The sequence below is a fragment of the Aythya marila genome, assembly GCF_965140915.1.
Source record: "Aythya marila genome assembly, chromosome: 9".
Lineage (NCBI taxonomy): Eukaryota > Metazoa > Chordata > Aves > Anseriformes > Anatidae > Aythya > Aythya marila.
Genome location: NC_139050.1, coordinates 7921069 through 8029610, shown reverse-complemented (window position 1 = coordinate 8029610; position 108542 = coordinate 7921069). Strand labels below are relative to the sequence as shown.

General features: G+C 39.9%; 1 protein-coding gene and 1 long non-coding RNA gene across 3 annotated transcripts in view; both read right to left on the bottom strand.

Moving 5' to 3' along the window:
* Window positions 1–10689: 10689 nt before the first annotated feature.
* Window positions 10690–86702, bottom strand: PIK3CB (phosphatidylinositol-4,5-bisphosphate 3-kinase catalytic subunit beta). Of its 2 annotated transcripts, XM_082766943.1 has the most exons (25): window positions 86527–86702; window positions 85977–86062; window positions 69331–69450; window positions 54670–54855; window positions 49535–49760; window positions 47708–47931; window positions 44273–44455; window positions 43859–44029; window positions 42895–42972; window positions 37997–38248; window positions 37421–37517; window positions 36403–36533; window positions 34534–34587; window positions 33356–33544; window positions 30725–30846; window positions 28524–28667; window positions 27519–27618; window positions 24932–25110; window positions 24333–24442; window positions 23959–24037; window positions 16181–16348; window positions 15598–15721; window positions 14410–14555; window positions 12738–12870; window positions 10690–12222 (listed from the first exon to the last, which is right to left on the bottom strand). In XM_082766943.1, exons 4-25 carry the CDS (start codon window positions 54820–54822, stop codon window positions 12085–12087), a joined length of 3201 nt encoding a protein of 1066 aa, XP_082623069.1. In that variant the 5' UTR covers window positions 54823–54855; window positions 69331–69450; window positions 85977–86062; window positions 86527–86702; the 3' UTR covers window positions 10690–12084. The 2 variants fall into 2 exon arrangements, with proteins under 2 accessions (XP_082623069.1, XP_082623068.1); XM_082766942.1 differs by lacking the exon at window positions 85977–86062.
* A 20314-nt stretch (window positions 86703–107016) lies between these two features.
* The window catches only part of LOC309881321, a 3049-nt gene continuing 1523 nt past the window's right edge, over window positions 107017–108542 (bottom strand). Inside the window, exons 2-3 of the long non-coding RNA XR_014318113.1 lie at window positions 107496–107540; window positions 107017–107201 (exon numbers count right to left, since the gene is read on the bottom strand). This is a non-coding gene — a long non-coding RNA (uncharacterized lncRNA). The remainder of the gene's footprint in view (window positions 107202–107495; window positions 107541–108542) is intronic.

Here is a 108542-nt window from a genome sequence, read left to right as displayed (position 1 = left end):
ATCAGAGAAGCTGCATCCTGAGGACACAGAAGACTTTCCCAAGCTGCTAATCATATCACTGCCTCTCTCCTGACCTCCCTCTTCCTGTCTGGAATCCTTTGCCCTGTGTGTTTGCATGACAGTCTCTGCCACAAAGTTTACCTCTTGTTCTGTTCTTTTATCCCAGGGGATATCAGCTGGGTCAGAGCTGCTGTGTGCTGCTGCAACTGGAGGCATGGCTGCAGAGATGCTCCGCTTCTGGGAAATAGTTTCCTGTATCTTAAGCCTACCATACCTGAGAAAGGAAAATTGTCAATCTCATTTGTAAGTTGCTTTGAAAAACAAAAATTCCAGAATTCATATTTGGTCATGAAATGTTATTTATATTACAGGAGTTACAGAGGTACCACCATGCTGTGCAAGTAGTCCAGGCATGAAAGCAGTCAACAGCAAACATCACTGCAAGGGAGTTTCGACATCTGAAGTCTTGCAGGTACTGGACCTTGCTTTTAAGAGACAACATACACATGCAACACTGAGGCTCCTAAAACACAGTCCACTCTCATGATCTTCAATTGGTTCATCCAAAGGAAACTTATTTTCTCCCAGATATTTAAATAGGATTCCTGTTTTAAAGAGCCACTGAACAAGTTGTTTAAGGATTGGCCATATAAATTGCTGTTGCTACTTATAAAAGTTGGGGGCAATTAATCAGTATATTGAAAACAATGGTAGTCAAGTTTCACAAGGGGGAAAAACAAAGAAATCAATCATTCATCCAAATTCTGGGTATTCAGATCTTCTGACACAGCAACACATTTAAATGAAGCATAGGAGGAATTTCCCCTACATCATTAGACTTGCATTGGGCACACAGCCAAACAACTGCATCTTGAAAAGGAGTGAAATTAAATACAATATATGTTCCAAAGTACCTTTTTTGTTATTATTATTGACTAAAAGGCTTTAGAAAAGATCCCTTCTGTGTATCTTTTATTCTTTGTCACCACTTTTCATATACTTACATCTGTACTCTCAATGTTGCATTTTCTTCTCTTGATCTTTTAGACAAGAGGAATTAGTACTGAAAGATCCAGCAATGAGAAGCCTTTGAAGCTCACTTCTTAAAGGTAAGATAGATTCCTGCCTCCCTGGTTGCTGCTTTTTATTAGTGAAAGATTGCTCTGTTCTGCAAGGCTTCACCTCAACACCACGGTATGCTTAATACAGGTCTTGAACTCACAGATTATTTTGTCACAAATTAAAAACTGAAGTCTTTTAATTATGAGGTGGGTCATTTTCTTTCATTCACAACTTTTATTCATTCCTTGATAGTATAGAAATCTGTTATAGTTTCCTTGTACAGGTAAATAAGCTGTTTTTAATTTTTCATAAAAATATTTTCTGCCATTTGTGTGGGAGGAACAATTCCAACTTACTGCTAAAAACCTCTGGGGGTATCTACTAAGCATGGTAGCAAGATGAGTTTCTCTGTTCCTTCTAGGAATTTATACTGTCTCGTTAATGTCAGCACAGATTCTTGGTGTACTTATATATAAATATATATTTTATTTATATATATTATATAATATATATATTATATATATATATATTATATAATATATATATTATATAATATAACACTGAAAAACTTTTAGGTTCTCATCATGTAAAACACTGGCACTGACCCTATTTTCTGCGTATATCCTACTGTAAGAACTAGTTATGGGAGAATTGTATTTTAGAGGCTGCTTTCAGTGGGTGGTGGGGAAGGTGGGTGAAAGATAAAGGGTTAAGTCAGAAAAGTGAGAAGTTCAAACTGGCTGTCAATTTTTATTTTTTATAAAACATAGAGATTTTGATCCTACAAACTTTGTGTGACTTGTTTTAGAAGATGAATCATCAAAAATATCTTGAACAACAGGTAGAAACAGACAAGAGCTTCCAGTCATTAGGAGGGGCTGTACACTACCCTCCAAGCCAAGCAACCAAAAGTTAATGCAATTACTAAGTATCAAATGTAGAGCAGAGAGACTAATTTGATCAGTGAGGCTAAAGGGATAATTCTTGGAGACAAAGCAATGCAATGCGGAAATGCAGACTAATCAACTGCTTCATCAGAAGAAAAAGGAAACAATTTCCAAGCCTTAACTAAAATCCCCAGTTGGTTCTTCATCTTTTCAGGCTTCTGGTTTTTGCTTTGCAGCGTTTGCTCCATCTCGCAACATTCGTTTGTTTGCTCCTGTTCTCTGCGCAAAACTGTTTCATTGGCTCCTGGTTCTTTGCTTCTGTCAAATGAGCCTCCTTCTTTCTTGCTTCTCAGCAATGAGCCTAATCATGAAGGAGAGCACATAGAGGGACGTATGTATTATATTTAATGTCCAAGCCTACTTTCCGTAATTAGGTGGAATACTGGTTGAGTAAGAACATTTAGAGTCGCCTGTGTCTGCAGAGTTTTTCAAAGCACGGATTTGTTCCATCTGATAGAAAGCACCTGCTTGCTGATCTCTGCTAAACCTTCTGCGTAACCAGGACTCTTACAGGTTTGTAGAGAAACAGATCGAGACTTTGCCAGGTGCAACACAGTAAGGGAGAGACTGTTTCAAAAAGCTACTCAGGCTTCTGCTTTCAGCTGAGCAGGTGCAGTTGTTACAACAGATAAAATGAGCTGGCAGAAGGGAAAGAAGGAATTTACAGAAGAAAGCATAGGAGATGGGAAGCACAGCCGAAAAAAACGAGAGCGACTATTTAAGAAAAGATTTTCTGGATTGAGCCTCTTCTCTGGATCTCCTAAGAATAAACTGTAAGTACGTATGAGGTTATATTTTGTATACATTTTTAAACAAATTTATTTATACATATTTCCAGAGCACCTCTCAAAAAGCCATGAACACCTTTGTAACATCTGCTGTATTAACTTCACAAACAAGGTAACTGTTATGGGCTAATTAAACAATTTGACCTAAAAAGTAGCAAGTCACTGGCAGAAGTAAGGTCTCCAACCTTGGGTGTCTGCATGTTTTTCTTGCAATCATTTCTTAAGCATCCTTCCATCCATCACAAAAAATGCGGAGGGACAGCATCCCTATTTTTCCACACACTTCAGAGAGCCGCCACTTGGGATAACCCAGGGCCCCATTGCTGGGAGTACCAGATTTTTGTTGCACCAATATCCCTAGCTCCAGGGTGCAACAGTGGCAATATAGCAGCACCCAAACTCACTGTTCAACGAAGTTAGTGCTAGCGAGTCGCATTGCTTATTTTCCCTACAGTAGTGCCTTTATGCTTGCTACTTTTCAGAGGGAAACCAAAAAAGAAAAAAGAAAAAAAAAAAAAAAAAAAAGACAAGCAATGAAAAACTATTCCTTTTATCACCAAATTCAGCAGAGGCAAAAATGACTTTTAGCTTACTGTTTGGTGCATCAGGTAGCTTTAAGGTAGTTTCGTCATTCTTATAGTATTTGAAATTCTCTTCTTGTGTACTTGTAATTGACATTACTCTTCTTTAACATAAGGTAAACATAGTGTATGTATCATGCTAAAATCTAAAAATGTGTCTTTCCTCATCCATTACAAAAGCTGCTTTCTATACAGATCTCCTAAAAAGAGTCTGTCTTTGATAATGATCATGAAATTACCGTCTTAGCAGGAAGTGCATGCAAGTCTCAGCAATTACTCAGCTAACTACATTAAGCTTGATAGCCACAGCAGCTGGTTACAAGCTTGACATAAGATTAAAATACAGTAGCCAGAAATGATCCTGAGAGCCAGATTCTTCTCTCAGATTGATCCAATTGCTGAACAACTAATACAAAACAAGGGCTCTGCTTTGGAATTTATCTTGCTGCAGTCATGGGGAACTGGAGTGGAAACAAAGAACATCCAAGAAGTTAGTGAATTACAGTTGTGACTTTTCTTTGTTGTCTATAATTTCACTAAAGCAAGCAGATAAGTACAGTTGAAGCAGTAAAACAATGCTGTCCAAACCTTGATCCTTATTTGAAAGTGACAAATAGAGGTTTTCCCAGTTTGATCTACAAAAAGCAGTAACATAACATCCTTCTTCCACGGGACTCTCACATGAATGGGAAGTGTTCAGACAGACACATTACATGGCAGTGCTGTTACGAAGAGTCTGGCCATTGGGGTCTACGGAACTTTCACAGTGGTGTAGACAAATAAGATTTCTATGGCTCAGTACTGCTTTGTGAGCTCTTATAAGGGAACATGCTTAAAGTCTTGATTTATAAGTCCTATTTTATATAAAAAAAAAAAACAAACATTGAGAGTGCCTTTTTTTTTTTTCCCCAGCCTCTCCACCTCTGTTCAAAGCCAGTACAAAATAGGGCTTGTTTTACTAGCCAGCGTAATTATTTGTGCACGCAAATGGAAAAATAAACTTTATGATAGTACAGATGAAGTCTGTACTATCATATGGGCCAGAAGCCTGTAGTTTAGATGCACACAGTTGCATAAAAATTATCTTCACGCAAATACATGAGGTTTATATCACGATTACCCACAGAAAAGGTACATATTAAAGAACTGTGGAGAAAGGTCCTATCTAGCTTGTTGACTTATGGCTTTAATTATTATTATGATTATTTTTAACATTTTTGCATTTTTGTTTTTAAAACTAATGGCTTGTAACTACCATCACAACAACAGAGCCAGGCTTATTTTTCTGCCCACTCCTGTTTTCTGCAGGAGACCGCACATTGCACCTGCTTGTTGAATGCTGTCGAACCTCGGGAAGGGTTCATAAATCAACACTAATTGCTTCTGATGATCTCATTCATCTAGGAAATGTATCAGTTAAACTTGCCACCCTTCTTTCCTCTGACTGTTCTAGCCCTCAGGGAAGGAATCAGATTTTTGAAGACAAGAGGAGATGTTTGCACAGGAAAGGTTCCAAAAAGCCGAAGCCAGCACGAGAGGAAATATGCTCTTTAAGGCAGCCACACTCTGGGAAAATGTGTCCAAAGTGTGAAATCCTTGTCTGCCGAAAATGTGAGACACTGCATTCAGAAAGCAGCTTCATTGCCCACAGCCTGCTCGATCACTACGACAGAGGAGGACGTGACAGCTCTAACACATTGATTGCAAAAGGCCAGCAAATACACAGAGGTGATTAAAGACTTGGTGGGGGTGCCTTGTTGATACCTGACTATATCCAAAACACTGAAGCTTGGATCCATTCAGAGTGAGCCATCTGTCTGCGCAATCTGTATGCAGCATCAGCAACTACAGCCATACTGTTGTTCATACTTATCATATGTAGCAGATGTCATTCACTCAGTTAACCAGTACAAACTCTGCAAACAAAGATTTGTAAGTAGGAGCTAAAAGTGTCTCAGCTATTAAGAACAGGGAACAGTTTCAAACAATTTCAAAGAGCTTTCTCTTTTTTTATCTCAAAAAAAAATTATCACATTGAGCTGCAAAGGAGAAAGTCAATATTAAATGCAGAACCACCGAGTGCATTACGTTTGTTTGTAATGCACAGGTATGTTTCGGTGTTGCTTATAGTCTGAAATATTAAACTTATTTTAAAGTAACTGGCATTAGTGTATAATTTGATGGCGGGGGCGGGGGGGGATGGGGCGGGGAGAGAACTTCTAAAGGCTATCCTGGGCACAGAAAATTGCAGATCACATTCAAATGCCCTTGTAGAATTTCCGAGCTTTTACAGACATTCAACGCCTAGCTTATGATCCAGCACCTCTCCTTAAGAGGAGCAATGACAATAGCAACTCACAGATTAAATATTTAAGCCTTATTTGGGTTTAAGATCTGTGTAGTGCAGCACTGATTAAAACAGTATTCAAAGCTTAAACAGTGGTATTCAGTGCTAAGATTACAAGCGGAACCCACGCCTTGAGCTGTCCATCTCCATTCCCTTCACAGTGCCTGGAAGGACTTGCCCAGTGACAATCAGGAGAGCAGGGAGGTGACAAGCCAAAATTCCATGCTAGGTGGTGGGTGGCACTGCGGTCAGCTGTACACAAGATTATTTACCTGTATGGAACTGAGAAATACAGGGTAAGCATGCAAACAGCCTCCGGAGCAGATTACGTCTTTTCCTCCCATGCTAACTGCCACAGCTCTGCATGTGGGATTAATTCCTTGCTGTTTGGTAGGGCACAGACTGAACAGGCTTCGTCTCACATAGCCATAAATATTAAGGATTCTTTTATTTAGCCAAGCAAACAGAGCATGAGCTGAACCTCTGTTTAATCACTCCTCTTCCTAAGTTCCCAAGTCACTAATCCACAGGAGCAAGGAACCTGTCTCCTTCTGTCTCTCTCTGTCCTCCCTCCCTCCCCTTTGGGAGCTGTTCCATTTTTGATCAAATGAACATTGGGTAAGGGGACTGGAATCCACATTGTTTCTGTCCGCAGGGAGTGCTGTAACTGTGCTGCGTTATCCGTTCTGATGTTGTTGGTTACCCATCTCCCTGCCCCATGGAAAACAGCTTCAACAGGAGGAATCCATAGCCAGGTAAAGGTCGTTCCCACATTCCTGAGCAACAGCTCTCAGCTGCCTTTGAGATAAACTGGATGAAGACTCAACACTCCTTATGCAGAGGAGGTAAAGAAACAATTTCAGAAACTAGAATGAGCTGCTTTGGCTTTTGTACAGGTGGTCAAATCAGAATGTGCACCCAGAGAATGCTCACTGGGCAAAACCCAGTGGGTAAGGTAAGCAGGAGAAAACCTCGGGCAGGATTCTCAAACAGAAATGAGCCACTCTCAGATTCCTAACCTCTGCCCAAACTTCAGTGGTTGTAGGCACTCCCAGAGACAGATGTAGACTTCCAAGACAAAAAATTGGATCTTACAAACATCCTTTCACTACAAAGGGTTTTAATCCCTCAGAAACCATGTTTCCATGGTGCTTGGTTGTTGCTTCTGCTCATTTGCTTCATAAAAGCCAAATGGTGCCTGGCAAATCAGAATTAACCTTTTATGTTTCCCTGCGACGGCTATTCTTAAAGTGGGATCCTTCATAAGTTTCTCAAGAGTAAGCCATACAATTACTTAAGGAGTATATATTTAGCCCCATCCCCCTTCAACAAGCAACCCCAGGGGAAGCTTTGAGATAAATGCCTGAGAAAACCAAAGTGACAGGCTGAAAGGAGGAAGGACTGTCTCACCACAACTGCATCACCTTAAATCTGATAGTCCAATACAGTAAAACCTGTTAAAATAGGTCACATAGTTGAGCTGACTTTTAGACAGATGTTCTGGAGGTGGCATAACAGATAAAGTTACACCAGTATCGGACTGGTAAACTTTTCCATTGTGGTTTGCTAGAGGACAGAGTGGCAGTAAGTTCCTCATGACGGCTCTTGGGCTGGAAAGGCATCCAAGCAATACTAGTTTGCAAACCCACCTCATTAAAGGAAAAAGCTTTCTCTTCTTCCCACTTCATCAACAGTTAGTGCTATTTTGCCACAGTATTGGAGGAAGAGCTAGTAATATGAGCAAGATAAATGATTTCCCTAGGAATTACTGGCGGGAGCAAATACTCTCTTCTTCATCAGTCAAAGTCACACTTGGAAAGAACAACTACGTGATTTTTATTATGCCTCGAGGTAGCACAAGCAGCACAGTAGTCATTTTCTCAGTAGCATTGCCTATTAAAATTATTACACCTTTCCTGGATCAGATATTAACATCTGCCCCAAAGATCTGCTTGCTGTTGTTTATTCTTGAGACCACATTTGTTCCTTCTGTCAGGAATGTCAGGAAATCCAGCTCTGCCGACTCCTTGGGCCCTGAACTGAAAATTAGCTGTGCTCCCCAATAAGTGATCTGTGTGGGCAATAGGTTATGCATGCTGGTTCCCAACAGAAGCTGTTGGGGGAAGCTTTCACATCCATGAGATCTAAACAAATTTTCTATGGAAAGGCAAAGCTAGTTTTCTGAACTGAGATGCTAAAAATATGAAAGATCAGCCATTTCTATGTCCATTTACATCTTGTGAGATTTTATCTATTACAATTTTACCACAACTGATTTGCAAAGATATTCCAACTACAGAAGTAATTTCACTACTAACCTTACACCCAGACTATAGCCAGCAGAAATCAGTAGCAAACAGATGTGCCTCAAACAAAAAAGTTTTGCCCTGCAAATAGTAGAGTAGTCGGTGCAGTATTGTGGTCAGGCAATAAAACCACCGCTATCTTGAGCTTAGTCTGGCTCTTATCTAAGGAGCCAGGCCAGAATAAGGCACATTTGTCTACAAAAGAATGTCTTATCTAAATTGTGAGGTCCAAAAGCAATGCAGCATTGCCATCTCGTATAGCAGCACCTAGTAAAGTTTGTTAAAGTTTGCTTTCTATCATGACAGCTCTACTCCCTCATCTCTCAGGAGTATTATAACAGAAAGAAAGATTTTTAAAACAATTAAATGATTTTTAAATGCTAGAATGGATTATGTGAGCACAGGATTTCAGTTTTAGATTTTAAAGCCAGATGAAACTCCTAATTATATCAATACAATATATTGTGAAAATGTAGTAATAGAAATACTGATTACATACTTAGAAGATTTAGGCTTGAAATAATTCCTAAGAAATAAAGCTGTGATCTTAGCCTGACATATTAATTATTAAGAGCCCATAACATTTAATTATCTCATTTCAATAGCTCTAGGAAATTAAAGACGAATATTGGACTCTATTATATTAAACATATGAATAGGCTCTGTCAAAGACATTCACCAGAATGTGAATGATTTAACAATCAACACACCACTGTCAATTAAAACTGAAACAAGCATAAAGGAGAAAGGAAGTAACTCCACTGGTGAGAGGCAAATCCATGGAAGCTTTTTCCTTAGAGAGCAAATATAGGAGAAGCTGGCTTGTAAAAGTAGCATTTGTCACCATTAGTCACAAATAAAATAATACAAGGTAAGGAAAGCAAGACCCACCAATTAATCATGCAAAAGAGAAATGGAATATATACAACATATACATTGCATATATTGTATATATACACGACATATAGAATATACATGTTGCATACACACAGTTTCAGTTGTTTTTAAAAACAGTGTCTAGGTATGTTTCCCCCGGGAGAAACAATGAAGGACTCAAGAAGCAGGATTGGTTTAAAAAGAGTCATTTTCCCACTGGAAACGTGCAGATCAGATTAGAAGTAGACTTGGAGAAAAGCAATTAACATAACATGGGACCATCTGAACCGAAAGTGTTGTATACCCAAACTCACAACTTATGATTAGTTTTTCTACAGGTGCAGAAAAATACATCCTTGGCAGGTAGGTACAGAAATGGTTATTGATATCAAAAAATTCCCAGATTTCTCCGCATGGATGAAGAAAAGCAGAAGGGACAGTCTCTCATGGTACTTTCGCACAGCAGTTCTGTTGTTTTTGTTTTCTTTTGAACCAAGATCTCTACACCACAAAATAGCATAGATTATGGAAACCCAGGGAAAATGGTCATTTGTTACTAATGTAATTCAGCAGACCGGCACCACACTTAAAATTACCATGAAAGGGTTACAAAGTTAACTTTGGTTACCTTATAAGCACTGCTTAACGTAAGGCCCCTCCCTGAGAAGTCTATCTGGAAAAGCGTTCTCATGAGGCATGCTACCTTCTCAGCAATCTGAAGACCAAATAAGTCCAGTTTACACGAGGAAAATACATCATTTTCTTTTGCTGCCAAACATGAAAACACACTGTATAACACGCCTCTAACATTTTTCCCCCTCTTGCTAATAAATTGTCAAGAGTAAGCGTAGTGATTTAAAGACAGCCAAATGCAAGTTTTTTAAAAATCCTACTTGAAGGCTATTAACCAATACAAATACTGAACAGAGGTAGTATTTTATAATCATCTCTAAACACAAGCTATTTCAAAGAAAATGGGCAATAAATGACATTGCCCATCTCAAGTACATTTATAACCTGCATTAAAGTCTCATAGAAAAAATCCCATGATTTTTTGAAGATGTTTATCTTTACACCTCACAATATCCCGGTGGTAACTGGGAAGACTTTCCTGCATCTGGAGGTCACTGCTATTTCCTCCATTTTTATAGATGGGAGCGTAAGGCACAGGCTAGACTGACTCGTTCTAAGTCTCACAAGAAGCCTGTGGTAGAACATGGAGCTTGCTTGCCTTCGTGATAGGTGCAAGCAAGGGACCATGCTCCCTCCTACCACACACCTTGCACACTGGCCAGTCAAGATGAACTGGCCAACTGTATCTCAGCTTCTGGGAAAGGCTGTGTCTCCCTGAACAAGGCATCCCAGAAATGTTTGAGTACTCCAGCTCACAGACAAATATAACACGTGTAGGAATTATTACTTAGCTAATTCACAGCATGTAAATTTGTATGAGGATAAAATGACTTCTTTCAGAGTTGTTAAAAAGAAATCATTCTGCATTTGACCCTTCATCCCATCTGCTTCTACACAAAAAAAAGGGGGGGGACAACATGGCATTCCTTAAATACTAAAATACTATTACATCACTACAATATGATGATAACAAAAAAGAACTTGTTACTTTTACAATATTCTAGAAGCTGAGGTCATTTTATACAGACTAGCCCCAAGAGTGAGGGCAAGAGAATGAGAATAAAACTAGTACATAAAATGCTATCCTGGCTCTCCAGTTAGGACCAAAAAACCCAAACAATCCAAAACCAAAACAAAATAACCACTCTCAACAAAGTAAAACCACCTTTAATTAAATTCCTACATAAAACAACATTTCTATGCAAAACAACCGTTTAGTCAAAAAGTAAATATATATGTTTAATTCTCTTTCAAATGTCAACAAGAATTGAGAGCTACCAGTGTTCTTTGGAGAACAAGCAGTAGTTAAAGTCTATCTTGCTGATGTTCAGAAACAGTATGTTACATCTTTTAACCAGCAGTTCCTATTGCACGTAACAAATTTGCTCTCCATGTAAGCACCTAAAAGCCTGGTACCTCACTAAATAAATTAAAACAAATCCAGTTTCTTCAGTAACCATCTTCAACACAGATATCTCGGTAAAGCAACATTACTGCAAGCTTTTAATAAATACAGAAAGATTAATGACTTCTCATTGGTGTTTTATGGAATGATCTTTTTTCATAAACACTTGCTTTCCAAAGCATTGTGGTTTTTGGTATGTATGCTCTAAAATTCACTGTACTATATTTAATGAAAATTTTCCATACATGTTTATAAGTCAGTACATTTGCATGGCACACCTAATCTGAGGATAAGAATTTCTATGTATGGCTGTAAGGAATTTCTTGTTGAACCCAAAATAAATTCATCTCCTAAGGAGCTGAAAACAAAGCCCTACGGGCTGAACGGGAGACCATTATCAAGGGGGGATTTTCAGACATGTCTGGAATTGGCCCAGCCTTCTCTTACTGAAGGACTTCTTTTGTGTGTATTATGTCAGGGGAAGAAAACTGCACAACCCTGAACATTTGGATGCTGCACCATTTTCAGAGGTGTCTCTCCTTTTATCACCACCTCCTCCCCCCGTATTACAAATGCCTGTCTACTCTTTCGGCAGCAGTATAAGACATTAAGCAGCTCCCTGTAGTACAATGATACCGTGGTTGCTATTTACAGTAGAATTAATGCATCTGTGCCACTATGGCAGAATTCATATGAAAAATATACACACGGTCATTTTTAGCTAGATTAGAATATCAACAAAAATTTACTCTTCAAGTCCTGATTTTAAAACAAAAAACAGTTCTGTCAGAGGTCTTCAAACCTCCTAAGTGTGTTAGAGTACATTACCCTAACATATCAAACAAATATTTACATCTCCATAAAGTACCAAAGAATATTTAAAAATGCCTAGTAGCTCTCAGCGTGCAAAGTCAGCAGGAACTGATTATCCATGTTGTTCACTATTTGTAGAGACAGTCTTGGGATCAAGCATTCAGAAGCAGAGTGCAAAAGAATCAGAAATTATTTCAGCCCCTTTCTTTTTGTTGTTGCCTTGTTTCCTTTCTTATTTAAATAAAGTTTTGGTGGTCCATACTACAGATCCCATTCAAAAACACTTATCAAGGTAACATTCAGCTTAGTGCAAATCCAGAAATCTTCTAGGATCTGTAATCTTTCCGAACAGTGTGAGCCATCCAGTTCACTTTAGTAGTCCAACTTTCCCGGAGTGCTTCATCAAATTTTTGCTTAAATTGCTTTAGTGCCTCTTCCTCACTCTTCCCTAAGGCAAGAGAGTCCTAAGATAGTAAAACAAGACAAAAACACACATGAAAAAAAAAGTCTTGTTAGAAATTTTAAAACCATAGTTAGATCCTCCTTCACCTCTTAACACAATCCACATTCTGCTTTTTTATACTTTGACACTTTTTCATCTATTATTAATTTAACAATGCATCAACGACATTTTCCTGGTTTAAAGGTAAAACTAAAAAATAATTAAGCAAGTTTCACCTTAACAGGTCTATGCTTGTGTGTTGAGCCACGAGGCAAACCACCCGTGAACTGACTACATGTAAGATGCAGGGATGCAGAATTCATCATAGAATGGCTGAGAGGAACATATATTCACTGTCTCCTTTGACTCAGAGGACAAAACACAGACTTTGTTCTACAGAGCTGAAAAATAATGCTTTGAGAACTCTATGGGAATCTTGAGAGAAATGGAAACCAATTAAAATTTATTCATCTTTGAATCAAAATTCATATACTGGAAAAATGTTAGGTCCTGATAAGCTATAAATCTTATTTTTACCTTGAGATACTGGATGTCCTTGACAGAGGTTAGCTCTGGAAGCCCTGCAGTTAACATCAGTGCAAAGAGTGTTATAAATAGATTTCCATGTTTTCGTAGAATCAAGTATGCTTCTTCACAATACTGGCGGAACCTTTATATGCAACCACAAAACACATGCCATGAACACAACACATGAGAACCTACACAGTTGACAAATATGTAATCATTTCCAAAAACTGTTATCTGGACTAAAATATACATCCTAGGAACATGGTAGTAGAAAGGACAATCGACATTTATAGGAAAAAGTGCAGAGATGTCTAGAGAACCTCCAATGCATTACTACAAAATATCACATACCTGTCTAAAAAGTCCTTAAAACATTTGTACAAAAGTCCAAAAGCTTTACAATAAGCAGAGTTCTTCAGAAAGAGCAAAAAAAGCCAAAGGTAATGCCAGCATTCCACCTCCCTGATAATTTGGTAGGCGAAATGCCCTGGTGATGATATGTAGTGGACCTATGGTGGAAACTCAAAGGCTCTATAGTAGCTCCTGCCAATCCAGCCTATCCCTGTAAAGTAATTCCTTCCTGCTACCATGGTCAAAATTGAACTGACTGCCACATTTGGCATCAAGAACTATCATACAGACAGTTGAGAACTTGCTCAGTATCCCTAGATGGGTCACTGTATTCTGCCCACTGTCTAATCTGTAAATTTCCACAGGAAACTGGAAGACCCCTTCAGACTAAGGAATTACACTTCAAAGAAAAATTCTCTTCTGCAGCAATTTTCAGGCGACAGTGGAATCCTCCTGCCATTTAAAGTACACCATATTCTGTAGGTCTTGCAGTAGCACAGTCACCTAATAGCCTTTACTTTATGCTTTTAGAAATGGAGCTATGGGTTGATTTGCTCACTCTCTAGGAGAGAAATGGTTCAATTGCAGTTTTTTCCCCATTCATCCTAGACACACCATTACAAATGTATGCATAGCTTCTTCTTCTAGAAGTAGCCATTATATTTCTCAATCCATATCTAAATGCTTTATTTTATTTCTCTGACAGTCAATTCCTTCTGTGAAGACTGATAGCAAAGTGAGAGCAAAACATCCAGAATGACTGTCCCATCAGTTGGTGGGAGTGGCATAGAAAGGAAAAAGAAAAATCTGCCTTAACAAGTGGGATCTAGGAGTGTAGTTTTCCATCATCACATGCCTTTGTTTTCAATTGTAGGTCTCTAACCCAAGATGGACTAGCACACTGAATGCACATTGATGGACAGAAAGCGGAGAAGCGAGTTTGTCCTTTAAGAACAGTGCTTCATCTTGCTTGAAAAATAGTCTGCGGAGTCCCTCCCTGGTGCCTAGTGCTTCAGAAGGTTTAAGAGTGGGAAACAAACAAACAAAAACAACAACAGAACAAGCACAGCAGAAGCTGCCATCTCCTGCATCATCTACTGAAGACAAAAAGGGACTGCACCTTTCCACTGCAAAACCGCAGTTTCTGATGTACAAAGTAATCTTTATACATATTCTAGTTTAAGTAGAGAAGTATATTGTAACATAAATGTGTTGACACAGTTACATGGGAAAATTAGCAAAACCAAATCCACAGAGGTTCTTGCTGTGCTGCATATAATCAGTGGAGATCATCTCAGTTACAAAAGGAAGAGATCAAAATAATACTCACCGACCAAATTTTTCAGTGTTCCCTGTTTTTCCTTGTTGTATAACATGAATGAAATCATAGGTGAGTATGAAAGGTACCCGTTCCCTTTTAATTCCAAACTTGGATTTGAAGTTCCCAAGAATATGCCCAAAATCTATGTGAAAGAGCTAAAAACAGAAAACAAAACAAAAAACATAGAAGTGAATAACTTCTCCAATGAACAATTTCATTTTTCTAATACCTCTGCAGGATGCTGGTATCAAGAACAGTTACCTCATGATGTTATTATTCTCCATAGCCCATGGCTGCAACGTTTTTGGGGTGTTTAGTTTTACAGTGTTTCAAGATTTATTTTAAAAGTCAGTGATATCAACACTTTTATGAGTAACCACTGCTACAAGTTAACATGGAAAAGACTAACTCAGTTTCAGGCTTCTGACATCTTACTGGTAATATCAGAAAAATTAGCCCAGCGATAAGCCCACAAGGCTTAACATCGTTGTATCCAAGGGCTTCCTACAGGCAGAAGCAAAGCTAGTAGAATTTATATTAATCCCAAGGAACCTGTGACAGTTTCCCCATTTCATAATCAACGATAAGGGCATTTCAGCTTTCTTCTACTAGGTAAAGACTTAAAAGAACACTGCAAACATCTATAAAACTCTCACTTTTATAACCATTTCCAGTGTTTTCTAGGCAGAAAAAAAAAGAGTAGAAAGTATCAATTCAGCAAGCAAATGCATTTTCATTTTACCTAGTTTCTAGGTTTTGAGGTTTATAGCCAAAGAGTAATACTGGCACTCAGCTGCATATTGAAAATTTCTGCAGCAGAAATACAGAAATTTCAGGAGAAATACATTGCTCGGAACTGTAATTCGTGTATTTAAGGATGGTCTTCTGCAGGATATTCTGAGAGGACTTTTAATCAGTGAATCTGAACCATTAACAGGCCTTTCAGATGCTCTGAAAAATTTCTACAGAACAGTCTCACAGACAAAGAATAGCTTACTAAACAGGCATTGGTTGTTCCTTCAACTAGTCTTACATTTAAACCTTTCTTTAAAGTTCTCCTCAATGCTCAGTAAATGAAAGAAATCCAACAGCTTTTAGACATAATTCTACTGAGACACTAAAGAAATCAGAGTTTTCAAGGTAATCTTTGTACAAAGGAGATGCTGTTGTTATTCTGCCTACAAAAAGGATTTTTACCTGGCCATTTTTTCTGACCATGATATTGTCACTGTGTCTGTCACCAATCCCCAACACGTAAGTAGCTACACAGTAGCCAGCACAAGACAGAGTGAATTCTTCAATGGCTCGATCCAAGTCATCTCTAAAAACACCAAAACAAATATTAGTGCATTCTACTAGTAATTCATGTCATGCCTTAACATCAAAAAGGATTGTTGTGAAAGAATATTGTATTTGAAGAGAGAATACTGTAGAGAGGGGCTGCACAGCCACAAGCAGCTATGAAGAATGAGAAAAGTCCAAATACTGTGAAAGGCAATGGCACCAAGATTTAAGACCTGTGTAGTTTTCTTGGGGCTTTTGTTTGGCCTAGTCTAGAATAACTTATTCAACAATATGAAACCAGAATGCTTCAAATATCAGAATTACATCTGGACCACTCTTTGAACTCCAAGGGCAACCTGAATCTGAGTCAGAGTTTGATATACTAAAAAAAAAAAAAAAAAAAAAAAAAAAAAAAGCATACCTGACAGAATAAACACACATTCCTTAACACCTATAACATATAGAAACACTTAGAGAAAATATTTACAGAAATTACCCTAAATTGTATTCCTTCAGCCAGTTTAAGAGAGCATCTTTGTTGAAGGCAGCAGCAGCAGCAACGTTGCTACTATTTAACTGAATATCAGCAATGGTTTCTGAACTAGAAACAGCCTCAATAAGGCCAGAGTGATCTCCAGTTGCTAAACAGCCATAGGGCAATATCCTGAAACAAAATGAAGATTAATGTTAAAAACAAAAATAGTAAGAATGCTTCGTTAGTATATAGATACTTTCAGAGGGTTGAATATTCACTTAACTTGAACATTAAACTCTAGAAGTTAATATACAGATATTACTTGCAAAGTTAAAACATCAGCAATTAATTTTAAACATTTATTTTTCCTACTGCATATATATATCTAGAAAAAGAAATTATGAGCAACCCTTATTTTTCCATTTTACTGAACATAGTTACTTGTAATTTCATAGGAGAAACCATAGAGGGAGCCCTTTATTTGCATTTGTTAATTTCCTAGCTAAACGAACAGCTGTTACACAAGTTTATTCTAGACTATAAATTGTGTAAATGGAAACCAGAGTCTTATCCTTTTGCCCTATTCTTCCTAACTCAACTTAAAATGCTAAAAAACACTTTTGAAAATATACGCAAAAAATACCATTTTCCTGATATCGCTAATTTTAAAGTGTAGAAAGCTAATGAAAAACAGGAATACATCTTTTGATTCACCTGATACATAAGAATATTCCTGTGCATTTATACGCTATCTCTAATAAAAAACTCTACAACAATATTGTTGCATTAAAGACATAAATAACAATTTGAATCAAGTGGACGTGTCTAAACAGGTAAGTGCATTTTTCCAAAGATTTTTGTTTGTTTCTGAGGAGTAAAACCATCACGTTTGCTTTCTTCAAAAGCACTGCACCACAAATAGAGGTGTCTACTTTCATTTTAGGCATCTTGGGTCATAAATATTCTCTCAACTCTGGACACAGATCCACATATTTAAAAAAACAGATACCAACAGATACGCAACTATAGAGTAGCACTGTAAAGATTTGCAGGCCATTAAATTTGCATGTGTGTATAGATAGAAGGCACTGCTGGTGGAGCTATTTTCATCTGTATTTATACACAAAACGGGTATTATGTTTGATTGCTTCAGAGAAGTACATCTCTTCACTGAGACAGCCTACTATCCCCTGCCACAGAAGAAAAATAAATAAAATTCCAGAAAATTTAATTGTGAAAACACAGCTGAAGGGGTATAAGCAGTAAGAGCCCTAGAGCTGGGGATTCTTTTCCACTGGCAACAAAGCAAACAGAAAAACACATTCAACAGGGTTTTTAGAAGACAGCTAACTTCAAACTACCAACAAAAAAGAAGTGCAGATTTGGAACCTTCTTTCCTTTAGTATTCTGATACATTTCCCAATTAAAAACCCCAGGTTTCTGTGCTGAGGGGTTCTCCCAGCGAACAGCAGGGCGAGTGCAATTACAGAACACCAGCACTCAGGACACGAGGAAGCACTGCCCATCCTTATCACGACACGACAAACGTAAGCCAAGTATTGCCAGGTTAAAGTGCACGCTGGCCCTCTTCCATGGCATTTCAACCCACCCTACTTGCAGCTTAACTGGGCACCCGTCCAACAACTTCCCCTTCAAAAGCAAACAATGATGAAAGCCTTCAGCCCCTTGAGGACTGTATGCTTACAACTGGAGGAAAAAACATCCTTGTCAGAGAGACACTTTGACAGGAGTCAACTTAGGGACAAATCCTCTGGGTCCTTTCCATCTCATCCTGGTCTTTCTGACTTTGACATCTGTCAGCAGGATACGCGCCCTACTTTCTAATGTCGTATAAAGACCACTGACAGATCAATACAGTGATTCTGGATTGATAGATAGGATAATTTTCTTTCTCCGCTTCATTTTTTGTCAAGCACCATAAATGGAGGGGAAAAGATGCTTTAATGCTGTTCTTTATTTCAAGAATTTAATTATTTCTAAATACAACCTCAAGTTCTGGGACTTGATCAACACATTCTCTGGAATTTCGTGTGCAGCAGTTTCAAGACAATGACACACTTTAAACTTGTAACAAATATATTTTTCAAAGCTTTTGTGAACTCTGATTTCACTTGCACAAGACCACTTAATATCAGACTTCACACAAATTAAGGCAGTGAAAAACAAGAACTCATTGCAGACAGGCAATGAAATGAAAAAGTTGTTGGGAGAACTCTCTCTGTCTGCCCAAGAAGTATCTAGGTACTGAATACTTTTATGACAATTCACCACAGTAAAGATCACTCAACAACAATTAAATTCCTCAGACTTAGAAAAGCAACAGAAAATCGTAACTTCTCCCTTAGCACAATTTCAATGCTGCAATACAGGTAAAGCAACAGCAACACCTTTTGGTGCAAGGTCTGCTCTCAAAGCTGCACACTGCAGACCCCCCAGCATGCCAGGAAGACAGATGTTCTGCTCCTCTGCAGTGACAGGTATTTGTAATAGGTAACTTTCTATTATTTTTACGAGGAATGTTTATGTCATCTACTATGATTATGCCCACATGCATGACTTCAGACTTATTTTTGAAGCACAAATAACAGCTGTAGTTTTAACTTTTCAGGGGGTTGAACCTCTGAAAGTCTCCTTCTGTCATTCTGCAGCTGCAACCTCAATATAAACATTGTTTAAGTGAGTAAATTTGTTCCCTAACTGCCTATACTTAGAGTACAAGAAACAGGTAGAGAAACTACAGAAAGAACCGAGGAAATTTAGTAGCACATACCTTGCTAACGTCAGTTGAAATAGTTGAAATAGTTTGCCTAAGAAATTAGTTGGTACATTTTTTGTTTGTATGTCTGGCAGGAGTTATTTAAAGTATATATTCCCCCCCCCCCCCAAATTACTCTGGTACTTGACTGACTAATGCCTAAGGTGAACTGAACTCTGAGTCAGCCTTCTCCAAATGACAGAGTAGTGTTCATCATTGCTGATGGCCTTTGCTGTCTAGTGGTTGGGTCTGTACTCAGGAGCAGATGCAATTTGCACCTGAAGTTTTCTTCAGCTCTGCACTCCACAGTCCATCCAGTGACAGCCCAGGATGAAGGACCTACTGGAGAACACTGTTGCATCCTGCTGCACACACACAAATTTCCTTTTCTGATACAAACCCTGGTCTTGTTCCAATATTTAGTGAGAATGCACACACAGGAACCTAAACAACAGAACGTACCATGTGTGAAAGAGGCTACTTTAACCATGAGACAAATTAGTTGACAGTTAAAATCAAGCAAACAAAACCAAAATCGTTCTCCTTCACCTTTGCAGATCTCAAAACCCACATATATTTGGTGCCCCTCTCCAGAGCTGAGAAATCCCACTGGGAATTTTGTGCTTGCTTTACACTTCTAGTAGCACACACAGACTGGGCTAAGATTTCATATTAAATTACTCATTAGTAAGTGATTGGGAATTGCAGTACAATTATAAGGAAAGTGATCCTACCCCGAATCCCTCAATGGCAGCATGTTGGCTGCCATTTGATCCCTGCTTCAGAGAAGCTATAAGATCTGCTGTGACAAGATATTCTTGACTGGGAGTAACTTCTCGAAGAAGACAGAGGCAAGCAGCAAGTGTTTCTGCACTTACATTTGTGAAACAAGTTAGAAGCCCTGCTTTTGCTTGAATGGAGTTATCAAGCATTCTGTAGTGGAAGAAAGCTGAAAAGCACAAAATCCATTATGCATCCTGGGGTGCATCAAGCACGGCATCGCTAGTAGGTCAAGGGAGGTGATTGTCCCGCTCTACTCTGCGCTGGTGCGGCCTCACCTCGAGTACTGTGTGCAGTTCTGGGCACCACAGTATAAAAAGGACATGAAACTGTTGGAAAGTGTCCAGAGGAGGGCTACGAAGATGGTGAAAGGCCTGGAGGGGAAGACGTACGAGGAACGGCTGAGGTCACTGGGCCTGTTCAGCCTGGAGAAGAGGAGGCTGAGGGGAGACCTCATCACAGTCTACAACTTCCTCGTAAGGGGGTGTCGAGAGGCAGGAGACCTTTTCTCCATTAACACCAGTGACAGGACCCGCGGGAACGGGGTTAAGCTGACGCAGGGGAAATTTAGGCTGGACGTCAGGAGGGGGTTCTTCACAGAGAGGGTGGTTGCACACTGGAACAGGCTCCCCAGGGAAGTGGTCACTGCACCGAGCCTGTCTGAATTTAAGAAGAGATTGGACTGTGAACTTAGGCACATGGTCTGAACTTTTGGGTAGACCTGTGCGGTGTCAAGAGTTGGACTTGATGATCCTTAAGGGTCCCTTCCAACTCAGGATATTCTATGATTCTATGATTCTATGAAAAGGAAACAGGGAAGCAACAGCATCAGGGAAATGTAAACCTCAAAGGATGATAAAGAGCAAGAAGAAAAGACTCCACTCACTGGCACTGATGTATGAAGTAGGATTTTTCAGGAAATCATAAATATTTGACACTACTTTTTCACTTGATAGAGATGTCTCTTAACCCAAGCAACGAGAGGTCATCCAAAAGTCCTGACTCATGAACAGGGCAACAAAACTCATTACTACTGCTGCTGATTCATAGATTTTGGACTCATCTCTTCTTAATAAGTATGTAAACTGCAAACATAGATTAGAGATAACAGTCGTAACTTAGCTGCACTGTCATCCTCCAGGTGGTCAGAGGGCTGTTTTTGCCCAGTTCTGTTGCCAGTTAATGCCATTTCTGAACCTCTCCTTGACAGTTGCCTCGTTAAAATCTTTGTAAGATGTAGAACTATAGCCCTACCTCAATCCCAGGATTTTATTTTATAATCAGAACTAAGAAAGGATGAATGGAAGGAAGATGCTCACAGTTATGTAAATAAATGGAAGAGGCCAATTATAGAACTGCCATTCTCACTATTTCCCCTTTCTACATTTTTCTTCTTATGAGAGTTTTAAGAAAAATCAGAGCCACATTTTGGTTTCCCTTTGTTGAGTTTAAAAAAAATGCATTAGTCAGGAAAAGCACATTTGATGACTCCCAATCACTATTCCTGTTTGCTAGGCACAGTGTGTGGCCCTGGCTGGAACCACAAACTAAGCTTCTGGGAAGGCAGCAACTGAACTATGCCTCATCTGGGATTCCACAGCTGCCAGAGGTTGTCCTTGCCCCTAAATGCTGGATCAGTCTCCTCACAGTCTATTTATAATGATATAAATTATCTAGTTTCCTCAAATCAGTGTTCAACTTAAAACACACTCAGCTACCTCATAGCAAACATGCACTTCCAGAAACAATCTGTAATTCACTTTCCTATTTTATCCCATACTTCACTCTAAAGAATATTTCCACAAGTAGCACGTTTTCCTGAAAGGTTAAGAGATTATCTGTGGGCTGCTGTTACGTGCTTTGTGAAGCACGTAATGCTTGAACAACAAAATTTGAAAAAATGAGATGAAAGAATCCAAATGAAGTATTTCAGATGATATTTAAGTATTTCTAGCCTTATAAACAACAGTTACAATTACAATTAATATAAATGATTTCAGCTATTTCATAGGCATACAAAATTGACCTTATGGTGTCCAAACAATTTGTAGTAAAATGTGAATCTGATACGAATCTATCTTCATTAGAACTATTAGAACTATTTTTCTATCAAGAAGTTAGAATTTGACAATTACTTTAACTAAATCTGGTGCATAGATTGGCTGGAAAAGCTTCCCTCAGACTGGAGGGTTGTATTATAATGTTGAACAATGCCTCACACTTTGGAATAGTATTCCTATAAAGAAGACAAGCTTATCCTATCAAGTATATGAAGGTAAGAAAGCTGCTTTGGAGAAGACTTCAAGATTCAAAGATATTCCTGGTCTGGAAAATGTTTTCTGACATCCAAATGGTGTTTTAACAATAGAAGAATGCTAAGTGAGACTTCAGAACATATGTTAAAGGTGTTTACAATGCCTGCAAGCAGGAATGGAAGCTTTAACACAAAATATTATTGACTTAAAACTTCATAAAAACCTCTATAGTACTAAATACACTAGGACACCATGCTTATTCTCCACTGATTTTTATAGTATTAGAACTACATCATTGAAATGGCATCAAAAATACATTTTGACATACAAATTTTGAGGAAGCTGCAGAGTTGTTTTTTTTTTTTTTCCCCAATATAGCAGTGGCTCTAAATATATCACCTTTCCTGCCAGCCTCATCTTACTACAGAATCTTGTCTTACACATGAATGATCACCTGTTATTTATCAGAATTCAAAAATACAACCGAAAATATGCAGTAATTGGGAATAGCAGGTAGCAAGCATAAAACAGATGGAAATACTTTTTCTTACCTACAAATAAGACTTTCACCACAGGCTATTGACAAGGCTAAGAATATTAAAATGTTTAGACTCCAGCAACCACTTATTTGTTTTCAGCCTTCAGGCAGAGTATGTAGTTGCCCACCCATCCAGACCGTAACACCCTAACTCAGAGGCAAGAATAGCACAGCAGGCAGACTCAAAAGCATTGCTAAAGTCAGGGTAAGGACATCTCCTCAAATTCAGTCATTTTATCACAGAAGGCAGTCTGATTAGTCAGGCACAATTTACCCCTGGTAAATCCATATCGACTGTTCCCAATCTTCTATCCTATATAGTAGGTAGAAGACGGACAAACCTGTTACATTTGGTAGGAAATAGCAAAATAAAAATAAAAATAAAACAAAAACATACTTGGACAGAAATGTATTCATTTATGGCCATGGCTGTACAAACCATACGTACCATTAAGAAGTAAGACCAATAGAAATAAGAAAATGTTAAAAAAGAAGAGGTTGATTGTTTGGCTATTCCACAACTCTGGTAATTCTCAACCAGATAGCGAACTTTTATAACAAACAGTCCTAACCTCCTCTTACCCCACTCTCAGGTTAGAATGCCTAAAGTTGACTAATTTCTAAAGCGTGTTTTGCCTGCTAGAAAAGCCTGTGTATTCCAGGTGCAAACCTCAATGACTAGTTTTTAACCAGTACTGCTCAAACACCAGATAGATTACAGAAAGTCTTCACATAAAGATCTTTTCATTGGACAGCAGATTTGCATTCTACATTGGTACCTCACTTGCACATGTGCAGTAGAACCTAAGAGCTGTAATTCCCATAAATCACAAAGTGAACTCCCATTTTTGCATACACCTGAAAAGTCTATGACAGTTAATAGACACGTTTGTTACTTGAGAAATTTATAAAATACATGCTTTTGGAAATCTCACAGACACAAACAAAACAAAGAAAACCCAAAGGAAACCAACCAATGAATTAAACAAAATGCACAGAACCTGCCTGCTGGGCCTTTAGGTCAAGAATTGTTTCCTCACCTCATACAATGCTTTTTGTCTGGCTTAAAACAGTAAAATGTTTTCATTTTCATTGCGGAGAGCGCAATTTATAATCACCATGGAGACTTAGATACTCTGGGAAAGACACAGTGCACAAGGACAAATATCCTGCTTGATAATAAGTAAAAATCTCAATGTTTAACTTCACTTCTTACATTATTTCTTTTCATGGCTAAATTATTTTGTAATGTGGGCCATCTGGGGAATAAACTGCAAAGAGAAGCCATGTAGTTAGGTAAGTGCCTTCTATAGCCTGCTCACCTTGGCTATGACAAATGAAACCTTTTGGCATCATTCCAGATGTTTAGGGGAAAGCATATGAATAGGAAAGCTTTACTGGTAAGAGTGGACTCTCCACTGAAATAAACAAACCCTTAAGAGATCCTTACCGGAGATCCAGGCCAGCTTCTTTCCAAAGTATGTCCATCAAACGCAAAATCTGGAGTGTCAACATGTCCTGTCGGAGATCTATAATGGAAGGTTGAAACTGCTACTTCAGTTTCTCAAGAGTGTTGTAGATAAACCATCTAATATTTATAAGGCTTTCAGAAAAAGCTATCTAAAAATCCTCAATCCTAAATGTGAAAGCAGGATTAACCGTATCATTACGACTGATAACATCTGTAGATTGAAAACTAGTCAAAAAGATGCTTAATTTGTTTGCTGATGCAATAGTAAGCCATGTTTAATTTATGGCAATACAGAGCAACAAAGCTTAAGGGCAAGTGTGAAAATAAAGAAAGAAGTGCTCAGCACTGCTTACCATCACCATTTTTAAAGATGATCCCTACAAGATCTCCTCCAAACATCTTATTGTTGTATACTATCCATAGAGGCTTCATTTTAGAATCCATATATCTACACTTCTCAACGCTAGAAGAAAATATAACAAATGCTATAGTCAACTAAAAATAGTTCAGTTGAACAGGACTAAGCATTGTTCAAAAACACAACAGAAAATGTAGATTTCCAGTTTGGAATTACTTAAACATTACCTCAGCTTTCATTCAGCTACTATGCTATCAGCACATACTGAGTTATGGATGAATCTGTCAAACATCAACTATGTTGAACACCACGATTGGCACTTTTAGTCTTATATTTAAATATGTTTAGCTATGGTAATACATTCACTAAGAGAGTATTAAGTTTCTTTGTGGATCACAATAATCTTCAGACTTTACTGCTATTTAACCTCGGGAAGACTGCCAACAGACCTTCTCTCACTATAGAAAGCGTTCCCTGTGACAGCATATCTGCTAAACAATACAGCCAAAGGAAGTTCAAGCACATAGGCGTTTCTACTTTAGTGTTCCCACTCAAAAGCTACAGTGAAACTTTATTCACTCATTCTTAACTTACTGTAGTTCTGAAAGTATAACAGAAGGATTCAGAGGAGACTGCAGGTCAGAAAGCGCTTCTCTGTAAGCATTTTGTTTCAAACACGTGTGCATTGCATCTTTTCCTTTTGCTTTGCTTTGTTTCATGGCATTCAGCTTAATTAAGCTGTTTAAAGTCTTCATTTTATTAAGGGCTTCCACCTGAAAGATATTTTATCTTTAAAATTTACTGGTTTGACTTTGCATGTAATACAATCTAAAATTGTGTATGAAAACAAAAAGCAGTTATCTGAAATATAAAGCAATTTTACAACATTCTATAAAATGGAAATAATAATCAGAAATTAAGATGGCATTTCTGAAACAAATGACAATAGACTTTTGGAAATTATTTATGTCCTAGAAGTACCATTTCTGTAACAAAAACATGGATGGGATGAAATCTCTGAAACCTCAAGTCACTTTTTAAGCAGGACTTAGTATCTCCAACACAGTGACATTTTAATGTATGACAAATTTACAAAAAGACACCTTCAAAATTCAGTTTCCATCACAAATTAAATAAGGCATAGCATAGGTGCCTCAATCCATACTAAAGTCAACAGAAATTGAGTGTATCATACTTCTACAAAAATCAAACATTACTTGAAGCAATGGATGAAGATGCTGCATTATATGCATCCAGTTAGTTGCAAACAACGACATGGGGCCACAACACAAATTGCAGACATTTGTCACATACACAACTACACATGCTCAATATTTAAGACTCTGCTCTGCAAAAGTTTGTTCATTAAAACCCTGCTGAAATTAGGCATAAGGTAAATGCTCTGATCAGTTAGGATGCTCCAAATCTGCATGCATCATCTAAGCAATATTTACTTTTAGAATGTGTAAAGACACGTTTAGCTTTTTTTTTCTTCCTCTGTTTTAGAAAGTCTTCCACCGGTACAGTTTATAAGAAAACAAGTAAACTAGCAATGTAAATATACATAACATTAACAGATAAAAGCCCTTTGATAACAAACCTACATAGCACATACAACGAACATAGTTTCTACGCTGCATCTACATCTAAGCAACTTGTTAGCAGAATACAAAGTATATAACAATTCACGGTAGCCATAAGTTAACATGCTCAGCAATGTGCTGCAATATTCTCTAGCAAACTGCATCAATTTAAATAATTGTAAAAGATTATTTCTATTCAAGGAAGCCTCAGTCTAACTTATAAGGTGCTGAGTCAAGACTTACCACTTTTACAGACAGACTGAACCCTGCTAAGCAGGATGCTGTGGAAATTGTATGGAGTTTGATTATAAAACTGAGGCAACGGAGACCTGCCAGGTCAGCCATCTGTCAAAACTAAAAGCGCTCTGCTTTTCCACTATTCTAGGAGCTGTACAAACATCAGTGACAAGGGAACAAAATGGAACCTGTGTTGTACAAACAGGAACTTTTTGAAGTATTTCTACTTTGAATTTCTTCCGTGTTTGCACAGTTGGAAATTTTTTTGCCCCTTCTTTGATTGTACTGACATTTGTTTCCTGTGAAGTGCACAAAAACTTTACTGACCTTAGGTCTATTGCTTAAGCATTTCATCACCTAATCTTTTTATGATTTTGACAATACTAACAAGCACTCATGTAAGAGATGGTCTTTTCAATGGTCTGTGAACTGCAGAAATAAGGAGCACAACAGTACATGCCTGTTCTGTTTGTTTCTTGAAGTACATTTTCAACATTGACAGTATCAAAACTGTCAGAAATAACAAACATCAGACTAACATTTACTGAGTTGCCTTTTCTGTCCTTATTTTTCCTTGATGTAGCAAATACATTAATTCCAGAGCTACAATTTTTAAGGATTTTATGTTAGCAATCTAAATTTTCTTGCTAAAATTACATTACAGCCTTTAGAACATGATTTGCAAGTCTCTATTATTGATCTGCCAATAAGCTTATTAGTCTGTTTAAAAGTAAATCTCTCTCCTTTTTTTTTTTTTTTTAAATGGAAAATCTGTATTAACACTAAAATGAGTATTTGGGTTGCTTCAACACCTGTTTCCAGGGAGTACTGCATTATTCTACAAATAGAATAGACTTTCGCATTACTTTTTAGCAAAAGCTGTAAGAAGCAATCCTGGATTTATCCATATAAAGTTTAGATAGAAATGTAATAGTTTATATTAAACAAGCTGCTCTGATAGGATGGGGTGGAGGTTGGGGGTGTCACAAGTTTTAAGTGCATATAAACCCTTCCTCACCTAATAATCTGGACAGTCTACTTTTCTGTCTAGTTCGTATGCATAGTGCTGAAAGTCCCTGCACTTCTCAGAACACTATAAAAACAGGGCGCTGCCTCGGAGGCCCCATAGCACGAGCTGCCTTCTGTACCAGGGAAGACTGCTCCATCATTACAGCCATCTATTCAACCCACTCATTTCTCCCTCTCATTCATGCTTCCTTCTCTCCCCCCACATTCCCTCCTCTCTCCTAAACAGATGGACTTTGTCAAGGTAACCAATACGACCCATAGGAACACTGGAACAAGCATTTGAGTTACAAGCTAGACTAAGTCAAGATTTAAGGAAGGAGGGAAGTTTATACCTGTTTAGCAAGCACTTTCATGTGAGCAACACTTCCTCGGCAGTAAGCTTCAAGTATCAAACCAAACTGTATTGAAACAGCAGGTATGTGAACCTCTGACCTATAAGGGAACATCACAGAAGAAAAGCATCTTATCTATCAAGACAGACCACATAATTTTACAGACTGGCATTTAAAGCAAATAAAGTGGAAACAAAAAAAAATGCTTCATGGTCATTAGATAAAATAAAAAGGCAGATTTCAAATGAATTAACAAAACACTCATAAGGAATGGTGAGTTTCAACACATGCCACTTGATTTTAGGTCTAGGACTGTTCTGGAAGCAATAATGATAAGAGGTAGTTACTGGGTATTTGTTTTCAGGAACCTCTTCTTTAAAGAAAGTAATATTGATGGAAAATGATATTGAGAGTCAGGGCTGACGTTACACTGCGTGTTCTCAAATCTTGGTAAGGAAAAGCCAAAGTTTCCCTGAGGGGTACACTTGGAAAGAAACACTGAACCATATTTGCAGAACGAATTATTCTCCAAAACATTTGCATGTAGTACTTGCTCTTGTTATTTAGAAATATTAGAATAATTTAGTTGTATTTTGAAGACAGAATCAACCTATAAATCCATTCTGCAAGATATCTGCAATTCATAGAACTCAAATAGAACTCATCATCAAATGTAGCAACAACACACAGAATTATTTTTATTTTCTGTTAGTCTTTGAAAAATTGTATTTTTCCCTGTGAGGTATAAATACTGTATTTTTACTGCAAGCACACTCAAAACAAACACTAAAATCATACACAGACCTAACTTACCAGTTAGCTAGAGCTGACTGCAGTTTCAAGTATTTTCTTCAAATAGTGGATTACAAAGCATAGTAATATATTTAAAATAAGAGTATGGCTTTGATCTATAAATGCCAAAGGTAAAAGAAAATTCTTGATCTGCCTACTAGAAGCCTAATCAGGACCAACAGTTTCAGAAAGATGTAAGGGAAAAATTCTTACCTTAGATGCCAAAACAGCATCTGTCCTATTCTCCTATTAGCAAGGGCTCTCTCTAATAGAAATCTGGAGAGAGCGCAATCAAGAAAAGGTTCATATTTCAGGACTTGCACAAGTTGAAGAAGATACTGAGAGAGTTCTTCATCGCTAGAATGAGGTACATAAAATGAGTTGATAAAAAGGTAACTAGATTAATGACATTCCAGAAATTCAGATGCATATGCCAAACCCAACTATGCAAATTTAGGTTCAACAGGAAGAGTTTATCCCAATCTTTCAGTAATAAGGAGAAGAAAAATAATACACAACTTAGTGCAACTGCTAGATTGATCAATTTATCATTAAGTTAAAAGATTTTTAAAAGTCAAACCTTTAAGTAAAAATGTCATTTAATCATGGGCCTTTACAAGATCAACATCTCAGCCTGAGCTCTAGGTTAAGCATCTAGGAGATGAATTATTTCATGTTTCCAGATTGGACATTGGCTCCACTTTGACCCCTCAAGCTCTGACTGAGGAGCTGTATCTTTGGAATTACTGAAACCTAGCAGTCAGCTAACTCCTACAGGCACGGGCAATAAGGGCACTTGAGGCAAAACTAAAAATACTTGCATACCCGTTCCAAAATCAGGAAAGCAGTATTCACTCTACTGAATGTAATTCATTGACCTGTCTTAAGATGTTAGTGCCTGTTAGCTGAAAGGTGTTAATTTATTAAGATACATTCACAAACTGATCCATTTAGGTAAAATATTGGTGGTGCATTACCAAAAACATAATATTGTTTAGAGTATGAGGAAAATCAGAGACAAATCTTTCAGACACCAAGCAATGCCCAAAGTACTTATATTTCAGAAAGGCAAATTTAAGTATATAGTGACAGTTCATAAACAAGATTTTTAAAAGCTTCTACGTTAGTTAACTACTGTAAGTAATACTGACAAAATAAAAGTAATTCCAATAATGTTCTACAAAGGCTTGTACCTACCCCCTCCCACAAAAAAAAAAAAAAAAAAAAAGCCAAAACAAACCTCTTAACACTTGACAGTTATGTTACTCCAGAACAAATCTGAACTTTCCCTGACTTTTTACATTCAAGTATTTTTCCTTTTATAAATGGCCTGAAGAATTCAGATTGTCTGCCTAGGATGAAACAGGAACCTTCTGCACATCACGGAAGGATTTCAGAGATGCAAATACTGGACTCTTTTGTTCTCTTTATCTTACTCTGAAACCCTTCAGTAACTTGGTCAAAATATTCAATCACACTGCATTGTATTTATTTTTGTCTACCTTTTTATTTCAGCTAATAGTATCACCTTTAGGTTAGAGTGGTTTTTTTTGTTTGTTTGTTTGTTTTTTACCAGCTGCCTTTTTAAATAAGGTGGAAACTGATTTCTGATACCCAGCTGAACATAATTTTGCTTCAGAACCAGAACTAAGAGTACTAGAAATAATTCCAGATGTACAAATTCTGTATTATTTGGATAGCCCAGCAGCTAAAATTCTTGTTTATTTGAAAGAAGTCAAAATATTATTTTTTTCCAAATGTATAGCCTTGACCATTAAAAAAAAATCATTTAACTATCTACCACAGAGACTTTAGAATTCAAGGACAGGAAATGCAGTAATGCTGCAAATGATAATGTTAAACAACGCATGCCCTACGTTACACTGAAGGGCAAAATTATGTGTGATAAAGGAAGAACCACAGATAGTACAGGCTACTATCGAGATTGAACAAACTAGTAATTTTTTAGGTTTTTTAATTGTATGCTAAAGCTTATGTTTCTATTAAATGATACAGCAAATACTTGACAAAATGACAGAGTAGATGGATAGCATTTCTTAATGATGCAAAGTCAAAATGGTATAATAATCAAGTATTTACAAGAAGTTCTCACAATATCTGGTTCTCCCTTTGTCCAAGGAAGGAGTGAATACAACTCTCTGGGACAAATGTAAACCATTTTTTTCTTAGCAGCGTGGAAAATAATAATCTTTGAATATAAGATGTCAGAGTAAAGGGGTTTTACGTGGCTTCCAATTTGTGTATCCAGAAAGACTGCTTAATGTGGTCATTATTCACAGCAGACAGTCCATTTAAATCTTTCCTCTTGGGGTTCTTTTTTCCTGTAGACATACAAAATTAAGTTTCTTCCCCTCGAGAAAACCTTGTATGCTGCACTAATATGATATACTCACCTCATTTGCTTTAAACATCCCACTGCATATTCTCTCACGTACTGGTCTGGATAATTGAAATCCAACAATTCTAATGCTTCTCTAGGCAGCAGCTTGGGCCATATCTGAAGGAGAGCCTGAAGCTGTTTTAAAAAGAAGACTATCAGGTTACAGGTAAAGTAACTATTTAAGAAAACAGATGGATATAACTGCTCATGAAAGCATTCATACTAACAGAAGGAGAGAAACAGACTGGTCTGACTGAATTAAAAAAAAAAAGAAAGTGGGAAAATGGTCCCACTTCTGGTTGAGTTTAACAACCTTTAAAATTATCCTGATGATTTTTTGGCAGTAGGCCTCATTCACGTTTACTCAAAAAATCTGTTTCTTCACACATAGACAAGATGCACAGTAAACAATAGTTAGGTAATGCCAGATGTGAATTTTAGAAACTGAGTTTCAGTAAAATTTAGAGAATGTTTTATTAACACTCATAAATATGTAAACATTCTGGTAAAAATACAAGTTTTCTCTTAATAAAGGTTTTAAGATCATTTTTGTTAAGAGAGATCTTTACCAAAAATATTTATCCATCTCAACCAATGAAGCATTTTCTTACATATACATAGTAATGGCCTTAAATGCAGAAAGGATGATTCAGATAGATATTAATAATTAGATAATAATAATTAAAACCCCAAATCCCAAAGACAATGATGTGCTAGAAAAAGTTGAAGAAAAACTAGTCTCTTATTTTGAACTACTAAGAAGAAAAAACATCTAGAGGTTGCATAAAATAAACTTATTGCATTTTAATGAGGCTACCCACCAAGGATATGTTTTAATAATATATATATATATATATATATATATATATATATATATATTTAAGACTAAAAGAGGACACTATTAGTCAAAATAAGTCTGAACGTGTAAATACAATATAGAGCGTACACTTTTTCTTTTCTATGCTAAGAAGCCATAAGTCATGATAAAAATTTCTATTCAGTCCTTAGCCCATGAGGGTCAAACACCACCAGTCTTTATATCAAGAAGCACTACAGCCATCAACACTTCCATATCATGAATACTTGAACTGAAATTCTCAAATACTAACACTGAGCAGACACTTAATACCATAAAAGCAGATGTTGAAAATGCAAACAGCAGCTATGCCTGCCAGACACACAATAAGAAACTTCAAAACAAATGTATCAGAATTTCTAGACAACCTACTTTAAATCAGGTGCAGAACCCATACAAACACAGAAATGTTTTGTTAATAATGAATGATCAAAATGAATGAAGAATCTGAGTTACATTCTGAAAAGACAAGTGTACGTGGCATTACTTGCTTCAGAATCAGGCAATGAATTTTGAAAGCCGTGGTCGGCAGTACATACATTCACTGTGAATTACATTTCAAGATACAGACCTCCTAACTTTGACTGCAGCAGTACTCAATTTTTGAAATAATTTCAGAGGTTAATAAAATGAGAAAATGTTAACTGATGTGACCTAGAGGAATTGGGATCTAACTGGCCTATGACACAAGCAAGAAAATTCACCAAATATGCACTGCTCTGTTTACATTCTTCCTCGGAACTTTTATTAAGAGAAGCACATTCCAGCCAGCTCCATATCCCAGGTGCATTGCAACTGGCTCAAAAGGGCAGGTCAAGGGACATCAGAAATGCTCGTTGCATTTGGAGTAAAACTTGGATTATGAAACGCCCTCATCTGGTTAGACAGCAGCGAGGTAGCTCTGAAGAGCTTCCAAATGCATCTGATTTTTAAAGAACTTTTATATTTCATATGTTTCAGAACTTTTAAAAGTTCTCTACAATATCAAACATTAAAATGCTACACACATGAATTACTGCATAATTCTCCTCACACATGGTTTGAAACTCCTGACAAGCTGTGAGAAAATGACAAACATTGAATTCTCAGCAATGATCTAAAGGTTTAGAGAAAGCTCGAGTCTGACTGGCCTTGCTGTATCAGTTCTGCTCCCCCAATGAACCAACCACAACTTCTTCCCTAACAAAACAAGTTTCCTATAAGAGACAACACAATTACAGAAAGGTCAGTATTTTTCTTCCAGTCACTTCAAATATTTAAAAATTAACTAGCCTTTCTCTAGTTAGTGCCACTTCAGCAAGGTGTCCAATTAATAATGTCTAATTTCCATTTTGAGAATAAATACTGTCTGTGAATCCTGTCAGACAGTTCTGCCATCCCACTACTCTGCTGAGTGAGGAGGTGATGGAAACATAAGGAAAACAGAATACATTCAGTGCAACTATTCTACTAAAATATTGCAATACAACGAGAGCTTGGATGAAATCTATGTGATAAATAACACAAGAAAGCTGCTTTGATCCACTGTACAAAAATTCATGGACCACTGAACTAATAGCTTAAAGATGGTTTAAAAATCAAACATAATACTCCATTTCTAAGAAAATTTACTACATTTGAGCTACAAAAAAAGAACAGGAAGATCAGAAAGTTCATCTTAGTTGTATAAACCAAAGTTCATTGTACCATTTCAACAATTTCTACACTTGAGGAAAAAACAAAACAAAAACTATTTACTAATGATTTGACTGCTGAATTTTTCCACCCCATCTTTGCCTTTTCCCTTACCTGAGCAACATCTTCAAGTTTGTTCCATTTTAAGGACAGCAGCAGTTTTGGCAATGATTGTGGAAAATTTTCACGACAGTCATATCGCAAAGTCCAAATAAGATCCATTTCATTTTCACAGAGCTGAGATAAAGGATCTCTTTCCATTATTTCTTTTAGCACAACAAAAAACTTCTTACCACCTCGACCCTAGAAAATGAGAGAAGTATAATGTTTTGATATATTCAGTAAGATTCTTATTTTTAGCACAAATGCTATACCAGGCAGAATATCAGATAGAAGTCATGAAATACAGGGGAACAACGATTACACCTTTCTTTCAGATTTCTGAAGCTAGTTCTAAGAACTGCAACTAGTACAGTTATTCAAAAATGCAGTGTACAGAAGTTTCTGAATGATAACTTCAAAATTAATGACACTAGGTGGCAATATTTCTATTTTCCAACTCCAATGGGGAAAACTCTTGTTCAGGATACATACACATGCTTTTTCCTTTCATATTTCAAATGAGCAAATTTTATTGATATATAAATAATGCTTTTAAATTTTTACGCCAAAAGACACTTTTCCAACAATAACCAAAGGGAAGTACGGTTGCTAAGTGTACAAAGAGATATTTTTTGTCTTCTAATCCAGACTTGTCTTTTCCAGACATTTCTCTCTGTTTCATCTCTCTGAAACATGAACATAACATTTGTATGAATGAGTCTTCACACTGGCTCAGTTACTACCTCTATCCTCTTATACTCTCATGCAAGCTCCTAGGGCAGAAATTAAAGGAATAATATCAGCAACAACAGAATTCCATAAATTAATGAGATGAAAAACTGCTGCATCTGAGTAAGGATGTAGCAGCTGAAAGGAGTAAATTAGTTTCAAGATAATATTCTCAAGAAAAAAAAAAAAAAGACAAGCTTTTAATACCAAAGCCACCTTTATCTTCACAAAGGTAAAGGAAGTGTCAGAGTAATTTTAAGAGGTTGGCCAAAGGTCTTTACATTAATGGAAAATGAAAGTTGAAAAAGATGGTAGTAAAATCGGGAGTGATAACAGAAAAACAGCTATCGTTAAAACAACGTTCTGTACAGGTTTTCCACCTGACAAAAATGTATATTTATGCATCTGTTGTACATACAACTTATTTAAATTTTAAAATATTGCCTTTAGTAGATGCTTACCGCCATTGCAGCATTGTCACTGCTTCTTGCAATCTCAGCTGCCTTTTCAAGTATCTGCAAAAAGATGTTTTTAAATACATTAGATTTAAATGCAGATCTGACTGCATTGAAAGAATAAGTACAAAAATGAAGCAAATAAGGAAATTTCGCTATCTTTTAAATAATTAGAACACTATTAAGTTGTATATACAGTTGTATAGAATGGAGAAAGTATTGCTCCATCTAAAATTGGGTAAAGAGGGAGAAGACTTACATCAGTTTTAATCAGGCAATATGGGAAACCACAAAAGACTCAGTAATCAGAGACCAAATGTCCAGCAGGTAAAATCCTTAACAAGGCACACATACCTGTTCTTGCCATTGCAGGTATTAAGTTCCTCTGTATGAAATGCTTATTAATGTCATATCTGCTACTTGGCTGCAAAGCCCACTCACGTGCAAAACTGTGCAAAAACTTAAGTGAAGGAAAGTTCAATGTCCTAATCCTGTTTGATGCTTGCCCCCCTGTGCTTCTTAGAGTTTTACTCTACTTGCAAATAAACTTTGAAAGTTTCTGCAAGTTCATCTTGGTTCAACTGAATTGAAAGCCCCTCACTGGTGGGGCAGCAGCACAGATCATTACTCAGCCCAACACGTGACTCCTGCATTAGACAACAGCTTTCTTCTGAGTTGTTACAGCACTTCTGCTCACTCAGCCCCAATACAGCTGTTCACTGCAAATGGATTGATGCTATGATCCAAAGATTCATCTATTTTTAGACATCATGTTTCTTTAAATAAAGATTTGGTATCTGATTCTCTATTATCTTGGCAGAAACAAGAAGAAACACGGGGAAAATTAAAAGCAGCCATACGCCAAGCAAGTCTCCTCTAGACAACTCTGAAAAGCAGATTCTCAGATGACATAATTCAAGCAGCTGCAATGTTGCTCCTGATTTAACTGCACCTTACACCAAGAGAATCTGAGACTGGGTATCTTGCCCTCTTTTCCAAGGGAGAAATCTCAGTATACCCACAGAAATTGAATGAATCGGGTAGTTTAGTGCTCTGATTTTCCCAGTGATGCTAGAGTTTATTGCTTAACAGTTTCTTAACTCTAGGGAATTAAAAGAAGCAAAAGCTACTGGGAGGAAAAAAAAAAAAAAAAAAAAAAAAAAGGAAAGGAGCAGAACAGAGCACATTTTGTAGCAGTTCCTCAAATGTGAAAATTTTCAGTGAATGTTTTGTTACCAGCTCTGCAATCACTTTATAAAAGCACTCTGGGATTTTACTTTGATATACAAGATTTTTCAGGTAAGTTCAGGTAAGGTTCAAGAGGCAGCCAAATGAAAGTTACAATGGATAGTTAGGGCCATCAGACATTACCTTAAGGTCAACAAATAAAATAACTTTGTAAAAACTTTTGTCTGTGTTCACCTCAACACTTTAACATCCTTGGTACCTCAGGTACAAAGCAACTAGAACAAACAAGTGTTAAGAAATGCTTTCACATTCCACTTCTGTATTTAGAAGAAAACAGCATAGAGTATTTATTTTCTAAAGAAAAAAGCTAGTGCTATGAGCAAAATGAACCATAAAGTGTTACAAATAAAGCAGTTACAAAACTGAGAAATAAAAAGGCCTGCGTGAAGAGTAAATTGGCAAACCAAAACGAAGAAGGCAATTAGTCAGCACTGTTTTAGCTCTTACAGTACGTTCAATCCTGTTTTATTACAAGAACATGTATTGCACCAACAGAGGGCAGTATTATGTAGCCCAAGTTCAAACAACTGCAGGAAGCGGGGAATTCAGTGGAAAAAGCAGAGCTGAAAGTAAGGAAGAAATAGTTATTTACATACAAGCATTCATGACTGATCTGTCACACCTTACCTTATCAAAGGGAGGGTAATTAATAGGATGTTTTGAATATTCTTGAAATTTAATGTGCAAAGCTGTTGCATTTTCAATGTAAGGGTTAGTCTGGACAGTTCCCATTGGATTTAACATTTCTTCAAGTTCATCTAAAATATTAGACAGAATAATTAATACTACAGGCCAGGCATCTATTAAAATAAATAAATAAATATTTTTGAGTCATTGCCTTTCAGAAATTGCTTACTCTACACAGTAAACAGAGACATATTTTGCTGCATAGCACTTCTACAATGCACTGCATTTCTGGTATACACAATGTTGGATTATCACCAGTGAAAAAAATGATTTTCCCTTTCCAAAAGAATCATAACATCAAGGGAAGCTAAGATACTGCTATCTGAGCCAAATCCCTAACTGCAGTCCCAAGATCAGTCTCTGTAAACCTCTATATTGACTACCTCTATATCAAATAGTATGGAAAAGAGTAAGAAGTTTTAAGCCACTTTTTTTTCCAGCAATAGAGCCAGGTTGATGCAGTATTTCTCAGGATTAAATTAAGAGTGACTTGTAGATTTCAGACTGTTGTCCTAATCAATCCAAATAATTTAGAAGGAAGCCTTAAAAACCAAGTTCTAATTCACTTTTTTTTTGCCAACTCCAATATTGTCGTATACAATATACCGACCCTGTTTAGTTTAATATACATAGCACAAGGAACAAAATGAAACCTAAAATGCATTTTAAAAAAAACAACAAATAACAGATATAAACATGGATCTCTATTTTCATGAGATTTTCTTTCCATAATAAAACACTGCGAATACTATTTTCAAGCAGGCTCTCATCTTTCCTCTTTCCTGATAAACAGGACTTTTATGAAAGACATTAAGACTTTACATATTTATCCACGTAAAAAAATGTGCGTAGCAAAGAGATGATGACAAGAGATCTGGACATGCATGTAGTAAATATTCTACTATTTGATACTGGTCTTCTTTAGTCTCAAATGTCTCAAACAGAAGTTAAACTTTACCAGGAAATGATGACCAACTGTGCAGTACAAATTCTCCATTCTTCAGTTGTCCTTTATAATCAAATACCATGGTATTTACCCAGGCTACAGGATAGTGCTGTTAAAAGAAAAAAAAATTACATGGGATCAAGAATCATTTTAATATTAATAAGAATTACTATTAATAAAACATTAATTAATAAGAATTAATTTTTAAGGAAGCCACTCCGCCAACATAAAAAAAATACATTTCCCTGAATGTGAGCCAAGATGCTCATTTTTTTCCTCATCGTAACTTCTCAAGTTCTATGAGTTAGAACAAAACTAACTTTTCAAAATATAATTTGTTAAGCAGCCATTTGCCAACTTGCTTATAACCAAAATGTTGATGCCTTTTTCAGCGTCCAAGAAGAAAGAAAAGGTGTTTTTTCATAGCAACATGGGATTTTTCATACATATAATTCTTAAATACATATATTTTTTTCATCTTGTATTCTTGAACACTGAAGTGAAGACAATGAAAGATTTTTCAATATTCAGTGAAATATAATTCAGAGGTACACACAGGGAAAAAAAAATAAAAAAAAATAGACATACCACTTTTCCTGCTTTCCTAATGGTTTGGTATTTGGAGGGATTCATTGCCTTAGTTGACTTTTTAGTTTTCATCTTATCCATCACAGCATAAACTGCAAAACAGAGCCTTGCCATTCTTGGTAGATCACAGACATTTATTTCAAACTCCAGTACTTCATTCCAAATGTGGTCACTTCTCCCAGATATTTCTGTGCTTACAACTGTTTTACAAAGGAGCTCTGTACCATGGAATATACCAGCCCTAACATGAACCTGCAATAAAGAAATGAGAGAAAAAAAATATTACAACTTGCCATGAAGCCTACAGATTTCTGCACAGAATACGACACAGAGCATACATATATACGTTTATTCAATATTTCTAACTTGAAAACAAATGATAATTTTGAGATTTTAAAGTTAAACAAGCAGTTACTGAGAACAAATTCTTTCTTCTTTGCTATTCATGTTCCTGGCCACCATGTCATGGAAGAAGAAATTACTTGTACAAACTAAAATTAGAAGATTGCCTCTATTAATGACAACGGAAACAGCCAGCACACTATTTAACAGATGCTTCTTTGTACACGTGACAAGGAGTAAGATACTATGGAAAATAAGAACTGTCATGGCATTTTTTCTATAGGAATTTTCCATATTTTTATAGAAAATTCTTTCCATAGAAATTACCTCTGCTGAAAATAACCCCCCCCCCAAAAAAAAAAAATCTTTGTTCTGAGATACTTTTCAACTTACTCAACAACAGGCATAAAAAATAACACCTGGCTTTTCACGACTTATTTCCTCCAGAAAATATTCCATGCCTAAATCAATATTAAATTGCTTCTATATTGATTTCGTCTAGAGAACAGAAATTATAAATAGTTCACGTGCTGAAATAGTAACTTTTTTTTGTTTCGTCGTTGAATTAGCTATGCATCCTCATAAGGACCTTTCCTTTTCCCATTCCTGTGTATTCTCACCAAAATATTTTAGAAAAACAAAAATACTGGAGTCTACCTCAAAATACATTTAATTATTCTTGCTCTGAGGATGTTTTAAAACATGGTAACAACAGAGATAACTTGAAAAAACAAAGTCCAGATTTTAGAGAAGCTGGAACAAGCAGCTACAGAAGAGATTTTATATCTATTTTTTAAAAACAAAGGTGAGTCACACATAATTGGAGTAGAATAATTTAGTGGCAAATCAAACATAATTCAATAGCAGAAGTAACAATGAATTACACAAAAGATTAGTCACTTCCCATCTGACAGTTGATATAGATAGAAAAATTGCATTTTGATAGCCAAATCAAAATATGCTGTTCAAGTAACATTGACATAAATGCAATAAATTAATATATAAATGCTTTTAACATACTTAACACTGAAAGAAAGCATAGGAAACAAGCAACAACAATAACAACAGGATGAAAAAGGTAAGACTATTTGTGCAAATCTAAATTCTAATCTCCAGCTAAAACCAATTTGTACTTCTAAGAGAAAAGTTTGGGGGTTTTCCAACTTAAGGAAAAAATTATTTTTGATTTAAACTGTTTATAGACACATATGGAGGGATACTGATGACTGACATCAGAAATCACCTGAATGGTAATAATAACGTACATAATTCCCAGGAATTCTATTTTGTCTTTAGCACCCAGAAACCAACAAGACCAGCTAGCTTGAACTATAAAAACAAGGAACGGGAAAGGCGAAGTGAGAAAAGAGAAAAAGATGGAGTTATTGGCACTGAAATTAAACACATTTTAGGTCAATGCTAAGATGCAGCTAATTCCTGCATTTCTGTTTATTAACATATGTACAAAGAAAACTGCATGTTTCCAAGTTTCCATACTCTTGGATAGTTTCAGTAAGAATGACAAGGAGGTCTTCATTTTTTGTTGCCAAAATGACAAAGTAAGAAATATGTCAACTTCTTTTAGGTGACCTTCGAAATTATCAATGGAGAAAGATAGGCAGTGAAGAAGAAACAGTCTATAGTCCTTTGGTCACCTTCAAGAAGAAGTTATCAACGTTACACCTAGAGGAGTAAAAGGTAAATTGGTTTTTCAGGTTCCTTATGTTCCTTAAACAGCCTTCCTAACATTCACTTTAAGCTATCGTTATTTCTGAGCACTCTCAGAGAAAGTGGGAGATGTTCATAATTCGGTATAATTTTTGGATAAAAGTAATTTAAATTACTATCACCCATCAGGAGGTTGCTGTCATAGCATAGGCAGAGGTATTAGGTCTTGGAGGACACTGTAGTAAGTTACACTCCTCCATGACACAGGAGCTACAGGAATGTTCATTATTAAACTGATTCAGTTGACTTGCATATACATGTATGCATATAATCCCAATTTTATTCCCAATCACTTAAAAGAAATATTCAATTTAGAAGACATTCACTTGATTCCCAGTGACACTCATAAAACCCACTTTTACCTATTTTTGGCATGCTTCTCCACTGTAAGTTACGAATAGCTACATGAACATCCATGAAACAGAGAACACACTTTGAAGAAATCTTACTTCAGACAATCTAAGATGTATACAGACTATATGTGGGCATGCATCCATATACATAAGTATGTATGTATATATTCATGCAGTCAAAATTCCTGTTTACATTTACAGTTCTTTTCTAAATCTAATTACAGATTGCAACCTTATATTCTTCAAAAAGGAAATACTGTCTGTGGCTGATGCCAGAGAACCTATTAAAATTGGTTCACAGTGTTTTTGAAAAAAGTCACCAGGCAGTCCTTTACTAAAAAATTTGGAGATTTATTATATGTTCAACTGAATTTACAACCAAATTCCTTTGCTGATTGAAAGCTATCTTATGGCACTATGATTACATTCAGTGCATTATCTGCTTGTGCTTTAAAACCAGTTAACAGTAAGTGTTCTAGAATCTAGCTGATTTATTTAAAACCGGGGTTTTAAACTCACATTTGCATAGTTTTTGATATTGTTCTTTGACTTCTTGACATCTGATATTATCCCTTTGTATGCCACCAGACTTCCCTGACTGGGGAAGTTATTTTCATTTTGTAATTGTAAAAAGATGTTTTAAAATGAAAAATTCAAGTGATCAAATAAAATTTGATAGTAACATAGCAGCCTGGGTATTTCTAGAACACACTGCTGTTTTGCCTGCCCTTGAGCAGTTATAATTTTATGATTTCCGTTCCTATTAAATATAAGGGATTGGATTTTTTTTTCTTGTCACCCTGACACTCCATTTTTACTAATGAAATAGTGTTAGAATGGTGCAGCCAAATAGCAAGACAAAAAAGCGATTTCAAACATCATGTATTTGGAAAATTGGGTGTTAGCTGAATGAAGTCACTGGGGCTCTAGGTGAAAATACTCAACACAGCTCACGCTGGCAGAGTGCTGCCCCATCTAACAAAAATTTTGTTTCCCCACTAGAAACACTGCACTTATGAACTAGTGGTTTCAGCAAAAGTGAATATCAGTTAGTCCAAAGTACAGTGAAACTAGGGGAATAATAGCAGTGAATTAAACATTACATTCTAAGGAATCAGAACTAGAAAACAAATACATTCTCAATAGTGAAACAATTCCACGACAGCGTAGGTAGACAATGCAGAGAAATATGCACAAGCTTGCAAGATTAATGCATGACATTTGGTAACCACAGCACTTAGGTTTTCAAGACTACAATGCATTCAAAATGCTAAATACTCCTTAGATAGCGTCCACAATAATCGACACTAAGGAACTATTAATTTTCATTGTTTCTCCTCAACATATTTTCTTTTTCCTCTAAATGCATATTGAAACTAATCAAACCTCGTATTTTATAAGCGTGTGTGGTATATACATATCTATATTTAAAATATATAAATGTAAATATATATGATAGCTACATCACTTGTGGAATCCACCTTCTTCTCCTCTTTCCCTTTTATTTTAAAGCTCTAAGAGTCTACAGAGTGTAAAGCTAAGAAGAGAATACTAATACATAGCTAAAATATGGTTTAGATATAGAAAAAGAAAACTTCTGATTTTGTAGACATCCATTTCCACAGCCATGCTGTCTAATAGAGTAAAACTGGTCCATTTAAGTAAGGTCCATTTAGCTATGTAGTAAAATGGAGGTTGTGACAGTAGTTTTGAAGAAAAATGCACTGGGTATCTTGAACAAAGCATCTGAACAGCAAACATCAATGGATAATTGAATTTCTCTTGAACTTACTCAAATAATTGTTTGTCAAACCAAATAAAGGAAATTAACGCTGTTCTATTTCAGAGGCAAGTGTCTTTTGAGGTCTTAAAGTAATTGTGCAAAAAGCTGCCACATGTTAACAACCTGTGGTCTGTAAAACAGTCAGTAGCCTAGTCATGTACATTTTACAGGAAGTGCTACTACAGCTTTCTTTTGTGTGTGTGTGTGTGTGTGTGTATACTCAGCATGTTTAGACAATAAAAGACAGACCATACAGAAGCATGCTATCAGTGCTTAGACTCAGAGAATTTATTCTGGAGTATGAAATTACTTTAAGTTCCCATGGATAATGTTTAGCATTTAATCTACTTTTGCTTGTCAGATGTTTATGGCAGTTTAGTCTGAATAAGCTTATTTCATACCAGTATCAGTACTTACAGATATCATCTTAAAAAAAATAATCAAGTACCCCATGAACACACATTTCATACTGTCTGTAACTATTAATAATGTTCAAATGTGCATATCCAACTTCAGACAATAAAGCAATACTTTTAGCAATAAATCAAGATCTTAAAGCAATAGCACCAATATAACCAAGTGAAAATACACTTTCACTGAACTTAAACCGGTTTCATTCTGAGTTCACTAAACATAGAAAAGCATTAAAATTATGAACAGAACGTCTTTTGAAACTAGAAGTAATTACTTACTTTGGCATTTTCTTCTGTATTTAGTTTATTACCCTTTAACAGAGTAATCTTGAAAGGGCTGCAAACATCCCACACACTCTGAGAAGGGAAACAAAGATGCAAGTTTTCTCATGATCAGTGTAACATATTTGGACCTATTTTATGAACTAAACATTTTCAGCAAAGCCATACATACAAACTAAAAAATACAGATTTTTTTTCAATATGAATTTGAAATCCTAAAAAATTAATTTGTTATCATAACTACACAAGCATACCAGATGCTCTAAAAAGAAAGAAAAGGAGAAAAAACACTAAGCTGAAGATACTGGAGGAAAAAAGAACATTCATTACATATTATTAGCTGATAATCCATAATAACCCTTCAAATGTGTTATTTACTCTCAGTATATCCTAAATATTTAAGAGCAGAGCCACTTTCTTTAGAACAGAAGTACAGAACTTATAACTGGGCCATAAAGCCATGGTATGTTTAACAATAAGGGAAGCACCACATTAAAAGAAAAGTTAGATTTATATGATGACAAAAGTTGCTGTCATTGAAGTGGCAACAGCATGCAAGACACATGGGCTAATACAAAAGAACAGAGACCACCACTGCCTAAACTACTGGAGCCTACGCATTGTGTTGAAGCTGCAGAGTACTGATCTCTGAAATTCTCCAGTTGCTGGTACCAGATTATTACCTGCTCTTCTGGCTTGTGGTTAAAAGTAGAAACAACAGCAATGAAAAGGGGACAGTGGGTCTTTTTGTGGAAGAGGGCAAGAAGGAGGCAAGAGTATGCAATAATTATCCCAAAAGGCACAAGGCCTGCTATTTCTGACAAGCAACTGGGGGCTCTGAGTAGACCAAGGAGACATATACTGGGAAACAGAAGTAACAGCAGAAATCCCAGGCATTGTGATTTATATTCCACAATTCTCTTTTCCTTTTGGATACTGCATACTCTCCACATCAACTTACAGTTGTTGCTCTTGTTTTTTTTGGTGGCAGAGGAAGAGGAAGGTTGGATGATTTTCGGTTTATGGCAGCTTCTATGGCAATCATCTCCTGCTCACACATTTTCTTTATGGTACAACATTCAACTAGAGTCAGCTGAGGAAGAGTCCTGTTCATCACACAGTTGCGTATATACTAAAAGACCATGGAAAACAGTTATTAACAGAATATTCCTACAACAACTTTTAAATCAAAGAAGCTGTATTATATTACAAAGATACTAAGGAAATAGTGCGTAAGTATTTTACAATTGGAAAGTGCAGCAGACATGAGGAGGAAGCACAGCTTCTCCATCTGATGGCATATGATGTATGGTGAAATTTTGGCCAAGGTTCCAGAAACTAATCATTACATTAAGTTAGAAAGAGCTTTATGTACCTGAAACTGAATTAATGGGTGATCACCGAAAACGTACTCTAGCCTCCCACTAACTTGCAGCACATAATCAGCAGGATCAATGTCTTCATCTTCTTTTCCATGGATAGTCAAACGTTTTCGGATTGCCAGCTCATTCAACTTGATGGGATTCATGTTAGGAGACACCTGAAAACTAAATACATCCTAACAAAACACAAACAGGGATGCTGAATATCAAACTCATCACCATCAGACATACATGTACAAGGCTTAAACTGTAGCATACATAATGAATAAAATCTTAAGTTTTCAAAAATATCTGAATATATTAGAAATAGAGTAATTCAGATAATTTTTAAAACAGTTTGATATATTTGGATAAATCTTTAAAAACAAGCCTCCAAGAAATATATAACTGATACAGATTTGTGCAACTTTAAGCTATCTTAAAGTTAAATATTCTCATTATGTATCTCTGTTCCAACTTGAGCATTCTGTGTTATTGCTCAGTTAAAAATGATCTACTTGAACTTTTCTATACTGTAAAGTGTTAAAATAGGCTGTTTTTAGCCTCGACATCTTCAGCGCAACTGGAGCTATAAAAGCTCCCAAGACAGCCAATTCCCAAACTATTTTATTCTCGTAGGTATTTTTAAGAATGCAGGACTTTATCCAAATTCAAATAAAACAAATCTGAACAAACTACTTCAGATTTTTGTGTTATTTTTAGATTTTACTGAAGCAGAATCAATAGCACATTTGGGTAACATCTACTGATAAGAATTTGATCTTAATATTAAACTTACTGTATTTAGCCCACTTTGGCTTTCAATTTGTGATTTTGCATGCTTTAAATTAAGCTGCAAAGAGTTGTTTCAAATTCATAAAAATAAATTTTAGATTGCTACCCATCTTATAATTTCTACTAAGTTACTGTCGGTTGTACTTGATGCATCATGGAACAATTCAAAGTCAAATGTGCATGCGGCTCATGTATATGCTTAAAATTCTTGGAAAACAAGTTCACATTCACAGGATTGGTCTCAATTATTGAAAAAGATAACTGATTCAACAGTGATTTAAAGGCTTCTAAATTAGGATGTTGATCTAGAACCTTACATTTTAGAATGTGAATGAGAGAAAAAAGTAATGTATAAATTTAATGGTATTTATCAGTATTAGATGTGTCATTTTTTCTCTTTTTTGGCCACTACCTAGTTATCCTCTATATATCACTGTACTCAGAAGAAAAATAAAGTTTCAAGTAATAAAGCAGAATAAACTGTTAATGTGATTTATGTACAGAAACACCGTCTAATCTGAGGGCAGTACAGAAAACAGGCATAGCAGCAAATACCCATAGCATTCTGAATATGATGTGGAAAAACTCTGCATTTCCAAAGCAAAATTCTAATCAAGCTTTTAAAGGCTATTTATGTATTACTATAGTATCATTAGTTTTCAATTTCTGATTTTAAAAAGGTAAAGGTAAGAAGTTACTGCTTTTTAAACACTAGGGGAAAAGACAGGTTTACATGCATTTAAAGAAACATAAATGAAGGTCCTCTGTGAAATCTGTCTTCTCCATTCATCTACCATATTATGTTTGCAAATATTGATTTCATCAAGTTCTGGTGCTTGCTTTTTATTCTTTTTGTGCACACATTCATGAACACGTAAATGTGCTAAGAGCAGTTATTTACAAATAAAGTGTCACCTGACTCTCATTCTTATTACTTGTGTTTTCTTTATATAGAAGGTTAGCTGTAAGAAGCCAAGCAGCCCTAATGGAAAAATCTAACTGTGTAAAGTCAGACAAAATTCGTTTTTTATTTTCTCAGTTTCTGCACGGCTCACAACAGCTTCCCCTGTTCCAAATTCTGCCAAACAGTGAAGGCTTTCTTCTCCTGTCATAATTGACAGTGAGTAGACAAGGAATGAAACCTTTTCTTCCCAGGAAATTGGTGCCCTGTGACAGCTGCTTTTCTTCCAACTTGTAGGTCTTTACATGTGTATCACAGAAATGGGGATCAGCTTCTTTCTCTTGCTCCAGAGCTGATTAGATTGGTTTTATATTGTTCTCTCTTTCCTGCAGTGTTCCTACTGAAAGGACACAACAGTATCGATACTTTCCCATTTAATTCTCCTGAGATGATTTTTAGTAGTCAGTGCAAGTAGTTTGGAACAGAGTTTACTGCTCTAAAAAACAGCTCTGATTTGAACTGCTAATAGCTTTGAAGGTCAGAACTGGCAGCAGAAGCATCTGAAACATTTGAAATGTCAGCAGCCTAGGCTATTACAGTGGCAGGCAAATGCATTTTGTACCAGCATGAACTTTTGCACTCCTTTTGTACCATTATCATGTGCATATATACACAATATTTTCATTAAAAGCTGACAAATACATATACTTGTTCTTCCTGCAAAACTGCAAGTCCTCCACTAAGATGTAGTAGGGGTTTTGTTACGTTGTTTGTGGTTTTTGTTTGTTTTTGTAAAAACACCTACGCACCCAACATCAGCTAGCCTTACTGGTTACCAAGTGTAGTCTTCATCTCCGTGCTTAGTGTTTCCGGAGTCAGCTATCATTTATTATTTTGGATTTATTTATTTATTTATTTATTAGCATTAATAAAGACAGTATCAGAAATAATAAAGCTTTGCAAATAAAATCAGCTTAATCATTAGAACGTCAGTACCTACCAACTAGGTCAAAATGGACAATAAAAATAGTCTGATATATCGCACACTTCACTGTTATTAAAAAGAAGTGTAAAAACGTGAATGAGAATTGGTAGACTCAGGTAGAGTCAGAAGAACTTCATCATCAAAACAATTTAGTACAGTAGTTTTATGAGGAAACTAATTTGTTTTTTCTTTCAAAATTGAGCTATGGGGTCTGTTAGCTGGACTACAAGAAACAAAAACGTAACTCTTGGTTTCAGTATTTTTTCATTTTGGGAATAATAATTAATCTTTTTTTGCACTTACTTCTCAACGTAATTAGCAGATTAACCCTAAAGATGTTAAAAAATGAACCATGCACATAAAGAAACGTTTTAAATACTGTGTCTCCCAATTCATCAGCATCTCCTAGACAAACAACTGATCCCCAGTGAAGTCACACAATAATAGTTGGCCAAAAAAAAATGTGACAACTTGGAAGTATGTTCTATGTTTTAAATGAACATGAAATAACACACAATGTAAAAGCTGTATATTATCACTTTAAAAGCAAAAAAGCAGAACTACAATTTGACTTCAGAAGTTCAGTTCATGACTGGCCATTGGCTTCCTCCCTTTCTTTTAAAAGTCAGTCAACCTGCTAAAATAATTTGCTTTCTGAATTAAAAAACCATGCCACTGATATTCTATTTCTCTTGCATGATCAATCACATTCTATCTCAGATCGGAATTAAGAACAGCACGTTAAACATGATGAATAACCATTCCTACCTGGCAGTTATCAAAATGAACGGCCACTACAAGATTTCCACTATACAGCTTATCTTGGAAGTTCTCTGGGATAACAGGTTCCTGTTCTGGTGGGTATGTGTGCTTTAACCAGTCCATCCAGGAAAGACCCACGAGTGACTGAATTTTTTCCTCACTGATTCTCCGCATTTTAGCTCGGAAGTCATTCACTTCAGGATCTTGTAAGGCATCAAACTCATGAAGACCTAGAAGAGTACAGTCCAAGTGATTTGTACCTACCTGTACAGATTATCTATTCACCTCCCCTCTCCAAACCTTTATTATCTTAAAGTAAGGTTGTATAAGTGTTTTCTTCAGATATTTCATCTAAAATGAGTGCTCAAAAGTGAGTTGGGTTGTACATTCTCCTGTACATCAGTGGACTTGCAAAGTTATTTCCACAATTCCCATGCAGCCTGGCATGATTGCTTAAACAGCAAGAACCAATGCCTTGCTTAACATTAAATGGAAAATCCAACTTCACCCTGGTTTTGAAATAGATTGGGAAGTTTAACGTCTCTCCTGACAAGAGACAACGCAAAGAAAGCGCAGTAAATGCATCATAACAAGTGCACATGGGAGGAAGTGTTTCTGAACTATCATCTTCCCCCTCTGCCCTCTGAAAGATGATAGCGTGTTTTAGATTTTGTTTAAAAGGCAAAAAAAGAAGAGTGGGCCTGCAAATAGATAAATTTATTCTTGATTTTTCCAAGTGATTAAAATAAACCTTCTACTCAAGTAAAAGTGACAGGACTGAAAATTCAACCAACCCAAGTCCAATAAAGTTTGTTTTCCAAAATATATAAAGGAAGAATACGCAGTGGAGAGCCCCCACAGCTGTGGTTTTTCAGTACTTCAGGAAGTTTAGGACCTGCAAGAGTGTTTCTTTCATTTCTCCCAAACTTCGAAGGACATTGTGCAAATTGCAAAAAGCACTAAACACCTTTTGAGAATGAAACACTAAGTTTATAAGCTTCGACTGGAAGACTTTTTCACTACTGAGGTGCAGAATAGGGGTTGCTGAAAGAAGGATCCTGTGCAGCTACAGTAAGCAAAATATGCAACCAACAAATATCAATCTCATGTCATCTGTCAGAATATGCTTGAATGGTTAAACTATCTAACTGTTTCCATTGTTGGTTTTAACAAATAGGCAGACAGCGTACTGCTGAAATCTAAACAAAACCTGCAGTCTTTATAAAAGAGTTAACAATGGTTCATTGTCTTAAAACAAGAGGTACGACCTCACATGACCCTGTCAATCTTTACTGTATAACCAGACTAATTTAAAAGCTGAAAATTCTGAAATAACCTCAAGAACAAGTTACTGTAAAACCTTTAAAAATAGCTTTTCATTGTTTGCTGAAAATCAGCACTACAATTGAGAGCAAAACCAAGAATTACATTGTTAACCGACTCAGAAAACATGTATACCAAACCCATAGTAATTTCTAGTTCCTTCTGTGTATCCGTTTGTTAGATGATAAAACTTCTCAGGGATTATGCTTTCCATCACTTAATATTATAAATTTTTCTCCCACCATATAAGATAAAATTTGCTCCTTTTATGTAGTAATACCATACAGTGCTGAACTGCAATACAGAGTAGCTTTCACCAACTTTCAGACATCTCATCTGTAGCGTTTAGTTTATTTTAAACTTTATCAATACTTGTTTGAGAAAGGGAAATTTTGTCAGGGACAAAAAGAGAAGGAAAATATTTTATTTTTTTCCATTGTTAGCAAACAAGACCCTTTTACAAAAAAAAAAAAAAAAAAAATTTTGAAAATGAAAAGCAAATGTAATTACCTTTGCCTATGAGGACACCTATTTTGGAATCCAACTTTTCTCCTGGATCACAATTCCTTGTTACTAGTTTAAGGACAGGAAGAAAGGGTCTAACATCACAAAGTCTTCGTGTTTCATCCTCTAATTCTTCATGTACTGCAGTTTGATTCACACATGAGAACATGTAAGAGTCAATCTCCATAAGGAGATGGAAGAGTGGATAGCTATGTGCCTGCTTCCATAACAGCTGGAAGGAAAAAAAGAAAAAAAAAGAAGTAATGTTTGTTAACTTGGTTCATTTTTATCCCTACATATCATTATACATTTGCTTTGTCTTGGTTTTAGTTTCTATCTTGTGGTTATTTTTATGCAGTAACTAGTATGCATAAACATCCCAGAGGTTAAAAGTACACAGGGACAAGTAATGTGAGGTGATGAGAAGGGCAACGCTAACCCTCATTCTGATGCTCATCCTGGGACTGACACTATAAAGTCCCATTTCCAAAAACGTTGCAGGACCGTGGCTGTCACTCACTAGGATAATAGAGCATTATTGATTTTGGAGGCAGATGGTTTTGGTGCCAACCAGCAAACTGTCATTCTCCTCCACCCATTCCCATCACCTCCTATCAAAGATCCTCCCCTCCTCAAGACACATCTATACCTGATTTTTACACACACACCCAGCTGCACCCAGCTTTGTGATTATCATAATGTATGGTCATTGTGTTCCCACTATAGAATTGATTTCTAAATAAGAAATTCCCTGTTGTCTGTAGAAGTTCAGAGTAAATGTACTGAACTGAGTGCTTACGTAGCAGATTCTACCTTCAGTAACACCAATATAAATCATCATAAATTCTTCGCAGAAATTAAATTAGGAAATAAAACAGAACTCTCTTTTACCTAAATACTATTAAATTTTGTCTGTGAGAATGTTTCTGTCCTACTTTTAAAGGTTTAGATTTTAAGGATTTGTTTCTAAAACTGATTTTGAAACAGGAATTGCAGGATCAATAACGAACAAAATCTTTCTTGATAAACTTTAAAAAAAAAAAAGTTGAACTGAACTCCTTCTGCCAATCTGAAAACACCTGCATATGTTTTAGAGATTCATACAATCAAGTCTGCCTTCCAAAAATGTATCCCAGTACACTGTGCCTATCTGTGCAAAAGCTTTGTTTGGCCTAGAACAAAAATTCCTATTTCAAAGATATCAAAAGACACCAAATCTATGATTTCCTCTGTGTTATCCTCCAGTAGCTAGTTACATTAGTTAAGGATCTGTGGTTTCATTTTTGTTTGAGTTGCCTACAATTTCCAGATACTAGTACTTATTATAACCCTTAAGCATCATAATATTTATAAAGATGAAGTTCCCAAAACAGACTCCCACTGAAAGCAGCCACTCTCCATCACCCACACTACAGTTCCTGGTAGAATTACAGTGTCTGTAGAAACTGATATATATTTTTTTTAATTCCTCAGCCCTCAAATAATGGCTATTTTTCATTTTTCCCCCACTTATTTTAATCTTAACAGTTCCTCATAGAAGACAAATCCCCTATAATTGCTCTCAAATCCTCTGTTTATAAATCCAAATGTCCCCAAATTAGGGCTTGGCACAGTAATGTGCTGGGAACAAAGCTGTTAAGACATTATGCTATGTTTTCATTTTTGTTTTAAATTCAGTGATTTCTACCAAAGTCCTCCTTTTCTTTGCAAAACAGCTAAGTATCAACAGTACCTGTTTATAAGCATGTTAAGGTTCGATGTGTTGCAAACAACAAGAAAACCAGACAGGTCCCTTATTGTTGGCACTTACATACGTGTTTTTTTAATTAATTTATTTTTTTTTATCAGTTGCAATTACCATCAGCTTTTTCACAATTTTACTCACAGATTGTTTGACCAACTAAGCCGTTGTTGCCCAGGTTAACCTTTTACTACAACAATGTCATTTTTCTAGTTGGAATTATTTCAAGTATTTGAGTATAGCACAAAACATAGATCACTTCAATTCCTAGTGACATTCTCATTTCTTCTACAAAACCAAGTGGTCTGCTGCTTAAAAAAAGATATTTTAGCATCTAGAAAGTTTCAAGCCAGGAGTACAATCAATTACTTGAAGCTACTACTAATATAAAGAAAATGATTTCTGTCAAGAAGTGATCACCATCAGACTGAATAGGAATTAACAGACAACATGTTTGCTAACCAGGCACTGGATTGGAATGAGAAATCATCTTTTTCAATTTTCTTTTAGAAGTTCATTATGCTCAAGAAGCAGGTTACTTGTTATTGTAAGTCACCTACCACCTTTCTCCAAAGTTACCCTCACTTGGCCACTATCCAGTGAAAGGTCAGTCGATTATTCTTTAAACCTGTGGTTATTTCCTTACATACCACACTTCCTTCGCTTCATTTGGAAGTACTCCCTCATTTTTTAGAGTCAGCTTTTAAGACAATCCAAAACAAGAGGAGCTTTTTGTGAAGACAAATTTAGAGGAAATTCTCCAAGCAGTTTACTTGCCATTTCAGCTACAAGCTTCAATTTTAAAGAAAATTTAATTTAACCCAACCCCTAGTTGAGCTGTGAGTACTTTAAGTAGTAGGACTACTATTTACTGCAGGAAAGACAACAAAGCTGGAAAAAGAACTAGTTTTCTGTGCTGCTGACATGACAAACAGAGAGACAGCCACTTCTGTGTCATTTTCACTGTCACTCTGTGGTATTTAGTGATGTTCCATTAACATTTATTTTTGATGCTGAAGTCTAATGTTTTCCCCTAGAAAGCATCCTGCTTGATTCTCACAGCTAGTCATGCTGAATCTTGATGTTGAAACTTGAATTTCCGTCCTTCTATTTATGCTTACTGAGCCTAGAGGCAGTTTTCACTTGGAAACAGCAAAGTGATTCAACTCTTAATATAACTCTTCATGAGGAAAACTGCAAGAATTTACTTTCAATATTTTTTTATTATTATTTTAATGAAAAAACTAAGTTGGTACAGAACAAACAAAACTTTATTTTCTGTGCATAATACACACCTGTTACTAACCTGCCTAAGTTCAGAAGTTCTTCGTGTTTATTAAACTTGAAGGAAAAAAACAACCCTGTTACTAAAAGGCTTTAAAGCATGTATTCTCGCACATGTCAAGCTTTAATAACAAGCTCTTTTTCAACAGTCTGTGACTTTATTACTAGATGGTATTACCTAACAGCAATCTCCAATCCATATCAAAGGAAATGGTTAAAAGTAACCTCTTACATGCAAGGCAACCAGATATTTACTATACCACTTAAGAAAAATAAATTTTTAATTAAGGAATTCCGTGGAATGCTATGCCTAAAATCCTGCAAGTGAAATTTGTACTAAAGGAAGAATTAAGAGTGATGTGTCTAAATTAAAGCTGAGAGGAAAGGAAGAGCAAAGAACCTGCAAGTCAGTAAAACAAATTCACACTATTTTTCCATTAACAATATATTTCACAGGGAAAAAAAAAAAAAAAAAAAAAAAAAAAAAAAAGACAAATGCAAGCATGAGATTATGAATATTCTGTAAGAAGTTAAATGGAATCAGCCTGAAAAAGGAAGACAACAGGGAGGTCTAAGAACCCATAGTTAGGTGAGCTATTTTAATGCTAGCTTCATATTATGAACATTTGCCTGGTAAAAGGATGTTAGAGTTGTGAGAAACTATTTTAGATTAATGACTTCTGGATCTAAGAAGCTACAATGATATGTACACTTTCAAGATTTAGGTTAGAAGTCTTTTCTTTATCCTTTCAAGTAATTTTTACTGCCCAACTTCTGTCTTTCACATAGTCCAGAAAGGAAAGATGGGCTGAAGGCTAAAGGTACCACACTCATCCTCTAGAGATCTGCTTCCCTGCGCAGCACTGCCATGAATTCCCTCTGTACCCTGAGTGTACACCTAGCCTAGGCATTCTATTGCCATGCATTTTTGACCACAGACGTAATTCCAGGAAACGTAACTGTGATAAAATGATAGAAGTATTTCTCCTAATAAAATAAGGGATCAATAAAGAGAGATCATGAAGCGCTAATATGTGACGGGCTCAGATAAGAATGCACGTAAATTTGTCCCTCAGTTTTGTAAGCTCCCTGTTTATCCTCATCAACTTTATTTTGAACACTTTCACAGTCAAAACAATGCACCAAATTTCCATAGCTTCAGATGTATGTTATAACAGCACAGAAGTATGAAAACTAACACTGAAGTACTCTTACCCAGTGTTACAAACATGGGCTTATAGAGTGCAGAAGATGTTATTGGTACTGCGCTATCCCCTGCTAGACATTTGAAACACACCAAAAACAAGAACAGATCAAATCCACTGCTCAAATTTGAACAGAAAAAAAAAATTCTTGGAATTTTAGCAACCAGATTTTATTAATTCCATCCTTTTACAATTACACGAGATATTGTCTGGGTGAACTGTTTGTAACACTGTCTTTCAAAATACAAAATCCACAGTACCCTGTCCCTAAAGAATTAAAAACATTTAAAAAAATAAAAAGGTCAGTGCCCTTCTTTAGTAAAGAAAATTGTTTCCTTTGAATAAACAGACAAGGATTTTTCACGCTCATTTTAGAAAGAGACCTTTCACACAGCAAATAAATCAAAGATTTCATTCTTTTTTTAAGTGATGCCCCAACTAGGCACTTGTACACAAACTTAAGAAGTGGCATATGTAGTGTTTAAGGCATCCACCTTTGATGTCAATCAAACAAAACAGGAGCACAATATATGACTTCTATATTAAAAATCAAATCAGACACAACGTCTCCTGTTTCCACACTTATCAGAGAAATGTTAAATAAATGTACAATGAATTAATGGTATGTTAAAAGTTTAGATGTAGCAATTCAGTATTAACATAGAACAATCATGGTAATCTCTGCTGAAGTGTACCATCAGCAAGAAGTTATTTTTCTGAGCCTTGACATCTGTCCCAAAACATTCAAAACCCTCATAGACATGCATCTGTATCAATCATTCTGCTACGAATGCACCTTTAATTTATTTTTTATGCCTACCCAGATTCACTACTTGATTTGCCAAAAGGCACATAAAAATCAGAAACAGAACACATTCCAAATTATAAGTTAATTGGCCATTTGGTATTACCTGTTTAATATGAGATATGGTGGCATCTCGAGGGACATCCAGGTTGATGTAGATTCCAGTGGGCAATAGGAAGTCCACAGATATTGAGCCATCAGCACCAATCTGTGAATCCACTGCCCAGATGTCCAGGCTGTCTGTCACGGCAGGAGGCATTATGGAATCTCAACAATATCATAACCACATGGCCTTAGGAAAAAAAAAATAAAAAATTAAATTCAGTATATTTAACCTTCTATAATAAGACACACATTTTAAAGCTTTTGGAAAGTTTACATAAGTCTGCTTGTGCAGCTCAGCTTGCAAGTCTAGGGCCTCAAATGCCAGTATTGCAAACACATATTCACAGTTGTACTTAATTCCATTTAGTATACTAAGAGCACTTGCCTGATAAAGCACTCTTGTTGTGGTGTTTACATAACTTATACTAAGCTATAAGAGAAAAAAAAATAACCGATTAGAGGCTAATAAAACAAAAGTCAGAAAATAATTTTAGATTATCATCTCCTTTAAATTCAACTCACTGTGTAAACTACACCCACTGCAGGGTAGGGGAAAAGCCTTTGTGTCATCTTCTTTAGTTCACTTCCCTGAATTCTTGATTTCTTATGCTTTATATTTCAGTTTTTCAAATTTCAGTTTTCAATTATTCTTAATAGTACTAGTAGTGTTTTGGACCTTCCAAGTCTTGTCATTTCAATTAATTCTCTACAGATGAGTGAATAGTGATTGAAAGGGAAACACAAATATTTAGCTTCCTCTTCATCCAGACCATGTCCTTCAGCTGACAAAGAGGTGGGAAGTTGTAAAAGATTGTACTAAAGGTTTCTCCAAGAAGGACAGAAGAATTTAACTCCACACCTGTCTAACTCTTGTTAGACAACAAGAGATGAGAAACCACCACTCGCTGAAAAAAAAAAAAAAAAAAAAAAAAAAAAAAAAAAAAAAAAACACACCAAACAAACCACCAGATTCTGGTGCAACTCCACTACTACTGCAGCTTCCCCCAGCTTTCATCACTCCTTTCCGTCTCTTCTGGATCCCCTCCCTGCTCTGAAATCAGGCCTTCTGCTTAACAGAAGCTATTTCCCTCACTATAGCACCAGCAGAAAAAGCAAGATGCAAGCAATACACTGGGCTGCTCTTTACAGCATCACAGAGCATCATCGTGAAAACAGAAAAAATAAAATGAGCACAATGACCACATGAAATCCGGTCTCTACCAGTGATTACATGGTAAAGAAGTCTGCTTAACACTTCATTTTTACTTTTAAGTCACTATGCAAAATCCTTCTTTAAAAAGGAATCGTTCTCCAGGTGCTAAATGTGTATGTATACCTTCATCAGTACCTAACTGCTTCACTTGGTCACGCCGTAGAACTATAGATAATTATTGTGCTGTGCATCAAACTTCCCAACATCTATGCAACACCTTCATGAATACAGTTTTCCAATCCCGAAGCAGCTTGTTAGTCTTTTTCTTCCCAAAGCAAGCAACCAAGAAACCTTAATAGCACACTATCGTGGAAGCGGCCACCAAACTGCACGAGGCGGACTGTGTCATAACAGAGGTGCTTCGCTCCCCTCCCTCTCCAGCTTCTCATCCTTTTTCTTTGATAAACAGCTTCATTTCAGAAAAGTCACAGCACCAGTAAATAAATCCAGACGTTATGAGGCACAGAAGTTAATGCTTCGTAAAGCTTGGTTTGTTGGATATTCTTATTTTTACAGAAACTCAACTCAATGTAAAGCTCTTTAAAATTGCTAGGCCTTTAAACCAAACAATCCACTGTCGCATGCATTGTGGTCCTCACTGACAACAGGGATGTGGAAGTGCTACTTCAGGAAGTCTCTTTGCACTCTTTGGTCTGATGCAGACAGCTTGCAATGAAATAAATCAAGCAGAGCCAAGGCTGAACGTGCCTACAGCAGGTAGCGCTATCCAGCAGCAGCACAAAACCTACTACACTGCATAGCTTGTTACTGACAAATAAGCTGTTAATATTTTGTACACGTTACCAAGGGCTGCTCAGGGGTATTTTTTATTGATCATCACTTTTAAACAACCAGTACCATTTGAAACCACCACTCCAAAATATTCCCAGTCCGTATCTTTGCATCATTCTTAGAACTGGCTTCTATCCCTTCAGATTCTGGAAAATTATAAAAGGGGTCATTGTGACATTTGGGAAATGTTAGGAGATGAAAACCTCCAGGACAGAAAGAGACTGTGCTGGTTAGAGGGAACTGAAACCGCCTAAAGCTCATCAGTCACCAACGGCATAGCAAGTCTAAACCCCGCATGGTGCCCAGCTAACTGCTGAAAGCAGCTCCTTGGTGCCGCGGCTGTGCTCGCAGCTTGCCTGCTAAAAGCTGGCGTAGATACGAGGCACTGCACGCAAGGCTCACCGCAACCTGCCAAGTAAACACACCGAGCAGCAAGACCCATTTGAAAGCCTTTCTGTTCAGTCCTCCTGAAGCCGTGGAGACGTTCACAAACATGAATGCTACCAACGTATCTTGTTACTACGCTAAAGATACGGAGCTCAATACTTTGCTTGTACTAGATAAAATTACAGTACATTTTTTAGTAAAAACAAACAGGAAAAAAACTTTTAACTTTCAGAAAACAGAAATACGCAAGTAAACATTTTTACTCAACAGATGCAACAATTTTGGAGCTTTTATTATCATCATCATCAAACCATAGTTTATTATCATTAGGTTCTTATTTCAAAAAAAAAAATAAAAAATTAATTTACATGGAATCAAAACAAAAAGGATTGGTGGTGAGGGGGAGCAGGTAGACCTGGTGACAAAAACAAGTCAGGCATGAAAATACCTTATCTTAATTACTAGATCTTTACAAATCCATCCCTTCACTCATCCACGGACTTATCTCAGTGAGTGATCTCTTTAAGTTGGCTAAAGGAAAGAAATAAAACTTAACCCCATCATGCAACACGTAACACTATAAAAAACAAACATAGAACCAAAGTCTCAGGAAATGTGTAGTTCCTCATTACCAGTTAGTTTATCTTCAGTGAGCTACTCCTTAAACGGGGTATTATTATTCAACTTCTATCCACATCTTTGCTTCAGTTTTGTTGCAACTGACAATAGCAGTCACGGAAAATTCACTGGAATGATCTAAACCTAAAGCTTTTTCAGACTTGTGCTCATACTGGTGTAATCACAGCCTGCTGGCAGCTGCTTTCCGCAGCCATCACGGCAAAGCTGACTTACAGGACATGTAACTTGCTGTAGAGCACCAGGTTAGCAGGAGCAGCAGCAAGGAGAACCAACGTTAATCTGTTCTATGTAGTTATTTCGCTTGTAATTTCTATTTTAACTCAGTGTCAGATATTACATATCACAATCCTCTTCTGGAGGTTTTCCTAAGCCATCTGTGATGGCAGCAAGGTAGGTGCACCAATGCAGGTTGAAAATCCAAAGCAGCAGGACTTCAAAACACCACAATGTACCTCTAACCTAGGCAGCACGAAGCAGAGACAGAAAGTTCTTCTCAGATATCTGCTTACTATTACCGACTTTCAACACAGAATTTAAGAAGCTTCTGATGTCTATTTACATATTCAGCTAAAAAGGGAAGAGCCATCGTTACACCAATCTGAGCACGCTGGGAAGCTATTCTTGCCTTCAGGCACTTACTTAACATTTCCTTCCTCAACGAAACAGGTTAGTGCCTTTCACAGTCAGCACCCAGTGTCCACCGGGAGCTGACATCACAGGGGTGAGGAGAGAGCAAGTACCGATGCGGAGAGGAGCGCTGCCTGCCAGCCCGAGGTGGCTGTGAGCGTGAGTCACGGACCAAGCTGCAAAACGCACCGAGGCACTGCTGCCGAGCCAACAACATCCCCTCCAGGAACCGAAACAAAGGCAGAAAGCCATCTGCATTGGGAGCAACAGCACACAGGACATCTTAAACAACTTCCAGCTAAGGGGAAAAATAATCAACAATCAAAATAGTACTAAGAAGCTATTTCAGGCTCTTAACCTCATGGCTATTTTTGTCTGCAGTTGCTGTAAAAACAACTTCTTATACAAAAGAAGGAAGTAATTAAAACGGTGCTTAATCTTGGCAACAAATACCTAATCAATGATTGTTTTAATTCAACAGGGGCAGAGCTCAGTACTAAATGTTTTTCTTATGTCACAGGTCTGTAGCACAGACAGCATGCAAACTGTAGATTTGCTCTGAACTTTGAGTTACACAATTCAGATTTAAATATATTTTTATGTGAAGATAAAGCTCAAAACTGCTCAGTCTGTATTTTACTATATCAGAAGAAAGAGCTGCTAAGGCTAATGGAAAGAAACAGAACACAGTTTAATAGGTCATCTCCAGAACAATAAGAGGAACAAAATTTAAGCCTCATCTTTGTATTTATGTATTTAATGTCTGCAAACAAGAGGCCCTACAACCAGGGTTATCAAACCAAGACAACTGCCTGCAATTTTTCCATCTGTAAATATGTGTATCTGGTACGTGTGTCAAGCATTAAGACTGAAGCAGAACTAACCTAGATGCTGAAAGCTTGTAGGATAAGCCTCCACACTGTGCCATGAGATGGTTCATACACACACAGCATGGCCTGGTCAATACAATGCCAGGCTGAAGGGGAATGGCTGCGCCCCCCCTGCTGCCCATGCTGGAGGGAACACTTCACCGGGACCACCCTTCTGGGGCAGCCCAAATTAAGCCATGCACCAAATAACACTTCAGTTGCTTTCAGCAGCGAGAATAATTCCCAAATAAAAAAAACAATGAAAGTACTAAATGCCCACACTAAATGAATGCTCAGTAACAGAATTCTAAATACCTTAATCACAAATTCCTGCAGAGCGTGAGAATTTCTTCTGTGAAATCAGTGTGAAAGTTACAGAACTTAATTTTTTGGCCTTTCTCTGCACTATGACCTTGATCACAAGATAATCAGACAGTTCAAGGAGGTGAAGACAGACAACAGACCACAAGCTCTGAGCAGCTAACCAGAAGGGCTATGTGTTCCCAGGCACTTGTGTTCTTTGCTGTTGTTTCTTTGTTTTCAAAGGACTTACCATGTCTAGGCAGACAGAAGAAATGGCTTTAGAGTTAAGTCTTATTCCAGAAGCCAAGACACCTTGTAGACCTTGCAGGTCCACCCACCCTACTCTCCAAAAAAAGCACCTCTCATCATCTAACAACTTTGAAAGGGAAAAAAAAAAAAAAAAAAAAAAAAAATGGTTACCACAAGCAGGCTGCTTCTTCACTGATTCCTAAGAGGGCTTCGGGAAAGATGACAGTCAAAACCAAGCTACGTATCTTTCTGTAAATTGCTAGCCACGTGTTTTTTTCCCCTAAGCAAAACATGGAACTAGAACTGTGCATGCCTGGGCTATACAGTGCAGGTACAAAAAGGGGTCTTTTTAAACAAAATACAGACAACGCTGTCAGCAAGTGTCAGGCACCAGCAGAACCACTGGGATGTTTCACAGTATCAGGTAACAAAACCCACACGTTTAGAACTTCCTCACGCATTACAAGACTTATAGTTTAGACTAGAGGATCAGTAGGATTTGAGAAGGTAGGCGAGATCAGCTTGCAGCAAACTCAATTCCCTAGCGAGTACTTCAGAGAGCCCCAAACCACCCAGCTGCAAAGGTTTCACACCACTGCAGTAAGTGATGGGAAGCTGAGTTGTACCTGTGTCATGTAGTTACCTTGCTCGTGCAAAGGAATTAGAACCAGGAGGTGCAAATAGCTGACATGAAGCCAAGTGCCATCCAAGAAGATATGAGGGGCAGAGTGCGTTTAGCAAGGGAGTGGAGATTTCACAAGGCTATCCTGAACCAAAGAGCTGAACAAGAGTCCTAGCACACTCAGAGGATCTGTCAGGAGGCACTGCAGAAGGTTAGAAACGGAGTAACAATGCAATGAACTTGTAAAATGTGCCCAGGGAATGTCTAGAAAGCCACTGCAGATTTATTTATTTTTTATTTTTTTTTTTGATGAGTGTCATCAAATACTAAAGCAGGCTACCCAGAGAGGTTGTGGAAGCTCCATCCTTGGGTATGTTCAAGACTGCTGGACAAGTGCGGGCATGACCTGAATGAATACTGAAGCTGAAATTCAACCTACTACTTTAATAGCAATCCATGCAGAACAACAAAGATAGCAGAGAACAGACCCTTATCATTACCCAGGAAAATTATAGCTACTCATTTAGCAGAAGAAATTTAGAATCACTTCCAGTTCTGAAAGATAGGCTAAAATTAAAACAAGTGGATGGTTTTACATGCTTTTATATTTTCTTCTCTTTCTATTGTCACCTCTGAATTTCTCCATACCTCCTCATTCCTCAATCGTATCTCAGAGAAAACAATGTTTTACGTTCTAAATAATTTCAGAAGTTCTTGGCGTTCATTCAGCACAACTGGGTCAACATCAGCATCAGTTAGTTGTCTTCTGAAGAAAGAAAAGCTATGTTGACTTATAGATATGGAAAAGAAAAAGAATTGATAAGATAGGAAACAAGAGGAAATTATTGGTTTTGTTTCATCCATTAGATAATAAAACTAGTCTTACTTCTCTTTAAAATACTTTGTCACATCAGCTAGAGACCTAGACATTCAGAAGTACCCACAAATTCACATGGATCATAAGCAACAACCAACATTAATCCGCGTCAGGTAAGTTCTTCTAAAAGTGACGTACCAAAAAAAGCGCAAGTTCTGAAATGTCACACTATGCCATTAAGTTAGAAACACTCCTTTATCCCCGTGACCTCACTACTAATCCCAAGACCCATCTTTTGAGGTGTACTTTTCTGTTACTTCATATTAAAAGAACACCAAAGGAAAATCTAACGCAATATTTGAACAATTGTCCTGAAGCATAAACAAAAAGAAACTAGTAAAAGACAAATGAAAGAAGCTGTGAGGAAGCTGGTAAATATAAAAACCCACATGACACAACGTTGGAGGAAAATTCCTACCCCTTCAGTTACATCTCATAGAGCCAACCCCAGGGCTGCCTCCTAGCACCAAGCCAAGGGAGGGTTTGGGGGAGAGGAATCTCTCGTGTGTGAGGAGGGCGGTTTCCGCATGGAGAAGCTTTCATTTACTTACTGCTTCATCTACTATTTCAAACACAGGCACATTTTAAGAGCACAAATACACACAGCTTCTCAGGTTAAAAGTCATTTACATTTGCTAAGCTACAAAAAAAAAAAAAAAAAAAAAAACGAACTCCTGAACACAGCCTTGTTTTTTTCTTTTCACTATGAATATTAATATTTACATGGATGAGGGGGAAAACAGAAACTAGCTTATTTTGATCATGGAAAATCTAAGAGCACTCTGCTCATCCAGCTTTTTGCTTTATATAAAGTTATTACAGCTGCTGTGCACCACATTCCAAGATGACCATCATTGTGATCAATACTGCCTTTTATCTGCTGCTTCCTCTATCACGTGGCAGTCAAGGGGCTAGAAAAAAAGGCTTGCAGTAGTGAAAGCAGTTGAAAAAGGGCCACCCCATCCAGACACACAAGAACAGTGTTGAAACAATACCTTACTGTCCCAAACAGACTAGATGACAATCTGACCACAGTAATTTTCTAGGAAACAGCAGCAGCATATCACGTAGTCTAAGCAGAAGAAACACTAAGCGCTTACACAATATAATCTTTGTAATCATTTTTCTAACTACGCAAACATCTAGTACTATAAAAAGATAAACACGCTACGGAGGAAACATTTGAGAACAAATAAGGGAAAAGAATCTACCAGCAAGGATGTAAAAAGAGTAAGAACATGCAAGAAGGCTTATGTCCTATGAAACTTATGAAGAATTAAAAAAAAAAAAAAATCAAGGGCGAAACTTCTCCTTTATATTTGAAAGAATTCAGGTTTCTTCTGGAGCCTCAGGTGAAGTCAAATACACAGAAGAGGTCAGCGTGCCTGTTGGTGGCTCTGGAGAGCGACATCCCCTCCTGCTGCAATGGTACCAAGCTCACAGCCGCTGCCCCCGTGGAGCTGGTGTGCCCCAGCCGCCTGCCCTGCAGCTAACAGGCCAGCACCATGCCAGGCAGCTGCACGGGACTCCCACTTTGCCAATTTCCACTGTATTTGCACTGCCTGGAACAGGATCGCCTCAGACACCTCTTTGCTCTGCCAAGCCCCTTTCTTTCCCACATGCAATCCCACCCGATGTGCAGCTCGCTGGGAGAGCGGTGCACGGTCAGACCCTCCCAGCCCCTTGCCCACCTCCCCGGCCGCACACCACCACGGCTCTGCGGACAAACACCGCTTGTTTGCCCTCGAATCAGGGAACAACCTGACTCGGCCTGTGGCATTCAGGCACTGCAGCTGAAGCAAGGGCAGCATGAGAACAACGCTGCTGCCTTCAGCAATAGCCAGAGATGAAACAAAACTGCAGCCTGTTTATTTAGAGGTTTAAGGGACAGGGGAAAGCACCTGTGCTGAGCAATGCATGAGCTAATGACTACTTTCTGTTCACTGGAACTCACAGTTCACACCAGATTACCAGGAGCCCTCTTTTAAAGATGGGATCTGATGCACGGACAGAATCACCACAGGTGATCGCAGAATGGCCTGGGTTGGAAGGGACCTCAAAGAGCCCCTGGCTGCAGCCCCCTGCCCCCAGCCCAGGCTGCCCCCAGCCCCATCCAGCCTGGCCTTGGCCACTGCCAGGGCTGGGGCAGCCACAGCTGCTCTGGGGAAAGTAGAAAGTCACACAATAAAAAATTGAAGTGTATTCCATATATAATGTCATACCATTCTGGCCTGCTGCAACTGGACAGTCCAAACCGCTTACAAATTTAAAAATAAAATACAAACAACTTGATTGTAAATACAATTGCCTAAATTAGCAAAGCTAAGATTTTTCCACTCCAGGAACGTCATGGTTATTTATCTATAATAGCAAAGATTTTAAGAATTTAAGATATCTACAGTGTAGCCTGAGAAGTTACTTTTAAAGAGCATGCATTACTATAAATATTTCCCAGCAGTTTATTTCAAAGCTGGCCCTATGGAGTGGAAAATTAAGTGCCAATTTAGCCAGGATTTCTTCAGAAATCAGAATAAAAATATCATTTCGTTTTCTAAAAATATCTACATATAAAAAACATAAAATGCCTTATTTAAATGTCTTTCCCTCACAGTGCTCAGACTGGTAGCAAGAGAAGTCTCTTAACTATTCAAGTCTGAATTCTCTCGTTCTCCTCATGAAATATAGATAATTTTCCACCAATAAAAAAATAAAATTACTGGGTCTTTTTTCCATAGCCATGAATCATTTTATCCGTTCATCTTGTGTAACTTTATTTCTGTATCAGAATTCCTTTGCTGTACCCACAGCAGCATACATTAGATTTTAAAAATTGGAGCAAGGGTTTTAAAACCACCACAGAGTTTTTATTATACTAATGCCTCTAAATGAAAGTGGGCCCACTTTAAAAAAAAATGCTGAGTGCTTGAATTTGCAATTGACTTCAGCAGGATTTAGAGACAAGACAAAAATGCAAACATTAACTGATTCCAAATTAAAATATAATTTAATTTTAAGCAACCTGATTTGAGCAGGTGGTTATTCTAGATGACCCCTGGTTGTCCCTTCTTATGGAAATTATTCTACAATTCAATGACAGCATAATTTTTAAAATAGCATGTAAATGAGATTATCATCATCAGAAACTTTTTCCTGCAGAACAAGTGTACAGGTAGAGAATGGCATTATTAAAATGGTATTCCAGACCTGGAGACTTACCAGAACTGGCAGGAACAATGAAGATAAGAGGAAATTGCTCCTTTATGCTCAGGTAAATAAGCTTTGTTCCTGCTCCCTCTAAAGGTTATTCATAATAAACCAGACAACTGAACAAAACTTTAGTCCCAGGCTTTTGATATCGACTTCAGACAATTCACAGGGAGTACAATATTCATGAGTACAAAAGTAACAAAGTTGTTTCTCTCAGCTAATTCATGGCTATCCCTTGTTTTATCTTGAAATTGGCATACAGATGTTTTAGATACATATCTATAAAATTTTAGGTGTGTATGTGTGTATAAATATATATAAATAAAATGAGCTGCCGACCATCTTTTTGTATTGTACAATTAAAGTGAGTTGCAGAGAGAAGAACTTATTTCACCTTTAAATGCTACTGGCTGAAATTGTCTGCAGGTGCATTTGATCACTGGATCACACTGAAGCTGGGACCACTACAAGAAAACATCCGTCCTCTTTCAGTGCAATGGAATCCAGTTCTGAATGGTCAAGAACGGAGAGAATATAACGAAGTGGAAGAAAGCAGCTGATTAGGAAAGCAGCATCATATAAATAGCAGGTAACGTGATACCCTTGACCAAGTCAGGGAGTTGGATAATCCGGTGTTCTGTGCTGGTAAGAACATATGTGGACGTTCACCTTTGGGAAAATTAGTAAACAGCTCTCTTCAGAGATTTCAGGAGGTTTCAAAAAAAAAAAAAAAAAAAAAAAAAAAGTGGTAGACAGAGCAGGAGCTGACGTGAAGACCAGTGCATTCTGTACTAGTGTAGTCCAGCTCAGTAAAGCGGGACTACAGATTTGGCAGATTAGACCTGGTTAGTTCCAAACCTAGATAATTTGCTTTTGGTACTCCAGAACAATGTAACCATTTTATGTACCAGGGAAAGGTTAGCATAAAGCGTTAGAATATGTTGAATTCTGCTTAAATGTCCTTGAATTACTCAAAACTGCCTGTTGGTTCTCTTTTATAATATCTGTATTTCATATAGCCCTATATAGATGCACATATACATATGTGAATTTATATATATAAATAAATATCTATTTTTGAAATACAAATACTTTCAAATTAAAGCCACACACACCACCTGTGTGTATATGTGTCTATATATATAAATACATACGCAAAATAAAAAATCAGACATAACAAAAAAGGTGAATGGAACTGGCACATGAAAAAGTAGGACTGGGCAGTCAGACTGAAGCAGGAAGGAGGAGAAAAAGTTGAACCTTAACACAGAAAAAAGATGTCATTTTAACACAGGTGAGACTGAAAAGTTTCTCGGGCTGCATACCTGAACATAAAATAAGTTTGTTTTTTTTTTTTTTTTTCCTTATTTCAAAAGACTACATAATGTGTCTGTTGTAAATCTGAAGAGATGCATTAAAATCTGGAGTTTTGATTTTATTGATTTATCTTTCAAAGCAACCTGTAGCCTCCCCCCTTCTTACCCTCAAGTTCTATTGTTATACATGAATTGTACAAAATTATTCTTCCTAATCTAGCAAAAAATAGCAAATACTAAATCAGTACTAATTCTGCTCCCTAGTGTTTTCTTGCCTGTTGTATCATGCAGGATAATTACTTGTTCCACTGTAAACAAGAAGGAAAGGAAAAATAAACACTCCACTTAAAAGGCATTCAAATATATAACTGGTTAATATTTCATCTCAAATTGTATAAATGGACCTAGACCTTCAAAATTCACCAGCAGCCAATTGTTTCCTTTAGCTATTAAAATGTTACATCTCTAAATTATGTGCTAGATGACTTCCTACTATAAAAAAAAAGACCAGAAATTGAGGTTTTCCTATATATAGATACCTCTTCACACAGGGATTAGAAGATTCACTTCTCAATTATTTCTGATCTTTCAATCAAAACCTCTAGGAAAGAGGGTTATCCTCCAGCAGACAAATCGTATGCATCAGAAAGAGGGGTTAAAAAAGTAAAATAATTAAAAACAGTGGGAAATTAATTAGGAGTGAAATTTTCTCCAAAAAGGAGGGCACACACTGAAACACAAAATTATCACATAAGCAGACTGTGCTTAGGATTCAAATACGGAGGTGCCACGGATTCTACAGGTTAGAAAGATGCTCTGTAAGGGAAGGAAAACAAAAATAAAAGAAAAAAATCAGACTAAACATTTTTCCTGGTGGGGTCTTTTTGTTCCAGAGATCAATCTGGCCTGAATTTCTAATTTGCATCAAGATGCAGGTTCTCTTGCTGTACCAGCTTCATTGTCACCCACTGCACAGATTCAGAGCTGGCTCTTCACAGCCATTTGTTACATTATCAGGACTGTTCATGGCTGAACAAGCATTGAAAGAAATACAGCAATTTGTGTCTAATGCAAACAGCTGGATATATTTTATGTACCTGTTGTGACATCCATAAAGGCAACTTGAAATATCATGCCAGTTGGTAGAAAAGAACAAACATCAAAATTCCATGCAATCAATATTTTTGTCATGAAGTTAACAGAATAAAGCTGACAGAAGTCCTAGCCATAAGGACCAAAAATAATTAAGATCGTCAAAGAATCACAGAATAATTTAGGTTGGAAGGGACCGCTGGGAGTCACCACGTCCCAAGCTTGTTGCAACACCCAACGTAAAGCACAGTTGCTTTGCCAAGTCTCCAAGGACCGAGGCCCCCCCACACACATGTTCAGGTGCTGACAGCCTTGTAGCACTCGCTCCAAGTTCAAGTACTCAGAGGACGGGAACTAACATGCACATCAAACACTTTAAACACTTGTTTATTTGAAACTTTAAAGTTATCAGTACGGATGTGTTATTCTGGCAATTAAAACCACTTTGGAAAAAATATTGAGTAGGAAAAGTTGAGCTTGTCTGACTAGGTTCACAGACACTTTTCTACCCCTATACACATCCCTCTTTTAAGAAGCTGTGAAGAGTCATTTCCTTTTGGCAATAAAAGCAAGATGCCAAAATACACTTGTTGAAAACCAAAATAAACCACTCCCTTTCAGTTCTAATAGCCAGGGGTTTTTTTCCTTTCTATGCATTCAAGTGTACTTTCAACGACTTTTGCAAAATGACATTCACATCACATAGCATGAATAAACCCCGTCCCTCCAAAGAAAAAAACAAAAACAGACAAAACATTATGCAGATTTTTCTCTGTTTCTAACCTGTAGAATGATGTTTAAACATCCCCCATCTGATGCAAATAAGTTGATAGAAAAAATATTACAGTCCCATCTCAAGCAACTGAAGCACACAGTAATTAAGAATTATGCTTTGTCAGTTATCTACATTTTTAGGTTTCTGATAGCAAAGCATGCAATTCACAGTCCCAAAGGTAGGTAGCTAAGCTTCTCATACCATAAATGAGACAAAATTGAGCTTGAAGTTAATGTGACAGTGCAGAAAAACATACATCTGAGATTCATAAACTGAAGACTTTTGCTGGGTTGATGGCTGATGGAACTGCAATACAGGACGACGCTGCCACTGACAGCTAGACCCATTCTTCCTCCCAGTCCCAGCCATTCATTCCTTTCCTTGGACAGTCTAAGAGTTCATGTTGTACTGATACAGACCCTGTCTAAAAACTGATAAAGAGTAAAAACATCTGTTCTGCCAGGTTCATTATAACTTCAATTGGATTCACAATCCGTTTCACTGCATTGACACTTGTAACAGCAGGATGGGAGACACGAAGAGCAATTACTGTCCAGAAGAAGGAGGGAGGATGCAGCTATAAACAACCAGGCTGGCTTAAAACAGTTATCCAGTGATAGTGACAATGGCAGACTCGTATCACTGGCTTGCAGGGAGGCTCCTATATCACACTGCTACATATATGACTTTCCCTTCCCTGGAGTGAAGTACATAAATACTCATCCTAGTGTTCTGGTTGTTGTTTTTTGTTTTGGGGGTGGGCGGGTTGCAAGGGAGATGACTCCCCTCTCAGATCTTTATGCATTCATCAGTCAGTGACGGGATGAAGACACCAAGGTGAGGGGCAGCAGACATCAGTGATACTCTCCATGGTGTTCAGATCACCAGGTTACACGCTGTTCTACGGTGGAAGGACTCTGTCTCCTCTACATTCAATCTGTATCACTTTGCAAATTAGAATTCAAATTTACTTGACAGAGAAAGCCAGCAGAGAAAACAGCACAGCTATTAAGGGCTAACTGAGAAAGGACATATTTGATTCTTTAATCTAATTCTAAACATTGGTGCCTACCAGAAATTTTTAGTGTAAACACTGCAAACCTAGTAAGTTTTCCTGTGCCTCCTTTATATTTGAAAAATGTATACATATTATACTATATTATATATATATTTTACTATATAGAGAGAAAAATACAGCTTCACTAAAGATGGAGCATGTTTACTCCCACCGAACAATGTAATCTATTGAAAAGGAAAAAAAAAAATACATTAAACATGAAATACTCTAAAATATCAAAGCCACACACAGAACTCTAGAAGTGGAAAGTTACAGACAAAAACAGTTTTCAAAATCTATTGGAGATGTAGGCAGGGCTTTAATATTTGCCAGCAGCTCTGGGTTTATATGCAACAGCCTCTGCAGTAGGCCACTTCCTGCTCAAAACCATACCCAGAACAGACAGGATCCTAGAGAAAAATAGAGATGAAGCCTATCGAAATTTCATATTTACAATACAATTGCTACCAAGATGGCAGGTGCTTCAGTAAGAGTCCAAACGAGTGACCGTTAACAACTGATTGCAGTGAGTATGGAGTCATTCATTTTTTAATGCAACTTCAAAGTTAAATACAATAATAGCCCAATAACTAGGCTACTGACTTCACAAGACAAAAAAATTAACTGTAATACTTACTTCAGAGAACTTGTTCCTGTTTCAGTCCAGCTGTGTAGTGAAGTTACTTCTATTAAACATTGCTTTCCTACTATTTCACTTGTTTTCTCAGAAGGCTACTCAAGATGACCTAAATGTAACCTAAAAAAGAAAAACAGAAGATAATGTAATTCACATTTAGTTTAATGGTGGTGTGAACTGTTTGTGCAGAAATTTCTAGTTAATCACATTTTCATTCTATTCAAATAGTATAATGTCATACTCATGTCACACAATCTATTTACTAAATGAATGATGAATCCTCAAACTCAAAGGAAAAAAAAAAAAAGGAAAAACGTAGAAGAAGCCATTTCTTCTAGCAATATTGGTATAAGAATAACTGTATAATCTGCACATATATCCAGTGTCGCTCCATCCCAGGAGCAGAATCTGGCACTGAAATGCAAACCAGGCTCTCAGCAAAATTAAACAAGCAAACAAAAACATTTGAACTGGCCTTGACAACAAAGTGGTGCTACCAGTTTGCATTGATATTATCTGCAGATCAAGCCACAAAACACAAGGCAGGTAACTAACTACCTTCCTCCTCCCATGAACGGTTCTTCTAAAACACACTGACTAGTCTGTCTACGTTGTGCTTGTAAGAACTCAACACAACTCAGCGATCAGGAGCAAGGGCTGCCTTTCCCCTGCCCCATGCAGGGCAGAACCTCAATAGGAATTGGCACTGTAGAGCCCTGGGAAGCAATTTAGCTTTCTTCAGCGGCTTGGGGGCAAAATCAATTTGCTGCCCCTACATATGAAAAAAAATAAATTACAGCTCCAGACACAACCTTTTGAAAGCAAGGTTTTGATACAAAAAGGTGTGAACTGGTCCAGAAACTTCCCATGATTAAAGCCTAGGTGCCTACAACAGCCAAATAGGAAGACTAGAGAAAAATGAAGGTCTTGCAGGATATAAAACTTGTAAGGACACAAGAGCAGTGTAAATGTCTTATGACCAATGCTAACGTACCAATCAGGCATTAGTGGAACCAGATCAATCAGAACTAAAAACCAGGGGCCAAAAAGCAGAAGTTTGCGAGGGAGTGTGAAGTCCATCCCGCTACAAATACAAGACAAAGAGCAGTTACTCCAGAACTTCCTCCTGAGGAAACAATCTTTCAGCATCTGCAGCCTCCCAAAGAGAAGACGAAGCACGTGTATGCAGTCCCACGTGCTGGCACAGAAGCAGGTTATTTTAACTAAAACCTGATTACCCCAGCATCCCAGAGGGCTCCTGTCAGGTGTTCACAGATCAGATTGTGTGAGCCTGACACGCATCCTACGCTCACGAGAAACCTTTCATGGGCTGCTTGTCAACAGCAACATAGCGAAGAGCAGTGTTTTGAAACTGCACAGGTGACAGTTCTGGGGTACGTGATGCACAGTTACCCTAACAGCAACAAATGTTTCCAGAGAGTTGGCAAACCACAGCGAAGGCTCCCAAGTGGAATGTAGGAGCCAGAGGCCAAGTGCACAATACCAGCTTTCTAACATCAGCCGTGATACAAAGGAAAAACCTGTGACCTTGCTCCTTCCCTAGGGTGTATTATCCACCCATGGTAAGCTTGTAAGTGGAAAGGAATCAAGTTTGTAAAATGGGAAGTTTGTAAATGCACGTAACACTGCAGTGTTGTTCAATTTGCTGATTAGAAGATTATTTGAAAAGAAAATAAGCCAGAAGTTTGACAAACAGACAAATAAAGTGCACTTTGCATTTTTTCTGGTGCATTTTGTGTCAGAATTAAAAGCAGGCGGCCACATCACTGCTGCTCTTCCTACTCCGACTCTTCTGCCCCATTCTTCTCTTTCTCTTCGCACCAGACTGAGGACTGGGACCCGGAATGAGATGGCTGCTTGGCACCTGTGATGCTCCCAGTCGTTCCCACCTCAGAAAGGGCCGACCTCCAGCACCTCACTGCACAGCCAAGGAGGGCCAACACCCCTCAGGCGCTTCCCCAAGGTAGCAGCCAACGTGCTGGTACTCAGGCCAAAGGCTGGCACGTGGCTAAGTCACGGAGCATCTGGGGCCCACAAGCCAGCACTTCGGGAATTGCTCCTGTCAAAGTTTATCCCCTCTCATCCTTCTCCGGAGTCCCTCGCTTGCTAGTTCCTGTTCATTTCGCTCCGATGCCACCCCAGTGTGCTTTCTGCTGCTCCTCAGCCAGCTGCAGGCTGCAGACTGCCAGGGGGTTTCTGGCCCTCCAGACCTCAAGGCACCGCTGCTGCACACAGACCCTCTACTCACTACTTTTTCAGGTGTTAGGCCCACGCCCTGCCTTCATTACAGCTTTATTTTTCGCAGCTTTATTTTTCTAGCCAGGCAACCTTTCTCATTTTCAGGCGACGAGAACAGAGGTTACAAGAGATGGTTATCGGCACAAACGCAGATCCCATCTGGTCACGACCTTTCACGCAGCAGTACGCACTCTGCCTTCAGAGCACAAGTGGGACGCCTGCCACAGGCCGGTGGCTGCAGTACCCACAGGCCGAGGTACAGACCGGGCCTGCCAGCCAGGGAGAGCCCCGGGACCCCAGAGACATGGAAACAGCCTCTGGGGACACAGGAGAGCTCAGAAGGACCAGCAGGAAGACTGAAGCAACTGCCTCAAGCAGGGAATGCAGCCTGGGCTCTGAGGAGCACACACCTTTTCCCCACTGTGTCTCCCTGGGGAATGTGGAAAAAATAGAGCTGTCAGCAGGACATCAGCACTGAGCCTCCCACATCCCACACGGCTCTGTCAACCCTGGGCTTAGCCAAAACCACAGCACGACACCTTCGGCACCCCCTGTGGGCCCACCCAGAGCATGCTGCAGAAAGCACGGGGGACCCAGCAGGAAGCCAGCTGTTTTCCCTTACACATGAACACTTTGCAAAATAATTGTTCCTGTGAATCTTTCCATCACACCCTTCTTACACAGATACATTTTTTATGTTAGTCTTTAAAAAAATGCCATCTTACAAAATAGTTCAACAATCACTAAACTGCTGGGTGGCGATCAAGATCTGTGGCAATACAGTGTAACTTTCTAGAGCCCTACAGCCCTCCATACTCTGTGACGTCCACAGGAACATTTCCAAATGCATACCAAGAAATTGTACCAGCATGGAAGGGAGGAAACTTACAAGCAGCCATTGCTTAAAACTTGTGTTGCATCTAACGTAAACCCAAAGCAATTCTAAGCTGAAGAAGTGATCCACTCAAAACCAAGTAATAATAAGAAAAATATAAATAAAAATCCTTCAGAAGCAGCATAAGATGCCACCCAGGAGTTCCTGGGCTAAGCTCCTGGCCCTCCCAGTCTTCTCCACTCTACCAAGTTCTCGACCTGCCGGGCAGCCTCCCCTGTGCGTTCTGCTGGAGCACAGGAAGGCACCTTTTGTTAGCACGCTCCAGGAGTGCTTTAGGTAGTGGGACTCTGCGGGGGCTGAGTGGGTGACACAGGACAGCAGTTTCTTGACAGTTTTCCTCTCTACAGATCTCCTGCTCCAGAGGAACGTGCTGAGGAAGGCGTCAGGACCTCTGCTGAAAGCACTGGCAGCTGCTTTGGACAGCTACACAGAAAAAAACAAAGAGCTAGGCCATTTAGCAGCTCTGGGTTCACATCTTCAGCTACCTCAGAGCTGTTGCATGCATTTCATGCTCTCAGTAGCACTGAGGACTGGACAAGAGAATGTCAAGCTGCATTAGGTACCGTAGCATCCACAGCAATGAAGAAACTCGCTTTTACTGAATGTGAGGAGATTAGCTATCAGCAAATACACCAAACAAATACCTTCCGGTGAACGCAACACTGAGAAAAATAAAGCAACATTTTCTCCTCTTTCCTAGTCCTATGTTTCAGCAATGACACCCAGAAAATTGTTCAAGAACTCTCAGAAATTAGGCTATTGTACCACAAGTTCAGGAGTTAAAGCAGAAAAAGAAGAGCTTGTAGAAGGCACATTTGGTTAAATCCCCGCAACCTCCAGCTTCTACACGCTGCACATCTTAGCACAAACATTGAAAATCCAAGTTAAAGCCTGAATTGGATAAAATGATGTCCCGAAGCTTGCATAGTATTGTGCACAGACTGATCCAAGCTACAGCACTGTAAGCATCACCCTGATTATGCAGTGACTGTGGTCACTTCAACAGGAGAGACCACTTTGCCCTTCTAAAGGTGGCTCTGTTATTCCTGCACTAATACCGTGATAAAATATTTCAATCAACAGCGTGCTGTTTCACACACAGGAGCGCTTTGCCTTGTGTTCTACTTTCGTTGGCATTTGTAGCTGGTCAAAAACATTATTAAAAAACCCAAACAGCTCAGCCTGTTCTGAACTACCTCACAATCCAGAACAACCGGCTGTTCTGTGAAGCCCACCTATCTCATGCAGGATCTTCTTAACCAAACCAAAATAGGCGTATTTGTCAAGCTCTCGTCATGTGAAAACAGCCACAGAAAATAAATAATAATTAAAAAAAAAAAAAAAGCAGAAACGGAAGCTTCAGGATACCAAGTTCTAAGCCACATGAGATGAACAGGAGATATGTGTCCGAGCTACTGGGCAATTACAGCCTTGATCTGTTTTTCCTCTCTTAATATGGACAGAACAACGACCACAGAGTTATCATGAATAACTTTAAAAACTATGGGGCAGTGTTCCTCTGTAAGCTACACAGATAACAGCCAGAAGCGTGATGTGAAGCGGAATTCAGTTATGTGTCTTCATTGAGAATAAGTTGATGTAGTGATTGTGCTTCTCGGGGGGGTGATTCAGAGCGGGAGCCCTGCTCAGGCTGCTCTGACTCACCCCCATGAGCAACCACCCTCACTTTACTCAGAGGGCCACAGCCTCCTGAAGCCACGGCTCTGCTCTGGGAGCCCCCTGCAGCCTCCAGCAGGTGCGTTTCAGCCTCCACACGTTCTAGCTCATAACGAGGTGTGACCGAAGGGGAGGGCAAAGGACGATCTTTTGCCCTTACAATAAAGTCAATAAAAAAGCAAAAGACTCAGGGTCCTTACTCTCATGGGGCAATGAAGGACCTTCAACTACAGGAGAAAAGGACAGCGACGTTTTTGACCCTAATCTGCCATCTGAAACAAAAACCTAAACAAACAAAAACCAAGCTTTTTTTTTTTTTTTTAAGCCGCAGACAGGGTTTTTTTTCTGTTTTGTGTTTCAGAATGATTCAACTGTTTCTCTTCTGCTCTGCCACCTTGAAAAGAAATGCCTCTGGGCAAAGCAGAAGTGGAACACACCACTGTTAATGAAGCTTAACTAAAAGACTCTAAAAGATAGCATGTTTTTTCCTCTCTGGCTCGGTTTGCCAACCTACTATTCTCTGAATTTGAGGGCAGCATGCTGAAATCAAGATTAGCAAAGTCTCTGCAAGAGTGGGAGAGCCTGCAGATGCGCTGCATGTTAGAGAGGGCTGGTGGCTGTGCTGGCAGCAGCAGTCAGGGAACACCAAACAATCCCAGGAGAGATTCTGGGTGTGAGAGCAAGCTGGATGTGAGGGCACTCTGCAGTTGAAAACGCACAAAGTTCTAGGCTGCCTGTGACCGTTTTTATGATTTCTGATGACTCACAAACAAGTGCTTAGATTTGCTTTGTATTGATTCATGAACAAGGGGGTCAAATGAGTAACTTTTTCCAGCTCATTTCCAGTTCCAATCCAGTTTAGGGCACAAGTGGTTGCTCAACTGGTTGGCTCAGCAGCTCCAAAGTTGGTGACAAAGGAACAGTTTCAGACTCATCTGCACAAAAACACAAGCTCCTCCGCCTCCCGCCGGAGCCCACACCTCACCTGCACCCCAAGGCTGCAGCATTTCTCCAGTTCTCTAGATCTGGACCATGAGAGCGACACATTCGAGGCCACGGTCGCTGAGATGTCACCAGCAGCGCCCCTCTTCCCACGAGTCCATACCCGTACCCGTGCGCAGAGCGTGAAGCTCCAGGGCCTGAGGCTCAGTTATCCGAGGCACTGAGGAGGAGTTGAGGCAGGTGCCAAAGGACCCAGCGCCCTGTCACAAGCCCCTGTACCACCCACGGAGGTGTCTGCAATAGTTAATGAGCTGCCAATGACTGCTCTGCAATCACTGCGCACCCTCAGCACTCACAGCACCCAACATCATCTTTCTGAATACTAAAATAGATTGAATGCCATAAGAAAAGTTGATTTCGTGTTGATTTTCATTACGCCTAAAGCAGTATTTGAGAACGTGCAGAAAATCACTAAACACAGAAATGTTTTGGGTGGAGGGCGCTGCCAGCAGCACAGCAAATCCAGTGCCTGCGAGACTTGGAGCGATGCACTGCGAAAAAGTCTGTGAAAGACTTCTTAGGTGCATAGCCCTCCCTGTTTAAGCAATTCATCACAATTTTGGATACCTGAATATGACCTTTACGGGTAATGCAATTTCTTCTCGCTGCCGCATCATAGATGTAAAAACACTGCAAAATAGGTCCTATTAGTCCCATCTCAAAGTTACCACCAAATCAACAAGGATGTACTTGCATTTTAAACAGAGAAACTTAACAATGAGCCTTCATCTTGTCTCTGCAGAGATCTTATAACAATTAATTAGTTACTTGAAAAAAGTAGTCCTAAGAATAGGACTACTCTTGATTTCTATTTCTTGTGATCTCTTCCATGCACTCACTTTTCTTCAGTACTCCACATGCTGATGTTTCACTTCCCAATTACATAGTGTTAAATGCCTAATATGGTGAAACTCTGCAGATTTACTGTTGTTTAGTTCCCAAATTCTGCTTTTTGTAGTATATTTAATTTTATCATAAATAAGAACACGCTAGCAGAGTTAAATAGTCAGGCTGAACAACTCATTTTTCAGTCGTTGTTAGGACCCGTTCTGTGAAGCTACCTACTCCCCACTTTGCTCCAGACGCCAGCTGTAAAGGCTTTGTTCTCTATGATTAAAACAAGCTCCAGAGTGTGGATGGCAACAGATTTTGAACTAACATGGTAGTGTCTAGGTTAGCTTCAAAGACACACCGCTGCAGTCTGACTTGCCGTTCCAAACAGTATTCATGGTAAGTGTCAACGGTGTTTCATCAGTAACTTGTACAGTGAATGTGATCTGAACTAGAAGTAATCACTAGCAAAGCTTGTGATGAAGGAGGAAAAATTCCAGCACCTCACCAATGCCGTTTACCCTCAGCTCCATCCAGCACTCCAAAGCAAATCTGCTAAGCTCTCCTGGGCGCTGAACTGCAGTGCATTTTCTTGTTCCCCACTTCATCCTCTTTCCGTTAGTGAGACTTCTTCTATTGCTTCATACTCTGCTGCCGAAAACCCAGGGCGTCAAAGAGTGACATGTTATAGGCCAGAATGTCCAAATTGGGCTCTCTGTGGGTGTGTAGAAACCCTCCGAGAGCCTCAGCTGTGATACAGCACAGAAAGGGGAACCTGGAAGCAAGATGAGCAGGGTCTGAAGAAAGCGAGGAGAGCCATGCTCCCGCTCACACCAGCTGTTTGACAGAAAACCTGACCTGCACTTAAATGGGTGGGGAAAACAGGCAAAACTGAACAGAAAACTAGTAGCAAGCCTGAATACAAGTTTGGGCTCTGGCTTAGTTCTTACATTTCCTCTGAAACATGGAAACGATAGCAGCTTTATGATCTCCCTTTTCTTTCTTGTCCTTATGTATGAATTTACAACTGGCAGTACAATGGTAATCAGTGCACCATTAACAATACAAAACATAACTGGAAGTGATTTTGAGACCCAATTTTCTAACATAAATGAACACAATCACATTTACAGCTTCTAGCAGAACCCTTTGCATTAATAATTTTGTTTACAGCAGATTATTTTATCCTTTCATTAACTACTTTTTCTTCAATACAATAAAAGCTGCAAAGCAGAATATATTGCCAGACTATCTCCCTTAAAGCCTCTTTCCATAAAAGATCTGATCTCAATCAACTGGCACATCCATTATTTAACAGGAAAAAGCGTGTGATTATCAGAGACTGCTGTCTTAGAGCCGACAAGTAACTCCTAGCATCACCAACTTTTTCTTTTTAAAAAATCAGCAACAAAACAAACCAAAAAAAGCTACAGAAGCCGTTCCCTGCCCCTTACACGCCAATACTAATAAATTTAATAGCTTTCAGGAATAAACCTGATCAATTAAGTACCAAACACAGGAATAATAACTCAATGGCTATGTTGACACCAGGCTCACAGTTGGGGTTCTGTTTTGCTGTACTGTTAGCGATTGCTTTTTCCAGGTGTCTGCACAAAGAGCTAAGCAGCTACGCCCCTGCGTGTTTGCAGTGTTGGTGCCCCACAGAACTGCCTGGGGAATACACGGCCCTCACAATGAGAGCAACCTGCCTGGCACAGGTGGATCTCCAGCACCGGTGAACTACTGCTGCAGATGCTCTGTTGGATAAACTGCTCTAAGCACATGAAGAACAGCTCTGTGTTCAACAGGATCAAATTGCAAAGCAGTTCTTGACACTGAGATGAACCACAAGCAGCAAGAAAGAATAAAACACAGCCTTCTTAACTGTCTGCACAACATCTCTAAAACCGTAAGACCAAAGAGGAGCCCAAGGAAGGCTGGACTGAAAACAACGCACCCAGGGCCATTTCCACAGCAAGGTGTAGGAGGACTAAGGAGAGGAAGCAGTGGATGCCTTGTAGCAAACATCTTTATCCTCCTCCTAAACAAGACTGACAATAGATCAGTTTCTGGCAACAGGCACCTAAATGTTCTCTCCTTCTGGGACAAATGAGAAAGAGCTCCTTCCTCCAGAGCAAACGAGGAGAGCCCTTCTCTAGCGAGCCGCTCTCCCCTCCATCAGAACGGCTTCCCCTGCCACTGCCTCACCTCCAAAGAGCAGCAGCAGCACACCAGGGGTATGAACCTGGGAGCGTAAAAGAGCCCTGGAGCAGCAGCATGTGCAATCAGGAAAGGAATTCTGATAATATGCCGTAAATTCAGTAATCAAAAAAAGCGACCCTTTCAAACAAAGGCAAGGGCTTTTCCATTTTCACTAATAAAATAATGGTTTGGCTGTAATAAAAAAAATTCTCACCATCATGCTTGAGCAAAAATTTGATTTACAAAAGGGTGCAATTGAAAACTGAAATTCAAGTTCTTTCCCATGATAAGTTAGAAAGAAACCCTGGAAGTCCCTCCATAATCTGATTTTACTTCCCACAAGTAAATCACGAAGTAAAGCATATCACAGACCAACAGAAAGTTACACAACTCTTGGACCACTTCATTGCCATTGCATCCCAAGAAAACTTTCTTCAGGGTAAACATATGTGTTAATCACCTACATGCAGAAACTTGGGCTTGAAGTTTCAGGAATGCCCTTATTTCTGAAAATTTCTACTTACAAAAGGGGTCACACCCATTACCTGCGCAGCAACCCCTTATTACTCCACAAACGGAGTTAGAAAACACAGCAAAAAGTATCATGCTACTTCCCTGCCCAACAAGGCCCAATTAAATTAACGAGGAAGAATCACCTCCTGGCATCAAGAGGGTGGGAAAATTTCGCAATAATTGGTTTGTATTAGGTCTGGCTCCAAGACACTTTTTTTTTTCTTCATTTTTATCAGTCTCCAGACTATCAGCCTTGTGTTTGAGCTTTATCAGTATGGCACAGAGTCAGCCTCTTTCATTCCCATGAGCCAGTAATCCCAGAAGATCAGCCTTAAGCCGCAATGTAGCAGTATTTTAAATATCAGCAGGTATTGACGGGAAGAGATGAGTATCCATCAAATGCTGAAGGCCTCATCAAATCCTGTACTTGTACACAATGGAAGCTGATGAGGGATCAAAGTGCAAATAAACCTGAAAATACAGCAATTTGATTTGTGAACTTCACATGAAGAACATAACTTAGGGACGCTATAATAATTCCCTGCACTGAGAGGCATAGGCAACAACTGCTCTGCCTTCTCAGAAATTTCCCTAGAATTTAACTGGAACAGGAATATTGCAGGAAATGGCTATAAATAAAAGGGGGTTAATCACTCAAACGTCTATTCCCATGACAGCAGTACACTAAATATTCCAACTTTTAAATCTTTTAATATGATGCTTTACAGAGACTTTAGCTGCTGTACTGCTGTCTGCTTCCCCCTGCTTTTTATGAATAATTTCTCCTATAAAAATAACAACAATACAATGAAGGAGGTTTTCTTTCACCAAAAGCATTTCCCCAGAGACCAGGCAAAGTCAGGCTGTGCATCAGCTGGGACAATTTGTCATTATGGGGCAACTTAAACGTTGTTTGGTGGTGCTGGATGGTTTTAGATGAGGCCACTTAAAAATCCATTTACAATTTCTTCACCCTAATATAAAGCAAATAAGGCTTATCTGCTATTCATTTCAACTATCAGAGCTGCTACAAAGTATTTCTCAATTAAATGTCTCCATTTATCTTAAAGTAGCATCTCAAGCACTTTACGGTCGGTGGTAGCAGATACCACGTATCTTCAACAACATAATACAAGAGAAGTTTATCAAGCAAGACACTAAAGAAAAAAAAAAAAAAGAAATAGCCTCATCCCTGACAGATGAGAACATACAATGATAGCCAGACTTTTCCAAGCCCAAACTGCAGCTGTGTGACACACTTAGAAACAAAATCTAATTATTACATGTCCCCAGCCAATACTTTCCCCACAGCATTTCTCACCCAAGAAAATTAACATTGAAGCTTTCACATTAAACAAAATGGAGTAAAGGAAAAATTACAGAGACCAAAGTTCTTTATTTAAAAAGTAGAAATAGATGAGGTCTTCTCTTACTTGATCATAAATAGCGAGACTTGTCATTTTATGGTAAAAAATGAGTGATTTGAATCCAATGCATTTGAAGTGATAGAAACAATGAAAGCAACCAATACGTGGATTCAATTTCAAGAGACAAAGAGCTGCTGCAAATCTTGACGAAATTATTAAAAATTCAGATAAGAAATTATGAGAAAAAAAAAAAACTTGACTGGGGTTTTAATATTACTTCTAACTTTTTCAGTGGTCTTCACATTCCTGGAAACTTTGGTTTTGATGAAAAGCTTAAATTGCTACCAAATAATCTTCTCTTTTTATACAGTACCTGTCTGCTATTCTTATCACTTTAGCTTTTCATACACCCATCTTATTTACATCATCAGAAGTAGAAACTACCATAGTTATCAAAACAGACTGCTGTGTAAAAAACATTATAGACTTGTAATGCCTGAACTCTAACTAGCTTGGCAGAATCATATTTGGTAGTAAAAAAAAAAAAAATGGTAACCCAATACCTTAGCAACAATTCAGTGAAGGAAAATATTTTTTATTATTACTTAGATAAAGAATAGTCAGATCATTATCTTGAGCACAGTAGAATTGTCAACATACCTACGTATCACCTAATTAAAGCATAGATAAACATTTTTAATTTAAAAAAATGACTTCAGTGCATCACTACCACTAGCAGTAGATGTAAAACAGTAACTCTGAAGTGCTGGGAAACAAAACTAGGCTGGGATGAAGACTGACCATATTCTGTACAGGTTTGATGCCTGTCTCCGGAGCGGTACCCCTTTAGCTTTAAACTACATTGGAAATTTTGCAACACTACAACGTTGTATTTGAAACTGTACGAACACAGTGAAGCTGTTATTTGAAGAAAAGTTAGTAACGTAGATGGATGCAAACTCTCAGTATAGTAGAAAGGTTTTCATTATTATTATTGTTTTCAACCAAATACAGAAGGCTTTCTGCCACAGGCACTGCACGTCTCTTACACGGATGTTTCAAGGAAGCCCAACAGCGTCAGCCTGCAGAGGACTGACAGGCGGTCCCTCCTTACTTGTACCGCTAACAGCAGAAAGGGAAGTTTCTGGTTTTGCTCCAAAGATTAATGTATCATTTGCTGCTGACAAGCTGCCAAACCAACCATGCTTTTCTTCGCTCCAGAGAGTTCACAAATAACTACTCACCTTCCAGTCAGCATTTACCACACACGTTCCCAAATATACTCCTCAAATGAAAAGAAAAACAAGACAGCTCTCCTCCACACACATACACACAACCTTTTGCCCTGAAATCATTATGAAGAGTAAACAATTGAAAATACTTTGCAGATGCAGACAAGCATTATTCATCTCCTCACATTACGGCTCAATCCTAACGTCACATGGGTGCACAGAAGACTCAAGAAACTTTAATTCAAACCATATATAAGACAAATACAAGAAAAAACCTATGGTTCAGGTTTGGGCTCTTCCTCCTCCTCCCCCTGTCCATTTCAATAAATTAATTAATGGACTTGCATGCACTTTGTCTCGCTGACACCTCAGATGGCTGTGCAGGCTGCAGACACACACAGCCACTCGTTTTACTGCTGGCTGGGTATGAAGAACTCTCTTCTATGCCAAGAGGAATCCCGGTCCTGACTCGGCCGATCTTCCTTACACAACAACTTTGATGGCTTGACCTGTTGCTCGGCCCAGGGCACCCAGAGATAGCTGGACAGTAAATTCCATCTTACTGACACTGAGCTTGCTTTTCTAACACACGCATCAAGTTCCCCGATTTGACTTATTCCTACCTCTCCTAAAATTTCAAATCCAGTGTACTGCTCCTCCCGTACACTTGCTGTGACTTCCTTTTTCTGGAGACAGACAGCACTATGGGCTACACATACAAATACTCCAACCACAGAGCCACAGAAAATCCCACGTTGGATGGGACCCACACCTACCACTGAGTCCAACCCCTGGCTTTGCACCCAAAAACCAAACCCCCTGTCAGAGACCCTTGCCACGTGCCTGGGGAGCCTGTTCAGTGCCCAACCGCCCTCCTGGTGAAGAACCTTTTCCTGACAGCCAGCCTGCCATAGCTCTGTGCCGTTCCCTTGGGTCCCTGGTGCCCTTCCCTGCAAGCCCAGACAATTTTCAGAACACCGCAATGGAGAATCCCCATATATATCCCAATATCCAACACCCACGTAATTCCAAAGGGAATGGATGAAAAACACCACCACCAAACTGCCCCACAACATCATCAAGCACCGAAACACCCAGGATCCAAGCGCAGACCTACCAGACCATGACTTTCAGCACGGCAACCTCGAAGCCTCCCTGGTGCACCTCCAGCGGCAGGCTGCCGAGCCCTTACTACAGGGGTCTCCTGGCTTGTTTCCTTGCTGGACCTCAGCTGTGGTAACGAGTTCCTTCCCACCGCTGTCATCAAGGAGTGCTTTCTTATCCTTATTCCATTTTACAGAATCGCACCCTTCACAAAACGTGTCCCTATGAGAGGGCCACACAAGAAGGCACCATAAGGGTCACAAACCGGCACTGCCAGGAAACAGCGGCCTAAACCCAAGGCAGGTGATGCAGTGTCACTGGCATGCTGATGTTCACCTGTGCACCACACTGCAGTACTCAAAATCAGTCTTTTGGGGGCTTATCTACAGGTCACATACATAATTATCTTGTTTTCAAACCAGAATGCTTTATATTCTTCCGCTAGTAACATGTTGTATACTCCTGAACATCAAAACGCTAACTGTATAAAAACTAGAAAATGAAATGATGCAACAATGATATCAAAACACAAGCACCTTGCTTACAGAAGATAAAAAAGGCATTGTTCAATAAACAGCTACCACAAGAATTTCAAGCACCGCAATTATTCTGTTGTCTAGTTGTGGGTTTTTTTGTTTGTTTTTTTTTTTTGTTTGTTTGTTTTGTTTTAAATATTTTCCAAACTAGGCACTTACTCTGATTTTTAAACTGCTTCAAACACTCTGTAACTGAATCCAAGCAGAAGACTTCTGCATTAAATCTGTCACAAAACACTCTGAGAGCAGGGCTGCAAGCCTCTTAAAACGTTGGGTCCATCCTACTGAACGCCAGCTATTGCGTGTTCCACACAAAAGCTTTGCTAAATTGACAGTTCCTGCAATTACTGCTGAAATATTTCATTTCTTTGCTTAAATATCCTTTCTGTGTATTCAAACAGACAAATAGAGGACCTCCAAACCCACTGAAAATCAGCAAATGCTTTGTACCAATATCATAAACCAAAGACATGCTAATATTCTTATTAATTAATTCTTATTAACTGACAACATCCCTAAATGACGTTCCATGTCTTCCACACAAGTATTAAGCTACCTCTATGACCTAAACAAGCTACTGTGCACCTGCTGCCATGAGCTCCAAACTCCAGACTGGCATCACCAACCTCATCTTTGAATCCCCACGTACTCTTGTAAATCCAGTTGGTAAGTACAGGGCTGGGAGCAAGGGAAGCACAGAAGTGATACAGTGCAAGAGCAAACACTGCAAGCTCTTCATAGACTCCAAACTACATAAAAAATGTCATCAGTTCCAAATTCAGATGTCACCAGAAGCCTCTGCTTTCTGCAGTGGACACCAGAGGGAACAAATGCCTCAGAAAAACCTTGGGAAAAGAAGTTAACAGCACTCTAAGACTTTGGTATTCCTCAAAAGCAAATTTCCAAAATGTAGTGACATAAAGATACTTATTATTCATAAGGCTCATAAGAAGACCTCTCACCACCTCTTCTTAAGAGAAAACTCATAAAAAGAAGAAAGATGCCATAACATACATACAGATGCAAAAATTAAGCCCAAAACACAACTTCTTTTTCCATTACAGGGCATACCTTTCCCATTCAATCACCACTATTTCTGTAGAAAAGCATATTCATACAGCTATTTTATGAGCAATATTCCCAATTCTTCATGATCTCTTAGAAGCATTTATTTGCAGAGGCAGACCTATCCCATCAGCTCAACTCACTCCACCCCTGCCCCAAGGAACCATGTATCACTTACTCAACAGTTCCTGTTAAAAATTAAGAAGTGAAGTAATAAAAAATAAATAAATCTGTGATCACACGTCACAGGTAAAACTATTCAACATTACAGCAACACGCAGAATAACACAGGCATAAAACCAGAGGCTGGTATCTTTGATGGAGGTAAGATATTTTGATGTGGAATTCACAAAGTTACTCTAAAAATCCAAGTAGCTCTGGCAAGTAATGACAAAGTATACAGAAGCAGAAGATCTTTACAATGCAGCAGTCCTTTACAATTCATTTTCATAGTGAAAATGCAATGCAAGACTACTTATCAAAAGCATGCATGTGTAATGATTCTGAAAGGAACAAAAACTAAGCTTTAGATAGTGAAGTTTATATTAAGTACATTTTGCATCAAGAAAATAATTATAATACCTCTTAATGCTCCTTTTAAGGTATGTAGAAACAAGTATTTCCATACTGAGATTTAGGCCTGAAGACACAGTGACAGAGTACAACCCATTCCCAATTTTAAGTCAGGAGTATCTAAGGTAAGAAACAGAGTAACTGAAGTTATCGCAGCTGCCCTGACTTTTTTTTTTTTTTTTTTAATGCAACTGTAAAACACTTGGGGGCATTTCCCCCTCCATGGCCAAAAGCCAAAGCCATGAACTGTAGGTAGCAGAGACTGTACCTGGGCCCTCTAGCTTCATACAACCAATGTTACCAAAGGCTCCTTTCTGCAGCACACGGGCAATGAAACTGTAGCCACCTTAAACTGCTGAAACCAAACAAAAAAAGCAAAGCAAACAAACAAATCCAGGCAGATGGTATGACTGCAACAAGCTTACTTCTTGTCAAAGGCAACTTTGTTGCTGTTATCAGTTTCCCTATTTGTTTCTTTAAGCTTCTGAAGCCAGGGTGTAAATTGGTTACTCTGTTAGCAACTTATTCACACGCATATTTACTCACCCGGGCCTCACCCTGGGACTGTAATATGTGTCACTGGCACCGCATTCCTGAAGGTACTCCCACCAGGCTCAAGATAAAAATTCACCCTTGTAAAACTGACAGACCGTAAAAGACAGTTAAGCAACAACAACGTCCCTTGGTCAGTGCTGCCCATGAGCTAAGTGACACTCCAGGCATTGGACAGGTACGATGCTTAGTTTGGATTTTTCTCTCCTGCACTGCTTTCACAGAAACTGGCAACTGTGAAAAAGAGATAACTTTTAGTTTATAACTTACACTCTGCTGCTGCCAAGCATGGCAGTCAGAAAACCCATCCGAAATCTAAGCATTGTCATGGACTTTGCATAAAATGTAATGTCAAATAATGCCAGATCCACAACACATGGCCATATTGGCAACCCATAGAGAACCAAGGAGAGTTTCCTTGTGCATCTCTAGATCTATGAAAAAGCACCTGAGCTACTTGAACTCTGCCTCTGGTCACCGAAACACAACACTGGCTTTCTAGCTAAACAGCCAAACGCTAGCATGTGTTTCCACCTACCTTAGAAACAAAAACAGTTCATATTTTTCCTGTATCCTCCAGTATACATAACATTCTGGCAGCTTATGTTTTTATGGAATTTTGTTTTTAAATGTCACGTTTGCCAAAAAGAGTACAGTGCAAACATATGCAAGCTGTAGAGAAGTCAGGCAACGTTCTACAAGCTTACTCTAAGTACAACTTCCAAGAAAGGGAAAGGAGTAGTGAAATCAGAGGGAAGAGGAAAAATACGTTCTCTCCTTACTACATCACAAGAACCCAAGAAAGATTTTTATTTATTTATTAGGAAGGTTTTCTTACTCTACGATTTGGAGATCTGCCAAGGCTCTATAGACAATTGGGGAACTGGCAAGTCCGTGACATCAGATATTCCAGGGAAGTGAAACCTGACTTAACGGAAGAGATTTTCATTAAAGAACAACAGATACTTAAACTGACTCAAAAAAAAAAAAAAAAAAAAAAAAGTATTTTAAGACCACATAGAACTTTTAAAATTATTTAAAAAGCCCTTCACATCATTACAGGCAAGAGCTCCAGCAGAACACGTTTCCAGGTTAACCCCCAGGCGATTACTCTCCATACCCCCCAGACCCCCGATGCTCTCCGCCCCCCGCAGCAGGGCTCAGGAGTGCCCGAGCCGTTTCTGCTGAGCGAGACCCGCTCCTGCCCGGCCTCCCCCGAGCCCTGCTGGCTCCGGAGCTGCCCGGCCGGGCCGCCCCTCGCTCTCCGGTCCCCGGATCCCGGCTGGGAGCGCCCTGCCCTGCCCAGCGGCCCCGCAGCCGCCCCACACAGGGGGGCCGAGGGGCTCCCGCCAGCCCCGGCTCCCCCCGCCCGCCGGCCGAGCACCCACCGTGTGGCGAGGCGCCGCAGCCCGGAGCCGCCCCCTTCCTGCCGAGCTCTCCGGGGCGGGGAGGGACCCGAGGGAGCCGGGGAGGGGCCGCACGGCGCTGGGGGAGCCCCGCGGGCAGCGCGGCCGCAGCCGCCCCTCAGCCCCCACCGGCCCGGCCCGGCCCCGCCGCCGGTAACGGCCCCGCGGGCACTGCGGGGAGGGGGCGGTTGCCATGGCGACAGCTTCACCCCCGGCCCGCCCCCCGGCCAATCAGCACGCGGCTTTCAATATCGAGCCGCCGGCGGCAGCCAATCAGGAGGCGCGTCCCTCCCCGCGAGGCGCTGCCCGGGTCCATTTTGCCCCGGGGGCCGGGGCCGGGTGGGGAAGGGCCCGGGGCCCGCTCCCGCTGCCCTGAGGGGAAGCTGAGGGGAAGCCGGGCGAGGCTCGCCCTGCCCTGCCCTGCCCGCAGCCCCACGCGTGTCCCCGCTCCCCCTCCCCCTCCCGTTGTAAAACGCGGCTCGGTGCCTGCCCGGCTCCGCCCAGGCGCTGAGAGTTCATCACAGGGGATCAGGAACACCCCGGGGGGGGGAGCCCTGCCTCAACCCGCCCCAGAGCCCTACGGGCGGGACAAAGCTCTGCCCGTTCCCCTGGGGACATTTCGGATTATTTTTCGGGGTTTCGCAAATACCGTGTGCCCGCACGCTGTGTCAGTCGGCGGCTCTGAAAATGTATTCGCTACTGAAATGTACTTCTGAAAACACGGTACTCATGAAACGCAGCATCACAAAAAGTCCCAGACACGCAGCTTTTCGAGCCAGTCTCATTCCTGTGTTTTTTCACATTGCCCATTCCAGATAGTCTTGGCCTGGATATTCAAACCTTGGCCGCTGGTTGGCCTTCATGATGACAAATGGTTTTGTGTCTGCCTATTCTTGGAAAGGCTGGACAACATTTTTTAGAAAAGAGCTATTCACTCAAGATTTTGCAACGTGACAGTGTTGTTCTACAGGCTGTGGTACAGCCTTTGTAACGTGTAAAGCAGCTACGATGCCAGTGACTTACTGGATTAACCACAGGGCTACAATCCAGAAACTTTAAAACATTTCCTGCGCTACCATCTTTCAGGTGAATAGCGATGCCTTGAAGTGCCTGTCACACAGAGCCACAAGCACCTCAACGTTGTCTTGTATAGACACCTTTTGCTACAGCTACACGTAGATTTCAGTGAACCCCACTCAGTTTTTCTGTAGGTTTATGACCCACACTTCAAATCTCTTTTTCGGATTCTCTTTTCTGCTTTAATGCCTCAGTATTTAATGGTGGGAGTGAAGAGACCTCAATCAGAAGTTACCTACATACTTCATATTAGTCGAGCAACTTGCACGACATTCATGTTCTTGGCAGACAGGGAGCTGCTCTGCACAGTGCGTGCAACATGGGTAAGGAACTTGTCTGAAGCATCTTAAGTAAACATTATTTTTTTTTTACCCTAGATGTCAGTGAAAAAAAAATGAGGTTTGAAGTATAATTTTAATTTTCAATTTCCTTATTTTTAGATTCGCTCCCTTCCCCCTTCACAAAACAACAAGTGCTCTATTATTCTACCCCCCCCAGGCTATTGTTACACATGTTCTCAGTATAACAAAAGGTTTTTGTCTAAAAAGACTGTATCTGAGTCATGTCTTTGCATGTGAAACAGCTGTACACCTAGGGCACATTCTTGGTCACTTGAAAGTGTGTCATTTTTAGCATTCTGGGCTTACATTATTTTAGCTCTGTGCAACTGCAACAATCAGGAAAGGGAATTAACACCCAAGCTGTCTGCACATCTGCAGGCATCACAGAACCATCACTGCAGACCTTGGCAGAGGAGAAAGAAAATGCGAGTGGAAATGCAGCGTGAAGGATGTTTGGCCAAAAGCGAAAAAAATAGTCTGAAGAAAAAAAAAAATCTAAAGGACAATGATCCAAAACAGCCAGGAGATGCCTAGAAATAATTTATAACAAAACTTTAATGCTGATGGCAACTTGCTAGCATCCTGTGTTCACTCCTTTTAAGTCTTCATCTGTACTAGAACAAATAGCCTCCAACACCTAAGGTTGTTACCATGTGGAGGAAAGAAATTTCAGTGCCAAACAAGAAAGAGTAAGAGGTGCTAATAAGTAACCAAATCACTCTGGTGTGACAGTTTTGTGCCTTGTATTTAGAAAAAACAAATCACAGGAATCAGGTTTAACTAGCAAAGTTTATATTCAATCTCCTAAAAAGAAAATATTAAAGACATTCCTAAGGAATTTGGTATGTTTACTAAGCCTACCCACGACTGACTGCACGAGGTCAGTCTTGCAATACCATCTAACATGCCACAGCTTATAAGCGACGTGATACAGGAGGATATGGTGTGAGTCTCAGCTGCTAAATAAACCTGGTCGGCTGGACTGGACCTTCCCGGCCTCTGCAGGTGTTGACCAACCCAGGGGATCAAAGCCGCCTGCTGCCACCAGGGCCTCTGGGGTACGCTGCTATAGTGCTAATGGCTGCAACGAAGACCTGATGAGCCTCACCCAGCTCCAACTGGAAAGCAAAACGCTCCCTCCGAAGGTGTTCTGCGCAGCTCCGCTCCTGTAAGAAGCTGCTCTTTGTTCTGCATGCTGACTGCAACGAAGGGGGAGGCAACACCACATAATGGACTGAGTGACACTCAGTACCAGACTGCAAATGCAGATGTCAGACAAATGGATGCTGAATTTGGCCAACGAAGCTACAGCCTGCAGTGAGAACAGGCAGCTTTTAAAACTGCTTTGCTAAACCATGACTTGGTATGTGCAAAATGCAGTGGGAAACTTCTGAGGACCTGTGGCATGTGTAGAGGGGCAAGCTGTTACCTAACGCAGGACCTCAAAGAGCACTGACACCCAGATACCTGTCAGCCTTGCACTTCACTGTTCTGCCGTCTTTACTGAATTCCGTGTGAGGCCTTTCACTTTAAAGCTGTAAGCCTAACTTAAATGACCTAAAGCCACTTGAAACAGAGGGCCTCTTCCTTAACCTCCCTGACCTCTGCTGACCACTGTAACACGCCAGCAGTACGAGCACATCAGCTGATACATCCATCAGGGCAGACAGAGCCCTGCTGTGAGCGTGTGTGCTGAGATCCTTCCCCTTTTCCCCTCTGATGCAAGCTGCAGGAGCTGGCATGCCGGGTTGGGTCCGAGCCGGAGAGAGGCCTCAGCCCACCAAAGCTCCCCTGCTTGCTCACAGAGCAGGGCTGCCTCTCTCAGGCTCCCAAAACCCAGACCACGGACTGGGGGAGTTGGAAATGAGAGTCCCTCTGCACGGAGCCTGCAGGTGTGCCTGGAAGAGCTGGGAGTGAGCCCTCCCTCCCTATTCTGTAGATCCACATCAGGAAGGTGCACCACAGTATTGCTTCGGATCACAGAGAAGCCATGACTTGAAGTACTCGGGCAGACACTCTTCAATGGTGGCATTTTTGATCATTTATGCCAATTCTGTGCCAACTGTGTGGTAATAAAGCAGCATTTTTGATACAGCTTACCTGTAGAGGAACTCCTTGAAAGCACAGTTGTCACTCGTTCTGTGCCACAGCATTTGTCTGCACGGTTGCTTATGTTCTGCACCTGCTCATGGCAAACATGTTTCTAGGTATGGCCTTGCTTTACAGGACAGCTTGCTCATCGGGCATGTGGACACACACTTTGCCTCAGACAGTGAAGATCAAAAGAAGTTGCTCAGAGTTAGCAAGACTACGAGCTTTGCAAAGAGCAAGCGCATCCTGAAGTGGCAGAGTGACCTCGCTGCTATATATAAAGACAAATACTCTTTATAAATAATATTTAAATATTTCTACATACTTCTAAGTTCTACCAGTTTCCTAATGCGGATTTTGCAAAACCAGTTCCATTCATCAACACAAAATAACATTTCATCCAAAGCACAGCACACAGGCAGATCTCCCGCTAGCTACTGCCTCACCTGCCCACCTGCTTAGCGGGGCTGAGCTCATACCCTATTATTAACATTTCTTTGTCATAAAAAGAAGCGCTGGATTGTTAGGATTGCCACTTTTTAGATGAGACACTGAGTTCCCTTGTGTTATTTCTGCTGACTTTTCTAATCAAATATAAAGATCCCATGACACATTTTGACAAAAAGTAGGGCACAGCCAGCTTATTTATTCCTTTACTAAAAATAGGCTTCAATGTCCAGCAGGTTTTAATGTGTTAGATAGCACTTTAAGTGCAATAGCTGCCACGCTTGCCTTGGTACACATATATTACCAGTTATGTTCATCTTTGCAATGTGCTAATTATGAAAATCAAGCATCAGGTTTCACAACGAGCTTAGTAGTTCCACTTCGCTAAAATGCTTACTAGGATTAGACTGTCCAACAATTGAAAAGGCAATAAAAGAGGTTCTTATCCTTACAGGAGGAGCTTGTGACACCCTTCCAAGCACCGCACGGCATGTCTTACATCCCTGGGGTTAATGCTATATTGCTGTTCTCAGCCACGGGCAAGGACTAGGGAAGAAATGAATTATGAGAACTGGAACAGAAACAGCCTAAAGAAGCCCATCTCTCCCCCACCTTCCTTACATATTTATTTTCTGGATGGCCCTTCTGTGAGTGCAGTTCTGAAAACAGAAAAGATGTCACGACTGACAGTGAATAGAGTACCGACGATCACAAATACCACTGTGCACCACACTTTTTAATGACTGTGGCTCTGGAATGTGCTAAGGTAGGCTTGTTTCTGAACCTGGCATTCTGGAAGACTTTGAACTCGTGTTTTGTCAAGTCTGCTTAGAGATCATTGTCCAGTCACTTACGTCAGTGCTGTAAATCAGGGTTAGCAAAGCTTCATTTTGTGTACAACTGCCATAGGAGAGCACAGAGTCTTTAGCCCTTGTCTTTAACCTTTTAAAGCCCCTAGTCTTTAACCCACACCAACGTGGTTACCCTTTGAGTCAACTACATTTACTGACCCGCAGCACACAGTGAACACCGCTTCTGAATTTGGTCATGTGCCATTTGTGAATCATGAAAGACTTGCTCAGAAACAAGTCCTTCTTTATCTCCCACAAGCTGTATGTCACATATAAACCAAAGAAAGAGATAAAAGCAAATGTGTTTTATTACTGCTCCCAGCACAGATACTGCATTAACATTTCACTAGCCCGCAGAAAACATGATCACTTCAACCCCATTGATAGTTACACACTACTAGTAAGCTAGTGTAAGTGCATGTATCTGTGCCTACGTATTAGAGCAGACTGAAAAAACTATGTGAAATTTCAACATCAATAAACACAAGAAAAATAGCATATTACATGCAACATCATTCCCCTTAAAATATCTATTTTTAGCTAGAAATGGACTATAATTTTGAAACCCTATTTAAAATGTCAGATTTGAGCTTCCTCACACTTATGAATAGGTTAAGATTTGAATACTACTTATGAGTTTCTATTTTTAAAAGGACTATCAAAATACATGTAACTAGCAGTTAGGCATTCAAACGGAATTTATGAATTCCTTATTAAGAATGTCTTAAGTGCCTATAAACCTCTCATACTAATTTACGAGCACCTATTCATATCAATGTTTCTTTTGCTATAAAACTGTTCTTGAACGCTAAGATGGTGCAAATAGAGTCACTAAGATGCAGTGAAATCAGTGAGAACCAAGAACATGCAACACTGGTGGAACAAACCGAAGCACTTCCATGACATGGGTTTATAAATTTAACTCATCACCATCACAAGCCTTGAGTTCTACCCTCAGAAAAAAAACAAACAAACAAAAAAAAAAAAAACAGTATCTGATACATTTCAGAACAGCGTCCACAAAGTGTTATTAATGGGCGCTGCACAAACAGTGCTGCAGAGATTCTGGGAATACTCCTAAAATACCAGTACATAGTTTGAAACAATCCCCCCAAAAAAATTTTGTTGCTGGAAAGTGCAGTCAGCCTGAATCAGGAAGACTCACATTATTTCTAGGAATTACAGTTTAGGCAGTTTCTTTGAGCTACATACACATCATCTTCGTTTTCAGTCCTAAATAGTCAGTGTTACTGACTATACTGGCCAGATGCCTTAAGAAAAAAATTCATGGCAGCACTGAAAGCATGTCATCGTTACTTTTAAAACTCACAAATTCAGCCTCGTCTTACTACATCACAGCTCCATGCTTTGTGCTCAGTCTCTTTCCAACACTGTTTCCAGGTATCGACTAACAAAATCTGAGTGTGTGCCTCTTTCACCCACTCAGTCTGGCAATATATCACAACAAGGGTGAAAGCTTCTTTTCTACGAATCATACCCCAGCAGATTAAACTACTGTGCAAATGATGCCAATCCTCTATCCATCATAGCGCTGTCAGTGAAACAAATCATGCAGCAGGTGAATCATGACATTACTGTCAGTTGGGATGCCAAATAAACACAGAGGCAAGCTGAGAGGTGCCAGCTTAACTTCATGCTTCCCAGTCTGTTTCTCCTTCCCACCTCCTTTTCTCCTGCATCACGGTGACATTGCTAATATGAGCAGATGAACTGTTTTGCCCTTTTCTCAAGGCACTGCACATTTGGCTGCAGTTCAGGAAGTCCTTTAGACACATCAGAAGACCAAAGCACACACTGAAGCAGCTTGCCCAGGAGAGTGCTTGCTGCTTGAGCCTCTGAGAGGGAAAGTGGGGTTTCGTTTCCAGTGTGAAAACCACATCCATTTAAGCAGCTCCACCACTTACTGAGTAGCTCTTCTGCTTGGAAGGGGCTCACTGAGGGTTTCTGTTGAAATTCTGCTGTACAACAAAGCAAGATATCACTGCCCATGGCCAGGCTAGCCTTCTGCGTATGGCTGGGTCACCTTTGCAAGAGAACACATTCCAGAAGTTTATAAAAATGTGTCTGAAGGTTGTTTTTTTTATTATTATTATTATTCGTGGAATGTCTCTCATTGCCAAAAAAACGTAGCTATGCTCAGGAAAATATTCCACGGGGAGCAAACATTCTTCGGCAAAGCCATTCCTCCCTGCTCCACCCCAGATAGCGTTACACAAGTGAATAATGCATGTCAAGGTATTAAGTACCATGTAAACATTTCCAGTAAATGTTCCTGCTGCAAGCCCTGGCTTAACTGCTATTGCTTTCCTCTGTGACAGTGGAAAAAAATAACTTCCTCTATTCTTCTGCACCTAAAGCTTAATATTAATGAAGCATTTCCTCTTACCAGTCACTGACTGGAGGCTTCTTCCTTCCCTTTCTCCCAATATAGATCTTAAAAGTCTTACCAAACGAAGCTTTACTCAGGAAAGGCTCTCTCTGATGGCCTCGCAGCCTCTGCGATGGAGTAACTTGATGTCCCAGAACGCTGCAGTTATGGTAGTACATTTAAGGACAAAAAGGCAAATTCCAGTCGGAAGCCTCCTGGGTTCTTCTCCTCTTCTCATACCACTGAGGATGTTTTACATGAACCTCTGGCTTCCCATCACAAATTGTCCAGCAATTATCCCCCCTCAGCTCTGAGCCTATGTATTTTCACGTATTTTCTTCTCAGGGAGTGAGAGCACAGTGTTGGGAAGCCACAGCCCTTTTCAAACTGGTAGAGGAAATCCCCTTGGAATTCAGTACTGCTTCAGGCATGCACATGTTTGCACAGCGTGTACCAGTAACTCCTCTTCCTTCACTGTCTCTGACACTCCACAACAGGGGCAAATGTGGTTCTGAGCAAACTACCCAAAAGGGGACGCGCTTCCAGGGCAGGAATGTAAAAATGCTCAAATATCACTGGGATGAAGATAGGCTTTTGGATTGCTCCAGTGAGACTGAAATCCATTAGTCCCAAAGGAGAACTGCCCAAGAAAATTTCTGGGATTTTCCACTGGAATTTGTACATTCCCAAAGGATTTGCTGTAGGAGACCAACCTAGGGTCAAGTATCTGAGGAACTCCCAGCAAACAACACCAAATTCCACTCTGAAAAGCACTTGGGCAAAAACCTCACCTTCACACCCAACAGCTCCATTCACAGTCATGCATTTTCTATAACATTTTCCAAGTATAAATTATTTCTTTTAACGTCTGTTAGCCGCACAGGGCTGGCCGACAGTTGCAAGATGAGCTGCACTGTTCGCCTTTGCACAACTGAATCGTTTTGCTGGCAGTCCTGGGGCCTGACCGGCGCCATGGCACCAGCAGCACTGAGCATTACTTAGAAACAAGGGTCCCACTGATCCTGCAAAATCTTTTTTTAATACACCAAACTGTTTGAAAACAAAAGAGCTCAACAGGTCTTCAAAGTTGAAAGTATGACAAACTAGCACAGTGTTTTAACAGGTTTTTGCTAGCCTTTCATAAGCAACAGCACGCACGTGTTTTTCTGGCATAGCAAAACACAAGAACATACAAAGCCAGGATATTAATAAGCTGTTTTGATGTTTACTGATCATTTGGCTCCAATCAAACTTTTTGGAGGACTGTCTTAGAGTGCAATGAGCTCCCCCAGGCTTCATTATGGAGCTGCAAGACTGTTCCCAGAGACAAATGGCAAGTAGTAAGAAATGTACTCCTGTTTGGGCAATAAATGGAAAGCAGAAATACCAGAAAGCAACCTCCTCGAACCCCTCTCTGTCCCCATGCTTACATCAGCAGCCTTTTTGCCTGGTCTCCCAGACGTGGGTGAGAAGCAGTGAGCTTGCAACACTGCCTAGCACGGCTCCAGAGCCAAGGCTGCCAGCTCGCAGGCTTCCACCCTCTGCACAGTAGCTGCAGCACCGATAGCTGTGACTGTTCAAAGAAAATAGAAGCACATGGAAACAGAAATCGTGGCCATTGGGGCAGAATCAGGTCACAACAACATGAGAACGGTTGTGCACATCTCAGTACCTGATATGGGGCTAGTCTTTGTGTACGGGCACAAAGCAAAACCCACGCCAGAGCGAGCCGGTCCTGCTCAGAAAACTGTTTCCAGCAACACAGCAGCGAGTTAATGATTGCTATCACAGCTACCACAGGAATGCCGGCACTCAGTACGAAGGGTTTTGAAGCAGGGCTTTTGAATGCTGAGCTCCTCGCTGCTTTTAGCTCCCCCATAGACGTACCACCACTGGAAAGGCCAAACCAGCTGCAAAAATCTCTGGAGAAAGTTTTGTCTCTCCACTGCTGCCTTCTTAAGAATCAGTAACCCACTGCATTTATAAATCCCCAAAGAGGTGAGATAACCTCTTTTGGTATAAGACGGATAAAACTTCTGATTTCTAGACTTCAGAGAACATTACTGCCAGGGCTAGGCAGACTTTAAGAAGGACCAGTGGCTTCTAGGCTTTTCAAGAAATTATTTTCAACTAAAAGAAGTTCATTTTTCAGTCAGGGTGCCGAGGGCACCAAAGTTAGGTATAAACTCCCTGCGCAGAGGAACAAGATGCCAGCAGAAGTGCATTCACACTCACCTTCCCCCCCCCAGCCCCAAGCCACCCACCAAAAGCATGGTTCCCCTCCTCTTGCCCCCAGGAACGGGGGACGATCTGCAGGCCCCCACGCTGTCCAGCCCCCCACCCCTGCTCCCCCCAGCTTCACAGCAACCTGGCCCCATGGACAAGAAAGGACGGACGCCACACGGACATTCCCCAGCATCTCTGTGCCGTACAGCAGTGCCTGGCAGCACAGCAGCAGCCCCCAGCCCTCTTTGCACCAGCTTGGCACAGCCGGGAGCAGTCTCCTTATCTGGCACGTGACGGAGATTACATTAGGCCAAGACTGGGTGGCGACAGCCCGTACCCACTGGGCGTATGGCAGTGTTTACATACCTGCCTACCCAGAGCTCTGTACCCTCACTACGAGCGGAGGACTTTGGCGAGCCTGTTCCAGCTGCAGGGATCCACATCCCAACCCACAGCACGCTGCGTCGCTGGTAGGAGAGGGCACGCTGCCTTGAGCTGCTCCCTGCAACTCCCACTGCACTTCTCGTGGCACCATAAGGTTGGTACAAACGCAGAGCTGCTTAAACTGAAAGATCACGCACATTGCGTGTCATTAAACTATATTTAAACGTTTTTCTGTCAAAGACAACTTCCAGTTAGGACCAATCAGTTATAGTGCAGACTCAAGGGGTATTTCATGACAGCGAAAAGCATAAAGTATCAGCTCTCACGCACCTTAAAAACACCATCTTTGCTCCCCAGCACTGTTAACAATAAACAGACCCAGTACCTACAACAGCCACGTATAGAAAAAGAAATCTTCTCCACGTTGTAAGGAAAAAAATCTGTTTGTGAAAGCATACCTGTACATGTAAAGTCCATCCTGTGCCTATTTCTTCAAATAACGTACTCAAAACAACCCCTTAACACACTAAGTTAAATTATTAGAGGAAAGCACTAATGTTAACTTTAAAATGCAAATTTAACCTTTGAACCTTGACTGTAATGCAAAATACTCCTGTGAGAAAAAGACTTGAACAACGTATTAGAGAAACGTGTGCTCTCATCTCTTCTAATCTAGTCGCATCTCAAACTATCATTTTTCATAGGTATGTGTGAGCTTAAAAAGAAATACACACACATCAGCAAAATGAGGCCCTGTTAGAGGATGCCAGGTTTTCTGACAAAAATGTGCCATGACACTTTGTGTCTTAATCATTTTACACAAACCTAAGAATTGTCAGTGCTCAGATAAATCATCATTTACCATAAACTTATCTTGCAAAACTGAGCTTCGTTTTCTTCTGTTGTTTTCTCCCCTTCCCCCTTGCCAACAGCTCAGGGAATAGGCATGCAGCTCTGCAGTGGGTTGGCCATATGAACTCTATTAAAAAACTGATTATTTCAAGTTGTTACAGATCAGATGATAACTCCCCTCAAAAGGAAATGAAAAATATGAATAGACTCTAACTGGTATCTAATAAAGAAGTGGGACTGTTGCACTGTGTAAACACTGAATTAGAATAATAAAAGAGGGAGACTCAAACAATGATGCTTTGTGTTTCTCATTACAACCAGTGATAATTCCTCCAGAGGCCTGCTCCTTCCAGCCCTGTAAACATGCAGAAGATTGTAATAGAGTAATATTATTTTTCCACGCCCTGATAAAATATACCTGAAAGGTGTTTCTGGAGCATAGTTTAAAAGGACAACCTGGTTTTCCATTCTGCACATATTCCCTGAAACAAAACAGTTTGGAAGAAACCCTTCTGGGTGGGCTCCGAATAAATCACCCCCCCAGTAAGATAACTCTTAGAACAACCTCCAAGCATGTGTGTTCAGAGAGCATGTGCAAATCCTACTGCACGTGGGTGCACCTGTGACATTACCTGCAGACTCTCACAAACCTTAGCTATCCTGATGTGTTTATCCCAGTCTGCTCTAAACGTGAGTTCTTCTCTTCTACCTGTGCCTTGTATCGAAGCACCAAGAAGCTGCTGCAACTGATACACAACTGGTTCACTCAGGAGCAAACAAGTGACCTGCATATTAGCAAAGTGCTTTGCACTTCGCAAATAATAGCGCACAAACGCATTAGCATTAGATGTAAGGCTACTAGAGTCGCGAGACTAGGAACAAATGCCTGCGTAACAAATTTATTGCCAGTTCAAGTTCTTTGACAGATAATGAGACACCTAGTATCCTAACCAGCAATCTGCCTTTTTAATGCACAGAAAAACAATTTGCCTCCCGTTGCGGGTCTGTATTGACTGATTCCACATACCCCCACACGTAACCTTACACGTGAGCAATGCTGAGGAGCTGAACCATCTTTGCAAACCAATACGTGCTCAGCGTGTGCCAGGTTCTGTACATTTTGCCCTTTCCAATTCATCCCATCTGTTTATACCCTTTCCATCTATAGTTGACCATAATTTTCCAAGGTTTCAAATTCACCCTTTTCCTTTCATTTTTTCCTATCTGATGTACATTGTAATGATATTAAGACTTTTTTTTTTTCTTTAAAGAACTAGCTTAACTCAATTTCTTTCCACAGTGTTTGTCCAAACTGGTTGGCTAAGTGAGACCTTTTCTAAGGTATTTGGCAGAAGCCTGTCATTTGTCAAGTTATTTTTCCAATTTCAGTCAGTGTTAGTTTTAAAACTGGTATCAAATGATTTTTGTTATATCTGATCAAAAAACACTTTCTAGCTGAGCTGACATCCTTTAGTCCAACCCATTAACACTGCAGGAGGCAAACGAAGTAGTACGTGGTGGAAAAACACACAAAAGTCTGGTTTGTGGCCAAAATTCCACCTAGACAGAGCAGTAGGCGGAGGAATACTAGGTCTCTTGAGCCATATTTCCCAAATCTTGTTAGGAATGATTTTCTTTCCAGAGCAGAAGGTAGACACAAAGCAACAATGCTAAATGTGGGCTTGATGAGATCTGCTGAAGATACAAAGGGACACTACCTCATTCTGCTGCCCTGACATCTCCCACAAGCCTTGTAGCCCTGGCACATGCCAGGCAAGTTGCTTATTTCTTCCAGCTTTTATTAAACACCAACTGGTGTGTTGGTTCTGGATGCTACTAGAATCAGGAGAGACCAGCTCAAATATCTTCTTATTGTTGCTGCTAAATCCTTACTATTTTGTAAGATTGAGTATGACAGGTCATAGAGAAGAACAAAGACTTTTATTCATGAAAAACCCTACCAGCCTTCAAAGCAAGTCATATGAGAGATATATGAATACATATTTTTATATCTTGTGGTTAAATTAGAAACAAGATTGAAAATGTTAATGTCCCTCACAAACTCGTTCCATTCTCTCCACATTTTCCTGCTCATTTAAAATGACAAACTGTGTCCTTAATTTGTCCCTCCTCTTACCCCTTCTTGTCCTTTGACTCTCCCCTCTTTCCCTTCCTACTGTTTCTTGACTTCACATTCACCTACAACCACCAGCTGGATTGCAATACGCCAAGTCTTGGCATTTGGGGAATCTGGCAATTTGCAGCTAGGAAAAGACCTTTCCTTTCTTGGCTCCCCCAAGCAAACCATAAAGAACAAGCACGGGAGAAAAACATCAACACCACCTAAGACTGCTAAAAACCCTGCTGTTACCTGTCCCAACTGTTCCCAGCTTAAAGCAGAACGATCAGAGTACGCTGACAGAAGCCCGTAACAGGTGCACCTTAAGCAGTCTGGGATTAGTTTTAACATTGAGTTCTGGAAATACCCAGAAGCCATAACTACACAACCGTGCCAGAAATCCCAAGAGACTCAGCTGCCTTCTCAGGATGCACCTGAAATCACCAGCCGTGCTGCAGGCTCTGGCTCAGTTACTTCATCTCCGCCAGCCCGCCCTGGCCTCAGTGCAACAGCAGTAACAGCGTGTTCCCTCCTGGGACTTAACACTCGCTTATACTTGAGAGGTGAAGAATGTAAGACTGCCCCAAGTGTGCCCCTGCTACTTCAGCAGGGTTTCACAAACCCGCAGAACTGTGGAGAGAGAAAGATCTTGTGGCCGGCAGTCCCAGCACGGGCTGCTCTGCTACTGAGCTCGGCCTGTGAGGACAGGCTTCGCTGCGAAGCTTGGGCTTGCAAAGGCAGACACCATGTGGAAAGAGGCTTCCTTCTGGTTCGTGGGTCACAACAATGTGCTTCAGAACACAAGCCTAGCACATGTCCCCTGTGCTTCAGCTTGCAGGTGTCTCCTCTGCCTGGTTTGGCCCTCACAGGGTGCTTCCTTGGCCTGTGAAGAAAGGTGGGCACAGCCCCTCGCAGGCCCCTCCAGCTGCTTCAGGCAGTGCTGCAGCAGAGCCATCATCTTCCAGCCTGTGGCTATGAGGACAAGGGGCGCACACGGACCCAAACAGCAACATTCAACCAAACAGAACCACGCAGGAGACACAAACAGTCCAGTGCTAGCCCAACAAACAGAGCACGAGGCCAGGCTCTAGCTCTCTGAGAAAGCTATGTTCAGACGAACTCCATGTCAAGGATAGAAATACGTCGATTTAATGCAGTAGACACAACTGAGAAAAAATTGTCTGAGGTAAAATTCACTAAGTAAAGGCCATTTCCTCTGACTTTTTTTAACTAGACCAGAATAAGGTATCTGTGTGAGGCAGAAGTGCTGGCCAATTCAACCAGATGAACAGGGTGGAGATGGGGGAAGAAAACAAGTAAAAATTGTCTGCACACGAATGCTTGGGGCCATCAAAACTGGGCACCTATGTTAGAAACCACATTTGCTCACTTGCAGAATTTACATGTTGAAGTCACACAGGGCAATGTAGTAAAACACAGAGAGCAGCTGTTGTGACTTCGAAAGAAGAAATAACAAGAGGCAAACTTCTAACTGGATGAAACACTCTGGCTACAGGGACAACAGCCTCTAAAGGAGGCAAAGGAACTCAAAGCAGCTACTCAAATTAACAGCCATATAAATGAACTGAATTTCAACCAGACAGTTAGGTACCTCTGAATGCTACCGACTGCTTTATTGGTAGACATAAACAAGTTTACAGCCTCAGAAGACTGCAATCTCCCTTGCCATACAGGAAAGGAAAATCGTTTCTTTTAGAGGAACTTGGAGTTGCTCAACAAAATTAATCTAACACAGGAAAACCCTGCCAACACAGGTGCAACTATAATACACTGCCTGTGCAGCTGGGGAACATGAAAATGGGATTTCCGTGTTCCCATCTCACTCACTAAAGACAGAGCACAAATAACGTAGGTAACACATGCAGCTGAAGAATCTGTAAAAAACAAGCAAGTAGAAAACTTGACAAGACTGCAGAAGTCACAAAGGTCAATCATAAGAAAGTTTGCTAATGTATTAATTAAGGTTTGAGCCCTTCTGAGGAAGCTGCCTTCACTGACAGCTTAGCTGCAGGGCAAGGAAGAGTCATCTGGATCTGTATTTTAGAAAACAAAGTTGAGAGGACATTTTACAGACTTTTGACGCAAGCTGTATTCCTGAAGGATAAATATAATGTGTACTGATAACACTGGCTTCTCTGCAATCTCTGTGTTCTCTGTAACTGGTATTTTTAAATACAGATTACATGCACACAGTTACTAGCTGCAACCACACGTAACAGAAGGGACAATACAACAAATGGCAGAATAGACTCTTTGCTATCAAAACACTACTTGGGTTAGAAGTCAAGACAAGAAGCAGACATTCCTTTTTACTATGAACTCATCTGCAGCATTTTAATCAGAGATACATGTGGAAAAAAGGGACATGGGCAGCTATTTGCATCGCTTCCCATTTCTGTGTTTCTAACTGGAAGCAAAAAGACTGCAGGACATGTGAAGATGACGTGTGGCATCACTGCTTGTCAGCTATACCCTGTGCTCTGCTCTGGGCGCTGAGGCAATACATTCAGCTTCAGAGAAACAGTATTTTTCATGACAGCTTATCTCAAGCTCCACAAATCTGTCTGCATCAAAAGAACAACAGAGGGCAGATTTCATGGGAACTAAAAGAAGTGTCTACACTGAGAAAAACTAACCCAACTGGCAGCACTACAACTTTGTTTAGACTATGGGAAGTTCAGTAAGCCACTGATAAAGACGTAAGGGTCGCACTGCAAGGGTGTGATACAGAAAGGTATGTTTTCCTCAGAAGAGCAGTGCTCCTGTTGTAAAACAACCTGAGTATTTCTAACCCTACCAAATGACCCTCTCACGTCTCTTGCCCACACATGAGTGAGTAACTAAATCAACTGACTGATGAACTTCCTGTATCTACAGATACAGCATCACCCCACCCGCCCACTAAGGGAAAAGATATTTACTATTAATGAAAAACAACACTGGCTACTGGCAATGTGGCTAGAAGAGACAAAAGTGGAAGGGAAAGGGTGAGAGGTTTGAAGGAGCTGTGGAATATCACGGTCCCACAAACCTGGGAGCCTTGGGGGGAAGAGACTTTTTCTCCTTTCCTACAGATACACAAGTAGCTCTCTATTTAGACTCTCAGCAGGCTAACTTTTCACAAATTCTTTCCAGTCAATATAATAGATGGGACTTCACATTCTTATGCTACTTTCTCATGAATTTGTGTTTTATTGCTCCATTTTCAGAAGCTATTGAGCCCATGGGACGCTTTAGTAGTCAATATAATACAGTACTGCACAGCAAACACACGTTTGGAAATGACCTGGAAACACATAATGGAGACGGTAAAATGAGTAAGACTAAATAGCCTTTCATTTCAACCTGGATACTAGTTCCAGCAAGAAAATACAATGTATTTTCAAAAAAAAAAAAAAAAAAAAAAAGCCCATCAGAGCCACAAAGGCAATATTATGTTGGAGCTGTGAGTAACCTGACAAAGGAAGTTGTAGGTAGATTAGTGCAGGTCAGTCTAAACATCAATTGCATTCTTAGGCTGGCCTCTGATTCAGGCTGCTACCCTCAATATTGAAAGTTAATACATAGGAACAATGGAAAACAACTTTCCTCCTGGCCGTATTGGTGAGGTTTAATTGAAGCAGAAGATGAGAATCACCCTGTGATTTAACAGACACATTCTTCCTCTTAGGACAAACTGGTAAGACAGAATTTATTGTACAGTAATTTTGCAGTGTTGAGATATCATCATCATGTTCTGTTTTCTACAAGTCAAAATGAAGGCCCTGCTTCTGGCTGCTATGTTAAATTGTATTTCAAATAAAAAGCCATCCTAAATTCCTGGCAAAGTACAAGGTTTAGGTCAGTTCTATAAGGAATTTTTGTCAGCTGGAAGAGGGCTTCTACATGAAAGATTAGTAATAATGAATACCAGCCTCTTTAAAAAGTAATGCTTGTTGAATTTATCATCACCTGCAAGACTGGTTATGTTAATAATCCTTCACATTATGCCAAGTAGACTGAAAATAATTAATAGTTCACAAACAAGCTTCCCACAGAAGTTTCAGTGCCAATGCTGTTTTTAGTGATTAGAATAAATTAAAAATATAATCCCAAATATTCAGGCCTTGAATACAACTTCCTTATACCTGAGAAACTACCATGAAAAACTTATTATAAATCTCTCACAGCATTACCCTGTCAAGGGTGATCAAGTTCCTAGATCAAAGGTCACTGGGGAATTTCAGTCTCACCATTCAGAATTCTTAATTAAAGTCCACTCTGTTCACAAAATGTAAAAGTTAATTTAATGTATGCACACAGAGGTTCCACTAAGCGAGCTCTGCTGAGCTTCCACAAACGCTCAGGATTCAAAGGGTGAGAACCAGCGTTGTGTGATGTCTTCCAAAAATAAAAAATAAAAAAAAAAATGGACCTTAGCTGATGTGATATTGAGGCGGTACTCATTAAATCCTGAAGGCTCTCCGTCTCACTGGGCAAGCTCTTTCCTCCTCTTGTCTAAAGTAGCTGCGAAACAATGCTCAATTGGTAACGTGTCTCCAGCCAGCAATAAGGAATGTCTGCAAGGACACAGGCTTGTGAGAAAGGATGAAGAGGAAGAGAAGGAAATTGAGAATAAAGCAAAAGATGGAAGTGAGGAAGGTCAGAAGGTTGTTTATACATTTACAACATCTCTAAAATAGAGTCACGCCCCAGAGATATGCAGGTGGCAAACTGATTTCATTAGAAAAACCACAATGGTTCAGAGACAAGGTTCATTTTTCCAAGTATCCTGTTTCCAGCACTGCTCATACCCAGCTGTTGCATGGGAAGGCTCTCAGACACCCTGCTTGGCTGTATTAAATGGGATTCCCACAGGACAGGCCTGAAAGGTTTTGCTAAAATTCACCACCAGACTAAAGAAACGTTACCCAAGGCAGAAAACAAGATCTGCGATTCAGAGCATGCCAGGCAAGGTCATAAAGTTTAGAACCAGCTCAGGAAATGTTTCCCCAAGAACAGCACTGTGTATGGCATACAACATGCCAACGCAACTCCCAGGTCCTAAAAAATGTTCACATCTGCCTCCACAGCATGGAAAATAAACCTGGGTACTCACTGCTCTGCTAGCCTAGGAACTGGGTACTGGCCTACAAGCAGCACAAGCCCTACCCGGGTGTGACAGGGAGCAGCATTACCACATACACCACACGGGCTGCTGGAGCAGAGCGCGCAGCTTTGTGCAGGGCTCCGGCTCACAGGGAAGGAAGCACCACACCAGGATGACGTGGCTGTGGGCGCTTCACTCATGGATGCTGTCAAGGCAAGAAGCAGGCAAGATCAACTGCATTTGTTTCTCAGCCCTCCGTGAACTTTGGATCTTACGAGCTGCTACCCAGAGCTGCTCAAAATACCCTTCAAGAGGTTTTTCTCCTGACAACTGTGGCGTTAATAAGGAAAAAGTCTGTCCACTAAAGCACTTACTCTGCCAAGTCTTTTATTTCTAAAAATACCACCAAAAACTACCACAAGATCTACTATCTTCTCTTCATTTTTTAATTTCTTTCTGCAGTGGTGCAGGGGGGCCAGGGCCCACTTTGCACCAACCTCCTTGGTCACCACCCAGCCAAGGAGGCTGGTCTGCACTTGAGTCAATGCCATCAAAGTCAAAACATTCAAAACTGAACCATAGATGTACTACTAGTGTTGACAAAAGTCATATGCCTTGCTTTAAAATGTTCTGCAAAACAATCCAGTTGGTGATCAGATCTATGCCTCACCACTTCTGGGGCCCTTTGAGATCACCTCTGCTGAAGATGATCCAGGACACCAGAGGCTCCAACAACAGAAGCCAGACCCTGAAGCTGCCAGACTCTTCCCACGCTTGGGAATTGCAAGTATTTAGCTGTTGCTTCTCCATTTCTTCCCCTCTCCAGCATCTCAGCTCCAATACCCATCCACACTTATTGCCAACAGGGACTGAGCTCACCAGGAAATGTTCTGCATCGCCCTGACCTCTGCAAAAAACGTACAGCAGCTATTACTGGAACATGGCACGCGAACATTTAGTGTAGATTCTGACCTGAGGGCAATGTATAGCCCGTAGGGCCTCAGCAGTTTTCTGAGCTCTCTTACAGGATATGTCTGCAAGAAGCAAACCCAAGTACACGTACGCGTATGCAGTGAAGGCTCCGCTCTTATCAGACCCCTCCCAGTCCGCTCCTGCTTTTAGCAGGTCACTGCCCCAAGTGACCTCCAGCACGTTGCACTTGCCAATAAAACACAATAGCCTGAAACTGGAAATACCTCGGGTCTAGCGTACAACAGGACACTCGCTGACTGTGTCAGTGCTCCAAGTGAGCAGCTTAATGGGGAGGGAAAAACACGGTGATTAATTACAGCTGGAGAAAACACCTTGGTACAGCAGACAGACAACACTCACTCTTATTCAGAAACTTGAGGTTACAGTTCAGGACTGCACACGTGGAAAGTATTTAAGGAAAAAAAGCTGAAATGCGGTTTAATTGGCGACCTCTCACCCACAGCCCGAGCAGCCGGCCACAGGCTGGAGGCAGCGGGCGAGAGCCTCAGCCCCGCGTCCCCAGCCCGGGCCGGCAGCTTCCCGGGCAAACCAGCCTCTGCGCTCACGTCTTGCTGGCGCTCTACAGCTCGCTTTGTCTCTGGTTCCTTTCCGATCCTCCACCAGCCACCCTTCCTCCATCCCACCCGTTCTCCTCACCCCCCTCCTCCCGAGTCCCACGAGGGGAGAGCCCCAAAACGCCCCCCAGGGACGGGGCCGTCACCTCCCCGGGCACGGCGCAGCGGGCGGCCGCCCGGCCGGCTTCCCCGAGCGGGCAGGGGGCCGGCTGTGCCCGGGCTGCCCCCAAGCTGTGCCCGGGCTGTGCCCGGGCTGCCCCCAGGCTGTGCCCGGGCTGCCCCAGCCCAGCAGCCGGAGGTGCCGCGGAGCTGCCCGCAGCGCACCCGCCCGAGGCTCTCCCCCGGCGCTTCGGGAGGCAGCGCCGAGCCCCCAGGGGCCGCAGCGAGCCGGGGCAGCCGCAGCTCGGGGCCGGGGCCGGGGCCGGGGCCGTGGGGAGGGAAGGAAAGGGGCGAAGGGGCAGAAGCGAAGCGGCCGCGTCCCTACCCGGCTCCGCTGGCGGCGGCTCCCGCAGGCTCGCACCGACAGGGCGGGCACGGCCCGGCCCACCGGGGGCGGCTCGGCTCGGCACGGCTCGGCTCAGCCCTCTCCTCCTCCCACTCCTCCCCCTGCAGGCCCGGCCCGAGCGGCATCTGGAGGCGGCCGGCTCCTCGCAGGTCGAAGCCGGGCACCCGGCACTTGCCCCCCGGGCGTTTCTCACCTCGCGTCGTTGCCCCGGCCCCGAGCTGCGCGGCCCCGGGAAGGGCAACAACAGCCCGCGGGGATCGCCACCAGCACAGAGCTTCGTACTGCTTCCCCCGATGTACTCGTGACCTCTCCTCAACAACTGCCTTCTTAAGGGAAAAATAATATATCCTGCTGGTTTCTTCCAGCAGCGATGAGCCAGCAATCGCTTCTGTGTCTGGAAGTGGTTGCTTAATAATCTAAATACAGACACCCATCCTAACAGCTATATAAATCCAGAGCAGCTGTGATGAAAACCCTACAAGCAGCTGGGAAGGAACAAGTAGGAGAGACAATTCTGTTCCAGACTTCATCAAGTGTCTTGCACTTCAGTCTGTCTCAGAGACTTCTGGTGCTTTGGAGTTTATATCCATAGCAAAATTCATGGATTTTGACTGAGGTGTCTCTCCAGGACTGACTCTTGGCAGCATTTTTCCAGCAGCTTTTGTGGCATCTGTAGGTTAAACCATGCTCTGAAAGCACACTGCTTCCTTTCGACACCCTGGTATGAAACAGAACAATTCACCTATACCAAGGGAGCTCGCGTGCCAAGTTAAAGGCAGAGAACAACCAGCAGTGAAGGTGCTGCTGGCTCTCGTTTTCAGCCAGATGTTCCTACGGCAGATCCTAATCCAGACATCCCATTCCCACCTACAGGACATGGACAAGACTTCCCTGCTTCCACCCTCCTCCGTCCTTGTGCAGACGGTGCTCTCTTAGTGGGGGCTGTAGGGCAGGCACCGAGCACAGCTGCGGCACCAAAGCGGGGCCTGGAAAGGTGGAAATAAGCACTCACCTGCTGGGGGACAAGGCTGACTCCCTCCGTTGTGTTTTCTCTTGCCTGTGAAAGTGAAGAAATCTTTGAACGTCCACTAGCACAGCTGGTCTTTTCAGGCTGCAGGCAGCTCATCTGCCCAGCACACTAAGCTCCTGACCACACGTTTCCTCTTGCCTCATTGTCAGTTATCAGCTCATTTAGTATTCTTCTGATACAACAATCCTATGCCTCTCCCTCACCAGTTCCAAGTATCCTTTGTATTCTCATCACTATCTATCACTGCCTTCTATTCTTCTTGCTTTTTCTTTTTACTCTCATTAGACACCTTGAGGAGGGCAATTTTCCTGGAAGGCAGCTTACTGAAATTGACCTTGTCTCATTATCTGAGCAAGGCCCCAGGAGCTATTTACATATTTTCCTGATAAGAAATGAGAATGTCCTGATGATCCTCTGAAATCGACAAGGAATTGCCTTAGTGTTGTTCAGTGTTTCTTGCTTGTCTGCACTTGCCTAATTCTCATCATGTAACAGTACTGAGTACAGTTACAATATTGTTATAACACTGTTTGAAGGAAAAAGCAGTATCATGCTCTTGAATTTAAGCACTGAGGACATGTTGTCAATACCTAGCACTTATAGATTATATAAATTTGGAAGGAAGAATTTTCATACAGATTTTTAGTTAATTTCTGCCTGTTAGGTTACAGCTGCATCCCATTTTTAAATATTTTTTTCATGCAACCATTAAGGCAAAAAAAATAAACTACAATTGCTTACATGTATTTTTTTTTAAAGATTGATATTTTCTTTTATGAACATTGCTTCAAAGACCTGGAATCCTGCAAGAAAACCCAATGCAAACACCCCTCTCTCTCTCCACATGTTACAACCAGCTTCTGGCAGCAGCACCGAGAGCTCCCCACGGCCAGCACAGGGTGACTGCCTGCACGGGGCTCGGCAGCGCTCGGCTTTCTGCCTTCATGGGGGCAGAGAAGTCAGTGGGAGCAGTAGCCCTCAGGCAGTGGGGAGAGCCAAGACCAAGCTGTGGGCAGAGCAGGGGGTCTG

Bases quoted from the DNA above. Each gene is read 5' to 3' on its own strand.
- PIK3CB (XM_082766943.1), bottom strand. From the start codon at position 54,822: ATGCCTCCTGCCGTGACAGACAGCCTGGACATCTGGGCAGTGGATTCA. The intron at 33,545-34,533 runs GTAAGCATCTAC...CTCATTTTCTAG, and splicing joins GTGACAATGCTGCAATGGCG to GGTCGAGGTGGTAAGAAGTT. The intron at 12,223-12,737 runs GTAAAAATAAGA...TTACTATCTTAG, and splicing joins AGGACATCCAGTATCTCAAG to GACTCTCTTGCCTTAGGGAA.